Consider the following 144,179-nt stretch of genomic DNA (forward strand, 5'->3'; position numbering starts at 1 on the left):
TTCTTTGTAATGTCGAAATAAACATGGAACCAACCACTACATCACACACTCACATTCTGAAATCATATGTGTGTACATTGTACAATCAATCGGTGAGAGAGAGCATCAAATATCACATTCATGTGTACATATCCACTGTATACAGGAATCACGGCAAAGTTGGTTTCAGTCATGTCTTTGGTAACATTCGCGTGGGTCAAACAAAAACAACCTAATGATTGGTTGGCAATAGAGCCTCCCACAATGCAGGCATGGCTGCAGGATGAAGTTGGTAACAACTGCAGAAACTTGCAGTCGACTGCAGTCAAAGGTTCCGTATCCTCTGCTCAGACGTTGCTGACGCCTGCCAGATCTTACAACACATGGATATTTTACGTATCAGCAAACCACATCATATGTTATAGCAATCTGGTGCCCAACTGCACAGTCGATGACGTGGCATGCAACCATTGGTTGGCGCAGTGGCGGCTCCTGAAAAAATTCTCAGGGGGGGCAATTTTTCTGATGATTTAGGTGACCTACACACATTTTAAAAAAGATATGTCCAGCAACAACCTGAAGACAGGGGCAGCATATAAGTCAATGCCAGAAGCATTTATTGACTGATCTCAAAAGTGTTGGCTTACAAAAGCAAAATAAGTTATCACAGTAAAAATAATCAAGGGTGTTCTTTCACATTCCTCAACACTGCATAAACAATATGCATTTCCATAAACAAATGAAATATCAGCTGAAAATACAGCATCTTGGTATTTGTTCAGATTGCAGGATCATCAAGAGCTTTTACCACATTTTTTGCCTCATGGTTGAATTGGAAATATGTGCACCTGAGCATAATTCACAACAAGCAAGCAGGAGCTTTTGATAGAGGCTACTGAAAACATTGATGCAAGTTATTGGTAACAAGAAATTTTTATAGACTTCCATATTCTGCCCTCTTGTATAGATTTGTGAAAATGAACAGTGATAGACATTTTGCCTGAAAACAGAATTTGAAAATAATTTCTAGAAAAGGTAAACACAGCTATCTGTATGGCTTTGTAAAAATGAACAACCATATTCTGGCCAATTGTATAGATTTGTAAATATGAACAACCATATTCTGGCCAATTGTATAGATTTGTAAAAATGAACATGAACAGATTATTTATTTATTTTTACTTTTTTTAAAATGAAAAATAACTATTTTAAACAACATCAACTGTGAACTGATTTGGGCGTGTGTGTGTTACAGAGACAGACAGGGAGGGACAAAGAGAGAGAGAGGCTACATTACTTGTACTGAAACTGTTCTCTTCTCTCTTTCAATGCAGCAAAGCGGTCAATGACTTTCTCATTGAAATCAGGCATGCTGAGGACTAGTTCCCTCTCCATGGAAAGCATGGCCAGTGCATTCAGACGTTCCTGGCCCATTGAATTTCGCAGGAATGTCTTAACTCGTGTCAAAGTTGAGAAACATCTCTCAGCTTCAGCTGTTGTCATGGGAGTAGTTATGAGGATGTTCAACAGAGTCACAGTCTCAGAGAAAGTCTCCTGGAGGTTGTAGCTCATGAGAACCTGGTACAGTGCCAGTGCACCACAGTTTGACTTTCTCGTCGTCGGCAAAAAGACCACTCAGTCTCTCCAAAAGCACACTGGCGATTGAGACTGAGGTTGATTCCGAGATGGGAAGGAACTCAAAAAAGCGCTCCTGCACTTTGTGGTTGCTATCTATGTACCTCAGCACAAGCACCAGCTGTGTCTGTGTAGAAACGTCCGTGGTCTCGTCAGCTTGGATAGCTACGAAGTTCGCCGACTTCACCTCCTCCACAATATGTTCCCTCATGACCGCTAGCATACACTCCAGTAGCTCGTTTTGAATGGTCTTTGATGTGAACTTCTTTCAAAGAGACAATCGAGTTGCACTGAACGCTAGCCATCTTGAGTGAGAGAGTAGTACGTGAATTGATTGACGCTGCTACCCGCTCTTTTCTTAGTTACGTTCATGGTTATGTTACGTATGACGAAAGCGCGTAAGTGCAAGCCCTCATAAACCCATAGAGATTGTATTGAAAGCTCTGATATTTGAAAAAAATAGATTTTACATTACAGTCTATGAGAGACTTCTGGGGCGATTTTCAACCTGACTGAAATCGCCCCAAAAGGGGCGGGGCCATTTGAAGCACGACTTTAGCCTGATTGGACATTTAGTGGCAGATCAGACGTCTAGATTAGAACACTGATAACTACTGTTGCCGTGATATAATTGATTAGAAAAAAAATCCCTTCCTTTTCCCGTTTGGCAGTGCGTCGCCCATATCGCCCTAATGAACACACTTTCCCTGGGTTGGCGTGGCATTGAACGTCTGAGCCGGGGAACGCGACCAAAACCTTTCATGACCTTTGATCACATGATGTTTGTAAAGTTCATACAGTTGACATGTAGGCGCTAGTCAGACATTTTTAACCCCATAATGCAACACACTTTGAAAGATGGTCACCGACTTCATACAAATTATCTGCTCGAACGCACCCCTAGACTTTATGAATTGTCTACTATAAATTATAGTTTATGTTCCCATGGCTTAACCCTCATCTCAGCTCCATCCAGTAGTTACCAGATGCATCAATGCCTTTATCCTGACATATTAGGTGTATAATTGTAAGAGCTAATTCAAATTACATTTAGCAAGTCGATTAATGCAAATTATTCATTCAGGCATTCATTTACAAAGAGAGTTATCAGTGTCTTTTTACACATGGTTAAAACCACACACTAATACCAGATTTTATATAAACAGATACTTAACATATACTGGAATTCAGAGGTAATTTCACATTGAGTGTACAATCATATACCATTATGCATGCACTGTTTCTACTGTAAATGCTACAAACTAGATTAGAACATTTGTAATACTACTGATGTGAGGGATCATATTGGAGGGGAAATACTACATTAAAGGTACAATCCATTGTTCGCTTTTTATTGCCAGACTCTGCGGTTGTTTAAAGGGGAGGTAAAACCGCCAGTCTCCTTGTGAAGGACCCTTTGTGATCTCGTGCCACTGACAAAAGAGTATCTTTGCTCGTGCTTAATCTAAAGAATTCACCAGGTGTGATGACTTTCCTCACGGTGCGATATAATCTGATGCATGCACCTCCCAACGCCGAATAAATGTAATATTCTGTTGTAAAACAAAAATTAAAAATGAATGTATTTTTCGTCAGGCTATCTTCAAAGGCAACCGATTTACTCCAAATGCATTCTGGTACCGTCCCTTCTCTTGTATCGCGAGACCCGAAGCTAAAGCAAAACCGGTAAGGATAAACTGGTGAGAGCAATTAAAGGGGAAATGTTATAGGAATATAACGCCGCTTCAGCCCTATAAATGCAAAGGGGGGTACTTAAAATATATTTAAGGCAGCATATGATGACAAACTGTGTGCAAGTTGCATGTATGGCGCTATTTTATTGTTACAAAGTCTGTTGTTGTACGTCATGCATGGCGCTGGACACAAAGGGGTTAATTTTTTCCACCGCCGACATTTTTATGCACTGCGCCTCCCGCTTACTTCGAAACATAAAATGCTCCTTATTGTTCAGGTTTCGATTACAGTACTATTTTATACGCTTTTTAACTCTTGTATGAGGCCCAATCAGTCATACAAACGATGTCCCACTTGATTGATAGCACATAAGTTAGCTAGCTAACTCATTGATTAGCAAACGTTAGCTCTCAGGCAGGCTTCAATTCGGTGGGCTAGCTCTCGGGCAGGCTTCAATGCGGTGGGCTTTTGAAAAGCCCACCGAACTATTGATAACATAATGTTTTAATGTCCGTAGAGAGTTAATATTTACAACTTTTGACTGCTGAAGTTGAAAGTTGGCTGCAAATTGCATGATTTAACTGGAGCTGGCGCACACTAGCCCAACTTCACATCCTCCTCGCACTGTTTCAGGAGCCTCCAAAACGCCCCTGTTAAACTGTTTCAAACTAGACCCCGAGCGCAACAATTTAGCCAGCCATGATGAAATACAGGGTCGATCACACAGGGAAAGTTTGCTCCTAGTCCGAGAACAAGCCTGTTGCTGGGATTTTCTTTCATATAATGTATTATATTTCTGTTCTATTTTTCAATCAAATTACATGAGTTAGGTCTGATTCTATGTCCATGCAGGTGTTTGTAAACAGTGATGTAGTGCTATTTTTTTTTAGGGGAGGGAGCGAAAAAAATAACATTAAAAGATGTCATAATTTCTCAATCAAAGTTTGTACCAACAGATGTAGCCTATTGAATATCATTGTAGAATAGGCCTCTGCATAAAATACATTATCCAATTGCAACGTCTTCCTATGCCCACACATATTGTCAGAATAACATTTTCTATTTTGAACACCCTTAAACACCAAGTTAGGCATACCTCATTTCAAAATAGGCCATCATCACTGTCAATCTTGAATGATAATTCTTCACGTTTTACCAGTGAAATCTCCAAACTGCATGCCAATCATTTGATCTCAATAAAGTTAATGGGAATTTACATTTACGTCATTTAGCAGACGCTCTTATCCAGAGCGACTTACAAGTTGGTGCATTCACCCTATAGCCAGTGGGATAACCACTTTACAATTTTTTATTATTATTATTTTTTTAGGGGGGGGGGGCGCAGAAGGATTACTTTATCCTATCCCAGGTATTCCTTAAAGAGGTGGGGTTTCAAATGTCTCCGGAAGGTGGTGAGTGACTCCGCTGTCCTGGCGTCGTGAGGGAGCTTGTTCCACCATTGGGGTGCCAGAGCAGCGAACAGTTTTGACTGGGCTGAGTGGGAACTATGCTTCCGCAGAGGAAGGGGAGCCAGCAGGCCAGAGGTGGATGAACGCAATGCCCTCGTTTGGGTGTAGGGTCTGATCAGAGCCTGAAGGTACGGAGGTGCCGTTCCCCTCACAGCTCCATAGGCAAGCACCATGGTCTTGTAACAGATGCGAGCTTCAACTGGAAGCCAGTGGAGTGTGCGGAGGAGCGGGGTGACGTGAGAGAACTTGGGAAGGTTGAACACCAGACGGGCTGCGGCATTCTGGATGAGTTGTAGGGGTTTAATGGCACAGGCAGGGAGCCCAGCCAACAGCGAGTTGCAGTAATCCAGACGGGAGATGACAAGTGCCTGGATTAGGACCTGTGCCGCTTCCTGTGTAAGGCAGGGTCGTACTCTCCGAATGTTGTAGAGCATGAACCTGCAGGATCGGGTCACCGCCTTGATGTTAGCGGAGAACGACAGGGTGTTGTCCAGGGTCACGCCAAGGCTCTTCGCACTCTGGGAGGAGGACACAACGGAGTTGTCAACCGTGATGGCGAGATCATGGAACGGGCATATGTATTTAGATCTTCTTAAGCGAATTAAAGCAGATGGTGTTAAACTATTAGCCTTTCTTGTAGGCCTATTTTGTTTCAATCAAAACATAGGACTATATCCTGCCTAGTTTCGGCCACATGAGGGAAAAAATGACTATTCAGCTTCAGATAAGAAATGACTGAGGAGGTGTTTTTGGTGTAACATATTATAGGCCTACCATGCTACAGTATATAGACCCTACTATTATATTCAGTTCTGTTATGTAACATACTAATTAATCATTGTGATCTTGCGAGACATTGATTCAGCTTTGATTACTAAACAAGCACCATTGTGAGAAGTGATAATCTTCTATTTGTAATAATAATAAGTGATGAGTAGGACTATTAAGCATAGGCAACATGTCTTGATGAGGGTTATTTTAAGCGATTTGAGGGCCCTTCGAATCGTGGTGGTGAAAGGACAGCACCTTAACCGAGTGGTCACATATCGTTCTGGGTTCCATTGCGCAAGAGGGGTACGTGGAGTTTTATGAACATCAAGGCAGACACGGTGAATTAGGTTCCCAGATCGTATTAGTTTGATGATTCATGCAGTGGATCCGTTTGTCTGCATATGTAATAGAGGTGGTACGTTTCTGTAAGCTAAGCACTCGGACAGTAGGGCGAGTTCAAGTGCGTCGTACATGATCCCTAAGTCCATAACAAACTGTTTTGAGGACAGTTTTAGCAACTGGTAGAGTTTTCTGTCAGTGGCTTTTCTTGTTACGTCGGATTTGGCCCGCACAAAGTGGTCAAGCCTCCTACTGACAGGCCTCTGCACACACACCTACATTTATTCATCATTCGCGCCACCGCCAGAGAGAGGGAAGACCGGGGAGAAACCACCATTTACCTACCTATAGGCTGCTATAGCCTACATATGTATTTACTTTGTCATTCTATCATTTTCATGGAATTTGAGTGGTAAATAAGTATAATTTATCAGAATACATTTCCAGAAATATTTTCACCAACTTTGTGTTCTCAAATTGCTGCTCTGCCGCTGCTCCCCATGCAGCACTACATCCCTGGTAGGCTCACTAGAACAATCAAATACGATTTAGCAATCCTATCATTGGAACAATCTGTCTGGATGGATTTATCCTACTTTAAACATCTCTGACAGTTCTAAGAAGTTAACTTTTTCCCTCAGATGTATTTTGAGTGATTCATTAATGATTGATTCTAGATAGGATTTTGCAACAAATTCAAGCCATTAATCAACTGATTCAGCCACTGAAAGATACATAAATGCACAGATAGTTTTAGTTATATTAGGTATTTGCAAGTTCTCACTTTGGACATTTTGGAGTAATAACCTAATCTCCATTAATAGCACTTTGACGTAGTCAATCATTCTTCAACACAAACGAGGATACGTTTTAACCAAATGTCAGCACCCACTATGCCTCTACCTTTTCAGTTTAGAACTGAATCTTTAATGTTTTACACCCTCTCTCCTTCACTCATCCCTCAGTCCTTCTCTGTTCTGTCATCCTTAGTCACTGTATCCTGATCCTAGATGCTGATTGGTTGAACAGAGAAGAGGTGTAGTCAGTGGTGAATGTCCAGCGTTACTCCAGCCATGTTACTCATCCCTCTCTCCTCTATTCCCAGGTTATTGACTGAGGTCCCAAAGTGTTTCAAGCCATGTCTGTCAGAGAGTCGTTTAACCCAGAGAGCTACGAGCTAGACAAGAGCTTCAGACTCACACGCTTCACTGAGCTCAAAGGAACGGGCTGCAAGGTGGGTTTTTCTACACCCCTGGTGCTGTAAACAGAGAGTTATTAGGATACATCTAAGACTGGCTACTGGTATAATGGCAATAAATAGAATGTTAATGTCCACTCAGTCTTTGCTGCTTCCGAATATTACTTGCTGTATCACTAGCTTCAATATGAAATCATGTTTGGGAGCAATGAGCAGACATTTACTTTATGTTCATAACTATACAATGTAAAGTGCGATGAATGTGCTTGTTATTCCCTAGGTGCCCCAGGATGTGCTACAGAAGCTTCTAGAAGCCCTGCAGGAGAACCACTATCAGGAGGATGAACAGTTCCTCGGGGCAGTCATGCCCAGACTTGGTATGAACAAACACGCACACTTAACTCACATCCATTCTTTGGATAACTTTTACAGTTTAATAATAACTCTGTTCTATGCAGGCATTGGTATGGACACCTGTGTCATCCCCCTCCGACACGGGGGCCTTTCTCTCGTCCAGACGACAGACTACATCTACCCCATAGTGGATGACCCCTACATGATGGTGTGTTCTCATTCTGTACCCCTCTTTGTGTTACTGTTTTCAGGTATACCTCACATGCTTTAGGTCCTGTGAATACCATATACAGTGCATTCGGAAAGTATTCAGACCCCTTGACTTGTTGGATTGGGAGCGTCGCTGCACAGCTATTTTCAGGTCTCCAGAGATGTTCGATCGGGTTCAAGTCCGGGCTCTTGCTGGGCCACTCAAGGACATTGAGACTTGTCCCGAAGCCACTCCTGCGTTGTCTTGGCTGTGTGCTTAGGGTCGTTATCCTGTTGGAAGGTGAACCTATGCCTCAGTCTGAGGTCACGAGCGCTCTGGAGCAGGTTTTCATCAAGGATCTCTCTGTACTTGGCTCCATTAATATTTCCCTCGATCCTGACTAGTCTCCCAGTCCCTGCCGTTGAAAAACATCCCCACAGCATGATGCTGCCACCACCATGCTTCAGCGTAGGGATGGTGCCAGGTTTCCTCCAGACGTGATGCTTGGCATTCAGGCCAAAGAGTTCAATCTTGGGCTGTCATGTGCCTTTTACTGAGTGGCTTCCGTCTGGCCAATCTACCATAAAGGCCTGATTGGTGGAGTACTGCAGAGATGGTTGTCCTTCTGGAAGGTTCTCCCATCTCCACAGAGGACCTCTGGAGCTCTGTCAGAGTGACCATCGGGTTCTTGGTCACCTCCCTGACCAAGGCCCTTCTCCCCCTATTGCTCAGTTTGGCCGTGCGGCCAGCTCAAGGAAGAGTCTTGGTGGTTCTAAACTTCTTCCATTTAAGAATGAGAGGCCACTGTGTTCTTGGGGACCTTCAATGCTGCAGACATTTTTTGGTACCCTTTCCCAGATCTGTGCCTCGACACAATCCTGTCTCTGAGCTCTACAGACAATTCCTTCATCCTCATGGCTTGGTTTTTGGTCTGACATGCACTGTCAACTGTGGGACCTTATATAGACAGGTGTGTGCGCCTTTCCAAGTCATGTCCAATCAATTGAATTTACCACAGGTGGACTCCAATCAAGTTGTAGAAACATCTCAAGGATGATCAATGGAAACAGGATGCACCTGAGCTCAATTTCGAGTCTCATAGCAAAGGGTTTGAATACTTATGTAAATAAGGCATTTCTGTTTTTTATTATTAATACATTTGCAAAGATTTCTAAAAAACAGTTTTTCCTTTGTCATTATGGGGTAGTGTGTGTAGATTGATGAGGATTTGTATTTATTTAATCCATTTTAGAATAAGGCTGTAACATAACAAGATGTGGAAAAAGTCAAGGGGTCTGAATACTTTCCGAACGCACTGTAGATTGTGTAGTTACGGAGAACTTTGGACAGGCGTCTTTCACTTTGAGCAGAGTATGTGTTATCTTCATTCATACACTATATATACAAAAGTATGTGGACACCCCTTCAAATTAGTGAATTCGGCTATTTCAGCCACACCGTTGCTGACAGGTGTATAAAATCGAACACACAGCCATGCAATCTCCATAGACAAACATTGACAGTAGAATGGCCTTACTGAAGAGCTCAGTGACTTTCAACGTGGCACTGTCATAGGATGCAACCTTTCCAACAAGTCAGTTCATCAAATTTCTGCCCAGCTAGAGCTGCCCTGGTCAACTGTAAGTGCTGTTATTGTGAAGTGGAAACGTCTAGGAGCAACAACGGCTCAGCCGCGAAGTGGTAGGCCACACAAGCTCACAGAATGGGACTGCCGAGTGCTGAAGCGCGTAAAATTTGTCTGTCCTCGGTTGCAACACTCACGAGTTCCAAACTGCCTCTGGAAGCAACCTCAGCACAAGAACTGTTCGTCGGGAGCTTCATGAAATGGGTTTCCAAGGCCGAGCAGCCTAAGGTCACCATGCGAAATGCCAAGCGTTGGCTGGAGTGGTGTAAATCTCGCTACCATTGGGCTCTGGAGCAGTGGAAACGCGTTCTGTAGCGGGATGAATCACGCTTCACCATCTGGCAGTCCGACAGACAAATCTGGGTTTGGTGGATGCCAGGAGAACGCTACCCGCCCGAATGCATAGTGCCAACTGTAAAGTTTGATGGAGGAATAATGGTCTGGGGCTGTTTTTCATGGTTCGGGCTAGGCCCCTTTAGTTCCAGTAAAAGGAAATCTTAACGCTACAGCATACAATGACATTCTAGACGATTCTGTGCTTCCAACTTTGTGGCAACAGTTTGGGGAAGGCCCTTTCCTGTTTCAGCATGACAATGCCCCCGTGCACAAATCGAGGTCCATACAGAAATGGTTTGTCGAGATCGGTGTGGAAGAACTTGACTGGCCTGCACAGAGCCCTGACCTCAACCCCATCAAACACCTTTGGGATGAATTGGAATGCCGACCGCGAGCCAGGCATAATCGCCCAACATCAGTGCCCGACCTCACTGATGCTCGTGGCTGAATGGAAGCAAGTCCCTGCAGCGATGTTCCAACATCTAGTGGAAATCCTTCCCAGAAGAGTGGAGGCTGTAATAGCCGCAAAGGGGGGACCAACTGCATATTAATGCCCATGATTTTGGAATGAGACGTTCGACGAGCAGGTGTCCACATACTTTTGGTCATGTAGTGTATCTATATCATGTCAATAATGTCTTCTTGATAACTGTCTGAAGGGGCGAATTGCGTGTGCCAACGTTCTAAGTGACCTGTACGCCATGGGAGTGACAGAATGTGACAACATGCTGATGCTACTGGGGATCAGTAACAAACTTTCAGAAAAGGTAAATGGCATGGACACATACACACCACCAATGGGTAGCACCCAGCCACTAAATTGTCCCTCCCCTTTCTCTATGCCCCTGTCAGGAGCGGGACAAGGTGATGCCTCTGATCATCCAGGGGTTCAAAGACGCGTCGGAGGAAGCAGGCACGTCTGTGACGGGGGGACAGACGGTGCTTAACCCCTGGGTGGTCATGGGGGGTGTGGCCACCACAGTCTGTCAACCCAATGAGTTCATCATGTAAGAATGCTCTCCACATAGACAGCTACCCTTCTGTCGATCTCTTGCCCCCTCTCTCTCGCGCTCTCCTCTCTCTCTCTCTCTTGTTCTCTGTTTAAGCCTCTGAACTATTGCTAGTTTGTTCATGTGAGCTGTATTTTGTGTTGTGATAGTAATGATATGGGGTTCCCGAGTGGTGCAGCGGTCTAAGGCACTGCATCTCAGTGCTTGAGGTGTCACTACAGACCCCCTGGTTCGATTCCAGGCTGTATCACAACCGGCCGTGATTGGGTGTCCCATAGGGCGGCGCACAATTGGCCCAGCGTCGTCCGGGTTTGGCCGGTGTAGGCTGTCATTGTAAATAAGAATTTGTTCTTAACTGACTTGCCTAGTTAAATAAAGGTTAAATAATAAAAAATAAATACATGTGTGTATATATATATCAGAAGTGATCATGGTGATGTGTTCTCTGCTATCCCACAGGCCAGATAACGCAGTGCCAGGAGATGTGTTGGTTCTCACCAAACCTCTGGGGACTCAGGTGGCTGTGGCTGTACACCAGTGGCTGGACATCGTAAGTATCAACACACAAACCACCTTTCATTTCATTTAATAGGTTATATTGTAACTTCAACACTAAAATGTCAACAAACAAGGTGTCTGTATTTGTCCAAAAATAAGCTTTATCGGTTGTTTTCATTCATTCAAGGTGGTCTAAAGTAATATATACTGTGTGTGTGTGTGTATATATATATATATATATATCGGAAGTTTACATACACTTAGGTTGGAGTCATTAAAACTTGTTTTTCAACCACAGTTTTGGCAAGTCGGTTAGGACATCTACTTTGTGCATGACAAGTACTTTTTCCAACAATTGTTTACAGACAGATTATTTCACTTATAATCCAATGTATCACAATTCCAGTGGGTCAGAAATTTACATAAACTAAGTTGACTCTGCCTTTAAACAGCTTGGAAAATTCCAGAAAATGACGTCATGGCTTTAGAAGCTTCTGATAGGCTAATTGACATCATTTGAGTCAATTGGAGGTGTACCTGTGGATGTATTTCAAGGCCTACCTTCAAACTCAGTGCCTCTTTGCTTGATATCATGGGAAAATCTAAAGAAATCAGCCAAGACCTCAGAAAAGAATTATAGACCTCCACAAGTCTGGTTCATCCTTGGGAGAAATTTCCAAAACGCCTGAAGGTACCAGGTTAATCTGTACAAACAATAGTACGCAAGTATAAACACCATGGGACCACGCAGCCGTCATACCGCTCAGGAAGGAGACGCATTCTGTCTCCTAGAGATTAACGTACTTTGGTGCGAAAAGTGCAAATCAATCCCAGAACAACAGCACAAGGACCTTGTGAGTTAAAGTGGTTGTCCCACTAGCTATCATAAGGTGAATGCACCAATTTGTAAGTCGCTCTGGATAAGAGCGTCTGCTAAATGACGTAAATGTAAGATGCTGGAGGCAACGGGTACAAAAGTATCTTTATCCACAGTAAAACAAGTCCTATATCGACATAACATGAAAGGCCACTCAGCAAGGAAGAAGCTACTGCTCCAAAACCGCCATAAAAAAGCCAGACCACGGTTTGTAACTGCACATGGGGACAAAGATCGTACTTTTTGGAGAAATGTCCTCTGGTCTGATGAAACAAAAATATAACTGTTTGGCCATAATGACCATCGTTATGTTTGGAGGAAAAAGGGGAAGGCTTGCAAGCCAAAGAACACCATCCCAACCGTGAAGCACGGGGGTAGCAGCATCATCATCATGCTGTGGGGGTGCTTTGCTGCAGGAGGGACTGGTGCACTTCACAAAATAGATGGCATCATGAGGAAGGAAAATTATGTGGATATATTGAAGCAACATCTCAAGACATCAGTCAGGAAGTTAAAGCTTGGTCGCAAATGGGTCTTCCAAATGGACAATGACCCCAAGCATACTTCCAAAGTTGTGGCAAAATGGCTTAAGGACAACAAAGTCAAGGTATTGGAGTGGCCATCACAAAGCCCTGACCTCAATCCTATAGGAAATGTGTGGGCAGAACTGAAAAAGCGTGCACGAGCAAGGAGGCCTACAAACCTGACTCAGTTACACCAGCTCTGTCAGAAGGAATGGGCTAAGATTCACCCAACTTATTGTGGGAAGCTTGTAGAAGGCTACCCGAAACGTTTGACCCAAGTTAAACAATTTAAAGGCAATGCTACCAAATACCAATTGAGTGTATGTAAACTTCTGACCAACTGGGAATGTTATGAAATAAATAAAAGCTGAAATAAATCATTCTCTCTACTATTATTCTGACATTTCAAATTCTTAAAATAAAGTGGTGATCCTAACTGACCTAAGACAGGGAATTGTTACTAGGATTAAATGTCAGGAATTGTGAAAGCTAAATACATTTAAACTCAGGTTAAGGTGTATGTAAACTTCCAACTTCATCTGTATATATGTGTGCGCTTGTGTCAATGTATGTATGTATGTATGTATGTATGTATGTATGTATGTATGTATGTGTGTGTGTATATATATATATATATATATATATATGTATGTGTGTATATATATACAGTGGGGAGAACAAGTATTTGATACACTGCCAATTTTGCAGGTTTTCCTACTTACAAAGCATGTAGAGGTCTGTAATTTTTATCATAGGAACACTTCAACTGTGAGAGATGGAATCTAAAACAAAAATCCAGAAAATCACATTGTATGATTTTTAAGTAATTAATTTTCATTTTATTGCATGACATAAGTATTTGATACATCAGAAAAGCAGAACTTAATATTTGGTACAGAAACCTTTGTTTGCAATTACAGAGATCATACGTTTCCTGTAGGTCTTGACCAGGTTTGCATACACTGCAGCAGGGATTTTGGCCCACTCCTCCATACAGACCTTCTCCAGATCCTTCAGGTTTCTGGGCTGTTGCTCGGCAATATGGACTTTCAGCTCCCTCCAAAGATTTTCTATTGGGTTCAGGTCTGGAGACTGGCTAGGCCACTCCAGGACCTTGAGATGCATCTTACGGAGCCACTCCTTAGTGCTGGAAGACCCAGCCACGACCCATCTTCAATGCTCTTACTGAGGGAAGGAGGTTGTTGGCCAAGATCTCGCGATACATGGCCCCATCCATCCTCCCCTCAATACGGTGCAGTCGTCCTGTCCCCTTTGCAGAAAAGCATCCCCAAAGAATGATGTTTCCACCTCCATGCTTCACGGTTGGGATGGTGTTCTTGGGGTTGTACTCATCCTTCTTCTTCCTCCAAACCATGGCGAGTGGAGTTTAGACCAAAAAGCTCTATTTTTGTCTCATCAGACCACATGACCTTCTCCCATTCATCCTCTGGATCATCCAGATGGTCATTGGCAAACTTCAGACGGGCCTGGACATGCGCTGGCTTGAGCAGGGGGACCTTTTGTGCGCTGCAGGATTTTAATCCATGACGGCGTAGTGTGTTACTAATGGTTTCTTTGAGACTGTGGTCCCAGCTCTCTTCAGGTCATTGACCAGGTCCTGCCGTGTAGTTCTGGGCTGATCCCTCACCTTCCTCATGATCATTGTTGCCCCACGAGGTGAGATCTTGCATGGAGCCCCAGACCGAGGGTGATTGACCGTCATCTTGAACTTCTTCCATTTTCTAATAATTGTGCCAACAGTTGTTGCCTTCTCACCAAGCTGCTTGCCTATTGTCCTGTAGCCCATCCCAGCCTTGTGCAGGTCTACAATTTTATCCCTGATGTCCTTACACAGCTCTCTGGTCTTGGCCATTGTGGAGAGGTTGGAGTCTGTTTGATTGAGTGTGTAGACAGGTGTCTTTTATACAGGTAACGAGTTCAAACAGGTACAGTTAATACAGGTGGAGAACAGGAGAACAGGAGGGCATCTTACAGAAAAACTAACTGGTCTGTGAGAGACGGAATTCTTACTGGTTGGTAGGTGATCAAATACTTATGTCATGCAATAAAATGCAATAAAATGCAAATTAATTACTTAAAAATCATAAAATGTGATTTTCTGGATTTTTGTTTTAGATTCCGTCTCTCACAGTTGATGTGTACCTATGATAAAAATGACAGACCTCTACATGCTTTGTAAGTAGGAAAACCTGCAAAATCGGCAGTGTATCAAATACTTATTCTCCCCACTGTATATGTATGTGTGTATATATATATATGTATGTGTGTGTATATATATATATATATATATATATATATATATATGTGTATACATGAGCACATCTGAAGCAATATGTGTGTATCTCTCTGTTCAGCCTGACAAGTGGAATAAGATCAAGCTAGTGGTGACTCAGGAGGATGTAGAGCTGGCCTATCAGGAAGCCATGATGAACATGGCCCGGCTCAACAGGACAGGTACACAGCCACACAGACACGTGTGTAAAATACTGAGGCTGGACTTCTCCTAATTAAGGACAATGAAGCGTGATTTATACTGTCCATTTGATACGATTAGTTGGCTTTAATTTGTCTTACACACACACACAGCCCGACTCGACAGAACAAGTACCTGTCCTCAAGTTGTTCTCCCTCCCTTCTTTCTCTTCTCCTCTCCTGTCTTCTACCATTGTTTGGACCAATGTGATTTAAATATTTATGTAGTTGTTTTTCTCTCTCCAGCGGCGGGTCTGATGCACACCTTCAACGCCCACGCCGCCACTGACATCACTGGCTTCGGGATCCTGGGCCACGCCCAGACATTGGCACGGCAACAGCGTAGCGAGGTGTCGTTCGTCATCCACAACCTCCCCGTGCTCGCCAAGATGGCAGCTGTGTCCAAGGCCTGCGGGAACATGTTCGGACTCATGCACGGAACCTGCCCTGAGACATCAGGTGTGTGTGTGTCTGGTCGTGCATGTGTTTTTGTCGGTCTGTCTTGCTTCTCTTTCACCTCTTTCACACACATATTCATCACCCACCTCTCTATCTCTACCTGTAGGGGGTTTGTTGATCTGTCTTCCCAGGGAGCAGGCAGCTCGTTTCTGCGCTGAGATCAAATCTCCTAAATACGGTGAGGGCCACCAGGCCTGGATCATCGGCATCGTGGAGAAGGGCAACCGCACCGCCCGCATCATCGATAAACCACGAATCATCGAGGTAGCTCCTCAGCTCTCCACACAGAATGTCAACCCCACACCCGGCGCAACCTCATAATACCCCACCCCCCCCCTGCAACGCAGACCAGAACCACAAGCTCGGCCGAGTTTTTTTTTTCTTCTCTCATATTCTAGAAAACTAGAGTGTGTCAAATGTATACACGTACACGTGTGTGTGTGTATGTGTGTATATATGTGTGTATGCACACTTGCCTCAGACAGAAGCCTTAGGGGCAGGTCATTACACAACGGACACACTATCAACTATAGAAAACATTTCTCAAAAGAAAAGAACAAAAGTAACAATCCATTTGCCTTTTGTGTCTGTTGTAATCCGTTATGTTTAATTGTAGAGGCAAGCAGCTTCTGAGTTTGAGAATTGATGATGATGAAGATTATCCGATAATGTTGATTCATTTTGAATCTTTAGGAGACTCCGGGTGTCCGTTGCCTTTTGGGCTCTTTTTAAAGGGTGCTAAGCATGTGTAAGTGATGGGTAGCGAGATAGCGTTTTTGTTTGTCCGTTCACTATGTGTACAGTTCAAAAGCCTAGTTCAAGTTGAAAGCTATAACCGATGCCTTGAAAGATTGAAAAATACCTTTAAAGGGGAGTATGAACATAAGGGTTGCTTTTTTACTTTCAGTTTTTGTATTTTTTTCCCCCCAAAACAAATAAAATAGATGTTTTATTTTCTTGCGTTTTACGAGAGCACTATCAAACTGATGGAATCTAAAGTGGACTCCGTCTGTTCATATTGCTGCCCTGAACTTCAAATCAGTGATATGATCATTCATAACAAGGACATTAAATCCAGTCAGTCATTTTACAGGAAATGAACACAACTGCCTGAGATAGTTTGGTATACTCACCTATGGAGATGTGATCACACTGAGTAGGATTTTGAAGAAGTCAGAGCATTCTGTCTCAACTCTGTTGCATTGTACACCTACCTTTTCAGGAAGCAGGGGTCATGATATGAGGCAGGTGAAATGGCAAGCATTCAAGTCTTGGTTGACACTTTTCTCCATGAAAATAGTACCAGTGCATCAATCTGTAGCAGAGCTTACTCTATCTGATGTTCCTTATAATCTTCCAGTACTTAGAGGTTCCATCATTTGTATGCCAGTAATGTACTTTGTTCAGATTTGCCAACACTAGTATTCCACAGTATCTCAAATCTATAATCTGTTTCTAATCATCCTGTTTGGGATCAGTGTAGTCTTATTACTCTCCAGTCATCTGATAAAAGGCCTTTTCTAATGTCTGGTACCATAAAGGGTTGTATGGCACTCTGCTTCCAAACGGAATAAAACTGGATCCTCTCTTACACTGAAGGACTGTGTTTGTTCTCTCATCTTGTTTCTTAAAGCAGGAAGTAGCCATATACATTCAGAAACATTAAGGAACTATTCAATCCTTATCGTGGAAGTTCACCGTTACAGTGTGATTGAAATTTAAAGGCAATATTCCCGTGTTAGCGGAGACTGCATTCACGGTAAATGCTGCATATGTCAGCTCAATCGAAAATGACCTTACAATTTCTAGTGCACAATCTAACGCTTCAGTGATACAGATTGAATAGAGCCCTAAGTTATCATTGTCATGTAGTAACTAACCACTTTGTAGACCAGAATGTAATTCCTCTGCTTTACATGGCAACGGCAGTAGTTGGCCACACAGTTGAGGTATGAGAGTATTCATTTCTAACTGTGTCCTGGAGTCCAAAGAAGAAGTAAAACAATCAACACATCCTTTATGATAATATACTGTAAACGCATAAATACATAAGCATAACAGATTCAGATATACAACCTTATATATCACAACACTTAAATACTCAAAACGGTGGTATTTACAAGTGTACACATATACTGTACACATATTACAATCAGAAGCAAATACTACGACCTCTGTCTATGAACTAAACAGATGAGTGGCTTATCCTTACAAGGCTACATTCATATTATATCATTATACTACAATCTAAATCAGATTAATCATTATGTGCTCCATTGCCCTTGCCAGAATCGGTTCAAAACCATATTCAAAATTCACTGTCCTTTTATAGAAAGGATAGTGTCTGAAATAAATAGTAAAAATGCTTTATTAAATATGTATTTCTGCAAAGCAATTCCTCCTGCTCTCTGAGTAGATGTCCAGAAGTTCTATAACTTGACCCAGTCTAAAGTCGTTACCCAGAAGAGACTAGTCGTGACCAGCCGTTTGGGAAATAATGCTGTAAAGTCACAGCGCATATAAATGTGGTATGAAGGCTATAAAGACCTTCCAGTCTGTCTACTCATCACATCTCTTTCTCCTTCTTGTATTTTTGGTCGAATAGCGCACAAATGTCCAGCATGGCCTGTCAAATATTCTGTCCAAAGCGGTACGAGCCCTACAGAGAACAAGACAGTTGTTTGACCTGATAAATATCCACCTAAATTGCCATTAAGGTAATATGTGAGGGCTATATACTGCATGGTTCAGTAGGTTTGTGTAGTGTTAGACAGTGGTCTCACCGTCTCAGGGCTGGTGAACTTGCTGGAGATGTGGAATGTGATGAGGTTCTCTCCTACAATGATGTAAGAGACGCCATAGCCGTCATCAGCCACATGGGGGCACAGGAGAGACATCAGTACCACTCAACCCTAACTCTGACCACTTCATAGAAGTAAAAGCAGATGTAGAAAAAGTAACAGAGGACACAATGGCAGTAGAACTTGAGATTCTGGTACCAGCTAATTTCTTACCAAATGTGTATGTCTGTGTGTGCGGGCGTGCGACAGACTCACAGGGCCGAACCCTCCTCCTGCGCCCACGTATCTGGGGAACTTGTTGATGTCGACCATGTTGAGCTGCTGTTGAGGAGTCTGACTAGTGGACAACCTCCAGGGCTCTGACAACACCTAAACAGAGGAAGAAGGGGGGGCGCCAAAGTATCACTTAACACATATAATGGTGTTAACATCACACACACACACCTGTTTGAGGAATGGTGAGTCGATGCTGAGGTACTTAATGTAGAGACAGAAGAGGTGTCTGTCGATGCCAGAGCCTGTCATGGCCAGACGGTACATGTTTTGGTGTTTGTCTGCAGCCTTTCGGAAGAGGTCCAACCTTTGGGCACTCTTTCCACAGAGACAACAGAGGATATTCAATCAAAACCTAGATCCAGCTCAAAAACACAACGGATAGAGCAGTGGTGGCCAACCCTCCACCTGGAGAGCTACTTAGTGTGCAGGTACTTGCTGCAGCCCTACTCAGACACACCTGATTCTACTTATCAGCTGTTTATCAGCACCTTGATTGGCTGAATCAGGTATGTTAGTGCAAGGCTGGAGCAAAAGCAAAAAGTGCATAGCCAGTAGCTGGCCGAGTTCAGAGATCAGAGTCCAGAAACAGACATTTGGGTCCTGGTCACCTAGTTCTCAGAGTCAGAGTGACCTGAGCCTTACTGGCAGAGTTACATCATGTCACTCTCTATCAGTAACTCCCACAGATAAGTCTACTGACTGTGGAACTACTGACCTGCAGTGCTGCACCCACACTGTGTTTAACATCAGATACAGTCAAACGTCTGATGGTCTATGTCTAGCATGTATAGCAGGTACAGTTGAAGTCGGAAGTTTACATACACTTAGGTTGAAGTCATTAAAACTCGTTTTTCAACCACTCCACAATATTCTTGTTAACAAACTGTAGTTTTGGCAAGTCGGTTAGGACATCTACTTTGTGCATGACACATGTAATTTTTCCAACAATTTTTTACAGACAGATTATTTTACTTAGAATTCAATGTATCACAATTCCAGTGGGTCAGAAGTTTACATACACTAAGTTGACTGTGCCTTTAAACAGCTTGGAAAATTCCAGAAAATTACGTCATGGCTTTAGAAGCTTCTGATAGGCTAATTGACATCATTTGAGTCAATTGGAGGTGTACCTGTGGAAGTATTTCAAGGCCTATCTTCAAACTCAGTGCCTCTTTGCTTGATATCATGGGAAAATCTAAAGAAATCAACCAAGACCTCAGAAAAAAAATTGTAGACCTCCACAAGTCTGGTTCATCCTTGGGAGCAATTTCCAAAACGCCTGAAGGTACAACGTTCATCTGTACAAACAATAGTACGCAAGTATAAACACCATGGGACCACGCAGCCGTCAAACAGCTCAGGAAGGAGACGCGTTCTGTCTCCTAGAGATGAACGTACTTTGGTGCGAAAAGTGCAAATCAATCCCAGAACAACAGCAAAGGACCTTGTGAAGATGCTGGAGGAAACAGGTACAAAAGTATCTATATCCACAGTAAAACAAGTCCTATATCGACATAACCTGAATGGCCGCTCAGCAAGGAAGAAGCCACTGCTCCAAAACCACCATAAAAAAGCCAGACTACGGTTTGCAACTGCACATGGGGACAAAGATCGTAGCTTTTGGAGAAATGTCCTCTGGTCTGATGAAACAAAAATATAACTGTTTGGCCATAATGACCATCGTTATTGTTTGGAGGAAAAAGGGGGAACTTGCAAGCCGAAGAACACCATCCCAACCGTGAAGCACGGGAGTAGCAGCATCATGATGTTGGGGTGCTTTGCTGCAGGAGGGACTGCTGCACTTCACAAAATAGATGGCATCATGAGGAAGGACAATTATGTGGATATATTGAAGCAACATCTCAAGACATCAGTCAGGAAGTTAAAGCTTGGTCGCAAATGGGTCTTCCAAATGGACAATGACCCCAAGCATACTTCCAAAGTTGTGGCAAAATGGCTTAAGGACAACAAAGTCAAGGTATTGGAGTGGCCATCACAAAGCCCTGACCTCAATCCTATAGAAAATTTGTGGGCAGAACTGAAAAAGCGTGTGCGAGCAAGGAGGCCTACAAACCTGACTAAGTTACACCAGCTCTGTCAGGAGCAATGGGCCAAAATTCACCCAACTTATTGTGGGAAGCTTGTGGAAGGCTCCCCGAAACGTTTGACCCAAGTTAAACAATTTAAAGGCAATGCTACCAAATACTAATTGAGTGTATGTAAACTTCTGACCCACTGGGAATGTGATGAAAGAAATAAAATCTGAAATAAATAATTCTCTCTACTATTATTCTGACATTTCACATTCTTAAAATAAAGTGGTGATCCTAACTGCCCTACGACAGGGAATTTTTATTAGGATTAAATGTCAGGAATTGTGAAAAACTGAGTTTAAATGCATTTGGCTAAGGTGTATGTAAACTTGCGACTTCAACTGTAAGTGGAAGGTGACTGTTCCTGCACTTGTGTTGTCATTAGTGCATTCTATACTGCCTCTGACATGATTAACAAAGGCGTGTCCTCACCGTAGTGTTCTTGTCCTCCATGGCTCTGACGAAGGCTGTGGACTCTGAGGTGCAGGAGCGAACCGTCTCTGTCCGACCCTCACAGAACATCCGGGTCATCGAGGCCTCATACGTCAGACAGAACTCCCCCTTATCCTACAACACATATACAACAAATACATTCAGATGCATTGCTAGGGACGTGATAGTGTCTTGTGTTGTTAATGTTAACCCAATCATTGTGTTGTGTTGTTTGTCTGGTATGATTCGTTGACATCAGGTCAGGTGTCATGACAAAATGCACACACATATGCACGCACACACAGTCATACCCTGAATTGGGCCAGATGCAGTGCTAGCTGTATGAAGGCATCAGGACTGGTCGTACTGTCATTGATCAGGCCTTTCCCAAACTCGTCAAACAGACAGCCATGGAAGTCCACGTCATCAGCTATCTCTTTGGCAACAATGTAGGAATCCTCGATGATGACCACCTGGCACTGAGGGAGGAGGAGAGACCAGGGGACATACAGGGTCAGACAAGACACAGGGCAGAGAGAATTTGCATTCATCCCTTTTCCTCTTTACTAAAGGTACAACTTTTATCCCTAACACATTAGAAGCCATACCTCCAGTGGAATGTCCCATTGTAGTTTGGCGGGGGGAGGCAGGCCCTTGTTGATGTCTTTTTTGCAGTGCCCCTCTGTGTAGCCCAGATGGAATCAGTCTGTTGCTAGGACATACTACACAGAGATAGCACAGCAATCATTAGACTCACACAACACACATCCCAATTAATCATGTCAAGTTGGCTGGATGTCCTTTGGATGGTGGACCATTCTTGATACACACAGGAAACTGTTGAGTATGTGTGCCCCTGTGTGTGTGTGTGCAGGTGTGTTTGCACGTGCGCTTTCATGCCTATGTGTGTATACCTGTTGCCGGCTATGAGGGCAGCCAGTTTGAGTTCCCCAGGCTGTGGCACTGTGGTGTCGTTGAGGATCCTCTGGAACTGAGTCTCCAGCTCGGAGGGCCAGAGGTGACGTCCCCCATAGTACAGCCACACCTTAAAGAAGCGCCCCTTATGGTACACCACCAGGTGCTGAACAAAGTCTGGACCATGGAGTAGGAGAGGGGGAGAGGAGAGGACATAGAACATTATTTGGGGGGTGGGAGGATGCACATAACGCTTCTCTTGAATTATAGCTTTTGTCTAAGATCGTCGGAAGATGTGTCTGACACAAATGCATGATCATATTTAGTCATGCAACTACCCAGCGATAGACTAATAGTGTTATGCCCCCAGCAGGCAGCAGTGTGCTCACCTGTCTCTATACCAGGAATACGTGTGGTGTTGAACATCCTCTCCATCTGATAAGAACACATGGGCACCACCCCCAGAGCCCTCAACTAGAGAGAGAAAGACAGAGAGGGAGAGAGAGAAAAGAGAGAGAGAGAAAAGAGAGAGTGGGAAAAGACAGAGAGAGAGAGAGAAAGAGAGAGAGAGAGGGGGAAAAGACAGAGAGAGAGAGAGAGAGAGAGAAAAGAGAAAAGAGTGGGGTTACTTTAGTAGAGTAGAAATAAGTCAAAGGCAGTGGGAGGATGATTTAGGTTAACAGATAAGGAGGAGGAAGATGACCTGGGTTATTTAGGGGGTAGAGAGAGGACCGAGTGTCAAAGGGGAAATGGGGGAGCGAACTAAATACTCTCAGGGGTACAGAGAGGGAGAGAAGGGGGGTGAGAGAGACAGAGATAGGGGTTTTCCTTACCGGTGCATGTTCTCCTCTCTCTAGTTTGCGGCGGTACTGCAGCATAGCGTGAACCACATTCCCTGCTCGAGCTGCCTGTCTGTGTGTGGGAGTCACGTACAGCAGATCCTAAATCAGATCATCAATACAGCATTAGGGAAGGGTTACTGGATGCATCTTAAATAACGCTACCAACACTATTGTTTAATGTAACCTAACATGACACGTTGAAACAATCGGAATTGGCCACCACCTCCATCTGGTTGTACTGATCATCATCCAGCAGAGGGCGAACTGACTCCAGGTACTGCAAGGTCATAGAGCATTATATTATATAATACTGATATGTAGTGTACATATACGGTTCTACACTGGTCCTGGTCTCTCCTGAACAAATTATCAGTTTGATATTTTATTTCAACCAAGCATATGAGACACATAAACACCTCTCTTTCTCTCACCCTGGTTATGGTGTCGTCCACACTAGGCACAGGTAGTCTGGGTAGGGAGGTCTGGATGCTGTAGAGGAGTGGTCTGCGCCCAGAGAACATCTTCACCAGACTCTGAGGAGAAACAACACACCACAATGACTGGGTTAATTGTCAGAATAATCAAATACTGAGCTCAGACAAGATATTGTCTTGATTCTGAGCTATGAGTGGGCCTCCTGGATCTCAGTTGGTAGAGCGTGGCACTTGCAACGCCAGGGTTGTGGGTTTGATTCCCACGGGGGGCCAGTATGAAAAATGTATGCACTCACTAACTGTAAGTCGCTCTGGATAAGAGTGTCTGCTAAATTACTAAAATGTAAAAATATGAGTGAGCTGCTCTTTTGATCATGTTGATTTTGAAATAGAGACATTTGACAGAGGTACCAGCCAGAGTTTGGTGCAGAAGCTCATTTTGCTGTGGGACTCGAAGATCCAGGAGTGGTAGGAGAGAAGGGCCTTGAGAGTGTACCTCCGCGTGAGGATGAGAGAGAGCCACAGCCCTGTGGCAAACAGGATGGCACTTAGCACTGTCTGGGTCTGCACTGTCATGTAGCCACTGAAGAGAGGAGAGATGAGATAGGGGAGAGGAGAAAATACAGTCAGGTACTGCAGCAAGCACATTATTTAAAATTGTTTTAAAATGGAATGGCACTCATCACTGTCTGGGTCTGCTCTGCACTGTCTGTAGCCACTGGACACAGGAGAGAACACAACTTTACCTCATTGTATCACAACAAAATAGCATTAGGCAAAATATCTAACCATCAATCAATCTAAATTATGTTTATTGTCCTTCACCGGGAATTTCTTTCCACAGATAACCACAGGTCGAAAAGAAGCTGCATTGCTGTTCCCCAATGCATGTTCATCATTGTGTTATTTTCTCACAGACCTGACAGACAGGGTCCTCTTGATGGTGTCTATCATTCCCAGTGATGGGTCTTTCCTGGCATACATTGTGCTCATGATGGCTATCACCACAATCAGCCAACTGGATGGGCTGGCAGTGTAGACCCCTGTCAATATCCCATTCTGAAATAAAATAATATAATTCAATGTTCATTTAGATAGTTAGCCTACAAACAGACCAACAAGGCTATTCCTAGATGTGCAAGCATTTGTCCCAGCCCAGCAGTAGGCTACACACACCTGAATCAATCAAGGCAATAATAATAACTTGAATAAGTTGTTTTATTGCTGGACTGCAACAAAAACCAAGCTAGCTATCAGGTTCAGGATTGGTAATGACTGTAGGGCTACTTAATAATTGGAAAACAAACCTTAAATCTTATGGCGCGCTTTCTCCATGACGTCACTCCCGACAGGTAGATGTGTTTGAGTACCTCGCGGCTCAGGTGGAGGTCGATACCGTCTGGGGTGACGGTGAACTGGAAGCCAACTGCCTGATGTGCCTCTGCCATCCCGGTGACGTCGAAGACCCTGTTAAAAAAAGAGCAAGATATAGACAGAGAGGCGTTTAACTTTTTTAACCCTAAATGAGCCAACATATTTTTATCTTAAAAGTGCCAACAGGGGTCGAGTTTTACCCCAAATTGGTAATGATTGCAAAGAGACACTGTCTGTCAAGTAGTAACACTTTCTTTCATTAACTTTTTGTAACACGTTATTGGTTTTAATTCCCCAAAATAAGTATATATTTTTAAATGATCACACATTTATGGTCAAATTCGATGTTTTTGTATGTTTTTCATGTTTTTAACAGTTACTTTGATCAAATTCATCCATAGCAACTTGTCCTGAAAATGTTTATGTTATTCATTTAAAGTGTTGTATTTCTGTGATCTGTCTGACGTACCGGTATGACCTAAGATAGCCACCGATATGGGCGTTATAGGCGATATGGGCGCCGGTGCCGTTAGACTTTTATCTATAACTTTTTAAACTCTATGGACTATCAACTAATTTCCAATTGCATCTGAACTTGGTATATAGACATTGACTGGAATCTAAATATGTTTTTACATTTTTCAGTTATTTTTTTGTTCTAGTGGTTGCCACGCCCCCACTCTGGGGTGGCTCCATATCTATATATTTTTAGGGTACATATATCTACATCTTGATTATCATATATTTTATCATAAAGTGCACTATTGAGTCAACATTTTCAGCTTAGTCTTGCACCACTAGTATACAAAAGAGAGGTTATTTTTAATTCCTCCATATTAAAGGTCCAATGCAGCCATTTTTATCTCAATATCAACTTATTTCTGGGTAACAATTAAGTTACTGTTATTGTTTTCAATTAAAATAGTCAACAATAAATAAAAATAGCTTTATAGCAGGAAGCAATTTCTCAAGCAAGACTGTCTAGGACTGTCTGGGAGGGGTCTGAGTGAGGGGCCTAATTAGAGGAGCCTAATGGGAGGGATAGGTCTCCTGAAAACTAACTGTTATTGGCAGAGAGGAGGGCAAACTGTATTTGTTATTGGTCTATCAACTTCTACTGCTTGATGATGTCGCCGGCGGTCCAAAACCCCGCCCATGCAAAACAAGCAAACATTTCAGGAGGCCTTTTCAAACAGCTCTTACACTAAAAGCGCATTATCATCATTTTCACAATTTCACAGTATTATTCCAACTTCATTGTGTGACGATATATATAATATATAAAATCTGCAATTATCAAATAGAGCACGCCAGCTTCTATTCCTAAAAACCTGGAAATGGGTTATTTCTGGTTTGTTCAGCCATTCCCATGGGGGAAATGAATGGGGAAAGAATGGGGTTTTGGGATAAATGCTGACAATAAGGTCTGAGGTTAACACAGGCTTAAGCCTGTCGCACAAATATATAATGACGCCATCTTGTGACGTTTTTGTTAATTTAGATGTTCGGCAGGGTTTTTTTCAGCTCTTTGCCACACACATTTTTTCTTGAGACAAGTTTAAGTTTGGTAGCCAATGTATAAGACCTCCTAAGCCTGTGTTTACCACAGACCTTATTTTCGGCATTTATCCAAAAACTCTCCAAAAAAACCATTCATTTTCCCATAGGCTTTGGCCAACGAGCCATGGCGGAGTTAGTGCCTACTAAAAGACGCCATTACTATTGCTCTATAGCCTAACGGTCAAAACCAAACCAACTTTAGGCTAACGGGTGGGAATGGATGCATGCGGGAATGAAGTCGAACCTTCATCAATTTCAGGTGAGAGAAACGTTCATTTTCATAGACTCATGGAAACAATGACTAAGAAATAGCCCTAGGCAGCCCTTTTGTAATTTCAAGGATTAGTTTAATATTTTCAAACTGTATGTGGAGGTCATAAGTCTGTTTATGTTGTGGCCCGGTTGACTGACAAGTTTGGCTTGAATTTCTTTTTCCATGTCATATACCGGGCCGGCAGCCAAGTAGGGTAAAGTTGAAACGGCAGTTATAGAGGCCGGCGTAGCCTAGGTTGCTGGCATGCGCTCAGAAGTAGGACCGGTTTCTAAATATAAACACTGCAGACTAGGAAGGGTATGTCTACTACTCCCCCAACCACATAACAAAACATATTGCATGGTGTATTCCTAAAAAATATTTGAATAAATAGATAATCAGTGCCATAATACAGTGCCAAATACATAATACAGTGCCATCAATGCCAAATGGATATTTATCCAGTATAGCTTTACAATATGTATCCGGTCAGTTAAAAGTTTAGATTTAGTTACATTTAGTTTTTAACAATATCAACTGAAGAATGACACAATTCATTCCCTTCAGCTAACATTTACATTTTCAAATCAATTGTGATGATGCAGACTTCCTATGAATAAACGTTCCTTTAGCCTGTTACACACACTTATTGTACGGCACAAGGGGGCCTAGAGAATAACTAACTTTTGGCTTGCTTTTGTTTGTCAAACATCTGAAATGTTTCCCATAGCTATCAGGTGCATAGATGGTGACACCCAACCAGCACCAGCAACACATCCATATGGTAACTATACTAGGGTACAGTATTACATACTTAAGTGTTTCTCAGAGTCATGGACAGCTACAGTAGGCTAAGAAATTATACATAATAGCAATCCAAAAACCAAACATTCAGTAATTCAATACCTTGAAAATGGATTCAATTCAAGCTTGCTGAAGTGAAACAGAATCAGGCAGTGACTTTGGTTTCTCACAGTGGAATTCCTCTGGACTGGGGCTGAGCACTCTCTGTATGTGTGCTGCCTCTGTGCTCTGTGTGTGACTCCTATGCCCTTGGAGCGGCTTTCCTCAGGTACTGAGAGCAAAATGCTACCCCCTTTCTGTAACTGGACACCATCTAGAGCTAGACTGTATCCTCACGTGCCTGCTGATCACATAGCGTTCAAACCCCTACAGAGTACCGCTAGAAATACCTGATGTTTATTCATCAATCTATTTACGTGTATATTATGTTTTGGCCGTGGTAACCAGTGACAAATGGTTAATTCATAATTCATAGTTATGAGGCAGGTTTTGAGGCAAGTTTAATCTCTCTGTGAACAATGTGTCTATCATGGCTGTGTTATGTAATAACCCACCATGTTCCATTTTTGTGTCACTACACCTGTGGACACTCACTGTTTTTTTTAAGGGTTTGACAGGCTTTAAGCTTTAGGCAGTCAACCAAGTGTCCTGGGATTATTTTAGGATCGATGGCTTTATGTTTCAAATACATGTAATTCTCCTTTAACCTCTATATCACAAATACATTTGTCACAAAGTGCTTATTAGTAAGTCAACCTCCCAAAAGAGTAAACAAAGGCAACAGTAGCTATGTTTCAATCCAATTGGCAACAGATCTTCATACGAATATTCCAAAATCTGCATAAAGAAAATATGCGCATTTCCCACCAGTGGTGTTTCCACCAAACTGACATGCATCTGTAAAAAATCAGTATGTGATGATGTAGTGCACACAAAATGTAGTTTTTCGCTCAAGTTTTCATGTACCGAATAAAAATCTATAGTTCAATGTGTTTCTATGCCTATCAAAGTTTTTGTGTTTTGTCACAAAAACTGTTGCATTAAATAGCAAATGTGCCTACTCTGTGCTTGGCATGTTGGCTCTAGCCAAGAGCTGGCAGATACAGTGTGGGTAGGCTGTGCGCAGTGTATGGGTAGGCTAGTGAGTCTACATGATGAGAATATTATGGCAGACAGAATATTTTTAATTCTCAAATGGCAGTCAAGCATCAATCATCATGTCACCCTCAACATTTATTGGAAAGAAGCATCAAACTCATCACCGTGCACTTATGTGAAGTTCATCATAACTTATTTCATCTGTAGCCTAATAAACTGCATGGTTTCCCGAGTCTTAGTGGTAGGACCACACACCATATCATCGTGTGACTCCAAGTTTACTTCGATATGATGGATATTATATCAATATTTGCACATAAAGTCGTTTCCACTGCATCGCCTTCTCTCACATAATTAATTTTACCAACAAAAAAAGATCCCACCATGTTGAACGCACAGATTATCTGTCAGCATTTATACAATTGTACCAAAACGTCCTGTTTTCACTACATCTCTCGTGATTTTTTTAAAATATGGTATGACTTCACTCGCATAAAAACTGTGGATGGAAACGTGGTTACTGGCAAAGAGAAACTCCCTAGGAAACCTTTAAAAGGAACCTGACTAAGAAGAAAACGAGACTGGGAGCCCATTCTCCTCTGGGTAAAGATTTAAGAGACTGCCAGACCGGTAGGATTGTCTAGCGTCTGCTGGCGAGAGTACTTTGCACCTCTGAACAGAGTGTTGGCTGTAATTTGCAAACCGAACTCAAACTGATTCTACATGTAGAAACATGAGAAAATGACAGGAGTCAGTCACCCACCGGCAGACACCACGCCGACAGCAAGTGAATGGCAAACAAACAGCCCCCTACTGTACAGACCGACAATCGGTCCGGTGAGTTACCTCATTTAGAGAAGGCCTACTTTAGTTCAAAAAGTTGTCATGTAAGGCCCTGTGAAAGCAGGGCAAGGCATATTGTTGCTGACACAGAATGGTGAAGTCCACATGTAGCAAAGATCCACCTTGATGATGAGTCTGCGTTTATCCAGAAGCACTAAACAAAAACCTTGGCCTGAACCCCAGAAAGAGCAAGCCAAGGCAAATCAGACTGATTCCTGAAAGTTGTGTCAGAAGGAGAGGTGAAGGAGGGCTTCATAGCGAGTGCAGATGGGTAGAGGAGGGAGGACAGTGAGAGAGAGGGAGTGGAGATCCAGCCTTACAGCAGCGTTGTGTTCTATACCTGGCATGTACACCTGGTCACCCAGCACTGTCCCCTGTCCAGCTAACGCCACCTTCTCAGCCCCTTTCACCTAGGACCAGATACGGGAGGATTAGATAGGTAGGCCTATGGCATTAAAAGCAACTTCATCTCATTCAAGAGAACGCTCAGGTGGTGGTCTCACCTGCCCCCACTGCCCAGACTCCACACAGAATGATGTCACCACATTCTCAGAGTTGTTTCCTCCAATCACAAACAGCCGGTCGGTAGCGCCCAGGAAGTAGAGGCTGGGGAGGTCAGCGTTGGCTTTGGTTAGGGTAGGGAGCAGCTCAGACCATAAATCTGGGAAAGAGAGAGAAAACAGGAGTGTGCATGTCTATCTGTGTGTGTGCGTGCGAATGTGCGTGCATGCGTGTGTTAGGGGCTCAAAGGCTGTTATTGATTTGACTACAGCCTGCAATTGACCAACATGTAAGGTTGCAAGGAACAACTCCACTCAAGATTGAGACTGCTTTACCTTGCCTGGGGTCATACCGTAGTAGCAGCTTTTCTCCAGTCCTCTGGATGTTCCCCAGGACATAGAGACAGGGGCCCAGGCTGGTGGCCAGAGGGAGGTCATGGGACAGGGACATGGTGAACTGTAAGTCAGTCAGAGGCAGAGAGGCGACAAACCTGCAGCAGAGAACACACACACACACCTATAGGTTGGACTAAGAGGTACAGTAGCAACTAGGGCTGTCAGAGTTAATCAGTGAACTCTAGTTAACTTGTAACTTTAGTGGATTTATTTTATTTTATTGTGATTAATCGCATTGTCTGAAAGCATTCAAAATACACTGAAAACATCCTAAATACATAATCTATACAGCTAAAAACAACAATGCGATGTCAAAACAAGTTGACATAGAGGTTAAAGAAAATGTGCTCTATCAATGTACCTGATTTTGCTTACCGTTACCTTGGACAAAATCAAGACATCAATATTCTTGTAATGCTTTTTGTATAAAAAAAATCTTCAATTACAGCTCAATTTGAGCAAATTCTGAATTTGCGATCAATCGTGAATAATAACAGCAAATACCGTGATTAAGTAGAAATGTTTTTATCGTTTGCCAGCCATAGTAGCAACATAATAATACACATCCAGGTAGGGGCCGTATCCTACGTCCATGTGTTGTCCCAGGGGTGGTATCGCTCCACAGCAGTGTAGAGGGCTGTGCTGGAGTCAGGAGTCACCAGAGAGTCCAGGTACCAGCCTCCCACAGCATAGATACAGCCATCACATGACACCGCACTGAAATGCCTCCTGTGCTGTTGGGGAGACAACAGATACAGACACTTAATATTAGTCTTATATAACAATATCATTGACTTTACTAATCCCCTAAGGGGCAATTTAGGCATCATGATTGATTTTCATGAGGTGGATGACTTTCCTGTACCTTGATGAGAGGAGCAGTGGAGACCCAGGTGTTGGTGAAGGGGTTGTACCTAAAGGAGGCCATTTTGAACTCCCAGCCCCTCTTGGCCCGCTGCCTGTAGCCACCGATGAGGTAGAGGTAGTTGAGTAGAACCACTGCGGTGAAGCACCACTTATCAGCCATGAAGGGGAGCTCTGTTATTGGACGCCAGTCACCAGTGACCTCTGACCCATCCAGGGTGAAGAGGTGGCGGGCGGCTTCTGTTTCTAGGTCGTTCCAGGAGGTCAGGTTTTCCTTCCTCACGCAGCAGAGCCGGAGATCACCCTGCCACCTCAGACGGGTCAGTTCAGCCCTGTCTTCAGCCGGCAGACACCTGGCCATGCATTCACAATAAAGAATAATCCATTTTCAATTGAAAGGAGAGTTCACTCCTTGCAACTCAAGATTATTTGCTTGGTGTGGAACTTGAAACCCATGAGGTAGGCCGATTGAATGAGGTCAGGTATTGGGGAATGTCATGCTGTACCTGGTGAGGTGAGGCAGCTCCAGCAGGTGTCTGCTGAGGTAGGAGAACACAGTCGTCTCCAGCTCAGTACAGCAGATGTCCCGGGCCAGAGCCAGGTAGGACAGGCAGGTGTCTGGGGTCAGAACACCAGACAGGGCCAACAGGCACTGCGACACAAAGGCCTCAGCCAGCAGGTAGCTGCCCACCTCCAGAGTCAGAGAGAGAAATAGAGTTATCATACATACAACATTACAAACAATAAACTGCTGGTGCTCTGTGTGATGTGCTGGCCTGGGACAGATTAATTTCCATATGAGTGGAAAATAAAGTATGATATATGGGGAATAAGACTTCCACCCACTTGGATGTGTTCTCCCAGCTCCTCCTGGGGAACGCTGAAGTCATTCCGGAAGCAGAATTCCAGGAGGGAATGGAAGACTGAGGAGGGAATGTGGTCCAGGAGAATCAGGCTCTCTGTGGTCTCTCTCATACTGGACTGGGACAGGGCTCTGAAGTACTCACTACAGTCAGTCAGACGACCAAGGTTCACCTCATACACCCAGATGAAAGAACAAAAAAACATAGATGGAAGGTTATCTTTGTCATTATGTCAAGTTAGGGAAATATTCTGCAGTATGTCTGATGAGACAAACTCAATAATGGAGAAGTGAGGTGTACTATTTCTAAAGGCAATATAGGGATGATGTGATTACATACAGTAGCTGTTAACTTACGTGGAAGGCATGTGTGCTGGTCTGGACTGTAACCATGATTCCACTTCCATCTCCATGGTGATAGGTACGATACGTCTCATTGGTTTGCCACTCCTTTGAAACCCTGTCATACAGTCCTTCACCTGAGTCGCCTGGTGATGTCACCCAGGTGTGTGGCACTGAGAACGGCAATCTCCACACCCTCTCTAAAGCATACTTCAACCACCCGCTGATCCACAGCACCACAACGTTCACATACAGTCTGAAAATACGTATCATACTGAGGAGAAAATATTCTTTACTAATATTAAAGGGAGTTACCTCATCTGTCTCACAAATCTATCTTGTACAGAATTTTCTCTCTCTCAAAACTGTGTTGGGACTAGTCAAAAGAAATCTGTGTCATTTTTTAAAGAATTATGTAATACTTTTGACCAATTATGCTAATATTGTATAACTATTTGTCATAGGAAGAAAAACAGGCCATTGAACAACCTCCTGCTAGAGAGAACTAGTGCGCTTGCATTACACAGAAACAATACAGAGCATGAAGGAAACACACTGAACAGACACTCCATGGTCCTAACACACATTTATCTCCCTGATCCATCGCAGCTCAGATAAGATAACAGTCCAGCAGCAGCAGCTATAATACTAGCCAAACGCCACACACCAGTGGACACACAAAAGAACAATAACAAACGGCAAGAAATACAATAGGCCTACAGCAACTATGACATCCCAAATGTCCATAAATCCTGAATCCAGCTTTGATCCCTGTCTGAGAGCAGAGTAGACACGGTCAGTTATAAAGCCTCTCCTCCATAGACAGTCCAAGCAGTGCTTACATGGAACAGGGTGCAGGAAAACAGATCTACAGGACTGATCTATTTTAGGCATCACAGGGGACTTGTGCCTAATTCCAAATCAACCCCTAGCCCCTACCCCTAGGAACTCCCCATTCCCCTTCCTTCTATGCACTGAAAGGAGGGACTATAAATGTAAGTGATATAGTGAAACTCCCACCTAGTTAAGAGGTGCAGCTATTGCCATATTGAATATCTACCCAATCCTTGCAGATTAGCATTTAGCCTGCTAGTGTGAAATACGACTCCCCTAAACCTGCTGTGAATTTGACCATTAGGGGGAGCTCTGGTTCCTGAACATGTATTGATTTTCTACAGTACAGATACAAGGTGAAAATAACTGTTGCCATACCATTCTATTGAATTTCTAATCATCAATAAATTAATATACATAATCAATCAGGTATCAAGCATGTTTATTAGCTGTTAAATTATAATACTTACACAGCAGTTGCAGTGCAAGGAGGATTTTGGACAGGATTGAGGTGTAATGAAAAGAAAGTTTCTTAAAAATGTAGCTAGATGATGACTCACTGGCTTCTAAACTAGGCAGTTTCATATTCTCTCAAATGTAACATTGGCCTACATCCACAGCAAACATTCTAGTTCTGATAATATAGGGTACATTCATGGGGAAACCTTTATTATAACTGACATACCAAAACTGAGGGCACTGCACTTAGCAAACAAATATACTAAATAATTTATAACATTAGACATTATACTGAACAACATTTTGACATGTTCAAATGATTGCCATTCCAAGGATTTGTTCTATTTATTTATTTAAACCTGATCCCATTTTCATCATCTTTGGATCTGAATTACAAAAGCATGCAGATGATATTACATTTGGTTTTCATAATATGTTAGGCAGACACAAACAGTAGACAAATGCACATTTAAATCAGACACAAAATCTGTTGTTCAAAGTCATGGAAAGTTTTCTTTAACTATTGTGGTTCTTGGTCTGAAATGGAAAAGGACAAACATCTAAACCTTGAGCATAGTCAAACCGTGACAGACAGTTCCATACCAGTTTACTAGTAATGGAACAGCTTTAGAATGAAAGGTAAACCTAGTCAGAAAGCAATGACTTCATAAAAGCCAGACGGCTTTCAGCCCCCCCAAAAAAGGATGACGATATTTAGCACATTCTGATAATGAAAGCTGTTTAGTATATAACTGAGATTATAATTTTTAAAAGCTGCTCTCTGAGATATGTTGTGCAATTAGTTTTCATTGTCTATAAGCTAAACATGTTCCTTTTTTAATCATTTACTTTCACTCCTTTATACATTTGCTCATTTGTCATGCAAACATAAATGTGTCAAATGACCCCCATTGTTGTGAAGAGGTAGAATTACTCTAGAGACTCTTAAAACAGACCGGCTATATAGTTTGACTGGAGAGAATGCTAAAACAGACAGGCTATATAGAGTTTGACTAGAGAGAATGCTAAAACAGGTAGGTCATACATGGAGTTTAGGGCCCATTCAATCAGAACCCGTCATAGAGAAAGGTAAAAAACAACATCCTGTTTAAGAACATATTTGACTTACTATGCAATTGAGCGTCTGCTTTTTTACACAGGGTTAACACTTTCACTGATAGATGAAGATGATCATGAATGTAAACATACAATCTTGCCGGGCAACAAAGTTGATGTGTTCCTCTGGCCACTTGGTTACTAGTTCTGAATGAATAGGACCATCATCTGTGTTCCATACTGTACTACAAAGCAACATATAAATACAGTATGAATGGAGCTCTGAGCTGCAGCTTGATTCTCTACCATGCTGTATTATGTCCATGCCCGCATCCAACACCATGCACAGAACACACATTTAACAAACAAGAACACACATTTAACAAACAAGTTAAGGACAAAACAGACAACACAAAATGAGCATCTTTGGACCCTGAAGTCAAAGGTGTACTGAAGTACAACAAGAATCAGTTCAATTACGAGGTTGGGTTAAAAAAGAAGGTGAGTTGAATGACTGTAAAAGAAAGCATATGAATACAGAACAATCTGACTACATGTTTTGAAAAGAAATGTATGGAACCAGTAGATAATTAATGTAAACAAACAACATGAATTGTTGTTGTGCTTTTTCACTGAATTTCGTATTTCATAGTAGGGGTGGATAAGTGCATTTTGTTGGATTGCAGATACAGTACCAGTCAACAGTTTGGACATGGCTACTCATTCCAGGGTTTTCTTTATTTGTACTATTTTCTACATTGTAGAATAATAGTGAGGACATCAAAACTATGAAATAACACATATGGAATCATGTAGTAACCAAAAAAGTGTTAAACAAATCAAAATATATTTTATATTTGAGATTCTTCAAATAGCCACCCTTTGCCTTGATGACAGCTTTGCACACTCTTCACATTCTCTCAACCAGCTTCATGAGGTAGTCACCTGGAATGCATTTCAATTAACAGGTGTGCCTTCTTAAAAGTTACTTCAATGCATTTGAGCCAATCAGTTGTGACAAGGTAGGGGTGGTATACAGAATATAGCCCTATTTGGTAAAAGACCAAATCCATATTATGGCAAGAACAGCTCAAATTAGCAAAGAGACTCAACAGTCCATCATTACTTTAAGACATGAAGGTCAGTAAATCCAGAAAATGTCAAGAACTTCTTCAAGTGCAGTCGCAAAAACCATCAAGCGCTATGATGAAACTGGCTCCACAGGAAAGGAAGACCCAAATTTACCTCTGCTGCAGAGGATAAATTCATTAGAGTTAACTGCACCTCAGATTGCAACCCAAATAAATGCTTCACCTCAGATTGCAGCCCAAATAAATGCTTCACAGAGTTCAAGTAACAGACACATCTCAACATCAACTGTTCAGAGGAGACTGTGAATCACGCCTTCATGATCATATTGCTGCAAAGAAACCACTACTAAAGGACACAAATAATAAGAAGAGACTTGCTTGGACCAAGAAACATGAGCATTGGACATTAGTCCCCTGTAGCTCAGTTGGTAGAGCATGGCCCTTGCAACGCCTGGGTTGTGGGTTCGTTTCCCACGGGGGGCCAGTGTGAAAATGTATGCACTCACTAACTGTAAGTCGCTCTGGATAAGAGCGTCTGCTAAAATGTAACTGTAGATTAGACCGGTGGAAATCTGTCATTTGGTCTGATGAGTCCAAATTTGAGATTTTTGGTTCCAACCGCCATGTATTTGTGAGACGCAGAGTTGGTGAACGGATGATCTCCGCATGTGTAGATCCCACCGTGAAGCATGGAGGAGGAGGTGTGATGGTGTGGGGGTGCTTTGAAGGTGAAACTGTCTGTGATTTATTTAGAATTCAAGGCACACTTAACCAGCATCGCTACCACAGCATTCTGCAGCGATACGCCATCCCATCTGGTTTGCACTTAGTGGGACTATCATTTGTTTTCAACAGAACAATGACCCAACACACCTCCAGGCTGTGTAAGGGCTATTTTACCAACAAGGAGAGTGATGGAGTGCTGCATCAGATGAGCTGGCCTCCACAATCACCCAACCTCAACCCAATTGAGATGGTTTGGGATGAGTTTGACCGCAGAGTGAACTAAAAGCAGCCAACAAGTGCTCAGCATATGTGGGAACACCTTCAAGACTGTTGGAAAATCATTCCAGGTGAAGCTGGTTGAGAGAATGCCAAGAGTGTGCAAAGCTGTCATCAAGGCAAAGGGTGGCTATTTTGATTTGTTTAACACTTTTTTGGTTGCTACATGATTCCATATGTGTTATTTCATAGTTTTGATGTCTTCACTATTATTCTACAATGTAGAAAATAGTAAAAATAAAGAAAAACCCTTGAATGAGTAGGTGTTCTAAAACTTTTGACTGGTACAATAAGTCCCTGCTTCACCATTACTTGTCACAGGCAGTGCAAAGTATTGGATGCTACTAAGCAGGGGAAAGATACTAGATGGACGGGGTAGTGGTATATTATAAATATAAAGTTCAAACAATGGATTATCTTGTAACCTAGCTAACCATGTTTCTGCTAAATTACCGTTTCACCCAACTCCCTTTATACATACTTAGAATAAATTAACCAAACTAAAAAGGTAAAAAGGAACTAAAAACACTTATTTTGGGTCAGGACAGTTGCATACAGGAAGAATCAGCAGATATAAAAATGACAGTAAATTCCATTGAAGTCAATCTGTTCTCTTAGAGATTTAGGAAAATAGCTTTTTCTGCTTGAAGTAAGCATCAAATCGAGACTGGGCATAGTCCTGAAACGAGAGAGGTCAAATAAACAGGTGTAAACATTGAGACGGATCATGTGTTTTGGAAGCACAGGCCACTGTTTATCCAGGTCATAGAACATCTCACTCAGCAAATAAACAGAAAGAGAAGGGGAGAGACCATAAAACACCTATACCTGCAATGTCATGTGAATTACATTAATTTATGTTACAATATGCTGAAGCGCTACTGTATTGTTTCATTCTAGTGAGGTGAAGTCTGTATCTCACCATGTGAAGTAAGTCTACTACTGTACTTACCATGTAGCCAAACTCAATCTTGGATATCCTGGCTTGAATGATGGACCACAGGCCCCAGAGGAAGTGAGATGCCATGGCGAACCTGTAGGGAAATCACTCCACCATAAATAAACTGCCAACGGACTGGCTACTGCACATGTGGATAGCAGTGAATAGTTTATACGAAAATCAACGCTGGTTCAACATTTTAAAAAGTTATCACCACATTGGTGGTGGTAAAGTTGATTTTTCCCCCTTATTATGTAATGCGCTTTGAAAACCTAGGTCGAAAAGCACTATATAAATCCAATCAATTATCATTATGATTATTATGACAGAACAGATAGCACATAGTGTATACTACATTTGAAGTTAGAAAATCAATCTTCGATTTAGGAGTGAAATATCATTTTTGAGCTAATCTGTGGTAGAAGTTTTTGTCCTACCGATTGGCTTCGACCAGCATCTCCAGCTCTTTACGAGCTTGGTCCTCGTGCATAGTTCTCTCCGAATACCCTCCCGTCTCCACCAGGTAGTTACGGATGAAATGCAGCTGAAGAGAACAACACACTCGCTCAGAGATGAGGGACAACAAATAGATTTCATCTATAAATGGAGTTCCCTGGCCTGTATCCCTGGCCTGTATCAATAGCTTGAAATTAATGCATTTGCAATTGGGTCATTGTATTAGACGTTGTCATGACACTCCTGGCTGAGGATCAAAGGACTCAGATCAGCTTTCAATGGCTGACGATCACCAGAACCCCTCTCACCCACAGGAGAGGAGAGGGGGGGGGGGGCTGGGCAGGTTTTGACACCTTAACACCCTACATTTTTTAAGGCATCTGTGACCAAAAGATGCATACAGTGGGGGAAAAAAGTATTTAGTCAGCCACCAATTGTGCAAGTTCTCCCACTTAAAAAGATGAGAGGCCTGTAATTTTCCTCATAGGTACACGTCAACTATGACAGGCAAAATGAGCATTTTTTCCCCAGAAAATCACATTGTAGGATTTTTACTGAATTTATTTGCAAATTATGGTGGAAAATAAGTATTTGGTCAATAACAAAAGTTTCTCAATACTTTGTTATATACCCTTTGTTGGCAATGACACAGGTCAAACGTTTTCTGTAAGTCTTCACAAGGTTTTCACACACTGTTGCTGGTATTTTGGCCCATTCCACCATGCAGATCTCCTCTAGAGCAGTGATGTTTTGGGGCTGTCGCTGGGCAAAACAGACTTTCAACTCCCTCCAAAGATTTTCTATGGGGTTGAGATCTGGAGACTGGCTAGGCCACTCCAGGACCTTGAAATGCTTCTTACGAAGCCACTCCTTCGTTGCCCGGGCGGTGTGTTTGGGATCATTGTCATGCTGAAAGACCCAGCCACGTTTCATCTTCAATGCCCTTACTGATGGAAGGAGGTTTTCACAAAAAATCTCACGATACATGGCCCCATTCATTCTTTCCTTTACACGGGTCAGTCGTCCTGGTCCCTTTGCAGAAAAACAGCCCCAAAGCATGATGTTTCCACCCTCATGCTTCACAGTAGGTATGGTGTTCTTTGGATGCAACTCAGCATTCTTTGTCCTCCAAACACGACGAGTTTAGTTTTTACCAAAAAGTTCTATTTTGGTTTCAGCTGACCATATGACATTCTCCCAATCCTCTTCTGGATCATCCAAATGCACTCTAGCAAACTTCAGACGGGCCTGGACATGTACTGGCTTAAGCAGGGGGACACGTCTGGCACTGCAGGATTTGAGTCTCTGGCGGCGTAGTGTGTTACTGATAGGCTTTGTTACTTTGGTCCCAGCTCTCTGCAGGTCATTCACTAGGTCCCCCCGTGTGGTTCTGGGATTTTTGCTCACCGTTCTTGTGATCATTTTGACCCCACGGGGTGAGATCTTGCGTGGAGCCCCAGATCGAGGGAGATTATCAGTGGTCTTGTATGTCTTCCATTTCCTAATAATTGCTCCCACAGTTGATTTCTTCAAACCAAGCTGCTTACCTATTGCAGATTCAGTCTTCCCAGCCTGGTGCAGGTCTACAATTTTGTTTCTGGTGTCCTTTGACAGCTCTTTGGTCTTGGCCATAGTGGAGTTTGGAGTGTGACTGTTTGAGGTTGTGGACAGGTGTCTTTTATACTGATAACAAGTTCAAACAGGTGCCATTAATACAGGTAACGAGTGGAGGACAGAGGAGCCTCTTAAAGAAGAAGTTACAGGTCTGTGAGAGCCAGAAATCTTGCTTGTTTGTAGGTGACCAAATACTTATTTTCCACCATAATTTGCAAATAAATTCAAAAAAAATCCTACAATGTGATTTTCTGGATTTTTTCCCCTCAATTTGTCTGTCATAGTTGACGTGTACTTATGATGAAAATCACAGGCCTCTCTCATCTTTTTAAGTGGGAGAACTTGCACAATTGGTGGCTGACTAAAAACTTTTTTTCCCCACTGTATCTGTATTCCCAGTCATGTGAAATCCATAGATTAGGACTAATTAATGTATTTCAAATGACTGAACAGAATGGCGCCGGAAGAGATGGCAGCCATTTCACGGGCTCCTAACCAATTGTGCTATTTTGTGTGTTTCTTTAATGTTGTTTGTAACTTATTTTGTACATAATGTTTCTGCCACCGTCTCTTATGACCAAAAAGAGCTTCTGGATATCAGGACAGCGATTACTCACCTCAAACTGGATGAAGATTTTTTTCTTTAACAAGTCGGATGCAAAGGATTTTTTGCAGATACCGAACCAGGCCCAAATCCCCATCATTCGGATATAGAAAAGACGCCGATACAGGGGACGCAGGTCCGGGTGCCTTGTGAGAATTTGTCGGCGAGTGTGTAATCCGCCTCTACCATCCATCCTATTGGCCAACGTGTAATCATTTGAGAATAAACTGCATGAGCTCAGTTCAAGACTATCCTACCAACGGGACATTAAAAACTGTAATATCTTATGTTCCGACGACATGGATAATATACAGTTGGCTGGGTTTTCCGTGCATCGGCAAGACAGAACAGCTGGCGCTGGTAAGACAAGGGGTGGTGGGCTATGTCTATTTGTCAATAACAGCTGGTGCATGAAATCTATTGTTAAGGAAGTCTCAAGGTTTTGCTCGCCTGAGGTAGAGTATCTCATGATAAGCTGTAGACCACACTATTTACCAAGAGAGTTTTCATCTATATTTTTCGTAGCTGTCTATTTACAAACCGATGCTGGCACTAAGACCGCACTCAACAAGAGGTATAAGGCCATTAGCAATGGATTGCAGGCAACATCCACACTGAGCTAAAGGGTAGACCTGCCGCTTTCAAGGAGCGGGACACTAACCCGGACGCTAATAAGAAATCCCGCTATGCCCTCCGACGAACCATCAAACAGGCAAATCGTCAATACAGGACTAAGATTGAATCCTACTACTCCGACGCTCGTCGGAAGTGGCAGGGCTGGCAAACTATTACGGACTACAAAGGAAATCCCAGCCGCGAGCTGCCCAGTGACACGAGCCTACCAGACGAGCTTAATGACTTCTCTGCGCGCTTCGAGGCAAGCAACAATGAAGCATGCATGAGAGCACCAGCTGTTCCTGACGACTGTGTGATCACGCTCGCAGTAGCCGATGTGTGTAAGACTTTAAACAGGTCAACATTCACAAGGCCGCAGGGCCAGACGGATTACCAGGACGTGTACTCCGAGCATGTGCTGACCAACTGGCAAGTGTCTTCACTGACATTTTCAATCTGTCTGGCCGAGTATGTCATACCTACATGTTTCAAGCAGACCACCATAGTCCCTGTGCCCAAGAACACCAAGGTTACCTGCCTAAATGACTACCGACCCGTAGCATTGACGTTTGTAGCCATGAAGTGCTTTGAAAGGCTGGTCATGGCTCACATCAAAACCATCATCCCAGAAACCCTAGACCCACTCGAATTTGCATACCGCCCCAAGAGATCCACAGTTGACACAATCTCTGTTGCACTCAACACTGCGCTTTCCCACCTGGACAAAAGGAACACCTACGTGAGAATACTGTTCATTGACTACAACTCAGCGTTCAACACCATAGTGTCCTCAAAGCTCATCACTAAGCTAAGGACCCTGGGACTAAACACCACCCTCTGCAACTGGACCCTGGACTTCCTGACGGGCTGTGCCCAGGTGGTAAGGGTAGGCAACAACACATATGACACGCTGATGCTCAACAAGGGGGCCCCTCAAGGGTGCGTGCTTAGGTCCCTCCTGTACTCCTTGTTTACCCATGACTGCGTGGCCAAGCACGACTCCAACACCATCATTAAGTTTGCCGACGACACAACGATGGTAGGCCTGATCACCGACAATGATGAGACAGCCTATAGGGAGGAGGTCAGAGACCTGGCAGTGTGGTGCCAGGACAACAACCTCTCCCTCAACGTGCCTTGACATTTCCACATTTTGTTGTGTTAAAGCCTGAATTTAAAAGGAATACTTTTACATTTTTGGTCACTGGCCTACACATAATACCCCATAATGTCAAAGTGGAATAATGTTTTCGAACTTTTTACAAATTAATAAAAATGAAAAGCTGAAATGTCTTGAGTCAATAAATATTCAATCCCTTTGTTATGGCATGCCTAAATAACTTCAGGAGTAAATATTTGTTTGTCAAGTCACATAAGTTGCATATAATAATAGTGTTTAACATGATTTGTGAATGACTACCTCATCTCTGTACCCCACACATACAATTATCTGTAAGTTCCCTCAGTCGAGCAGTGAATTTCAAACACAGATTCAACCACAAAGACCAGGGAGGTTTTTCAATGCCTCACAAAGAAAGGCACCTATTGGTAGATGGGTCAAAATAAAAAGCAGACATTGAATATCCCTTTGGGCATTGTGAAGTTATTCATTACACTTTGGATGGTGTATCAATCCTTCCTAACTCAGTTGTCAGAGAGAAAGGAAACCGCTCAGGGATTTCACCATGAGGCCAATTGTGACTTTAAAACCGTTACAGAGTTTAATGGCTGTGATAGGAGAAAACTGAGGATGGATCAACAACATTGTAGTTACTCCACAATACTAACCTGATGGACAGAGTGAAAAGAAAGAAGCCTGTACAGAATCCAAATATTCCAAAACATGCATCCTGTTTTCAACAAGGCATTAACGTAATACTACAAAAAATGTGGCAAAGCAATTCACTTTTTGTCCTGAATACAAAGTGTTATGTTTGGGGCAAATCCAATACAACACATTACTGAGTACCACTCTCCATATTTTCAAGCATAGTGGTGGCTGCATCATGCTATTTGTATGCTTGTAATCGTTAAGGACTGGGGAGTTTTTCAGGATAAAAAAAGAAACTGAATGGAGCTAAGCACAGGCAAAATCGTAGAGGAAAATCTGGTTCAGTCTGCTTTCCACCAGACACTGGGAGATGAATTCACCTTTCAGCAGGACAATAACCTAAAACACAAGGCCAAATCTACACTGGAGTTGCTTACCAAGAACATAGTGAATGTTCCTGAGTGGCTGAGTTACAATTTTGACTCAAATCTGCTTGTAAATCTAGAATTGAAAATAGTTGTCTAGTAATGATCAACAACCAATTTGACAGAGCTTGAAGAATTTTGAAAAGAAAAATTGGCAAATATTGTACAATCCAGGTGTGCAAAGCTCTTACCCAGAAAGACTCACAGCTGTAATCGCTGCCAAAGGTGATTTTAACATGTATTGACTCAGGGGTGTGAATACTTATGTAAATTAGACATTGATGTATTTAAGTTTCAATAAATCTGCAAAAATTTCAAAAAACATGTTTTGAGTTTGTCATTACGGGTTATTGTGTGTAGATGGGTGAGAATTGTTTTATATTTAATCCATTTTGAATTCAGGCTGTAACACAACAAAATGTGGAATAAGTCAAGGGGTGTGAATTCTTTCTGAAGGCACTGTACATATTATGTTGTGAAAGCCACCATATTATTATCTCCCCAGTGTGGTCCTCTGCAAGCACCTGCTGCGCAGCTTCCAGGTGGCATCAATGTAGTGCAATGTCAATTACATGCAGGGCTCCAGTTGTTGTCGCGAAATAGTGCACCTGTTTCAGCTCTGATGTTATGGCATGACATTTCTTGTACATGGCATTTTGTATTTCTTGTCCAGAGTTTGGACCATCTTCTTGAACCCAATTTGTTCAACTTTTGAATTTGGGGCCATGTCTTTTGCGATATGGTACGTTATGGCATCTGTTATTTCATTCCATCGGTGAGAGTGTGTTACATAGCGAGTTGTGTGTGCAAACGAGTCGGTAATGGATTGTTGCCTAGGCTTTGCTCTTGTCATGACGCTTGTTGGCCCCTGCCCCATTTTTCTTCGCCATGCATTTGTCATGCTGTATTACATTCCTGTGTTTCAAATGGTGGAAGAAGTTGCTCGTGTTTCTCGAGTGGTTGCTATAGTTTTGCAACAGTTGAAGCACATTGCCTCACTCTGCTCGATGTCACTAGGTTTAAAACCAAAACAAGCCAAAACAACCAACACAGCATTCTTCTTTGGCAGTAATTGTTCTTGATTTTATTGGACTGCATTTTCTTTGTCGCCATTCATTTCCCCCCGCTAATGAACGAAGCCACTTGCAACATCACTTGTGAGAACTTCCAATAACAGGTGTGGGAAGCATGGGATAGAACACAGCTCTGATTTGCTGCTGTAGTTTTGGTTCAAATTAAACAGCATACAGTGGGGAAAAAAAGTATTTAGTTAGCCACCAATTGTGCAAGTTCTCCCACTTAAAAAGATGAGAGAGGCCTGTAATTTTCATCATAGGTACACGTCAACTATGACAGACAAATTGAGAAATTTTTTCTCCAGAAAATCACATTGTAGGATTTTTAATGAATTTATTTGCAAATTATGATGGAAAATAAGTATTTGGTCACCGACAAACAAGCAAGATTTCTGGCTCTCACAGACCTGTAACAACTTCTTTAAGAGGCTCCTCTGTCCTCCACTCGTTACCTGTATTAATGGCACCTGTTTGAACTTGTTATCAGTATAAAAGACACCTGTCCACAACCTCAAACAGTCACACTCCAAACTCCACTATGGCCAAGACAAAAGAACTGTCAAAGGACACCAGAAACAAAATTGTAGACCTGCACCAGGCTGGGAAGACTGAATCTGCAATAGGTAAGCAGCTTGGTTTGAAGAAATCAACTGTGGGAGCAATTATTAGGAAATGGAAGACATACAAGACCACTGATAATCTCCCTCGATCTGGGGCTCCACGCAAGATCTCACCCCGTGGGGTCAAAATGATCACAAGAACGGTGAGCAAAAATCCCAGAACCACACGGGGGGACCTAGTGAATGACCTGCAGAGAGCTGGGACCAAAGTAACAAAGCCTACCATCAGTAACACACTACGCCGCCAGGGACTCAAATCCTGCAGTGCCAGACGTGTCCCCCTGCTTAAGCCAGTACATGTCCAGGCCCGTCTGAAGTTTGCTAGAGTGCATTTGGATGATCCAGAAGAGGATTGGGAGAATGATCCCAAACACACCGCCCGGGCAACGAAGGAGTGGCTTCGTAAGAAGCATTTCAAGGTCCTGGAGTGGCCTAGCCAGTCTCCAGATCTCAACCCCATAGAAAATCTTTGGAGGGAGTTGAAAGTCCTTGTTGCCCAGCGACAGCCCCAAAACATCACTGCTCTAGAGGAGATCTGCATGGAGGAATGGGCCAAAATACCAGCAACAGTGTGTGAAAACCATGTGAAGACTTACAGAAAACGTTTGACCTGTGTCATTGCCAACAAAGGGTATATAACAAAGTATTGAGAAACTTTTGTTATTGACCAAATACTTATTTTCCACCATAATTTGCAAATAAATTCATAAAAAATCCTACAATGTGATTTTCTGGAATTCTTTTCCTCATTTTGTCTGTCTTAGTTGACGTGTACCTATGATGAAAATTACAGGCCTCTCTCATCTTTTTAAGTGGGAGAACTTGCACAATTGGTGGCTGACTAAATAGTTTTTTCCCCCACTGTAAATGAAAGTGTTGAGCTCCGAGAGCACAATCATTTTTTCTATGCCATTTCGCTTTCATATATGCAGCGCCACTCCGTAGGCTATTGTTTAATGCATGAAGGAACATTGTGTAATCACCAAAAATTACCGACATATGCAAAATCGCTTCGGTATGAGTTAGAAATGTCGGTGTCTGTAATTTTCAGTTTATCATCCCAGCTCTAAAAGGGAGAGTGTGATAATGGAGAGAAGAAGTATGGATAAGAGAAAGTGTGTTTAAATTGATACTTTGGATGGTATCTTCATAGAAGTGTGGTAGAGGTTGTAGTCACCTGTTGTTCTCTGCTTGGGTAGTTTTCAGGTGTACACTTGTAGAAGGGCCACTGGTTGTATGTGTAGTCATAGCACCACTCACAGAAGTGGTTCCCAAAGTCAAAACCCCTAAACAAACAACACAAATACATCGCAACACAATCTAAGATTACAATAATAAATCAATAATTTGAGACAATCCTACATTTAGATAACATAGTACTTTGACCTGTCCTTGTTACTTGTAGAGATAGATACCTTAGGCAACGCTGTTACCACCAAACAGTTTGTTTGTTTGATTGATGTACTGTGTATGGGGCTATAACCCTTTTACCTGTAGTTTTAGTTGAGTGTTTATGAATACAGTTGCCGCTAAATATATTGGCACCCTTGTCACTTTTCTTAAATAATTCCCTATTTCTTCTCAAATAAATGTACATTGAAAAAATGATTTAAGAAATGTGAAAGAGTGCCAATATCTTTGGCCGCAAAAATGTGTAGAGTCACAAGCTTGATTTAGTCATTGCGTGCTATGAATATGGGACCAAATACTTAACTTTTTACTATTTTAATGCACATAAGTGAATTTGTCCCAATACTTTTGGTCCCCTAAAACGGGGGAACAATGTAAAAAACGTGCTATAATTTCGAAATGATTCACCCGATATTTATGAAAATACCCTCAAATTATAGCTGACAGTCTGCACTTTAACATCATAGTCATTGTTTGATTTCAAATCCAAACTTCTGGAGTATAGAGCCAAAAGAAGAAAACATGCTTCACTGTCACAATAATTACGGAGGGCACTCGGAAAGTATTCAGACCCCTTCACTTTTTCCACATTTTGTTACGTTACAGCCTTTTTCTAAAATTGATGACATAATGTTTTTCCCTCATGAATCTGCGCACAATACTAAATGAAAAAAGCATTTTTGGGGGGGTGAAATATTTGCAAATTTATTAAAAATAAAAAACTTAAATTCCTTATTTACATAAGTATTCAGACTCAAAATTGAGCTCAGGTGCATCCTGTTTCCATTTATCATCCTTGAGATGTTTCTACAACTTGATTGGAGTCCACCTGTGGTAAATTCAATTGATTGGACATGATTTGGAAAAGCACACACCTGTCTATTTAAAGTCCCACAGTTGACAGTGCATGTCAGAGCAAAAACCAAGCCATGAGGTCGAAGGAATTGTCCGTAGAGCTCAGAGACAGGATTGTGTCAAGGCACAGATCTGGGGAAGGGTACCAAAACATTTCTGCCGCATTGAAGGTCCCCAAGAACACAGTGGCCTCCATCATTCTTAAATGGAAGAAGTTTGGAACCACCAAGACTCTTCCTAGAGCTGGCCGCCCGGCCAAACTGAGCAATCGGGGGAGAAGGGCCTTGGTCAGGGAGGTGACCAAGAACCCGATGGTCACTCTGACAGAGCTCCAGAGTTCCTCTGTTGAGATGGGAGGACCTTCCAGAAGGACAACCATCTCTGAAGCACTCCACCAATCAGGCCTTTATGGTAGAGTGGCCAGACGGAAGCCACATGACAGCCCGCTTGGAGTTTGCCAAAAGGCACCTAAAGGACTCTCAGACCATGAGAAACAAGATTCTCTGGTCTGATGAAACCAAGATTGAACTCTTTGGCCTGAATGCCAAGCATCACGTCTGGAGGAAACCTGGCACCATCCCTACGGTGAAGCATGGTGGTTGCAGCATCATGCTGTGGGGATGATTTTCAGCGGCAGGGACTGGGAGACTAGTCAGGATCGAGGGAAAGATGAACAGAGCAAAGTACAGAGAGATCCTTGATGAAAACCTGCTCCAGAGTGTTCACCTTCCAACGGGACAACGACCCTAAGCACAGAGCCAAGACAACGCAGGAGTGGCTTCGGGACAAGTCTTTGAATGTCCTTGAGTAGCCAAGCCAGAGCCCGAACTTGAATCCGATCTAACATCTCTGGAGAGACCTAAAAATAGCTGTGCAGCGACGCTCCCCATCCAACCTGACAGCGCTTGAGAGGATCTGCAGAGAAGAATGGGAGAAACTCCCCAAATACAGGTGTGCCAAGCTTGTAGCGTCATACCCAAGAAGACTCGAGGCTGTAATTGCTGCCAAAGGTGCTTCAACAAAGTACTGAGTGAAGGGTCTGAATACTTATGTCAATGTGACATTTCACTTTTTAATTTTTAATCAATTTGCAAACATTTCTAAAAACCTGTTTTTGCTTTGTCATTATTGTGTGTAGATTGATGAGGGGAAAAAACAATGTAATCAATTTTAGAATAAGTTTGTAGCGTAACAAAATGTGGAAAAAGTCAAGGGGTCTGAATACTTTCCAAATACACCTTTTACCTGTAGTTGTAGCTGCTGTACTCAAAGTCTATGAGCATGAGTTTCTCAGTGGAGGCATGGTCTCTGTCCTCCAGCATAAGAATGTTACCTGAGGATGAGAGACAGCAGGTTGCAGGTTACAACACTCCCACTTCCCCTTTTGAGAGTTCAACCAGTTCAACAGCACTATCAATTCAGAGTGTGTCCTGATGTGCACTTCAGGAGTAATCTGTATACGTAGGCAACCCAGCTAGTTTCTTAGAGCTTGGTGAGAGCGTGGTTATCCTATGGTTATTTTGCATACAACCTTTACACAACTTTCTGGTAATAGTGCAGGATAGTTGCTTGGCTTTGGAACCTTCTCAGCACATTTAAAAAACGTAAATGTTCTTGGTATTTCATTACGTTAACCCTTTACACTCATAGCTGTATACAGTTTAAAAATGGCAGATTTGGGCACTGATAGGGGCCTTAAATGGAAAGCAGTGGCTGTACAGTAACATGCTATAAATGACGTCAGAGCTCAGGCTCTGTGCTTCACAGCGCTGTATGGGTTTTGACTGACCACCGTTCTGAACTTGAGCACCGCAGGCGACAAAAAGTTGCCCCCATCCCTAACGTTAATTGGGCTACTTTTGCTTTTGATGTGATTGGTGTGAAGCCAAATCCAAACTGGCTTCCCATTCACAGTTGAGCTCACTCAGTTTAGCTCAATTCTGCTTGGCTATTATTTAATACTTATTTTATCAAGGGAGGCCAAATGCTCGCTGGCTTCCCTTGCATTCAATGCTATGGGCGGCAACAATGTCATACTCTTGTTGACTAGACAGCTGTACATATATATATATATATATATATATATATATATTTTTAACCTTTATTTAACTAGGCAAGTCAGTTAAGAACAAATTCTTATTTACAATGACGGCCTACATATCATTCTTAGCTGAACTAATGTAAATTCTCCCAGTGTATATTCATATAGATTGCATTTGATTACTGTTACAGTGCTATTTCGGTTGTAAATCTGATTCATCCCGCTGTTCTTGATTTCTTGTCTTTGTCTTTTTTTCCCTTACATGTGAATTGTTTGTCATTTTACTGCATTGTTAGGAGCTAGTAACATAAGCATTTAGCTGCATCCACTATAACAACTTCTAAACTGTGTACACGACCAATAAACTTTGATTTGATTTGCTTTGAGTTCAAAAAAGTTAACCCAAAATAATCTAGCAGTGTTATTAAAAGTCTTATTGAAACATTCAGTGAGAGTTTGAAGGAAGATATTCAAAAACCTCCAAATCGCCTATAGTTTCTGTTCTCAGAGCGTTAATAACACCTCCCACGAAAACTTCCAAGGAAATAGAGTAAAACATTCTCAGAACCTCCCTGCAACCTAAAAATAAATGTTCCCAGAACAGGCAACATTTTCACTTACTGTATGTTCTTAAAAAACATTCAATTTTAAAGGTCAGGAAATGCATGGCTTCGTCCCCAGAACTAATGTGAAACCAAAAACACACGTTCCCACAACTTCTAAGGAACCAAATGTGCTAGCTGGGTTCTTTATCTAACTTATGTAATATCCTGTCCTTGTAGGAAGTTACAAACTCCACTGTTGAGTAGTGTTGTCACAACACCATAATTTTTATACTGATACCAGGTTTAGCATCACAATACTCAATACCATAAACGATACTCCATAACAAAACGATACCTTGGCAAAAAAAGAAGGCGTATTAGCCAAAGTCACAGAATGGCACTTGATCCAAACAGATAAACTCAGATACTGCTCTGTTCAATCAGTATGTATCTTTTGAGTTCAATATCATTAGATTTGAAATGTTGTATGTTTATTTTTCAGACAGCCATGTACAGTGAGGGAAAAAGGTATTTGATCCCCTGCTGATTTTGTACATTTTCCCACTGACAAAGAAATGATCAGTCTATAATTTTAATGGTAGGTTTATTTGAACAGTGAGAGACAGAATAACAACAACAAAATCCAGAAAAACGCATGTCCAAAATGTTATAAATTGATTTGCATTTTATTGAGGGAAATAAGTATTTGACCCCCTCTCAATCAGAAAGATTTCTGGCTCCCAGGTGTATTTTATACAGGTAACGAGCTGAGATTAGGAGCACACTCTTAAAGGGAGTGCTCCTAATCTCAGCTTGTTACCTGTATAAAATACACCTGTCCACAGAAGCAATCAATCAATCAGATTCCAAACTCTCCACCATGGCCAAGACCAAAGAGCTCTCCAAGGATGTCAGGGACAATATTGTAGACCTACACAAGGCTGGAATGGGCTACAAGACCATCGCCAAGCAGCTTGGTGAGAAGGTGACAACAGTTGGTGCGATTATTCGCAAATGGAAGAAACACAAAATAACTGTCAATCTCCCTCGGCCTGGGGCTCCATGCAAGATCTCACCTCGTGGAGTTGCAATGATCATGAGAACGGTGAGGAATCAGCCCAGAACTACACGGGAGGATCTTATTAATGATCTCAAGGCAGCTGGGACCATAGTCACCAAGAAAACAATTGGTAACACACTAAGCCGTGAAGTACTGAAATCCTACAGCGCCCGCAAGGTCCCCCTGCTCAAAAAAGCACATATACAGGGCCGTCTGAAGTTTGCCAATGAACATCTGAATGATTCAGAGGAGAAATGGGTGAAAGTGTTGTTGTCAGATGAGACCAAAATCGAGCTCTTTGGCATCAACTCAACTCGCCGTGTTTGGAGGAGGAGGAATGCTGCCTATGACCCCAAGAACACCATCCCCATCGTCAAACATGGAGGTGGAAACATTGGGGTGTTTTTCTGCTAAGGGGACAGGACAACTTCACTGCATCAAAGGGACGATGGACGGTTCATGTACCATCAAATCTTGGGTGAGAACCTCCTTCCCTCAGCCAGGGCATTGAAAATGGGTTGTGGATAGGTATTCCAGCATGACAATGACCCAAAACACACAGCCAAGACAACAATGGAGTGGCTCAAGAAGAAGCACATTAAAGTCCTAGAGTGGCCTAGCCAGTCTCCAGACCTTAATCCCATAGAAAATCTGTGGAGGGAGCTGAAGGTTCAAGTTGCCAAACGTCAGCCTCGAAACCTTAATGACTTGGAGAAGATCTGCAAAGAGGAGTGGGACAAAATCCCTCCTGAGATGTGCGCAAACCTGGTGGCCAACTACAAGAAACATCTGACCTCTGTGATTGCCAACAAGGGTTTTGCCACCAAGTACTAAGTCATGTTTTGCAGAGGGGTCAAATACTTATTTCCCTCATTAAAATGCAAATCAATTTATAACATTTTTTACATGCGTTTTTCTGGATTTCTTTGTTGTTATTCTGTCTCTCACTGTTCAAATAAACCTACCATTAAAATTATAGACTGATAATTTCTTTGTCAGTGGGCAAACGTACAATATCAGCAGGGGATCAAATACTTTTTTCCCTCACTGTATGCATTAATGAATCAATTATACAATACATTTGACTTTGTTTTTACCAATCTAAGTACATAACATAATGGTAATAATTGATTTGAATGGAAAATCTCCATTGATAAACTGAGTAAATCAAGATGTAGCCTAGGCCTATCCACAATACAGGTGAATGCATATTCAATAGGAGTTTGTGCATGCATTGAGTTATTTAGCTTGTTTTGGCTGATTTCATGGAGCTACAGATTACAAACAATCTGTTTCCATTCCATTTGGGACTTACTTTATTTTACTGATCAACAACATTTGCACAGAAGTAGCAATCTTAAAGGAAAATTCCACCCCAAAACTATATTTTGGTATTTGTTTCATTAGTCCATTGTTGACATAGTCCCAAAATGTTTTGCTTGTCAAAATACAGAAATCATCCCTGTATGATGCATTTAGCATCATATGATGCAAAACGCAGCATCATACAGTATGATGCAAAATGCATCATACGGGGATGATTTCTGTATTTTGAAAGTTATGCGTTATGGTTACCATATTATCACAAACAAAGTACTAGGGTAGTGAATTTATGTTAGCTTCAGCTGTAAGCTAGCCTACAAAGCTAACATGATGCAGCCCAGACAACCAGTGCAGTGATAGCTTTAGCAATGAGTAACTGGAGCAGACAATCGGAAGTGTCTCTGAAGGCATGCACGGTGCGCTCGTGTGCTGATAGACTTGATCCTCTCAATCAGTAGACTATACGACGTGAGACACATTTGACAGAAGTACCGAAGCGTTTTTCATGTTCTACTATCGAAAAAGTATAGTAGTTTCGGTATACAGTGCAACACTACTGTTGAGTCAGCAGGAGCATCAATCAGTCCAAATAAAAGGTGTGAGGATCAAATCTAAGGTGATTAGAGGGGAGAGAGAAAGACAGAGAATGGCGGAGATAATAGACAAAGGGGAGAGAGAGATTGGTAGAGAGAGTGAGTGGAGGAGAGCACAAAGATAGATCTTTACCTTCTTGCACATCATTATGACAGAACACCACTGGAGATGGGGTCGCTGCCAACAAAACTCTGTCAGAGAGGTAGAGAGAGAGAGAGAACTGTTTTATTTAATGAGAATAGGGCATCTCAGATTGTTCTGGCAATTCTCACAATTTCTTGGGGGAAAATCATGATGAAAGTGGACCCTATGATCCGTGAACCGTACATGATAAAGACAACATATTGATGTCATTATACTCCTTATAGTGTGTGCTCAAATATTAAGTCTAGATTCTAAAATACAACTTCACATTCATTTATTCAACAACATTCAAAATATTAATATCAATATCTCAAAACTTGTAGATATTGTTTATTTTAAGACATATTGCTTGGAACAATATCCTCTTGCTGATTTTGTACGTTTGCCCACTGACAAAGAAATGATCAGTCTATAATTTTAATGGTACGTTTATTTGTTTTGTGAGAGACAGAATAACAACAAAAAAATCCAGAAAAACGCATGTCAAAAATGTTATAAATTGATTTGCATTTTAATGAGGGAAATAAGTATTTGACCCCCTCTCAATCCGAAAGATTTCTGGCTCCCAGGTGTCTTTTATACAGGTAACGAGCTGAGATTAGGAGGACACTCTTAAAGGGAGTGCTCCTAATCTCAGCTTGTTACCTGTATAAAACACACCTGTCCACAGAAGCAATCAATCAGATTCCAAACTCTCCACCATGGCCAAGACCAAAGAGCTCTCCAAGGATGTAAGGGACAAGATTGTAGACCTACACAAGGCTGGAATGGGCTACAAGACCATCACCAAGCAGCTTGGTGAGAAGGTGACAACAGTTGGTGCTATTATTCGCAAATGGGAGAAACACAAAAGAACTGTCAATCTCCCTCGGCCTGGGGCTCCATGCAAGATCTCACCTCATGGAGTTGCAATGATTATGAGAATGGTGAGGAATCAGCCCAGAACTACACAGGAGGATCTTGTCAATGATCTCAAAGCAGCTGGGCCCATAGTCACCAAGAAAACAATTGGTAACACACTACGCCGTGAAGGACTGAAATCCTGCAGCGCCCGCAAGGTCCCCCTGCTCAAGAAAGCACATATACAGGCCCGTCTGAAGTTTGCCAATGAACATCTGAATGATTCAGAGGAGAACTGGGTGAAAGTGTTGTGGTCAGATGAGACCAAAACCGAGCTCTTTGGCATCAACTCAACTCGCCGTGTTTGGAGGAGGAGGAATGCTGCCTATGACCACAAGAACACCATCCCCACTGTCAAACATGGAGGTGGAAACAGTATGCTTTGGGGGTGTTTTTCTGCTAAGGGGACAGGACAACTTCACCGCATCAAAGGGACGATGGACGGGGCCATGTACCGTCAAATCTTGGGTGAGAACCTCCTTCCCTCAGCCAGGGCATTGAAAATGGGTCATGGATGGGTATTCCAGCATGACAATGACCCAAATGACACGGCCAAGGCAACAAAGGAGTGGCTCAAGAAGAAGCACATTAAGGTCCTGGAGTGGCCTAGCCAGTCTCCAGACCTTAATCCCATAGAAAATCTGTGGAGGGAGCTGAAGGTTCGAGTTGCCAAACGTCAGGCTCCAAACCTTAATGACTTGGAGAAAATCTGCAAAGAGGAGTGGGACAAAATCCCTCCTGAGATGTGTGCAAACATGGTGGCCAACTACAAGAAACATCTGATGTCTGTGATTGCCAACAAGGGTTTTGCCACCAAGTACTAAGTCATGTTTTGCAGAGGGGTCAAATACTTATTTCCCTCATTAAAATGCAAATCATTTTATAACATTTTTGACATGCGTTTTTCTGGATTTTGTTGTTGTTATTCTGTCTCTCACTGTTCAAACAAACCTACCATTAAAATTATAGACTGATCATGTCTTTGTCAGTGGGCAAACGTACAAAATCAGCAGGGGATCAAATACTTTTTTCCCTCACTGTATAACATTTACAGAGTGGGCTCTCTGCTACTCTTAATGACATGACTGATTTTATACATAGAAATTGCCATTATACAGTGGGAAAAAAAAGTATTTAGTCAGCCACCAATTGTGCAAGTTCTACCACTTAAAAAGATGAGAGAGAGGCCTGTAACTTTCATAATAGGTACACGTCAACTATGACAGACAAATTGAAAAATGTTTTCTCCAGAAAATCACATTGTAGGATTTTTAATGAATTTATTTGCAAATTATGGTGGAAAATAAGCATTTGGTCACCTACAAACAAGCAAGATTTCTGGCTCTCACAGACCTGTAACTTCTTCTTTAAGAGGCTCCTCTGTCCTCCACTCGTTACCTGTATTAATGGCACCCGTTTGAACTTATTATCAGTATAAAAGACACCTGTCCACAACCTCAAACAGTCACACTCCAAACTCCACTATGGCCAAGACCAAAGAGCTGTCAAAGGACACCAGAAACAAAATTGTAGACCTGCACCAGGCTGGGAAGACTGAATCTGCAATAGGTAAGCAGCTTGGTTTGAAGAAATCAACTGTGGGAGCAATTATTAGGAAATGGAAGACATACAAGACCACTGATAATCATCCTCGATCTGGGGCTCCACGCAAGATCTCACCCCGTGGGGTCAAAATGATCACAAGAACGGTGAGCAAAAATCCCAGAACCACACGGGGGACCTAGTGAATGACCTGCAGAGAGCTGGGACCAAAGTAACAAAGCCTACCATCAGTAACACACTACGCCGCCAGTGACTCAAATCCTGCAGTGCCAGACGTGTCCCCCTGCTTAAGCCAGTACATGTCCAGGCCCGTCTGAAGTTTGCTAGAGTGCATTTGGATGATCCAGAAGAGGATTGGGAGAATGTCATATGGTCAGATGAAACCAAAATAGAACTTTTTGGTAAAAACTCAACTCGTCGTGTTTGGAGGACAAAGAATGCTGAGTTGCATCCAAAGAACACCATACCTACTGTGAAGCATGGGGGTGGAAACATCATGCTTTGGGGCTGTTTTTCTGCAAAGGGACCAGGACGACTGATCCGTGTAAAGGAAAGAATGAATGGGGCCATGTATCGTGAGATTTTGAGTGAAAACCTCCTTCCATCAGCAAGGGCATTGAAGATGAAACGTGGCTGGGTCTTTCAGCATGACAATGATCCCAAACACACCGCCCGGGCAACGAAGGAGTGGCTTCGTAAGAAGCATTTCAAGGTCCTGGAGTGGTCTAGCCAGTCTCCAGATCTCAACCCCATTGAAAATCTTTGGAGGGAGTTGAAAGTCTGTGTTGCCCAGCGACAGCCCCAAAACATCACTGCTCTAGAGGAGATCTACATGGAGGAATGGGCCAAAATACCAACAACAGTGTGTGAAAACCTTGTGAAGACTTACAGAAAACGATTGACCTGTGTCATTGCCAACAAAGGGTATATAACAAAGTATTGAGAAACTTTTGTTATTGACCAAATACTTATTTTCCACCATAATTTGCAAATAAATTCATTAAAAATCCTACAATGTGATTTTCTGGATTTCTTTTCTCATTTTTTCTGTCATAGTTGACGTGTACCTATGATGAAAATTACAGGCCTCTCTCATCTTTTTAAGTGGGAGAACTTGCACAATTGGTGGCTGACTAAACACTTTTTTTCCCCACTGTAGCTAACTAGCTGCTAGGAGGACATCATGTCATTGGAGGAGTGGGTGAGTGACTGACTTGTTCCCCTCGTATCTTTTTTTGGTGGCTACACAGATAGAGAAGCACGTGTCATTTGGTTAGCTAGCAAGAAATGTGAGACGCTTTGCTAGCTAGCTAGGCGAAACAACGGTTATCCAGTTAGCGTTAGCAAATTCACTCTGGCTAGCTACCTACTCAGATTTCAGAGCACTCTTGTCTGAGTGTGCCAGAGCACAGAATAACTGATTAATTTACAAACTTGCAAGACCCGCTGAATTTGACCGGTGTCAATAAACGCAGGCGAAAAAAGTAATAGTTAGTCATGAAAGCTCTATATAACATAAACTCAGCAAAAAAAGAAACATCCCTTTTTCAGGACCCTGTCTTTCAAATATAATTCGTAAAAATCCAAATTCCTTCACAGATCTTCATTGTAAAGGGTTTAAACACTGTTTCCCATGCTTGTTCAATGAACCATAAACAATTAATGAACATGCACCTGTGGAACGGTCGTCAAGACACTAACAGCTTACAGACGGTAGGCAATTAAGGTCACAGTTATGAAAACTTAGGACACTAAAGAGGCCTTTCTACTGACTCTGAAAAACACCAAAAGAAAGATGCCCAGGGTCCCCACTCATCTACGTGAACATGCCTTAGGCGTGCTGCAAGGAGGCATGAGGACTGCAGATGTGGCCAGGGCAATAAATTGCAATGTTTGTACTGTGAGACGCCTAAGACAGCGCTACAGGGAGACAGGACGGACAGCTGATCGTCCTCGCAGTTGCAGACCACGTGTAACAACACCTGCACAGGATCGGTACATCCGAACATCACACCTGCGGGACAGGTACAGGATGGCAACAACAACTGCCCGAGTTACACAAGGAACGCACAATCCCTCCATCAGTGCTTAGACTGTCCGCAATAGGCTGAGAGAGGCTGGACTGAGGGCTTGTAGGCCTGTTGGAAGGCAGGTCCTCACCAGACATCACCGGCAACAACGTCGCCTATGGGCACAAACCCACCGTCGCTGGACCAGACAGGACTGGAAAAAAGTGCTCTTCACTGACGAGTCACGTTTTTGTCTCACCAGGGGTGATGGTCGGATTCGTGTTCATTGTCGAAGGAATGAGCGTTACATCGAGGCCTGTGCTCTGGAGCAGGATCGATTTGTAGGTGGAGGGTCCGTCATGGTCTGGGGCGGTGTGTCACAGCATCATCGGACTGAGCTTGTTGTCATTGCAGGCAATCTCAATGCTGTGCGTTACAGGGAAGACATCGTCCTCCCTCATGTGGTACCCTTCCTGCAGGCTCATCCTGACATGACCCTCCAGCATGACAATGCCACCAGCCATACTGCTCGTTCTGTGCGTGATTTCCTGCAAGACAGGAATGTCAGTGTTCTGCCATGGCCAGCGAATAGCCCAGATCTCAATCCCATTAAGCATGTCTGGGACCTGTTGGATCAGAGGGTGAGGGCTGGGGCCATTCCCCCCAGAAATGTCCGGGAACTTGCAGGTGCCTTGGTGGAAGAGTGGGATAACATCTCACAGCAAGAACTGGCAAATATGGTGCAGTCCATGAGGAGGAGATGCACTGCAGTACTTAATGCAGCTGGTGGCCACACCAGATACTGACTGTTACTTTTAATTTTGTTCAGGGACACATTATTCCATTTCTATTAGTCACATGTCAGTGGAACTTGTTCAGTTTATGTCTCAGTTGTTGAATCTTGTTCATACAAATATTTACACATGTTAAGTTTGCTGAAAATAAACGCAGTTGACAGTGAGAGGACGTTTCTTTTTTTTGCTGAGTTTATAAACAGCCTGACCAGCTCTGCTAGGGCGCGTAAAATGGTCAATGAGGTGTTCTCTCATTTGTGTTTGGAAGTAGCTAGCTAGCAAGCTAGCCAAATTTAGCCAGTTAGCTTGGGTGCTTGGTTGGGACAACGCATGCATTGGCAGGCAAGCTGCAGAAGGACGAGCAGTCTATTCCCCATCGTTTATCAGTGAAAATTTGACGGCCAACTAGCTGAAAAAGTTTGAGAGGGTTTATCTAATGTTCCTTTGTTAGATTTTAGCTCTGGCTAGTTGTTGCTCTTGTTGATGTGCATATAGGGAAATATAGCCTACCTTGTTATGGTTGTTTGATCAATAGGACTGTAAAATTCCCAAATGTAAGAGGACTCCCATTTATAGTAAGTATAGTATTTTATAAAAGGATAAAACGATATATAACAAGAAAAGATAACAAGCAGAATAATACATCTTTAAATACAAATAATTAGAACATGGCTTTTTTGGCGGGCGGTTGTTGTTTTGGCGGATGGTTGTTGTGGTTGGTCCTGTGTTCTCGCTGGCGTCCTTTCCCCCTTGCGGCAGGTGTGGATGTGGGTGCGTTTGCACGCTCTGCCCATTTATTTCGCAGTCAACCATGTGGTGTGCATTTTTGTGTTTGAAAAGGTGCGGCGTTAAGTGAGTGAGAGGGGAAATGGTTGCATATCCCAGAGCCGACGGGGGTCTATGAGCAGGGGTAGCGAGAGAGAGCTTTCAATTTTGTGTAGATGAGGGATATACATTTTTAAATATAGTATACATCTAATCTAATTTTTTATTGTCCTATCATGATGGAAAGATCCCTAACCCTATAACCTGGACACCCACCTGAGCGACCCATACACCAAAGAGAAGTTCCCATCTCTTTTATGGACCTGCTGTGAGTATGCAGCCTAAACAGATAAATAAATGCGGTCAGAGACCTACTTGAGCAGCACCGCCCCCTCAAGATTCTGAGCCTGCCTGGCAGGGTTGGTCCTACAAAGCCAGAGCCCCCTGATGGGAGAGCATTATATACAAGGAAATTCTCAAAGCTGCTAATGAGAACCTTGATGACCTTTTACCTAGGCGGTGGGGATTCCGGTGGGGTACCCCCACCCAGGTAGTGGCAGTGCTGGCAACACTGGCTGCAGTAACCCATGGGGAGGGGGTCACACTCGGACAATCAGAGAGGGAGTTTATCATTGTGGCCCAGGTGGCACAAAATAATCAAAGGTCTGACCGCACGGAGATGCATGGGAAAATGGTTACAACAGGAGATCAGAGTGTTTGTGTTTCAGGTGAAGAGGGTGGATCTGATCTCCATCACCTAGGACTTGACATAGATTAAGTAGATTAATCGAATCTCACATTGTTGGTATGGGATGGACCATGGGAATTATTTACTAGGATATAATTGCTTGTCAATAAATAAAATGTAATACAATGGCAATCCGGGTTATATGTTAAAATCCTACGCATGAACTGCCGACATTATTACGTATATTAATTGATAATGATGGAAAATAGGATATGCATAATTTTTTTTAAATAGTTCAATATATATATATATATATATATATATATATATATATATATATATATATATATATATATATATATATATATATATATATATATAGTGGGGAGAACAAGAATTTGATACACTGCCGATTTTCCTACTTACAAAGCATGTAGAGGTCTGTAATTTTTATCATAGGTACACTTCAACTGTGAGAGACTGAATCTAAAACAAAAATCCAGAAAATCACATTGTATGATTTTTAAGTAATTAATTTGTATTTTATTGCATGACATAAGTATTTGATACATCAGAAAAGTAGAACTTAATATTTGGTACAGAAACCTTGTTTGCAATTACAGAGATCATACGTTTCCTGTAGGTCTTGACCAGGTTTGCACACACTGCAGCAGGGATTTTGGCCCACTCCTCCATACAGACCTTCTCCAGATCCTTCAGGTTTCGGGGCTGTCGCTGGGCAATACGGACTTTCAGCTCCCTCCAAAGATGTTCTATTGGGTTCAGGTCTGGAGACTGGCTAGGCCACTCCAGGACCTTGAGATGCTTCTTACGGAGCCACTCCTTAGTTGCCCTGGATGTGTGTTTCGGGTCGTTGTCATGCTGGAAGACTCAGCCACGACCCATCTTCAATGCTCTTACTGAGGGAAGGAGGTTGTTGGCCAAGATCTCGCGATACATGGCCCCATCCATCCTCCCCTCAATACGGTGCAGTCGTCCTATCTCCTTTGCAGAAAAGCATCCCCAAAGAATGATGTTTCCACCTCCATGCTTCACGGTTGGGATGGTGTTCTTGGGGTTGTACTCATCCTTCTTCTTCCTCCAAACACGGCGAGTGGATTTTAGACCAAAAAGCTCTATTTTTGTCTCATCAGACCACATGACCTTCTCCCATTCCTCCTCTGGATCATCCGGATGGTCATTAGCAAACTCCAGACGGGCCTGGACATGCGCTGGCTTGAGCAGGGGGACCTTGCGTGCGCTGCAGGATTTTAATCCATGACGGCGTAGTGTGTTACTAATGGGTTTCTTTGAGACTGTGGTCCCAGCTCTCTTCAGGTCATTGACCAGGTCCTGCCGTGTAGTTCTTTGCTAATCCCTCACCTTCCTCATGATAATTGATGCCCCACGAGGTGAGATCTTGCATGGAGCCCCAGACCGAGGGTGATTGACCGTCATCTTGAACTTGTTCCATTTTCTAATAATTGCGGCAACAGTTGTTGCCTTCTCACCAAGCTGCTTGCCTATTGTCCTGTAGCCCATCCCAGCCTTGTGCAGGTCTACAATTTTATCCCTGATGTCCTTACACAGCTCTCTGGTCTTGGCCATTGTGGAGAGGTTGGAGTCTGTTTGATTGCGTGTGTGGACAGGTGTCTTTTATACAGATAACGAGTTCAAACAGGTGCAGTTAATACAGGTAATGAGTGGAGAACAGGAGGGCTTCATAAAGACAAACTAACTGGTCTGTGAGAGCCGGAATTCTTACTGGTTGGTAGGTGATCAAATACTTATGTCATGCAATAAAATGCAAATTAATTATTTAAAAATCATACAATGTGATTTTCTGGATTTTTGTTTTAGATTCCGTCTCTCACAGTTGAAGTGTACCTATGATACAAATTAAAGACCTCTACATGCTTTGTAAGTAGGAAAACCTGCAAAATCGGCAGTGTATCAAATACTTGTTCTCCCCACTGTATATGGCAAATAGAAATCCTATATGGATGGTGTTAAGAGATAGATGGGAGGTATTGAATGGAGTTGAAGGATGGGACTAATAACAAATAATAACAAGATAACTAATAATGTAAGCATACTGTGTCCATAATAAGTATATAGGTTGTATGTTGGGAGCTTTTGGGAAAGAGCACAGTTAGAAAGATATGGCATATAGAAGCAAACCGGATGGACATCATGATAATGATCGGAGAGGTTGAGAGTAGAAGAAGTTCAGGAGCAAAAACAAATAAAATAGAATTATTGTAAAATTGACTGTGTCCATAAGGTGTAGATAGTAAGTATAGGCTGGAAGTAGAGGCCTGGGCATTGTTGTTCACTAATTTACCCCAAGTAGGGAAAGGATGGCGGGGTTGAAAAGTAATAAAGGGGAGTATATATATAAAAAACATGGGGGATTGGAAATGATGCAGACAATTAAATTGATTGAAGTTACAATCTATCTGCAATATTAAGCTGATCTACCCCCAGCAAAAAAAGATTAAAAAATAAAAGACAAAAAAGAGGACTCCCATGGTATTTAGCTACATATTTGCAGAAATCCATTCAAGTGTATTTTGTGGTGTTTGCCGAATGCATTCTAATGTTCTAAAGTCACGTTGTTGCAACTGCCTGTAAACATACAGTCCAGTCCGAAGTGAATGATGGCAGGTCCTGGACAAGACATATGTTTTTATTAGGTTTTATTTACTGCAGGGTCTATTAATTGTCCAAACGCACGGCCGCTTTCCCACTCTATATTACAATAGAATTTTCACAAATGCCGTAGTATACGTAATTCCCAAACATTCTAAGAATGTATGAAAATGTAAAAATGACCATATCTAAGTGCTGGCTTGTCAGAAAAGGAAAAAAAATAAATAATATTTAACAGATTTTTGTAAGATTTCCTGTTGCTAAAATGCTGTCAGTTCCACTTTAAGGATACTATAGTTATTACGTTTCACATTGGATTTATTAACTACAAAAAGGTAAGAAGTGTTTTGAATTCTAGTGCCGCTGCACACACAAGCTTGTTAGCTATCTCTGGTCCAGGACGTTGAGCTAACCTCAGCGTGAGCCAACTCTCACAGTTAAAAGTTCCTCCATATTAGCTGTTCCTCTGTAGGTATCTAGCTAGTATATAATTATGTAATTCAGTAAAAAAGTAATGATAAGCCTACTAATATCCTAAACACATTAAAATGCATGTTATATCATGATGCGCAGCACTGCAAGCCAAGCCTCCTCCATGTCCACCCCTCTCTCCACCGCAACATTTCAGTCGCCTCTCACGCTCTACACATGTTCGTCCATCACGCATGTAAACAACTAGCTTGCCTGAGAATGCTATTCATTGACTACAGCTCAGCATTCAACACCATAGTGCCCTCAAAGCTCATCACTAAGCTAAGGATCCTGGGACTAAACACCTCCCTCTGCAACTGGATCCTGGACTTCCTGACGGGCCGCCCCCAGGTGGTAAGGGTAGGTAACAACACATCTGCCACACTGATCCTCAACACGGGGGCCCCTCAGGGGTGCGTGCTCAGTCCCCTCCTGTACTCCCTGTTCACCCATGACTGCATGGCCAGGCACGACTCTAACACCATCATTAAGTTTGCCGACGACACAACAGTGGTAGGCCTGATCACCGACAACGATGAGACAGCCTATAGGGAGGAGGTCAGAGACCTGGCCGTGTGGTGCCAGGATAACAACCTCTCCCTCAACGTGACCAAGACAAAGGAGATGATTGTGGATTACAGGGAAAAAAAGAGGACTGAGCACTCCCCCATTCTCATCGACGGGGCTGTAGTGGAACAGGTTGAGAGCTTCAAGTTCCTTGGTGTCCACATCACCAACGAACTATCATGGTCCAAACACACCAAGACAGTCGTAAAGAGGGCACGACAAAGCCTATTCCCCCTCAGGAGACTGAAAAGATTCGGCATGGGTCCTCAGATCCTCAAAAAATTCTGCAGCTGCACCATCGAGAGCATCCTGACTGGTTGCATCACCGCCTGGTATGGCAACTGCTCGGCCTCCGACCGCAAGGCACTACAGAGGGTAGTGCGTACGGCCCAGTACATCACTGGGGCCAAGCTTGCTGCCATCCAGGACCTCTATACCAGGCGGTGTCAGAGGAAGGCCCTCAAAATTGTCAAAGACTCCAGCCACCCTAGTCATAGACTGTTCTCTCTGCTACCGCACGGCAAGCGGTACCGGAGTGCCAAGTCTAGGTCCAAAAGACTTCTCAACAGCTTTTACCCCCAAGCCATAAGACTCCTGAACAGCTAATCATGCTACTCTGTTAATTATTTATGCATAGTCACTTTAACTCTACCCACATGTACATATTACTTCAACTACCTCAACTAGCCGGTGCCCCCGCACATTGACTCTGCACCGGTACCCCCCTGTATATATAGCCTCCCTACTGTTATTTTATTTTACTTCTGCTCTTTTTTTTCTCAACACTTTTTTGTTGTTGTTTTATTTTACTTTTTTATTTAAAATAAATGCACTGTTGGTTAAGGGCTGTAAGTAAGCATTTCACTGTAATGTCTGCACCTGTTGTATTCGGTGCATGTGGCCAATACAATTTGATTTGATTTGATTTGAACTAGCTTGCCTGGTCTATAGAAAGCTGCTATATCTAATTCAAGGAGTGAAATGTAAAAACTATGTCCGTACTTTTATCTGGTTAGAACCAGTTCAGAACTTTATTATGCTGGTCGGAACCCTAGAACGGAACAAAAAAAAAAAGTGCTTCTATTCAGAACGAAACAATTTGATTTTTTTTTGGTTCCAACCCGATTGTGATGTGGATATCTTAACGCTCCTGCCTTTCCTAAACATTCCAGTTTTTTTTTCTCCATTTAGCTCCACTGCCATAGCATTATTTCCCCAGCCATTCCCACCTCCTCTCCTCCCATAGCCTTGCCATTCCCAGACATTCCCAACATGGGGTGGTCCTCTGTAGCTCAGCTGGTAGAGCACGGCGCTTGTAACGCCAGGGTAGTGGGTTCGATCCCCGGGACCACCCATACACAAAAAAATGTATGCACGCATGACTGTAAGTCGCTTTGGATAAAAGCGTCTGCTAAATGACATATTATTATTAACATCTCCCCTGCCACATCATTGTCCGTTCCAGCCTTTCCTCAGCATCTCCTGACTTACCGGAGACTCTCCAGCTCTGCCGGGAGGTCGTACTTAATAAGCTTGTTGTATTTCTTGATGTGAGCCTCGCGGGCAAACTTCAAGTTCATCACCTGATCCATGTACCTGAGACAATACCAGACAGAGCATTATTAAACATTGTGGAAAACCGCTGATGAAAAGTACTACTTGCAAACGGTTACCTCAAATCAATACATCAACTGTCTACAGCATTCCTCATCAGTCAATACTTGGTGTAGGCTTTGACTTAGAGAGAGAGCAGTCCTATCCTATCCTCACCTGCCAATGGTCCCAAACAGCCACTTGGGTTCCTTGTTAAAGGGCATGACCATCCTGTGGAAGCGGGCCATCTTTGAAGCGATCTCAGCGGACAGTTCCGGAACAAAGAGCTGCTCTGTACGCAGACGGTTGCTCTGGGAGATAAGCACAAAGGCACAGGCCTTTACACTCAGATTCATTGTTTCAAAATGTAGCCTTCCTGTATGGGACTTTCCTGCAACAAGAAGGGGCACTCACCTGTCGTCCAGTGCTTGTGTGTGTGACCAGTATAAAAAACTGCCGAAGAGATACTTTCAAACACATGGTAATGTCATGGTTGAAACGGATAGTTTGCAAATGTCGAAGCTATTTGGTACTTTGCCAGAAAGTGGATATAAGAAAGGACATGTAATGTGATGGTCAGAGAGAAGACCCGTCAACATCAAGCATTTGGGAAGCACTCATGAATGGTTTCCATTTCAAAGTGATTGATCAATATAGCGATGCTTAGGTGGCAACTAATATTACAACATTAATATTACCCTGATGAAGACAGCTTGTCTGTCGAAACGTTGGTTATAAAATTATTGCATCTGAGATCCTAGAGTGAGGTTCTCCTTTTCTTTTTCAAGTGTTCTACTCCGTTAGCCAGCAGCTCGCCTAAACAGGTGTGCGTTTCTTTTGCCTCCAAACTAATATTACACATCATTAAACTAACTGCTACTGTTTAAGTAATAGAATGTGTGACTACCTTGCACACAGCATAAGTTGCAACGTCTGGCTATTACAATATTTTCTGTAGATGTTATTATTCTCTCTCCCTCTGTGTGTGTGTGTGTGTGTTTGTGCGTACCGGCAGGTACCGTTCCAGGCGTCCCTCAGGGAAGATTCCATAGAGCTGTGGCCCCAGCGCTCTCTCCGCCAGGATGGCAAACATCACACTCTCCAGGACCAGAGAATCCACTCCCTGTTCACACATGTACGCACACACACACACACACACCACACATGCACGCACCACATACACACACAGAAGAGATAAATCAGAGACCATTGAAGCGTTTAATTTCATGGGCTACTGATGAGGACTGATGATGTTCAGGGACTGTGATATTAAGTATATGGGGGGGTACAAGTTATGTCATGGGGAAGGGAGGTGTAAAAGCCATTAAGCTGTCAATTTGTGTTTTGTTTTGTTTATTCATTAATTTGTATGTTTGATGTTAGGTCTAGCCTATGCTATGTCTCTTTCTGTCATGAATCGTTTCCCATCACAGTGCATTTTCTTGTACATAAAGCAAATATCTGTGAAAAACAGACAAAGAAATGTCTATATGACCTAATGTCAGGTCTCCCAATGACTAGTCTCAATGCAGGACTTCTGATCTTGTGTGGATCTATAGTGTGCATATTGTATGTGGATTATGTTTAAATTCTTAGCTCATGTTATGTGTCAATTCTTAGCTCATGTGAGCACATGACTATGTGTCCCTCTGTAGTTCAGTTGGTAGAGCATGGCACTGTCACGTTTGCTTACAGACGGGTCAGACCAAGGCGCAGCGTGATATGCGTACATGTTTATTAAATATCAAAACACAACGACAAAATAACAAACAAAACGAAACGTGAAGTCCAAGGCAGCACAACACAACATACCTTAACACGGAACAAGATCCCACAACCCACTAGTGCCAATAGGCTGCCTAAGTATGGTCCCCAATCAGAGACAACGAGCTACAGCTGCCTCTGATTGGGAACCACACCGGCCAACATAGATCTACGCATAATAGAACACCAACATAGAAATACACAACATAGAACATACACACCCTGACTCAACATATACGAGTCCCCTGAGTCAGGGCGTGACAGTACCCCCCCCCCCCAAAGGTGCAGACTCCGACCGCGCAACATAAACATAACAGGGTAGGGGCCGGGTGGGCATTCCGCCTCGGAGGCGGATCCGGCTCTGGGCGTTACGACCTCTTACTTTTCGCCTCCCTGTTGCGCCCCTGGTCTGGTCTGGACCTCGGCGCGCTGCTTCCCCTCTCCTTCCTCCCACAAAGTACCAAGCCCTGTCTGGACCCTGGTGTGGGAGACCCCGAACCTGGAGAGGGGCTGACGTCTGGGTCTGGACTGGAACCGCTGACCGGAGCTGGACCAGGCACCGGTGGAGCGGACTGCTCAGGCTCCGGACTGGAGCCGCTGACCGGATATGGACTGGACCCCGGTGGAGCGGACTGCTCTGGCTCCGGAGTGGAGCCGCTGACCGGAGCTGGATCATGCACCGGTGGAGCGGACTGCTCTGGCTCCGGACTGGAGCAGCTTACCGGAGCTGGATCAGGCACTGGTGGAGCGGACTGCTCTGGCTCCGGACTGGAGCTGCTGACTGGTGCCGGACCAAGCACCGGTGGAACGGGCACGGGCCGTGCCGGACTGGACACACTCACCACTGGTCTGGTGCGAGGAGCAGGCACGGGCCGAACCGGACTAGGAACATGCACCACTGGCTTGGTGCGAGGAGCAGGAACAGGCTGGGCCGGACTGGCGACACGCACCACTGGCTTGGTGCGAGGGACAGGAACAGGCCGGGCCTGGCTGGCGACGCGCACCACTGGCTTGGTGCGAGGGACAGGAACAGGCCGGACCGGGCTGGCGATGCGCACCACTGGCTCGGTGCGAGGGACAGGAACAGGCCGGACCAGGCTAACGACGCGCACCACTGCATTGGTACGAGGGACAGGAACAGGCCGGGCCGGGCTGGCGACGCGCACCACTGGCTTGGTGCGAGGGGCAGGAATGGGCCGGGCCGTACTGGGAACACGCACCACTGGCTTAGTGCGGGGAGCAGGAACGGGCCGGACCAGACTGGCAACACGCACCACTTGCTTGGTGCGAGGAGCGGGACTGGGTTCCTTTATTAACCCCCGCTCCTTCTGCTGCCTAACCAGCTCCTCTGGCCGTGCCTCTACACCTTCCTTCTGCTCCCTCTGAACCAATGGCCCCCGTAATCTGGTGGCCTCCTCTCCTAACCAGCATATCCGCCCTGTCGCGGCCTCCTGCTGCCTCGTCGTCCACACCGTGTGCTCCCCCAATTTTTGGGGGGGGAATTGCCTCTCCATCCTGATCAGGGCCTCCCTCTTTCTTGTCAGATCCTCTCTCATCTCCTGCCAAGTCCATCCTCTCTGCTCCTCCTCGGCACACTGCTTGGTCCAGGTCTGGTGGGATCTTCTGTCGTCGGCACTGTTGGCGCCGTTTCTCCTCTCCTACCTGGGCATCCTCCTTCATCGCCTTCCGGTAACGGACGGCCTCCTCCTCCGTAATTCTCCCCCAACCGAGGAGGACATCTACTAATGTAACCTCCTGTTGAATTCCCGCCGTTTGCTCCTGAACACGCTGCTTGGTCCTCGTTTGGTGGGATCTTCTGTCACGTTCGCTTACAGACGGGTCAGACCAAGGCGCAGCGTGATATGCGTATATGTTTATTAAATATCAAAACACAACAACAAAATAACAAACAAAACGAACCGTGAAGTCCAAGGCAACACAAGGCAACACGACACGACACGACACGGAACAAGATCCCACAACCCACTAGTGCCAATAGGCTGCCTAAGTATTGTCCCCAATCAGAGACAACGAGCTACAGCTGCCTCTGATTGGGAACCACACCGGCCAACATAGATCTACACATAATAGAACACCAACATAGAAATACACAACATAGAACATACACACCCTGACTCAACATATACGAGTCCCCTGAGTCAGGGCGTGACAGGCACTTGCAATGCCAAGATAGTGTATTCGATTCCCAGGATTACTCATGTGTAAATTGTATGCACGCATCATGACTAAGTCACTTTGGATAAGCGCGTCTGCAATGGCATTCTATTATTATAATACTCTTCGTTAATATATTATTTTGGAATATTCTGTTTATTGTGGTGAGCACCAATTCATCAGGTCAAGCTCCTGGTACATGTAAATGTACTTGGCGAATAAAGATGATTCTAATTCTGATTATAAATTGCCAGTTATTTGAATGTGAAAAGACAGAGGTAAGATAATCCTAGGCATTAGCTAGATAAACTACATTAGCCATCTGGGAAAATAAAGATGGGCTTGACTCGAGGTGGCTGACCTGTAGGATGGCCCCATACACTCGCAGCAGGACCCTGCGAGGTTCATCTCCAATAGTGTGGGCATGGTCTGGCAGACTGCACATGTACAGTAGATTACTGAGTCCACCACTGCAGACAAACAGAGAGAGAGCAAGAGATTGAGAGAGAGGGAGGTATGACATTGGACTGTCACGTTCATATGTGCCAATGTGGCCAGAGTAGAGCAGACAGTATTAAAATACAGTATAATCATAAAGTTATGTCAGATAGTGTGACATTATTTTTAGTGTGTGTGTTTCAAAGAGAGCTATTTAAAATACTGCCTAGTCAGACCATTATTACTGTTCCAGCTGGTTGATAGGCATTATTACGTAGGTAATAGTGATGGGAGAAAACAGTAATACAGTTACATATCGCAATATTATTTTGGAAGATATATTTATACTGCAGCAGATATGTAGTGAGCAATTTTATTGGTCGCGTACATGTTTTGCAGATGTTATCGCAGGTGCAGTGAAATGCTAATGTTTCTAGCTCCAACAGTGCAGTATACCTAACAATACACACAAATCCCAAGAAATACCATAATGAGTAATGTCAGAGTAAATTACATATATACACTACCAGTCAAAAGTTTGGACACACCTACTCATTCCATGGTTTTTCTTCATTTTTACATTGCATAATAATAGTGAAGACATCTAAACTATTAAATAACACATATGTAATCATGTAACAACCAAAAAAGTGTTAAACAAATCAAAATATATTTTATATTTGAGATTCTTCGAATAGCCACCCTTTGCCTTGACGACAGCATTGCACACTCTTGGCATTCTCTCAACCAGCTTCACCAGGAATGCTTTTCCAACAGTCTTGAAGAAGTTCCCACATATGCTGAGCACTTGTTGACTGCTTTTCCTTCACTCTGCCATCCGACTCATCCCAAACCATCTCAATTGGGTTGAGGTCGGGGGATTGTGGAGGCCAGGTCATCTGATGCAGCACTCCATCACTCTCCTTCTTGGTAAAATAGCCCTTACACAGCCTGGAGGTGTGTTGGGTCATTGTCTTGTTGAACACATTTTTGGTTACTACATGATTCCATATGTGTTATTTCAAAGTTTTGATGTCTTCACTATTATTCTACAATATAAAAAATAGTAAAAAAAATATAAAGAAAAACCCTTGAATGAGTAGGTGTCCAAACCTTTGACTGGTACTGTATATACACACACAGTGCCTTCAGAAAGTATTCAGACTCCTTCACTTTTTCCACTTTGTTACATTACAGCCTCATTCTAAAATGGATTTAAAAAATAATAATTCTCATCAATCTACACACAATACCCCATAACGACAAAGTGGAAACAGGTTTTTAGAAATTTTTGCACACCTATATAAACCAAAAAACAGAAATACCTTATTTACATAAGTATTCAGACCATTTGCTATGAAACTCAAAATTGAGCTCAGGTGCATCCTGTTTCCATTGATCATCCTTGAGATGTTTCTACAACTTGATTGGAGTCCACCTGTGGTAAATTCAATTGATTGGACATGATATGAAAAGGCACACACCTGTCTATATAAGGTCCCACAGTTGATAGTGCATGAGGTTGAAGGAATTGTCCGTAGAGCTCAGAGACAGGATTGTGTCGAGGCACAGATCTGGGGAAGGGTACTAAAACATTTCTGCAGCATTGAAGATCCCCAAGAACACAGTGGCCTCCAACATTCTTAAATGGAAGAAGTTTGGAACCACCAAGACTCTTCCTAGAGCTGGCCGCCTGGCCAAACTGAGCAAACGGGGGATAAGGGCCTTGGTCAGGGTGGTGACCAAGAACCCGATGGTCACTCTGACAGAGCTCTAGAGTTCCTCTGTGGAGACGGGAGAACCTTCCAGAAGGACAACCATCTCTGCAGCATTCCACCAATCAGGCCTTTATGGTAGAGTGGCCAGAAAGAAGCCTCTCCTCAATAAAAGCCACGACAGCCCGCTTGGATTTTACCAAAAGGCACTTAAAGGACGGTCAGACCATGAGAAACAAGATTCTCTGGTCTGATGAAATCAAGACTGAACCCTTTGGCCTGAATGCCAAGCATCACGTTTGGGGGAAACCTGGCACCATCCCTACGGTGAAGCATGGTGGTGGCAGCATCATGCTTGGGGGGACTTTTTCAGCAGCAGGAAATGGGAAAATAGTCAGGATCGAGGCAAAGATGAACGGAGCAAAGTACAGAGAGATCCTTGATGAAAACCTGTCCAGAGCGCTCGGGACCTCAGACTGGTGCGATGGTTCACCTTCTAACTGGACAATGACCCTAAGCACACAGTCAAGACAACGCAGGAGTGGCTTCGGGACAAATCTCTGAATGTCCTTGAGTTGCCCAGCCAGAGCCCGGACTTGAACCCGATCGAACATCTCTGGAGAGACCTGAAAATCTGTGTCCGGAAAACTGGCCCATAGTCTTCTTCTGCTTGTCCCCATAGGGTAACCACATTTGGTGTTAGGTAGAACCCTTTGCAGAGGGTTTTACCTACAACGAGAAATGTACAACAATATACAAGAATAAGATTAATCAATCTATTTGCAAAAACACATTACTTTGGAACAAACTTTTCTAAAAATATGAAAATATAATAATGATGCGTGTGATTTTGAGTGTTTTACTATACACAGAGTATAAATGACACAATCACACTAAACACGGGTTATTTTCCACCGCTCAGTATTTATTAAACTTTTTACAGCGTGAATTTAAAACCTGAATCAACTGTAGAAATGTTCCATTGAAAAATCAACAACTGGCCAATTTGCTCTGCGCAAATAATCCCATGCAGGTACAGTTTAAAACATGTTCACAGTTTTCTTTTAAACGTATCACAGTAAATGGAAAAAGAGAGGGCTCATGATTAAGTGTCAATAAGAGCTGGGAGATGTCACATTAACTGGAGAGCGAGAAGGAGGGGTTCTGTAGAAAAGTCTCTCATTCTCTCGGAACTACAAAGCACAGGGCAATGTTTCTTAAAGTTACACAAGTCAAGTTATTTATTAAAAACAAAATAAGTGTTGATATTAGTTGGCAGGGGTCTTTACTTCAACATTTGTGTGTTTTAATGTATTTCAAATTCCTTTTCAGACTTTTCGGGACATGAAGACCAGGGGCTGGCCCTGATGCTCCTGTAGTGCTGGTCAGAGTCTCTGGGGTCTAAGTCTTGTTGTGTTTATTGGAGATCCGTACTAAGGCAGTGTTTTTCAGGGCTTTTGCAAACATTCTTGCTGGGTTGCACATGGTCATAAAAGTGGTGGGGCTGGATGTGATGATGGTAGAGTGAAACCAACACGTCTCCTATCTTAAAGTGGAATCTCTATTACTGCCACTTACCCAATCGAAGGTCTTGCTTCCTCCTGCCAAGGTTGTCATTCCACAATGAGAGCAATAGAATTGTGACAATAGAATCACAATGACATATTTAAAGTTTGTTTCCCCTTTTTCTTTGAAATATCTTATAAAGCACTTTTATGACAAATACACATCACGCTTGAATTAGTACCTGAAGACTAGGATTTCACAGGCAAATCCCAGGCAGAGTTTCAGGCTTGATTTCTTTCTCACATTTATGTACAGCGCATTCTGAAAGTATTCAGACCCCTTGCCTTTTTCCACATTTTGTTACGTTACAGCCTTATTAAATAAATGTTTTCCCTCATCAATCTACACATCAATCTCCATAATAACAAAGCGAAAACAGGTTAAGAAATGTTTGCACATATATACAAAAAATACCTTATTTACATAAGTATTCAGACCCTTTGCTATGACACTCAAAATTGAGCTCAGGTCCATCCTGTTTCCATTGATCATCCTTAAGATGTTTCTACAACTTGGAGTCCACCTGTGGTAAATTCAATTGATTGGACATGATTTGGAAAGGCACACACCTGTCTATATAAGGTCCCACAGTTGACAGTGCATGTCAGAACAAAAACCAAGCCATGAGGTCGAAGGAATTGTCTGTAGAGCTCCGAGACAGGATTGTGTTGAAGCACAGCTCTGGGGAAGGGTACCAAAAAATGCCTGCAGCATTGAAGGTCCCCAAGAACACAGTGGCCTCCATCATTATTAAATGGAAGAAGTTTGGAATCACCAAGACTCTTCCTAGAGCTGGCCGCCAGGCCAAACTGAGCAATAGGGGGAGAAGGGCCTTGGTCAGGGAGGTGACCAAGAACCCGTAGGTCACTCTGACAGAGCACCAGAGTTCCTCTGTGTAGATGGGAGAACCTTCCAGAAGGACAACCATCTCTGCAGCACTCCACCAATCAGGCCTTTATGGTAGAGTGGCAAGAAGGAAGCCACTCCTCAGTAAAAGGCACGTGACAGCCCGCTTGGAGTTTGCCAAATGCACCTAAAGGACTCTCAGACAAGATTTTCTGGTCTGATGAAACCAAGATTGAACTATTTGGCCTGAATGCCAAGCGTCACGTCTGGAGGAAACCGGGCACCCTCCCTACGCTGAAGCATGGTTGTGGCAGCATCATGCTGTGGGGATGTTTTCAGCACCAGGGAGACTAGTCATGGTCGAGGGAAAGATGAACGAAGTAAAGTACGGAGAGATGAAAACCTGCTCTAGAGCGCTCAGAACCTCAGACTGGGGCGAAGGTTCTGGAAGGTGAACAACGACCCTAAGCACACAGCCAAGGCAGCGCGGGTGTGGCTTCGGGACAAGTCTCTGAATAATAATAATAATAATAATAATAATAATAATGTCCTTGAGTGGCCCAGCCAGAGCCCTGAATTGGAGACCTGAAAATAGCCGTGCAGCAACGCTCCCCATCCAACCTGACAAAGCTTGAGAGGATCTGCAGAGAAGAATGGGGAAAAACTCCCCAAATACTGGTGTGCCAAGCTAGTAACATCATACCCAAGAAGACTCAGGGCTGTAATCGCTGTCAAAGGTGCTTCAACAAAGTACTGAGTAAAGGGTCTGAATACTTATTTAAATGTGATATTTCAGTTTTAAATTTTTAATACATTTGTAAACATTTCTAAAAACCTGTTTTTGCTTTGTCATTATGGGGTATTGTGTGTAGATTGATGAGGGAAAAAACACAATTTTATCCATTTTAGAATAAGGCTGTAACGTAACAAAATGTGGAAAAAATCATGGGGTCTTAATACTTTCTGAATGCACTGTAGATGTTGTCAGGAACCTCTGGATCACTTATTTGGCCATCTGTTGATGGAGCACAGAATAACACTAAGTCAACATAAATACTTTTCGCAGAATACTATAGTATTACCTGTTACCAATAATCCGGTGTGATAAACTTACTCCCTACGCTGAAATAGTTTCATTGGAGCTAGCAATGTGCTTTTGGTTTGGTCTATTGGTAACGTTTCAGGCTTATAAAATTTGAATGCAAGATGGCCTGACAGGTCACAACAATGTAGAGGACGGTTGTAGCTTACATTACAGGTGGAAGGCAAGAGATTCATACACAATGTCAAATCTGTAACTTTGGTGCCATGACTCACTCTGTGATACACTCCCTACACTAGGGCTGCCCAACCCTTTTCTTGGAGAGCAACTTGCCTGTAGGTTTCTGTCCAACCCTAGTCTTGCACAACAAATTATAATAATTAGCTGGTTGATAAATTGAAATCAGAACAGTTACAATTGGGGTTGGAGCCAAAACCTACAGGAGGGTGGGTCTCTAGGAACAGGGTTGTGCCGCCCTGCACTACAGGGCCTGCACGCACCTTCGTCACGAAGACGCCACAGCTAGTGGCATCTTTCTGTTTGGAAGAGTCAATGTTTCCTGCCGTCCATTTGATGTCCACGCAGCCTTCTTTAACCAGGCGATTTCTCCTCATCTTGAAGAAGGTTCTGTAGTGTACAACAATGTCAATGTCATTCTCCACATGTTTATTCACAATATTTTGCATGAAACCAAAGATATAGGAAACCAGTACCTTGTAGTTCGATTGTCCTGCGAGTGCTCTGACAATGGAAGGTTTTGGGTTCAATACAAGACTCAGCATATAGACTGGGGGTAAGAACCCGCAACAGAGTAGTGTCCTGTCCAGGGATGTAATTTTACATCAAGCTGCCTAGGGCTCCCCATTGGTCATTCGGCTCAGACATACTTACCTTATATTAAAGGCACAATCTGGGATTATTGCAGCTATTATTGGACATTAACATTTAAGATATATACCCTTCATATTGTGACAAATAAAAGTTGAACTCCAGAGTTCATAACTATTGTTTCACCAGAACATAACGTATTACTTTTTAATAGTTATTCCTAACAAAGAAGTAGACATAGTAATGTATGTCAACTTTTCCTAATAAGTACATCTACAGTAACATTGTTATATCATGTAGGACTACGAGATAAGAAGATATCTGTAATATATTTCACCTGAATTTCCTGAATGCCACCCGATATTCCTCAGCATCAGCTACTCGGTTGGGATCAAGGATGAACAGCTGCTTGCTGATGGCATGTAGATACAGTAGGGAAATGTATATCCACAACCGTAAGGATTTAAAGAGCTTGTGACTGTACCTCAACTAACTACTTATATTATGATCAAAACAGCAGAAATTAAGCCTAGAGGTTAATATGATTTTATCCTATGTCATGTCTTCGCCTTTACTGAATTACAGGTAGTGTAAACGACATGGATTTAATCCTGAATGCATCCTGGTTTAAACAGATACATTGATTGACATCCGGATTAAGCCTTGTTAATAGGCTACTCAATAGAGAGAAAGTTTAGTGATCAACTCAGACCTTACTGTAGATCAGCACTCCTATTCTGCAAAGCTTTGTGGATACGGGCCCTGGTCTCATTCTCACATCGGACCAAATGTGAAATATTCTGCCTCAAGTGTGTCATGAAGGACCAACAGCTAGCTAATCTATAATCATTGAATGAGTCCTGTGGACATCAGTACATATTGTGGACATCATATTACTGGGGCTTGGAAACAACATGGCTAACCCCCCCTTTCAATCTCACAGACAAAATCAAAACTAATTAATTTAGAAACAATTTAAAAGGTTGGGTGTATGATGCCTGGCTTATTCATGCCAAAAATGACTTTCTGCTTGGCACTCAGCATTAACAAGATAGATTAGGTATAAAGCCCTGTGACAGACTGGGGTCCTGTCCAGGAGGTGTACTTGTACAAAGAGGACAGAGGCTCTTGCTCCTCTGAGCCATCCTGCCATGTGCAAGCTGCATCTGCTCGCACAAGGGCTCCTACTTCCTATCTTACTTACTTACACTACTGAACATTGTGGTAATCTTCAAGCATGTCTGTGTTGGGGGAAATGTGATGACTCTCTCACTAAACTTCTTCTCCTTCACAATGTCTGACAAAGATTGGCAGTCAGCTATTTGAAACAATTAGCTGTCTGATCCCAAATTACTATTGTATACTGTTTACTAAGTGACTATTGTGTACCCACTCTCTTTCAATCAGGGCTGATGGGAACATGGTTTGTTTCAAAAGAGGACATGCTCTCATTATTTAATTGTTACTCCCTGACGAAGGCCATGATGCTGAAACGCGTCAGTTTTTATCTGTTGGTTCTATTGAACATGCCATCACAAAAAAATGCATTTTTAAATGTTTTACATGAAGATTGCCTTGGTCCCTTTTTTTATGGATTTGAAGTTCTTACCACAAGTTTCCAGTGGTTCTCCAGATTAACCAAGCCGATGGCAGAATCGTACAAGTGAAAGTTTACCTTAATAAATCACTAATTTAAAAACAAATATTAATATTGTACTGTTTACAGCTGTAATTATTAATTGATTAAATCATTGAGAACCTGATGTCTAGAACTCTAAATCTAGAAAACTGCTAAAATATATATATATATACACTGCTCAAAAAAATAAAGGGAACACTTAAACAACACAATGTAACTCCAAGTCAATCACACTTCTGTGAAATCAAACTGTCCACTTTGGAAGCAACACTGATTGACAATACATTTCACATGCTGTTGTGCAAATGGAATAGACAACAGGTGGAAATTATAGGCAATTAGCAAGACACCCCCAATAAAGGCCTGGTTTTGCAGGTGGTGACCACAGACCACTTCTCAGTTCCTATGCTTCCTGGCTGATGCTTTGGTCACTTTTGAATGCTGGCGGTGCTTTCACTCTAGTGGTAGCATGAGACGGAGTCTACAACCCACACAAGTGGCTCAGGTAGTGCAGCTCATCCAGGATGGCACATCAATGCGAGCTGTGGCAAGAAGGTTTGCTGTGTCTGTCAGCGTAGTGTCCAGAGCATGGAGGCGCTACCAGGAGACAGGCCAGTACATCAGGAGACGTGGAGGAGGCCGTAGGAGAGCAACAACCCAGGAGCAGGACTGCTACCTCTGCCTTTGTGCAAGGAGGAGCAGGAGGAGCACTGCCAGAGCCCTGCAAAATGACCTCCAGCAGGCCACAAATGTGCATGTGTCTGCTCAAACGGTCAGAAACAGACTCCATGAGGGTGGTATGAGGGCCCGACGTCCACAGGTGGGGGTTGTGCTTACAGCCCAACACCGTGCAGGACGTTTGGCATTTGCCAGAGAACACCAAGATTGGCAAATTCGCCACTGGCGCCCTGTGCTCTTCACAGTTGAAAGCAGGTTCATACTGAGCACATGTGACAGATGTGACAGAGTCTGGAGACACCGTGGAGAACGTTCTGCTGCCTGCAACATCCTCTAGCATGACCAGTTTGGCGGTGGGTCAGTCATGGTGTGGGGTGGCATTTCTTTGGGGGGCCGCACAGCCCTCCATGTGCTCGCCAGAGGTAGCCTGACTGCCATTAGGTACCGAGATGAGGTCCTCAGACCCCTTGTGAGACCATATGCTGGTGCGGTTGGCCCTGGGTTCCTCCTAATGCAAGACAATGCTAGACCTCATGTGGCTGGAGTGTGTCAGCAGTTCCTGCAAGAGGAAGGCATTGATGCTATGGACTGGCCCGCCCGTTCCCCAGACCTAAATCCAATTGAGCACATCTGGGACATCATGTCTCGCTCCATCCACCAACGCCACGTTGCTCCACAGACTGTCCAGGAGTTGGCGGATGCTTTAGTCCAGGTCTGGGAGGAGATCCCTCAGGAGACCATCCGCCACCTCATCAGGAGCATGCCCAGGCGTTGTAGGGAGGTCATACAGGCACGTGGAGGCCACACACACTACTGAGCCTCATTTTGACTTGTTTTAAGGACATTACATCAAAGTTGGATCAGCCTGTAGTGTGGTTTTCCACTTTAATTTTGAGGGTGACTCCAAATCCAGACCTCCATGGGTTGATACATTTGATTTCCATTGATAATTTTTGTGTGATTTTGTTGTCAGCACATTCAACTATGTAAAGAAAAAAGTATTTAATAAGATTATTTCATTCATTCAGATCTAGGATGTGTTATTTTAGTGTTCCCTTTATTTTTTTGAGCAGTGTGTATACAGTGGGGAAAATAAGTATTTAGTCAGCCACCAATTGTGCAAGTTCTCCCACTTAAAAAGATGAGAGAGGCCTGTAATTTTCATCATAGGTACACGTCAACTATGACAGACAAAATGAGGGAAAAAAATCCAGAAAATCACATTGTAGGATTTGTAATGAATTTATTTGCAAATTATGGTGGAAAATAAGTATTTGGTCACCGACAAACAAGCAAGATTTCTGGCTCTCACAGACCTGTAACTTATTCTTTAAGAGGCTCCTCTGTCCTCCACTCGTTACCTGTATTAATGGCACCTGTTTGAACTTGTTATCAGTATAAAAGACACCTGTCCACAACCTCAAACAGTCACACTCCAAACTCCACTATGGCCAAGACCAAAGAGCTGTCAAAGGACACCAGAAACAAAATTGTAGACCTGCACCAGGCTGGGAAGACTGAATCTGCAATAGGTAAGCAGCTTGGTTTGAAGAAATCAACTGTGGGAGCAATTATTAGGAAATGGAAGACATACAAGACCACTGATAATCTCCCTTGATCTGGGGCTCCACGCAAGATCTCACCCTGTGGGGTCAAAATGATCACAAGAACGGTGAGCAAAAATCCCAGAACCACACGGGGGGACCTAGTGAATGACCTGCAGAGAGCTGGGACCAAAGTAACAAAGCCTACCATCAGTAACACACTACGCCGCCAGGGACTCAAATCCTGCAGTGCCAGACGTGTCCCCCTGCTTAAGCCAGTACATGTCCAGGCCCGTCTGAAGTTTGCTAGAGTGCATTTGGATGATCCAGAAGAGGATTGGGAGAATGTCATATGGTCAGATGAAACCAAAATATAACTTTTTGGTAAAAACTCAACTCGTCGTGTTTGGAGGACAAAGAATGCTGAGTTGCATCCAAAGAACACCATACCTACTGTGAAGCATGGGGGGTGGAAACATCATGCTTTGGGGCTGTTTTTTCTGCAAAGGGACCAGGACGACTGATCCCTGTAAAGGAAAGAATGAATGGGGCCATGTATCGTGAGATTTTGAGTGAAAACCTCCTTCCATCAGCAAGGGCATTGAAGATGAAATGTGGCTTGGTCTTTCAGCATGACAATGATCCCAAACACACCGCCCGGGCAACGAAGGAGTGGCTTCGTAAGAAGCATTTCAAGGTCCTGGAGTGGCCTAGCCAGTCTCCAGATCTCAACCCCATAGAAAATCTTTGGAGGGGAGTTGAAAGTCCGTGTTGCCCAGCGACAGCCCCAAAACATCACTGCTCTAGAGGAGATCTGCATGGAGGAATGGGCCAAAATACCAGCAACAGTGTGTGAAAACCTTGTGAAGACTTACAGAAAACGTTTGACATGTGTCATTGCCAACAAAGGGTATATAACAAAGTATTGAGAAACTTTTGTTATTGACCAAATACTTATTTTCCACCATAATTTGCAAATAAATTAATTAAAAATCCTACAATGTGATTTTCTGGATTTTTTTTCCTCATTTTGTCTGTCATAGTTGACGTGTACCTATGATGAAAGTTACAGGCCTCTCTCGTCTTTTTAAGTGGGAGAACTTGCACAATTGGTGGCTGACTGAATACTTTTTTCCCCACTGTAAAATAATATATATATATATATATATATATATATATATATATATATATATATATATATATATATATATATATAATACAAAAAATAATTGATCATCTTTACGTATTACCTTTGACAGACTGTTTCTTTGCTCATTCGAACCATAGAGAATGGCATAGGTCACATAGTGGTTTATGTAATACAGGCCTTTCTTATTGCAGTCCTTCAGGTTAAGCAAGATGTAATGTTTGACGGTCTGGAAAAGAAAACAGTAACACATTACAACATTTTTCAGTCTTATTTCTTTAAATTGTTACCACCACCAATTGTTATCACCAGTTGGATTAATTTACATAAAATAAAAACATAGGCCTAATATGTCAACAAGTGCTGATTTATTTTTGCAAGGAGGCATAATTTTAACACTGGTGTGTTTCATTTGGTGACCTTAGCAATGACATGCTGGTCTTAAACTATTTCCAAGGTTTTAGCCTCTTTTCAAAGTGCGACAAATCAGCAGTAACCCACTGGGCAGATGTTATTTCAACGTCTAGTTTTGATTTACATTTGGTTGAGTTCTCAACTAATGTGAACTGCACCTATTAGAAAGATCTGGGTGCCATTTACAGAGCGAGAACTGGGCTAGCTGTTCACTCCCAGGCCTACTCCAACCAGCTTGCCCAATACAAAAAAAACTCAACACCCAGAAGCCCCTACCTACTACTGTACTTCCATAAACACAGAGAGAGGCAACGCTAAAACCCAAATCTCCACCTTCACTCACATGTTCCAGCCTAAGGACACTTTCCCACTAACATCTCATATGACCTATGCAATGATTTTTACAACTATTTGATTTTTCTACTATTTCCAGACAAAAATTGACAAAATCCACCAACAGCTACTGACAAAAACCCATAAGCCTGACATCATTCCAGTGCCCAACTGGACAAAAACAAGATTGTAGACAAAGTTGTAGACAAACAATTGTAGACAAAGTTGGAATTTCATTAACCTCACCTCTCCAGTGAGCAACTCATGTGACCTCAGTGTCTGGAACTCACTGACCCGCAAAACAGATGTCACTTTGTGCAAAGAAATGACTGACACCACTTCTTCAGTGGTGTCTTCCTGCCACAGGTCCTTTGCCTAATAAACAACACCTCAACAACATTATTTATTTAATGTATATTTAACAAGTGAAGTTAAATACTGAACAAAAATATCAACGCAACATGCAACAACTTCAAAGATTTTCCTGAGTTACAGTTCATACAGTGAGGGAAAAAAGTATTTGATCCCCTGCTGATTTGAGCCCACTGACAATGAAATGATCAGTCTATAATTTTAATGGTAGGTTTATTTGAACAGTGAGAGACAGAATAACAACAACAAAATCCAGAAAAATGCATGTCAAAAATGTTATAAATTGATTTGCATTTTAATGAGGGAAATAAGTATTTGACCCCCTCTCAATCAGAAAGATTTCTGGCTCCCAGGTGTCTTTTATACAGGTAACGAGCTGAGATTAGGAGCACACTCTTAAAGGGAGTGCTCCTAATCTCAGTTTGTTACCTGTATAAAAGACACCTGTCCACAGAAGCAATCAATCAATCAGATTCCAAACTCTTCGCCATGGCCAAGACCAAAGAGCTCTCCAAGGATGTCAGGAACAAGATTGTAGACCTACACAAGGCTGGAATGGGCTACAAGACCATCGCTAAGCAGCTTGGTGAGAAGGTGACAACAGTTGGTGCGATTATTCGCAAATGGAAGAAACACAAAATAACTGTCAATCTCCTTCGGCTTGGGGCTCCATGCAAGATCTCACCTCGTGGAGTTGCAATGATCATGAGAACGGTGAGGAATGAGCCCAGAACTACATGGGAGGATCTTGTCAATGATCTCAAGGCAGCTGGGACCATAGTCACCAAGAAAACAATTGGTAACACACTACGCCGTATAGGACTGAAATCCTGCAGTGCCCGCAAGGTACCCCTGCTCAAGAAAGCACATATACATGCCCGTCTGAAGTTTGCCAATGAACATCTGAATGATTCAGAGGAGAACTGGGTGAAAGTGTTGTGGTCAGATGAGACCCTATGACCCCAAGAACACCATCTCCACCGTCAAACATGGAGGTGGAAACATTATGCTTTGGGGGTGTTTTTCTGCTAAGGGGACAGGACAACTTCACTGCATCAAAGGGACGATGGACGGGGCCATGTACCGTCAAATCTTGGGTGAGAACCTCCTTCCCTCAGCCAAGGCATTGAAAATGGGTCATGGATGGGTATTCCAGCATGACAATGACCCAAAACACATGGCCAAGGCAACAAAGGAGTGGCTCAAGAAGAAGCACATTAAGGTCCTGGAGTGGCCTAGCCAGTCTCCAGACCTTAATCCCATAGAAAATCTGTGGAGGGAGCTGAAGGTTCGAGTTGCCAAACATCAGCCTCAAAACCTTAATGACTTGGAGAAGATCTGCAAAGAGGAGTGGGACAAAATCCCTCCTGAGATGTGTGCAAACCTGGTGGCCAACTACAAGAAACGTCTGACCTCTGTGATTGCCAACAAGGGTTTTGCCACCAAGTACTAAGTCATGTTTTGCAGAGGGGTCAAATACTTGTTTCCCTCATTAAAATGCAAATCAATTTATAACATTTTTGACATGCGTTTTTCTGGATGCTTTTGTTGTTATTCTGTCTCTCACTGTTTAAATAAACCTACCATTAAAATTATAGACTGATAATTTCTTTGTCAGTGGGCAAACGTACAAAATCAGCAGGGGATCAAATACTTTTCCCCCCTCACTGTATAAGGAAATCAGTCCATTGGAATCAATTCATTAGGCCCTAATCTATGGATTTCACATGACTGGGCAGGGATGCAGCCATGGGTGGGCCTTGGAGCCAGGCACAGCCAATCGGAATGAGTTTTCCACACAAAAGGGCTTTATTACTGACAGAAATACTAATCAGCACCCCACCCCACCTCACACGATACCGCAAGTGAAGAAGCTGGATGTGGAGGTCCTGGGCTGGCGTGGTTACACATGGTCTGCGGTTGTGAGGCCGGTTGGACGTACTGCCAAATTCTCTAAAACGACATTGGAGGCAGCTTATTGTAGAGAAATTAACATTCAATTATCTGGCAACAGCTCTGGTGGACATTCCTGCAGTCAGCAAGCCAATTGCATGCTCTCTCAAAACTTGAGACATTGTGTGGTGTGACAAAACTGCACATTTGAAAGTGGCCTTTTATTGTCCCCAGCACAAGGTGCACCTGTGTAATGATCATGCTGTTTAATCAGCTTCTTGATATGCCACACCTGTCAGGTGGATGGATTATCTTGGCAAAGGAGAAATTCTCACTAACAGGGATGTAAACAAATTTGTGCACACATTTTGAGAGAACTTCTTGTGCATATGGAACATTTCTGGGATTTTGTATTTCAGCTCATGAAACATTACATTTACATTTTAGTCATTTAGCAGACGCTCTTATCCAGAGCGACTTACAGTTAGTGAATACATTTTTTTTAATTTTTTTTATTTTTTTTTATACTGGCCCCCCGTGGGAAACGAACCCACAACCCTGGCGTTGCAAACGCCATGCTCTATCAACTGAGCTACATCCCTGCCGGCCATTCCCTCCCCTACCCTGGACGACGCTGGGCCAATTGTGCGCCGCCCATGAGTCTCCCGGTCGCGGCCGGCTGCGACAGAGCCTGGATTCGAACCAGGATCTCTAGTGGCACAGTTAGCACTGCGATGCAGTGCCTTAGACCACTGCGCCACTCAGGAGTGGGACATGGGACCAACACTTTACATGTTGCGTTTATCTTTGTGTACATAAATAGATACAGATATATAATATACATAGATGTAAAGATGCATTGAATGTGAATCTTGTTGACTCTTACCTCTTTTTCTACACTACGTTGTGTCTTTGCACTGTCAGTGGATTTCTTACTCGGACCCAGAGGAGCTAGTGATGTTATTTCGGAGCCTTTTCTTGGGGCTTGGAAGAATTGGTGACTTGTCCTTTGCCTAATGAACAACACATCAACAAGATTTAGTATTTCAGTTGTGTGAGAAATTGTTAAATATGGATCTATAATAATAAAATATGTAACAATGTAGTTCATTTCAATAATGTAGACTCTTACCCCTTTGTCAACACCACATAACACAAAACTTGTAATAGTTAATCTCATTGACCACTATACTTTATTGTCAAAGTCTCATACCTGTCTGGTCTGTCCTATGATGTCCCCATCTTCAGCCTTCAATGAGAAGTCTTTAGGAGTCCTTTACGGGAGGATGACAGCAGAGGCATCTGAAGTTAATGTTAAAATTATTATACCCAAAAATGTCAAAGACAACATAATTACTTTATATTTTATAAAACACTATTTTTCTGTAAAAGAGTCATACCTGTACGGTTTGCTTTCTGTTCTTGCGTGAGGAATGCTTCTTTGAGCCTTTGGGAGTTGGCACATTTGAGGGAGGCTGAAAAACGTTTGTTATTTGTTTTCTTGGGTGTTTCAGCTCTGTCAGTTCTCTTTGCCCACTGTTCCTAAGAGTGCTCTATGCTGTCACCTTTGAGTGGATTATCAAGCATTCTCTCTGGGAGACCATGTGCTCCCGGTAACACCCTGTCAGGGAAGTGTTCATTTTGCGAACAAAAGCACCAGGCTGAAGGAATCTTTGATTGCGCAGTATGCTGTTCTTTACTACCCCAAACCACTGTTCTGCTGTTGGTTTCCCTGGTTTTCATCCCCTGATTTTGTTGTAAGTGTTGCTGTAGACACATACCTACTAAGGTGCCCCAACAAGATCCCACTCCAAATTGGGAATATCCCCAGGTAGTCCTTCAACAGGACATCCAACAGCTCTGGACAGAAATGTTTGATACTCTCGACTTCCTCAGTTTTCTCTGCTTCAAATGTCACGCTATGTGTTCTTTAGTGCCAAAGCGAACTCCTAGGTGAACGGTGAACAGTGACCTGGAAAAGATGGTATTTGCATCCCTTGGGGCCACATCATCCTTCAGGAAGGGTTTGACAATGTCTGCCTCATCATCTAGCACCTTGGATATGCAGATGAGGTTTGTCAGCACCTTCAGACTTTTCTGCACACTGGTTGTGGAGTCTTCAGCCAAGAAAACATGGCACATGTGAGTGAAGACACCCAAAGCACTCTCCAGGCTGGTGCTATTGAGGAGATAGGCAACGCAGTTTGTTGAATACTCCATCAGGCCCTTGTTCTTTGTTGCTCTGCCAAAACCTCCAAAGACGGCCTTGATAATATGAACAGAGCAGAGTTGAACTAGTGTTATATTTTTTGGTTTATTTCTGCTCCGCTCATTCTGGACCACCCGATAAGCCTTCTCCAGGTAGTCACTTATATTTTCTCTACTGAAGGCAAGAAGGACACTCTGGATAAGGGCCCAACTGTAATCTGTTTCTACCTGGTGCACCCTGTGGGTAGTCATCTTGCTGACTTTGTGCAAGGTCTGCATCATCCAAAACACCAGGTTTGGTACTGCATGGTCATTGGTGACCATTTCGGACACTGGAAGGGGAGGCTTGTCTATAATAAAGCGCCCGCTTTGGCTGGGAAGGGATGTGGCTCACCACTCCTCCAGTGGAATCCAGGTGCAGAATGACAGGTCGTCTTTGCCTGAGGTGACGCACAGCAATAGCCAACCCTGTCTCGGTATACAGGTGAACGCCAAAAGGATCCACTTGAACATGCTGTACATACCCGGGACATCATTTAACATTGTAGTCACACTCCTTTATAATGGTTTGCATCAAGATCAACTCCATGATCACGTCGTCATGGAGATGAGTGCTTCTTTGTAGCTCTGATGAGTTTACTTTCAAGACTTCTTTCTTGAGGCTACGGCTGATATTTCACTGCCATCAGCTCGGGCAATGGCGTCTTGTTAAGGTTGGTGTAATAAAAGTTATTTACTCCTTTCCCTCTTCCGTGGTAGCTTACAGACCAGGAAATAACCTCACCTTTAAAGGGTTTCACTTCTCCTACACAGGTGACCTGTACAGCCACTGTCTTGTTTTTTTTAGAGGCTTGTGTTGTATTTTAAAAGAGATACAGTATGTACCTTGACAGCTTGTGAAGGAACATACCTCCTTTACTTTGAGATACGGGCACAGCATTTTCCTACTCCCCCTGAACTTAACATGCTGGTACATTAAAACAAGTGTACAACATGGAGAGTGTTTTGTAAACTCTGTATAGAGCACGTGTCCATGGCTTATGAAGATTAGTTGTGCCAGACAGTGGTTTCATTTTGTTTCACTTTCTTTGTGGAACCTTCATAATGAATTGTTTTGGTTCAAGCCTTGTTCCTGTAGTCATTCACCTTTTTCCTTCATGGAGCCATCAGGCTCAACATGGCGTGTTTGCTCATGGTTTGAACCCACTTCATCAGCAAACATTTCCTCCTCACTAGCATCATCATCATCATCATCATCATCTCAAGTCATCTTCTCCATCCTGTCTGATCTCATCTTCTCCACGATGTATATGGTGTTCTGTGTCCTTTCGCTCTTCTTCTCCCAGTCCCTCTTTCCTCTTTGAATCCTCATCATCCTTTCTCTCTAAGTCACCTTCTGTGCCTTTCCTCATTGCTTCTTGGTCACCTGTCTTTTCCTCCTCACTGTCCCTGTATCCATATTCATGTTCTGTTTGATTCTTCATTTTCTCTCTCTACATCTCTCGGAACCTATGTGCTCCATCTGTCCGCTTTAAATCTTCATCATCATCGTTTTCGCTCTCTCTCAAGTCATCTTCTCCATCCTGTCTGATCATAACCCCACCGCCAACATGGTGCACTCTGTTCACAATGATGACATCAGCCAACCATACTCGCACACAGAACGCCATACACGTGGTCTGCGGTTGTGAGGCCAGTTGGACGTACTGCGAAATACTCTGAAACGACATTGGAAGCAGCTTATGGTAGAGAAATTAACATTCAATTATATGGCAACAGCTCTGGTGGACATTCCTGCAGTCAGCATGCAAATTGCACGCTCCCTCAAAACTTGAGACATCTGTGGCATTGTGTTGTGTTACAAAACTGCACATTTTAAAGTGGCCTTTTATTGTCCCCAGCACAAGGTGCACCTGTGTGATGATCATGCTGTTTAATCAGCTTCTTGATATGCCACACCTGTCAGGTGGATGGATCATTTACATTTAAGTCATTTAGCAGACGCTCTTATCCAGAGTGACTTACAGTCAGTGAGTGCATACATTACTTTTATTATTTTTTCGAACCCACAACCCTGGCGTTGCAAACGCCATGCTCTACCAACTGAGCTACATCCCTGCCGGACATTCCCTCCCCTACCCTGGACGACGCTGGGCCAATTGTGAGCCGCCCCATGGGTCTCCCGGTCGCGGCCGGCTACGACAGAGCCTGATCACTTGGCAAAGGAGAAATGCTCACTAACAGGAATGTAGACAAATGTGCACAACATTTTAGCCAAAACAAGCTTTTTGTGCATATGGAGACTTTCTGAGATCTTTTATTTCAGCTCATGAAACCAACACGTTACATGTTGCATTTATATTTTTGTTTAGTGTACAAGGCTGTATATGGTGGGAGGCAGAAACATCATATGGGGCTGGTTTCCTGGACACAGATTAAGCATGGTCTACAACTAAGAAGCCATTGCAATGGAGAATCTCCATTGATGTGTTTTAGTCCACAACTAGGATTAATATGTGTCTGGGAAACCTGCCCATGATGTTTGTTATTAGTCAGAATCTAAAAATCAGTGGTGGTATTGTATGACTATTAGAAATATGATCATGAATACTATCTTTGATATATAGGTGTAATAACATGTGAACACTTACTGGTACATACATTATCTGGACCATTATCTTACAATCAATTGCTGAAAATATCAACTTTACTTTCATTGAATTTACTTATATGAGGAGTTCAGACAATATTGGGAAATATGGGGTTCACATGGATGTTACTTACCTGTGCTCCTTCCTTTTTCAAGTGCCTCTCCTCTAACACATCTCCTGTCCTTGAACAATACCACATGTAACCATTTTCATCGCTTTTCATTGTCCTTGTTGAAAAGGTTGAGCGCAAGAGTGGAGAATTTTATGTTTGTGATTTCTTTTTTCCAAAGCCTTGTGAAATAAATGCCTGCAGAACCATCTCTCTCCCACCAGCTTTTCTCCAAAGATCTTCTATACTTTTTTAAACCGTCCCATTGCAGCTTTCTCTCCCTGTGCATTGAAACCTCAAAACAACAATGTTGACACCAATTTGATGAGTTTATTCTTCTGGATAATCATGGTCCTACTGTCACCTACTGGCTGTGGAAAACAACTAGTTATCAGACCGAATACAGGCATAAACCAATAGCTTTTGCCAATAGGTTCAGTGTACATTTATACCTGCTCTTGAAGACCCTTAATATACATTTATACATTTACTGGTAAGACGAGGGGTGGCGGTCTCTGTATATTTGTAAACAACAGCTGGTGCACAAAATCCAATACTAAGGAAGTCTCGAGGTTTTGCTCGCCTGAGGTAGAGTATCTTATGATAAGCTGTAGACCACACTATTTACCAAGAGAGTTTTCATCTATATTTTTCATAGCTGTCTATTTACCACCACAAACCAATGCTGGCATTAAGATTGCACTGAATGAGTTGTACAAGGCCATTAATCAACAGGAAAACGCTCATCCAGATGCAGCGCTCCTAGTAGCCGGGGACTTTAATGCAGGGAAACTTAAATCCGTTCTACCTCATTTCTACCAGCATGTTAAATGTGCAACCAGAGGGAAAAAAACTCTAGACCACCTTTACTCCACACACAGAGACGCATACAAAGCTCTCCCTCGCCCTCCATTTGGCAAATCTGACCATAACTCTATCCTCCTGATTCCTGCTTATAAGCAAAAACTGAAGCAGGAAGCACCAGTGATTCGGTTAATAAAAAAGTGGTCAGATGACGCAGATGCTAAGCTACAGGACTGTTTTGCTAGCACAGACTGGAACATGTTCCGGGATTCTTCAGACAGCATTGAGGAGTACGCCACATCAGTCACTGGCTTCATCAATAAGTGCATCGATGATGTCGTCCCCACAGTGACCGTACGTACATACCCCAACCAGAAGCCATGGATTACAGGAAACATCCGCACTGAGCTAAAGGGTAGAGCTGCCGCTTTCAAGGAACGGGACTCTAACCCGGACGCTTATAAGAAATCCCGCTATGACCTCCGACGAACCATCAAACAGGCAAAGAGTCAATACAGGTCTAAGATTGAATCATACTACACTGGCTCTGACGCTCGTCGGATGTGGCAGGGCTTGAAAACTATTACAGACTACAAAGGGAAGCACAGCCGCGAGCTGCCCAGTGACACAAGCCTACCAGACGAGCTAAACCACTTCTATGCTCGCTTCGAGGCAAGCAACACTGAAGCATGCATGAGAGCACCAGCTGTTCCGGACGACTATGTGATCACGCTCTCCGTAGCCGATGTGAGTAAGACTTTTAAGCAGGTCAACATTCACAAGGCCGCAGGGCCAGACGGATTACCAGGACGTGCACTCCGAGCATGTGCTGACCAACTGGCAAGTGTCTTCACTGACATTTTCAACATGTCCCTGACTGAGTCTGTAATACCAACATGTTTCAAGCAGACCACCATAGTCCCCGTGCCCAAGAACTCTAAGATAACCTGCCTAAATGACTACCGACCCGTAGCACTGACGTCTGTAGCCATGAAGTGCTTTGAAAGACTGGTCATGGCTCACATCAACAGCATAATCCCAGAAACCCTAGACCCACTCCAATTTGCATACCGCCCCAACAGATCCACAGATGATGCAATCTCTATCGCACTCCACACTGCCCTTTCCCACCTGGACAAGAGGAACACCTACGTGAGAATGCTATTCATTGACTACAGCTCAGCATTCAACACCATAGTGCCCTCTAAGCTCATCACTAAGCTAAGGATCCTGGGACTAAACACCTCCCTCTGCAACTGGATCCTGGACTTCCTGACGGGCCGCCCCCAGGTGGTAAGGGTAGGTAACAACACATCTGCCACACTGATCCTCAACACGGGGGCCCCTCAGGGGGTGCGTGCTCAGTCCCCTCCTGTACTCTATGTTCACCCATGACTGCATGGCCAGGCACGACTCCAACACCATCATTAAGTTTGCCGACGACACAACAGTGGTAGGCCTGATCACCGACAACGATGAGACAGCCTATAGGGAGGAGGTCAGAGATCTGGCCGTGTGGTGCCAGGACAACAACCTCTCCCTCAACGTGACCAAGACAAAGGAGATGATTGTGGACTACAGGAAAAAAAAGAGGACTGAGCACGCCCCCATTCTCATCGACGGGGCTGTAGTGGAACAGGTTGAGAGCTTCAAGTTCCTTGGTGTCCACATCACCAACGAACTATCATGGTCCAAACACACCAAGACAGTCGTGAAGAGGGCACGACAAAGCCTATTCCCCCTCAGGAGACTAAAAAGATTTGGCATGGGTCCTCAGATCCTCAAAAAATTCTACAGCTGCACCATCGAGAGCATCCTGACTGGTTGCATCACCGCCTGGTATGGCAACTTCTTGGCCTCTGACCGCAAGGCACTACAGAGGGTAGTGCGTACGGCCCAGTACATCACTGGGGCAAAGCTCCCTGCCATCCAGGACCTCTATACCAGGCGGTGTCAGAGGAAGGCCCTCAAAATTGTCAAAGACTCCAGCCACCCTAGTCATAGACTGTTCTCTCTGCTACCGCACGGCAAGCGGTACCGGAGTGCCAAGTCTAGGTCCAAAAGACTTCTCAACAGCTTCTACCCCCAAGCCATAAGACTCCTGAACAGCTAATCACAGCTAATCATGGCTACCCGGACTATTTGCACTGCCCCCCCCCACCCCATCCTTTTTACGCTGCTGCTACTCTGTTAAGTATTTATGCATAGTCACTTTAACTCTACCCACATGTACATATTACCTCAACTAGCCGGTGCCCCCGCACACTGACTCTGCAACGGTACCCCCCTGTATATATAGCCTCCCTACTGTCACTTTATTTTACTGTATATATAGCCTCCCTACTGTCACTTTATTTTACTTCTGCTCTTTTTTTCTCAACACTTTTTTTGTTGTTGTTTTATTCTTACTTTTTTTGTTTAAAATAAATGCACTGTTGGTTAAGGGCTGTAAGTAAGCATTTCACTGTAATGTCTGCACCTGTTGTATTCGGCGCATGTGACCAATAAAATTTGATTTGATTTGATTTGATATTTGGAATTGCATGGCCAAACACATTTTTTGAATAATTCAAGAGACTATAAGATACATTTTATATTTTGTAGTGGTGTTATACCCTATTACAAAAACAGAATATTATACATAGTTAATAGTTTATTCCTCTTTGTAGCTTTACCTGTGTGTGTGTGAGATATCATAACTTGTATGTTATTTAATTAAAATGAGTAACAACATGTTTAATCCAACTGTGAGGGAGATCTCCTGTTTATTGGTCTGTGGCCACTGACACCTGCCCTGGTCAGAGGGAATAAGGCAAATTCACAGCGGATGAACACACACAGGGTAGTTTATTGGCAGATTTATATTGGAATGTGAATGGAATATGAAACAGTGAGAGAGAGAGTATGTGTGTGGTTGCAGTACTAAAGGAAAAATAAATGCATGTATTAGCAAACAGTAATTAAAATGTAATTACAATGTAATGAAAACAATGTTCATCTCCCAGAAATAAATGAATAGGAGCAAGAAGCAATACAAATTCTTCAAAAACACACAAAATAAAATAAAAAGAAAGTTCACTAGTGAAAAGCAGTACAAAAACAAAAGGATAAAACGAATAATGATTTTGCACATTGAAAACGAAAGGACACTAACAAAGTCATAATGTTATATATTAAGGTTGTACATTTACTACCCCCATACTTACCTTAGTTGTATGCACAGACCATCATGGGTAATGTTGAGATGACAGAGCACATTCATATAAATGGTTGAACTTATTCCTGGGTTGTTTTGAGGTGCCTAGCACTGGAGGTTGGGCTCATGGTAATATCTGCTGGGGAATTGGTGGAATTGTATCAAATACATGGTTTGATTCTATTCCATTTGCTCCGCTCCAGCCATTATTATGAGCCATACTGCATTCAGCAGTTCCACTGGTGCCTAGGTCATGTGATCAAGGACCTATTGAAATTCTAAGGTAAAAATGTAACTAATAAATGAAGGTAAAACATTTAAATACTTCTTTTTTTTTAACAAAGGCTGTGCAATGTATGTCCCTACCCTGTGAACATTCCAACGCTGGTTTGAGGTGTCTAGGTCACATGGTCAAGGAGCTATTGAATTAAGAGATATATACAGTGAGGAAAAAAGTATTTGATCCCCTGCTGATTTTGTACGTTTGCCCACTGACAAAGAAATGATCAGTCTATAATTTTAATGGTAGGTTTATTTGAACAGTGAGAGACAGAATAACAACAACAAAATCCAGAAAAACGCATGTCAAAAATGTTATGAATTGATTTGCATTTTAATGAGGGAAATAAGTATTTGACCCCTCTGCAAAACATGACTTAGTACTTGGTGGCAAAACCCTTGTTGGCAATCACAGAGGTCAGACGTTTCTTGTAGTTGGCCACCAGGTTTGCACACATCTCAGGAGGGATTTTGTCCCACTCCTCTTTGCAGATCTTCTCCAAGTCATTAAGGTATCGAGGCTGACGTTTGGCAACTCAAACCGTCAGCTCCCTCCACAGATGTTCTATGGAATTAAGGTCTGGAGACTGTGCTTCTACTTGAGCCACTCCTTTGTTGCCTTGGCCGTGTGTTTTGGGTCATTGTCATGCTGGAATACCCATCCACGACCCATTTTCAATGCCCTAGCTGAGGGAAGGAGGTTCTCACCCAAGATTTGACGGTACATGGCCCCGTCCATCGTCCCTTTGATGCGGTGAAGTTGTCCTGTCCCCTTAGCAGAAAAACTGTCCCCTTAGCAGAAAAACACCCCCTAAGTATAATGTTTCCACCTCCATGTTTGACGGTGGGGATGGTGTTCTTGGGGTCATAGGCAGCATTCCTCCTCCTCCAAACACGGCGAGTTGAGTTGATGCCAAAGAGCTCGATTTTGGTCTCATCTGACCACAACACTTTCACCCAGTTCTCCTCTGAATCATTCAGATGTTCATTGGCAAACTTCAGACGGGCCTGTATATGTGCTTTCTTGAGCAGGGGGACTTTGCGGGCGCTGCAGGATTTCAGTCCTTCACGGCATAGTGTGTTACCAATTGTTTTCTTGGTGACTATGGTCCCAGCTGCCTTGAGATCATTGACAAGATCCTCCCGTGTAGTTCTGGGCTGATTCCTCACCGTTCTCATGATCATTGCAACTCCACGGGGTGAGATCTTACATGGAGCCCCAGGCCGAGGGAGATTGACAGTTATTTTGTGTATCTTCCATTTGCGAATAATCGCACCAACTGTTGTCACCTTCTCACCAAGCTGCATGGCGATGGTCTTGTAGCCCATTCCAGCTTTGTGTAGGTCTACAATCTTGTCCCTGACATCCTTGGAGAGCTCTTTGGTCTTGGACATGGTGGAGAGTTTGGAATCTGATTGATTGATTGCTTCTGTGGACAGGTGACTTTTCTATAGGTAACAAACTGAGATTAGGAGCACTCCCTTTAAGAGTGTGCTCCTAATCTCAGCTCGTTACCTGTATAAAAGACACCTGAGAGCAAGAAATCTTTCTGATTGAGAGGGGGTCAAATACTTATTTCCCTCATTAAAATGCAAATCAATTTATAACATTTTTGCCAAACGTTTTTCTGGATTAAAAAAATAAAGGCTGCACTAAAATAACATCCTAGATCTGAATGAATGAAATCATCTTATTAAATACTTTTTTCTTTACATAGTTGAATGTGCTGACAACAAAATCACACAAAAATTATCAATGGAAATCAAATGTATCAACCCATGGGAGGTCTGGATTTGGAGTCACCCTCAAAATTAAAGTGGAAAACCACACTACAGGCTGATCCAACTTTGATGTAATGTCCTTAAAACAAGTCAAAATGAGGCACAGTAGTGTGTGTGGCTTCCATGTGCCTGTATGACCTCCCTACAACGCCTGGGCATGCTCCTGATGAGGTGGCGGATGGTCTCCTGAGGGATCTCCTCCCAGACCTGGACTAAAGCATCCGCCAACTCCTGGACAGTCTGTGGTGCAACGTGGCGTTGGTGGATGGAGCGAGACATGATGTCCCAGATGTGCTCAATTGGATTCAAGTCTGGGGAACGGGCGGGCCAGTCCATAGCATCAATGCCTTCCTCTTGCAGGTACTGCTGACACACTCCAGCCGCATGAGGTCTAGCATTGTCTTGCATTAGGAGGAACCCAGGGCCAACCGCACCAGCATATGGTCTCACAAGGGGTCTGAGGATCTCATCTCGGTACCTAATGGCAGTCAGGCTACCTCTGGCGAGCACATGGAGGGCTGTGCGGCCCCCCAAAGAAATGCCACCCCACACCATGACTGACCCACCGCCAAACCGGTCATGCTGGAGGATGTTGCAGGCAGCAGAACGTTCTCCACGGCGTCTCCAGACTCTGTCACATGTGCTCAGTGTGAACCTGCTTTCATCTGTGAAGAGCACAGGGCGCCAGTGGCGAATTTGACAATCTTGGTGTTCTCTGGCAAATGCCAAACGTCCTGCACGGTGTTGGGCTGTAAGCACAACCCCCACCTGTGGACGTCGGGCCCTCATACCACCCTCATGGGGTCTGTTTATGACCATTTGAGCAGACAAATGCACATTTGTGGCCTGCTGGAGGTCATTTTGCAGGGCTCTGGCAGTGCTCCTCCTGCTCCTCCTTGCACAAAGGCAGAGGTAGCAGTCCTGCTGCTGGGTTGTTGCCCTCCTACGGCCTCCTCCACGTCTCCTCATGTACTGGCCTGTCTCCTGGTAGCGCCTCCATGCTCTGGACACTACGCTGACAGACACAGCAAACCTTCTTGCCACAGCTCGCATTGATGTGCCATCCTGGATGAGCTGCACTACCTGAGCCACTTGTGTGGGTTGTAGACTCCGTCTCATGCTACCACTAGAGTGAAAGCACCGCCAGCATTCAAAAGTGACCAAACATCAGCCAGGAAGCATAGGAACTGAGAAGTGGTCTGTGGTCACCACCTGCAAAACCAGTCCTTTATTGGGGGTGTCTTGCTAATTGCCTATAAATTCCACCTGTTGTCTATTCCATTTGCACAACAGCATGTGAAATGTATTGTCAATCAGTGTTGCTTCCTAAGTGGACAGTTACATTGTGTTGTTTAAGTGTTCCCTTTATTTTTTTTTAGCAGTATATATATATATATATATATATATATATATATATATATATATATATATATATATATATATATATACACACACACACACACACACACATACACACAGTGCCTTCGGAAACTATTCAAACCCCTTGACTTTCTCCACAATTTGTTACTTTGTTACAATTGATTAAATAGTTTTTTCCCCTCATCAATCTGAACAGGTTTTTGGATATTTTGCCTAATTTTTATATATAACTGGTATAAACTATTTACATAAGTATTCATTTACATTTACATTTACGTCATTTAGCAGACGCTCTTATCCAGAGCGACTTATAAATTGGTGCATTCACCCTATAACCAGTGGGATAACCACTTTAAAATTTTTAAGAGGGGGGGGGGTAGAAGGATTACTTTATCCTATCCCAGGTATTCCTTAAAGAGGTGGTATTCAGATCCTTTAGTCAATACTTTGTTAAAGCACCTTTGGCAGCGATTACAGCTTCGGGTCTTCTTGGGTATGACGCTACAAGCTTGGCACACCTGTATTTGGGGAGTTTCTCCCCATTCTTCTCTGCAGATCCTCTCAAAATCTGTCAGATTGGATGGATAGCGTTGCTGCACTGCTATTTTCAGGTCTCTCCAGAGATGTTCGATTGGGTTCAAGTCCGGGCTCTGGCTGGGCCACTCAAGAAAATTCAGAGACTTGTTCGGAAGCAACTCCTGCGTTGTCTTGGCTGTGTGCTTAGGGTCGTTGTCCTGTTGGAAGGTGAACCTTCGCCCCAGTCTGAGGTCCTGAGTGGTCTGGAGCAGGGTTTTATGAAGGATCTCTCTATACTTCGCTCAGTTCGTCTTTGCCTCGATCATGACTAGTCTCCCAGTCCCTGCCGCTGAAAAACATCCCCACAGCATGATGCTGCCACCACCATGCTTCACCGTAGGGATGGTGCCAGGTTTCCCCCAGACATGACGCTTGGCATTCAGGCCAAAGAGTTCCATTTTGGTTTCATCAGACCAGAGAATCTTGTTTCTCATGGTCTGAGCGTCCTTTAGGTGCCTTTTGGCAAACTCTAAGCGAGTTGTCATGTGCCTTTTACTGAAGAGTGGCTTCCATCCGGCCACTCTCCCATAAAGGCCTGATTGGTGGAGTGCTGCAGAGATGGGAGAAACTTCCAGAAGGACAACCATCTCCACAGAGGAACTCTGGAGCTCTGTCAGAGTGACCATTGGGTTCTTGGTCACCTCCCTGACCAAGGCCCTTCTCCCCCAATTGCTCACTTTGGCCGGGCGGCCAGCTCTAGGAAGTGTCTTGGTGGTTCCAAACGTCTTCCATTTAAGAATGATGGAGGCCACTGTGTTCTTGGGGACCTTCAATGCTGCAGAAATGTTTTGGACCCTTCCCCAGATCTGTGCCTCGACACAATCCTGTCTCTGAGCTCTACGAACAATTCCTTCAACTTCATGGCTTGGTTTTTGTTCTGACATGCACTGTCAACTGTGGGACCTTATATAGACAGGTGTGTGCCTTTCCAAATCATGTCCAATAAATCGAATTTACCACAGGTGGACTCCAAATCAAGTTGTAGAAACATCTCAAGATGATCAATGGAAACAGGATGCACCTGAGCTCAACTTGTCATGGGCCTCTCACTCCACCGGGTTACCACCTTAATTTTCTTCCACTCTGCTCACCACTCTCTCTACTCAGCCTAACTAGCTCCACCTGTCCCTGCTCTGCTCTGCTCTAATTACTCTGCCAGCTGCGCTGCATTACCCACTACCTCTCCCAGTATTTAAGGCCCTGTCTTTCAGCTCTCCGGTGTCAGATCGTCTGCAAAGCTCACACCCGGAACCTGTTTGCTCGCGCTTCTGGCTCACCCTGGTTTTGTGACCCCGGACCTGCCTGTTTATTGGATACTCTTCTGCCTCAGGAGATCCAGACCTGCTTCTGCCATTACGACTCCTGACTACTCTTCAATCCCCGGACTTCTGGACCACCCACCACCGGCTTCATAGGACGCATCGCTGCCACTGGGGGGCACAGACCCAGCGCATTGGACGGGATCCCTGTTACCCCTGGAGCCTTCATTCACTCCCTACTTCCCTTCTCCCTTAAGTTTAATAAACTTTCTGGTGTGACGCAATTGTGGTCCTCTGGTCGTCTGTCTGAATCGTGACAGTACGATCTGACCATTATGGACTCAGCGCACACTTTCCCGACATGGAAACCGATGAGCATGAGCAGCAGTTCCAGCAGCAGCAACAACAACTCGCCATGATCATTCAACTCCTCACCAACCTTACCCCAGCCAGTCTGCCCACCAGCCCAGCCCCCGAGTTACCTGCCCCGGTCATTGCAGCCGCTGCTCGGAACCCAAGATTGGAAACCCCGAGCGGTTCAACGGCGATTCAACCCAGGTCCGGCCATTCCTGACTAGCTGCCGACTTCAGTTCTCCTTGCAGCCAAGGACCTTCGCCACGGAGGGGGCTAAAGTTGGGTATGCCATCACTCACCTGACGGGCCGAGCTCGACTCTGGGGAACAGCAGAGTTCGAACGTCAAACCCCCGCATGTGCAACCTTCGACCTGTTTGCTGAGGAGATGCTGAAGGTGTTTGACCTGGATTCACCCACCGCAGAGGCGTCTCGTGAACTGTTCAGTATTCGACAAGGCAGACGTACAGTCGCAGACCATTCCATCGACTTCCGAACCCTGGCTAGACGAAGTTCTTGGAACACACCATCGTTGGTGGACGCGTTCTTCCATAGTTTGGCTGACTATATCAAGGACGAGTTGGTCTCCCATGAACTGCCTTCCACTCTTGATGAAGCCATCGCACTGACTGTCAGGATCGACAGAAGGATACAGACCCGTCGTCGTGAGAGGGGGGCGCCAAGGTCCACCTACTACCGGCATTCGGAGAGATCCGACTGGGCTCCTGTCATCTACTGCCACTCACCCAGGTCAGCTTGATCAGTCTGAGCCTATGGAGATTGGGCGAGCCTCCCTCACTCCTGCAGAGCGCCAGCGCCGCTTCACCTCAAACCTCTGCCTCTATTGTGGAGGTGATGGACATCGTGTGGTAACCTGCCCTTTAAAGGGCCGAAGCTCACCGGGCGTAGGGGGAGTCCGGTTGAGTTCAATGACCATCCAGTCCTCCGACCGCAAACCCCTGCTGCAAGTTCACCTCCGCCTCTCTGACTCAACTCACACCCTGGCTGCTCTGGTGGATTCTGGCGCCGAAGCCAACATAATGGACATCAAGCTGGCACGCCAACTGGGACTGGAGAACCTCCGTTTGACACCTCCTATTCCTGCCCGGGCACTGGACGGACACTTACTCGGATCGGTCACTCATGTCACGGCCCCGGTCTCGATGGGTCTGTCCGGAAACCATCAAGAAACTATCCAGTTTCACCTGCTCCCCTCTCCAGGCCAACCCCTCATCCTGGGTTACCCATGGCTCCGCCCGGCACAACCCTCAGCTCGACTGGGTGACCGGGGTGATCAGGGGAGTGGGGAGAGGACTGCCACCGAACCTGCCTGCTTGCTGCCGCACTACCCCCTCGGCCAGTACCTACTAACTCCGCTCCTGACCTCTCCAATGTCCCAGAATGCTACCATGGTCTCAGGGAGGTGTTTAACAAAGCAAGAGCCACATCTCTGCCCCCTCACCGACCGTACGACTGTGCCATCGACCTCCTCCCTGGAACAGCTCCTCCAAGGGGTCGTCTTTATTCGTTGTCTGCTCCTGAAAGAAAGTCCATGGAGGACTACATCAATGGCTCGCTGTCCGCAGGATTAATCCGTTCATCTTCATCTCCTGCTGGTGCTGGCTTCTTCTTTGTGGGGAAGAAGGACGGATCTCTTCGCCCCCTGCATCGACTACAGGGGACTCAACGACATCACAGTGAAAAACCGTTACCCTCTGCCTCTGCTCACCTCTGCTTTTGAGTTGCTCCAGGGAGCCACTGTTTTTACCAAGTTGGATCTCAGAAACGCTTACCACCTAGTGCGGATCCGGGAGGGAGATGAATGGAAAACCGCATTCAATACACCAACAGGCCACTACGAGTATCTGGTTATGCCTTTTGGCCTCACCAATGCTCCTGCTGTGTTCCAGGCTCTAGTGAATGATGTACTGCGGGACATGTTAAACAAGTTTGTCTTCGTTTACCTGGATGACATCTTAATTTACTCCAGAAACCTGTCTGAACACACCCGCCATGTCCAGCAAGTCCTTCATCGTCTTCTGGAGAATTCCCTCTACGCCAAGGCAGAGAAATGTGAGTTTCACGTCAAGACAGTGGCCTTCCTGGGGTACATAGTGGCAGAGGGAAGTATCCAAATGGATCCTGCCAAAGTATCAGCAGTCACTTCATGGCCAGTTCCGGAGAACAGAAAGAAGCTGCAACAGTTTCTGGGGTTTGCTAACTTCTATAGGAAGTTTATCCGGAACTACAGTACCGTTGCTGCCCCTCTCACTGCTCTAACCAGCACCAAGCAACCCTTCACCTGGACCCCAGCAGCCGACAAAGCCTTCAGTACCCTCAAGGTGAGGTTCACCTCCGCTCCCATCCTCCAGATGCCTGATGTGGACCGGCAATTCATTGTGGAGGTGGACGCCTCGGATGTGGGAGTTGGTGCTGTGATTTCTCAGTGGGCTGCGGAGGATAGGAAGCTCCATCCCTGTGCCTTTTTCTCACGTCGGTTGTCCCCCTCTGAGTGCAATTACGACATAGGGAACCGTGAGCTGCTGGCTGTGAAGCTTGCCTTGGAGGAGTGGCGTCACTGGCTGGAGGGGTCCACCATTCCATTTCTCGTTTGGACCGATCATAAGAACTTGGAGTACATCCGCACGGCCAAACGGTTGAACTCCAGGCAGTCCCGCTGGGCCCTGTTCTTCACCAGGTTTAATTTCACTCTGTCATACCGGCCTGGATCACGCAACACCAAGCCAGACGCCCTCTCCCGTCAATTCCAGAAGGATGACACCCCCTCCAAGGACCCTGTGTCGATTCTGCCAAGTCCCTGCATCGTTGCAGCTCTGACCTGGGCTGTTGAGGAACAGGTGCTGGAGGCTCTCCGTAACCAGCCAGGTCCCAGCACTTGCCCAGCTGACCGCCTTTTTGTCCCCCGAAGACCTGAGGTCCCAGGTCATTCAGTGGGGACATGACTCCCGCCCTAGCTTGTCACCCTGGCTCCACCCGCACTTACAACCTGCTCGCCCAGAGGTTCTGGTGGCCCTCTCTGAGGAAGGATGTACGGGAATTCGTCCAAGCCTGCCCCATCTGCAACCAACACAAGTCGTCCTGCCAGCCCCCCAGCCGGATTGCTGCAGCCCCTGCCTGTGCCCAGACGTCCCTGGTCTCACATCGCCCTTGACTTTGTCACGGGGCTGCCCCCTTCAAGTGGCATGACCGTCATTCTCACCATCGTTGACCGTTTCAGCAAGATGGCACACTTCATTCCCCTCCCCAAGCTCCCAACCGCCAAGGAGACCGCCCAGGTGGTCCTGGAACACGTCTTCCGGATCCACGGACTGCCAAAGGATGTTGTTTCTGACCGTGGTCCACAATTCTCCTCCGCTTTTTGGAAGGAGTTCTGTCACCTGCTGGGAGCCACAGTCAGTCTGACTTCCGGATTCCATCCCCAATCCAATGGGCAGTCAGAGCGGGCTAATCAGGAGCTCGAGAAGGCACTGCGATGCATGACTTCACGCAACCCCCACTCCTGGTCGCAGCAATTGACATGGGTGGAGTACGCACACAATTCTCTGACCTGCTCTGCCATCGGTATGTCCCCTTTCCAATGTGTTTATGGATACCAGCCTCCTCTGTTTGCCAGCCAGGAGGAGGAGGTTACTTGCCCATCTGCACTTGCTTTTGCCCGTCGATGTCGCCGCACCTGGTCACAAGCCCGAGCCACACTCCTCAGGTCCGTTGCCAGCTACACTACCGGGGCCAACCGTCGGAGAATTCCTGCTCCCACCTACCATGTTGGTCAAAGGGTGTGGTTGTCATCGAAGAACCTGCCACTCAGGGTGGAGTCGCAGAAGCTGGCACCTCGGTTCATTGGCCCATTCCCTATCATAAGAGTGATTAGCCCAACTGCTGTCCGGCTCCAACTGCCTAATTCCCTGAGGGTGCACCCCACTTTCCATGTGTCTAAGATTAAGCCCATCCATGAGAGTCCGCTGGTCCCTGCTGCGCCTGGTCCTCCTCCTCCACGGCTCGTCGATGGTGGTCTGGTTTACACCGTCCGCCGCCTGCTTCGGTCCAGACGGAGGGGTAGGGGTCTCCAGTACCTCATTGACTGGGAGGGCTATGGACCTGAAGAAAGGACCTGGGTGCCAGCTAGTCGGATTGTGGATAGGACTCTCATCACCGCTTTCCACCAACGGCATCCTGATCAACCTGCAATCCGTAGGGGGCCGCCCCAGAGGGGTCCCTAACCGTCCGGCCCGCTCGGCTTCCTGTCCTGTGCCTGATCCTGTCTCGGGACCTGTCCCATCTCCCGACCACGGCCCTCCGGCTTCCTCCGAGGATGAGGACGTTCACTCGGACCGTTCGGAGGAGTTCTAGCCCTCCTCCGGCTCCCCTCCTCCCGCCCGGCGTGGTGTTGCTCTTGGGACTTCTGGGGCCGTCCCTTGGGGGGGGGGTTCTGTCATGGGCCTCTCACTCCACCGGGTTACCACCTTAATTTTCTTCCACTCTGCTCACCACTCTCTCTACTCAGCCTAACTAGCTCCACCTGTCCCTGCTCTGCTCTGCTCTAATTACTCTGCCAGCTGCGCTGCATTACCCACTACCTCTCCCAGTATTTAAGGCCCTGTCTTTCAGCTCTCCGGTGTCAGATCGTCTGCAAAGCTCACACCCGGAACCTGTTTGCTCGCGCTTCTGGCTCACCCTGGTTTTGTGACCCCGGACCTGCCTGTTTATTGGATACTCTTCTGCCTCAGGAGATCCAGACCTGCTTCTGCCATTACGACTCCTGACTACTCTTCAATCCCGGACTTCTGGACCACCCACCACCGGCTTCATAGGACGCATCGCTGCCACTGGGGGGGGCACAGACCCAGCGCATTGGACGGGATCCCTGTTACCCCTGGAGCCTTCATTCACTCCCTACTTCCCTTTTCCCTTAAGTTTAATAAACTTTCTGGTGTGACGCAATTGTGGTCCTCTGGTCGTCTGTCTGAATCGTGACACAACTTTGAGTCTCATTACAAAAGGGTCTAAATACTTATGTAAATAAGGTATTTCTGCAAACATTTCTAACAACCTGTTTTCGCTTTGTCATTTTGGGTTATTGTGTGTAGATAGCTGGGAAAATGTTTTATTTAATCAATTTTTGAAGTAACAAAATGTGGAAAAAGTCAAGGGGTCTGAATACTTTCCCAATGCACTGGTGTATATATATATATATATATATATATATATATAAATAATGTTCGAATCATTTCATGAGAAAACCAAAGGGTGTACAACATGTGTCTATGTAATAATGGACAAATGAAATGAGGTAGCTAAGTCATGTGGTTGAAGAGCTATTGAGATGTGATGGTGTGCCAGGCTGCCTACACCATTGCTGTGTGATTATGAAACTCGGGTCGGAAAAATAACACCTGTGCAATGTTGTACACAGTTGTTCATTCATAGAGAGCCTAACCTGAGGTATGTAGCTCAAATTGTTCGCGAGCTATTTTGGTTTACAGGTCCGAATATCGAAACTCAAACCAACTTTACCACCTGTAGTACCGCCCTTCTCGTCGGGCGACAGCGTATTATCTGGAATGCACATCAATCATAGACAATAGTGCAGATCTAGCGCTCACTATCGGCTTCCTAGGCTAAACATGACCTACCTAATAACGCCTATCAGCCAGGTGGAACAGCAATAATGGTCTGACTAGGATATATTTTTAATAGCTATTTCAGAGAGAGAGGGGAAGATTATTATTTGGCTGTGTGAGAAAAATACCCAGATCCTTCCGTCCTCATCACAGCTTACCTGACAACACTGATCTGAAAATCCGCCTCGGGAATGCAGTTCCATGACCCGGAGAGGAAGTCTCGGCACCAGGCGAACGCTCTGCCTTTCATGTCTCTGTCCACCTCCTCTGTCCGCCCATCCCGGTATGACTCCGCTTCAGAGTCGTCATCTGTGTTTGCTCCACGGGGACTTTGCGCCCTGAGGTTGCTCTCATTGATGACCAGGGTGTCCCCAACATTACTCTTCTCCACCGCTGGACCAGTGTCCTCCGTCGTCAGCCTGGGGATGTTTCTCGAAGTTGCCTTGTCAGATTTGACAAGCGCTCCTTCGCTGTGGCACTCCATCACATTTTGACCGGACTGCATCGCGGTTTTACGTGGCTGGTTGTGGTTTTAGGATGAATTCAGTCACTAGTCGCTGTCAGATTCAGTTCGCTGGCTAAATTAACTTGAATTATCAGAGATAGCTAACTACTACTGGCACCGCATAACATAAAGCTGACTAGTGTAGGCAGTAACAGTTCAAAACTAGTTAGCTTAGATGTCCACCTAGTATGAAGCCATGCGAGTAATGTCGCCTCAGTAGATCATTGTCAAATACGACATCATGTCAAATTCATGCCACCCATTAGCTAAAATCCTTAGCAACCACCACTGTTAAGCAGGCAAAAATAAATAAGTACTTCCGGGTATCCAGTGTTTGGAATCCTTCACAATAAGAGATCTTCTGTATACTTGGTAAATTAATCATTAGGGTAAAAATGTGCACAATTATCGATATATTTTATACTAGTTATCATACAATTAATCAATTAAAGTATTTATATGATATATTATGCAGGGTTGGCAACTTTTGTGAGAGTTGGTATGTGAATGTATTCCCCCTGATACAACCCCAGACGGTGTTTTGAAGCAAATCTCCTGCAATTTTACCTATTTTGACAAGGTTTACGCCGAGTTCAAAACAACTGGGAACTTGGAACTGGGAACTCGGAAATCTCAGCATTCCGACTTTAGTGTGTTCAATACTACTGGGAACTTGGAAAAAACGAGCTCAAACTATGAAAAATCGATTTGAACGGTCATCCAACTCTGAATTCCAACTTTTTCTAGAGCTACTGGCGTTATGATTTGACCGCTTAGGGTGTAAAATTAAATAAATAAAAAACACATCAGGGCTCAGTTTCCCAAAAGCATCTTAAGGCTACTTTATTATTAGAACTCTCGTAGGAGCATTATTTCCCAAAACCATCGTTAAGGTTGTTCTTGAAAACGCTCGTTAATTACCGACTGCCTCAGACCACTCGTAGAAGAGCTACAGTTGAAGTCGGAAGTTTACATACACCTTGGCCAAATACATTTCAACTCAGTTTTTCACAATTCCTGACATTTAATCCTAGTACAAATTCCCTGTTTTAGTACAGTTAGGATCACCACTTTATTTGAAGAATGTGAAATGTCAGAATAATAGTAGAGAGAATGATTTATTTCAGCTTTTATTTATTTCATCACATTCCCAGTTGGTCAGAAATTCATATACACTCAATTAGTATTTGGTAGCATTGCCTTTAAATTGTTTAACTTTTCAAACGTTTCAGGTAGCCTTCCACAAGCTTCCCACAATAAGTTGGGTGAATTTTGGCTCATTCCTCCTGACAGAGCTGGTGTAACTGAGTCAGGTTTGTAGGCCTCCTTGCTCGCACACGCTTTTTCAGTTCTGCACACAAATATTCTATAGGATTGAGGTCAGGGCTTTGTGATGGCCACTCCAATACCTTGACTTTGTTGTCCTTAAGCCATTTTGCCACAACTTTGGAAGTATGCTTGGGGTCATTGTCCATTTGGAAGACCCATTTGCGACTAAGCTTTAACTTCCTGACTGATGTCTTGAGATGTTGCTTCAATATATCCACATAATTTTCCTTCCTCATGATGCCATCTATTTTGTGAAGTGCACCAGTCTCTCCAGCAGCAAAGCACCCCCACAGCACGATGCTGCCACCCCCGTGCTTCACAGTTGGGATGGTGTTCTTCGGCTTGCAAGCGTTGCCCTTTTTCCTCCAAACATAACGATGGTCATTATGGCCAAACAGTTCTATTTTTGTTTCAGATCAGAGGACATTTCTCCAAAAAGTACAATCTTTGTCCCCATGTGCAGTTGCAAACTGTAGTCTGGCTTTTTTATGGCGGTTTTGGAGCATTGGCTTCTTCCTTGCTGAGCGGCCTTTCAGGTTATGTTGATATAGGACTCGTTTTACTGTGGATATAGATACTTTCGTACCTGTTTCCTCCAGCATCTTCACAAGGTCCTTTGCTGTTGTTCTGGGATTGATTTTCCCTTTTCACACCAAATTACGTTGATCTCTAGGAGACAGAACGCGTCTCCTTCCTGAGCAGTATGACGGCTGCGTGGTCCCATGGTGTTTATACTTGCGTACTATTGTTTGTACAGATGAACGTGGTACCTTCAGGCGTTTGGAAATTGCTCCCAAGGATGAACCAGACTTGTGGAGGTCTACCATTATTTTTTCTGAGGTCTTGGCTGATTTCTTTTGATTTTCCCATGATGTCAAGCAAAGAGGAACTGAGTTTGAAGGTAGGCCTTGAAATACATCCACAGGTACACCTCCAATTGACTCAAATTATGTCAATTAGCCTATCATAATCTTCTAAAGCCATGCCATTCTAAAGCCAAGGAATTTTCCAAGCTGTTTAAAGGCACAGTCAACTTAGTGTATGTAAACTTCTTACCCACTGGAAATAATCTGTCTGTAAACAATTGTTGGAAAAATTACTTGTGTCATGCACAAAGTAGATGTCCTAACCGACTTGCCAAAACTATAGTTTGTTAACAAGAAATTTGTGGAGTGGTTGAAAAACGAGTTTTAATGACTCCAACCTAAGTGTATGTATGTACCTCCGACTTCAACTGTAAGTACATCGTTAGATGCCTTTTTGCCCATCCGCATCACTTTATACACAGAAGATCTTTGCTAAAGACAAAATAAAGAAGTATGTCTGTCTTTCTATGACTAATAACTTCAGAACAATAGTGACAGTGACTACAAATACACTATATATACAAAAGTATGTGGACACCCCTTCAAATTAGTGGATTTGGCTATTTCAGCCACACCCGTTGTTGACAGGTATATAAATCGAGCACACAGCCATGCAATCTCCACAGACAAACATTGGCAGTAGAATGGCCTTACTGAAGAGCTCAGTGACTTTCAACGTGGCACCGTCATAGGATGCCACCTTTCCAACACCAAAGTTCCTGCCCTGCTAGAGCTACCCCGGTCAAATGTAAGTGCTGTTATTGTGAAGTGGAAACGTCTAGGAGCAACAATGGATCAGCTGCAAAGTGGTAAACCAAACAAGCTCACAGAACGGAACCGAGTGCAACACTCACTACCGAGTTCCAAACTGCCTCTGGAAGCAACTTCAGCACAAGAACTGTTCTTCGGGAGCTTCATGAAATGGGTTTCCATGGCCGAGCAGCCACACACAAGCCTAAGATCACCATGCACAATGCCAAGCGTCAACACCTTTGGGATGAATTGGAACGCCGACAGCGAGCCAGGCCTAATCGCCCAACATCAGTGCCCGACCTCACTGGTGCTCTTGTGGCTGAATGGAAGCAAGTCCCCGCAGCAATGTTTCAACATCAAGTGGAAAGCCTTCCCAGAAGAGTGGAGGCTGTTATAGCAGCAAAGGGGGGACCAACTCCATATTAATGGCCATGATTTTGGAATGAGCAGGAGTCCACATACTTTTGGTCATGTAGTGTAGTTTCCCATTTCTTTGCATAACAAGCAAAGGATACAAAGACGCTTCAAATGAAAACCAAGATTACTGTATTAAAATATAAATACAGTATAGGCTAAATAGACCTATATATTTGAATGATATTTAAATAAATGTCATGTTAATTCAATTGAGTTTTATTTAGCTATTTGTATGCTACTATCAAATGTTTTCCTCTATATATTTCATGATGTTTAACATGTGCGCAATGATGTGCCAAATCTTGATTTAGTGCAATATTAAAATGTTAAGGTAACATTTGAAAGGGATAGCCTAACACTGATCCGAGAGCAGTGCTTCCTTTCTTTCGAACCTATCAGTATCGACACATGCCTGGATGACGCACTTAATGAACGTTCTCTCTGCCCTCTGCGTGGTGTTTTGGGAAACATGTTACATCGCTATCAGGAAACCGGACCAAAGTGTATTCAGGATGCTTTGAACATTAAATGAACACTCAAAATTCGACGACTTTGTTACTTGTTACTTTAAGGGAAACAGTTGGAAGGCTCTGAACAGGAAATACTAATCTTAATGGTGGATGGCAGTGGGAAACCAAATCATAGAATGCAGTCTTCTTGTCCATAGACTGCTTTCAAGGTAAGGACACAAACATTTTGTATATTGCCATTTGGGTAAACTATGTCTTTAAATTAGGGCTGGAAGAAAATCCTGCTTGCTCTCCAGGAGGGTTGGCCACCCCTGATCTATGTTTCCCAAGTGCTGGGTGTTTAAAAATGTTTTCTTGTTATAACAAATTCATTTCTCAAAATCACCCAACCTTAAAGAAAAATCTAATGAAGATCAATGATCAGGTGGTTTATACCTACTAGTTGAAGACCATCAGTAACACACTACGCCGCCAGGGACTCAAATCCTGCAATGCAAGACGTGTCCCCCTGCATAAGCCAGTACATGTCCAGGCCCGTCTGAAGTTTGCTAGAGTGCATTTGGATGATCCAGAAGAGGATTGGGAGAATGTCATATGGTCAGATGAAACCAAAATAGAACTTTTTGGTAAAAACTCAACTCGTCGTGTTTGGAGGACAAAGAATGCTGAGTTGCATCTAAAGAACACCATACCTACTGTGAAGCATGGGGGTGGAAACATCATGCTTTGGTGCTGTTTTTCTGCAAAGGGACCAGGATGACTGATCCGTGTAAAGGAAAGAATGAATGGGGCCATGTATCGTGAGATTTTGAGTGAAAACCTCCTTCCATCAGCAAGGGCATTGAAGATGAAACGTGGCTGGGTCTTTCAGCATGACAATGATCCCAAACACACCGCACAGGCAAAGAAGGAGTGGCTTCGTAAGAAGCATTTCAAGGTCCTGGAGTGGCCTAGCCAGTCTCCATATCTAAACCCCATAGAAAATCTTTGGAGGGAGTTGAAAGTCTGTGTTGCCCAGCGACAGCCCCAAAACATCACTGCTCTAGAGGGAGGTAGCTCAGTTGGTAGAGCATGGTGTTTGCAACGCCAGGGTTGTGGGTTCGATTCCCATGGGGGGCCAGTATGATTTTTTAAAAATAATGTATGCACTAACTGTAAGTCGCTCTGGATAAGAGCGTCTGCTAAATGACGTAAATGTAAATGTAATGTAAATTAGATCTGCATGGAGGAATGGGCCAAAATACCAGCAACAGTGTGTGAAAACCTTGTGAAGACTTACAGAAAACGTTTGACCTGTGTCATTGCCAACAAAGGGAATATAACAAAGTATTGAGAAACTTTTGTTATTGATCAAATACTTATTTTCCACCATAATTTGCAAATAAATTCATAAAAAATCCTACAATGTGATTTTCTGGATTTTTTTCTCTCAATTTGTCTGTCATAGTTGACGTGTACCTATGATGAAAATTACAGGCCTCTCTCATCTTTTTAAGTGGGAGAACTTGCACAATTGGTGGCTGACTAAATACTTTTTTTCCCCACTGTACAGTACCAGTCAAAAGTTTGGACACACCTACTCATTCAAGGGTTGTTCTTTATTTTTAGTATTTTCTACATTGCAGAATAATAGTGAAGACATCAAAACTATTAAATAACATATGGAACCATTTAGTAACCAAAAAAGTGTTAAACAAATGTCATGATCGTCGTAGAGAGTAGACCAATGCGCAGCGTTAGTTGCAAACATACTAAATCTTTATTATCTTTAGTGATAATATAAACAACAAACGAAACGTGCAGTCCTACGGTTAACACAACCAACACGGAAACAAACCAAACGGAAACATGATCCCACAAACACTAAGGGAAACAGACTGTTTAAATATGGCTCCCAATCAGAGACAACCAGCAACAGCTGACACTCGTTGCCTCTGATTGGGAGCCACTCTGGCCAACATAGAAATACCACAACTAGAACTCCCACACAGAACATAAAACACATAGACTCTACACACCCTGGCTCAACTTAAAAGAGTCCCTAGAGCCAGGGCGTGACAGTACCCCCCCCCAAAGGCGCGGACTCCGACCGCGCCAACAGAACACCACAGGGGAGGGACCGGGTGGGCACTCCGCCTTGGCGGCAGATCCGGCTCTGGGCATGAACCCCACTCCCTCTCTAACCCCCCACAGTACCCCTGGTCCGGTCTGGCCCTGCTGGCCGGAGCTGGACTGAACACTGGTGGAGCGGATTGCTCTAGCTCCGACGTGGAGCAGCTGACCGGTACCGGACCAGGCACCGGTGGAACAGGCACGGGCCGTGCCGGACTGACGACGCACACCACTGGCTTGGTGTGGGGAGCAGGAACAGGCCGAGCCGGGCTGACGAAACGTACCACTGACTTGGTGCGGAGAGCAGGAATGGACCGGGCCGGGCTGGCGACGCGCACCACTGACTTGGTGCGGGGCGCAGGAACAGACCGGGCCGGACTGGCGACGCGCACCATCGGCTTGGTGCGGGGAGCAGGAACAGGCCGGACCGGGCTGGCGACGCGCACCATAGGCTCGGTGCGGGGAGCAGGAACAGGCCGGGCCGGGCTGGCGACGCACACCATAGGCTTGGTGCGTGGAGCAGGAACAGACCGGGCCGGACTGGCGACGCGCCCCATCGGCTTGGTGCGGGGAGCAGGAATAGGCCGGACCGGGCTGGCGACGCGCACCATAGGCTCGGTGCGGAGAGCAGGAACAGGCCGGGCTGGGCTGGCGATGCGCACCATCGGCTTGGTGCGGGGAGCAGGAACAGGCCGGACCGGGCTGGCGACGCGCACCATAGGTTTGGTGCGGGGAGCAGGAACAGGCCGGGCTGGCGACGCGCACCATAGGCTTGGTGCGGGGAGCAGGAACAGGCCGGACCGGGCTGGCGACGCGCACCATAGGTTTGGTGCGGGGAGCAGGAACAGGCCGGGCTGGCGACGCGCACCATAGGCTTGGTGCGGGGAGAAGGAACAGGCCGGGCCGGGCTGACGACGCGCACCATAGGCTCGGTGCGGGGAGCAGGAACAGGCCGGGCCGGGCTGACGACACGCACCACAGGCTCGATGCGAGGAACAGGAACAGGCCGGACCGTACTGGGGACACACACCACTGGCCCTACGCAGGGATCAGGAACGGGCCGGGCCGGACTGGCGACGCGCCCCATCGGCTTGGTGCGGGGAGCAGGAACAGGCCGGACCGGGCTGGCGACGCGCACCATAGGCTCGGTGCGGAGAGCAGGAACAGGCCGGGCTGGGCTGGCGATGCGCACCATCGGCTTGGTGCGGGGAGCAGGAACAGGCCGGACCGGGCTGGCGACGCGCACCATAGGTTTGGTGCGGGGAGCAGGAACAGGCCGGGCTGGCGACGCGCACCATAGGCTTGGTGCGGGGAGCAGGAACAGGCCGGACCGGGCTGGCGACGCGCACCATAGGTTTGGTGCGGGGAGCAGGAACAGGCCGGGCTGGCGACGCGCACCATAGGCTTGGTGCGGGGAGCAGGAACAGGCCGGGCCGGGCTGACGACGCGCACCATAGGCTCGGTGCGGGGAGCAGGAACAGGCCGGGCCGGGCTGACGACACGCACCACAGGCTCGATGCGAGGAACAGGAACAGGCCGGACCGTACTGGGGACACACACCACTGGCCCTACGCAGGGATCAGGAACGGGCCGGACCGGACTTGTAACACACCCCAGTACCTCTCGCCGTGCCTCCACACTTTCCCTCTCCTCTGTGACCAGTGGCCCCCTTAACCTGGCGGCCTCCTCTGCACACCCGCTGGACCGCTCCATCGCGGCCTCCTGCTGCCCCGTCGTCCACGGCGTGAGCCCCCCCTTAAAAAAATTCTGGGGGTCTCTCCTCCCCGTGGACCAGGCCTCCCTAGTTCTCGCCAGACTCTCACCCCACTGCTCCAAAGTCCAACCTCTCTGCTCTTCACTTGGCTTGGCCCAGTCGAGACTCTTAATCCACTGCTCCATAGTCCAACCTCTCTGCTCTTCACTTGGCTTGGCCCAGTCGAGACTCCTACTCCACTGATCCCAAGTCCTTCCTCTCTCCTCTTCATGCTGCTTGGTCCAGTTTTGGTGGGATCTTCTGTCACGATCGTCGTAGAGAGTAGACCAATGCGCAGCGTTAGTTGCAAACATACTAAATCTTTATTATCTTTAGTGATAATATAAACAACAAACGAAACGTGCAGTCCTACGGTTAACACAACCAACACGGAAACAAACCAAACGGAAACATGATCCCACAAACACTAAGGGAAACAGACTGTTTAAATATGGCTCCCAATCAGAGACAACCAGCAACAGCTGACACTCGTTGCCTCTGATTGGGAGCCACTCTGGCCAACATAGAAATACCACAACTAGAACTCCCACACAGAACATAAACACATAGACTCTACACACCCTGGCTCAACATAAAAGAGTCCCTAGAGCCAGGGTGTGACAACAAATCAAAATATATTTGAGATTTGAGATTTTTCAAATAGCCACCCTTTGCCTTGATGACAGCTTTGCACACTCTTGGCATTATCTCAATCAGCTTCACCTGGAATGCTTTTCCCAACAGTCTTGAAGGAGTTCTCACATATGCTGAGCACTCGTTGGCTGCTTTTCCTTCACTCTGCTGTCCGACTCATCCCAAACCATCTCAATTGGGTTGAGGTCGGGTGATTGTGGAGTTTAGGTCATCTGATGCAGCACTCCATCACTATCTTTCTTGGTAAAATAGCCCTTACACTGCCTAGAGGTGTGTTGGGTCATTGTCCTGTTGAAAAACAAATGATAGTCCCACTAAGCCCAAACCAGATGGGATGGCGTATCGCTGCAGAATGCTGTGGTAGCAATGCTGGTTAAGTGTGCCTTGAATTCTAAATAAATCACAGACAGTGTCACCAGCAAAGCACCCCCACACCATAACACCTCCTCCTCCATGCTTTACGGTGGGAACTACACATGCGGAGATCATCCATTCACCCACACCGCGTCTCACAAAGACAGGGCGGTTGGAACCAAAAATCTCAAATTTGGACTCCAGACCAAAGGAGACATTTTCACCGGTCATGTTTCTTGGCCCAAGCAGGTCTCTTCTTCTTATTGGTGTCCTTTAGTAGTGGTTTCTTCGTAGCAATTCAACCATGAAGGCCTGATTCACACAGTCCCTCTGAACAGTTGATGTTGAGATGTGTCTGTGACTTTGGGCTGCAATTTCTGAGGCTGGTAACTCTAATGAACGTATCCTCTGCGTGAATCAGGCCTCCTGTGGTGGTCCTCATGAGAGCCAGTTTCATCACAGCACTTGATGGTTTTTGCGACTGCACTTGAAGATACTTTCAAAGTTCTTGAAATGTTCCGTATTGACTGACCTTCATTACTTAAAGTAATGATGGACTGTCGTTTCTCTTTGTTTATTTGAGCTGTCATTGCCATAATATGGACTTGGTCTTTTACCAAATAGGGTTATCTTCTATATACACTTTTTTGGTTACTACATGATTCCATATGTGTTATTTCATAGTTTTGAAGTCTTCACTACTATTCTACAATGTAAAAAAAAAAAAAAAACTTGAATGAGTAGGAATGTCCAAACTTTTGACTGGTAGTGTCTATCCATAAAACTTATGCCAGTTTCATGATTTCGACTGGCTGAGAAACGCTGCCTGCATGTCTGTCTCGTCCCGACTCTCGACACGTTCATTGCTTTGGGACAGCTGGAGATTGAATCTGAACATTGAAACAATGTTGCAAATGTCAGAGAGACCGACAGCAAGGTTTATACAAATCCCCAATGTTAAACTAAATGTTAGTCTAAAAGCAATGTGGGATAATGTCTAGATGCTTTTTTATACTGGAGTTTATAAATTGCCTGGCTGGCCTGATGAGACAGTGGATTGCGCAGTCAGGCATTTTAACGTCATAGATTTAGCGGGTGGTAACTTGTGGAATAGACACTGGCTGGAATGCGGTTTTAACCAATCAGCATTCAGGATTAGACCCACCTTACTAGCTACTGCCAATCCCATTCTCATCACTCCACTTGTCATGTCTTGTCTTGTCAATCACACACACCTGGTGCTCATTCCCCTAATTAGTATGTGTATAAGTGTTCCCTCTGTTCCCCTTGTCTTTGTGAGTGATTGTTTATTGTGAGAGCGAGTAGCTCTACTCTTCTATTTGTACTTGACAAGGTGGAATGTTTTCCCTTGTTATAGTTCGTTTTCACGCTGGGAAGGTTTGATTTATGTAAACGGAATAAACTCTGGACTTCGGTGTTTTACCTCCTGTGCCTTACTCCTTTATTCACACCTCGTCACAGAATCACTCACCCGCTGAATTGAGTCAGCAGGAGAAGACTGCATGCCTGGAGTTGTGGCAAGGGTCCAGGAGCATTCCTCAATGCTGGCCAGCTTGGGGGAAGCGATGGATCGGGTTCTTCAGGTAGTAGAACGCCTGGAGAGGAGAGGACCCAATCTATCGAGACCAGCTGGCCAACCGAATCCAGCCACCTACACCCCAGCCCCTGGAGGGATCCAGATATCCCGGCCACTGGCGTTTGATGGGACGGCAGCGCGATGTAAGGGATTTATGCTCCTCCTCGAGCTCTATTTCTCCAGCATCAGGCCGGCGCTACTGGAGCGGGAGAAGGTATCCATCCTCGTTTCCTGCCTTTGTGGGAGAGGCCTGTAGTGGGCCACGGGGAGTTTGCTCGCCTCTTTCGGGCTGTTTTTTATCACCCGCCTGAGGGGCGAGAGGCGGGCGAACGACTGGTCCATCTGAGGCAGGGGACAAGGACCGCACAGGACTACGCGCTGGAGTTCCGGACGCTGGAAGCGGGGTCCGGGTGGAACGAGCGGGCACTGATCAACCATTTCCGGTGCCACCTAAGGGAGGACGTCCGACGGGAGCTAGCCTGCCGTGATGACATGCTAACGTTCTCCCAACTGGTGGACATGGCCATCCGGCTGGACAATCTGCTAGCAGCCAGAGGACGTCCTGGTAGGGGTCTGCCCGTTCCCACTCTGGACGACTCTGAGCAGATGGAACTGGGGGGAGCCACCGATCGAGAGAGCGCAGGAGGACAGCGACAGTGCCACTCTGGTGGCACGAAGGGACAATCCACCTCACGTCGCAGTCAACATTATTTTGGGTCTGGAGGTGGTAGGCAGGGTACTCACTCATCACCCCAGGTAACGAACACCCAAACTTGTTCAGAGCCCTTTGCGGCGTACTGTACCCTATCTATCTCCTTTCCCGATCACCTGGTAGTTTCCCAGTGTAAGGCGCTAGTCGATTCAGGCGCAGCTGGGAACTTTATGGACAGGGCATTTGCACACCGTCAAGGCATTTAATTGGTTCCTCTATCCATTCCACTCCCCATCAGAGCACTTGATAGTCGACCATTAGGGTCCGGGTTGGTTAAGGAGGTTACTGTACCAGTCACCATGATTACACAGGAGACGCATGTTGAGCAGATCACCTTTTTGATTGTTGAGTCTCCTGATTACCCCGTAGTCTTAGGTATTCCGTGGTTAGCCCTTCACAACCCCAATTTGTCATGGCCGCAGAGGGTTCTTACGGGATGGTCGCGTGAGTGTCCGGGTAGGTGTCTAGGTGTTTCCGTTGGTGCGACTATGGTGGAAAGTCCAGACGGTACTCCCACCATGCACATTCCCCCCGAATATCATGATCTGGTGCTTGTGTTTTCCAAGACGCAAGCGACTAAATTACCACCTCATCGGGAGGGGGATTGCGCGATAAACCTTTGGGTAGACGCTGTACCTCCCAGGAGTCATGTGTATCCCCTGTCGCAGAGGCTATGGAAACATACGTCACTGAGTCCCTGCGCCAGGGGTATATACGTCCCTCCACTTCACCTGCTTCCTCAAGTTTCTTCTTTGTGAAGAAGAAAGAGTGCGGTTTATGCCCGTGCATTGATTATCGACCACTGAATAAGGTGACAGTAAGATTTAGTTATCCTCTTCCCCTCATTCCTTCAGTGATTGAGTCAATGCATGGGGCCTGTTTTTTCACCAAATTAGACCTCAGGAGTGCGTACAACCTGGTGTCTATTCGGGAAGGGGATGAATGGAAAACAGCATTCAGCACAACCTCGGGGGCATTATGAATACCTGGTGATGCCCTACGGTTTGATGAATGCTCCATCCGTTTTCCAGTCCTTTGTGAACGAGGTGTTTCGGGACATGCTTGGTCGTGGTGTGGTGGTCTACATCGATGACATCCTGGTGTATTCCTCTACGCGCGCCAAGCATGTGTTCCTGGTTCGCAAGGTACTGGTCCGACTGCTGGAAAATGATCTTCATGCCAAGGCAGAGAAGTGTGAGTTTTTCCAGCAGTCAATCTCCTTCCTTGGATACCGCATTACTACCACAGGTGTGGAGATGGAGGGAGATTGCATTTCAGCCGTGCGTAATTGGCTGACACCAACCACGGTGAAGGAGGTGCAGCGCTTCCTTGGCTTTGCCAACTACTATCGGAGGTTTATTCGGGGCTTTGGCAAGGTTGCAGCTCCCAATTGGTAACACACTATGCCGTGAAGGACTGAAATCCTGCAGCGCCCGTAAGGTCCCCCTGCTCAAGAAAGCACATATACAGGGCCGTCTGAAGTTTGCCAATGAACATCTGAATGATTCAGAGGAGAACTGGGTGAAAGTGTTGTGGTCAGATGAGACCAAAATCGAGCTCTTTGGCATCAACTCAACTCGCCGTGTTTGGAGGAGGAGGAATGCTGCCTATGACCCCTAGAACACCATCCCCACCGTCAAACATGGAGGTGGAAACATTATGCTTTGGGGGTGTTTTTCTGCTAATGGGACAGGACAACTTCACCGCAACAAAGGGACGATGGACGGGGCCATGTACCGTCAAATCTTGGGTGAGAACCTCCTTCCCTCAGCCAGGGCATTGAAAATGGGTCGTGAATGGGTATTCCAGCATGACAATGACCAAAAACATTTGGTCAAGGCAACAAAGGAGTGGCTCAAGAAGAAGCACATTAAGGTCCTGGAGTGGCCTAGCCAGTCTCCAGACCTTAATACCATAGAAAATCTGTGGAGGGAGCTGAAGGTTCGAGTTGCCAAACGTCAGCCTCGAAACCTTAATGACTTGGAGAAGATCTGCAAAGAGGAGTGGAACAAAATCCCTCCTGAGATGTGTGCATACCTGGTGGCCAACTACAAGAAACGTCTGACCTCTGTGATTGCCAACAAGGGTTTTGCCACCATGTACTAAGTCATATTTTGCAGAGGGGTCAAATACTTATTTCCCTCGTTTAAAATGCAAATCAATTTATAACATTTTTGACATGAGTTTCTCAGTATTTTTTTGTTGTTATTCTGTCTCTCACTGTTCAAATAAACCTACCATTAAAATTATTGACTGATCATGTCTTTGTCAGTGGGCAAACGTACAAAATCAGCAGGGGATCAAATACTTTTTTCCCTCACTGTACACATACACATACACACACACACACACACACACACACACACACACACCAGTGGAGGCTGGTATCACTTTATAATGGAGGAAGGCTTAAAGTGGAGGAAGGCCAAATGGAATTAATGGAACGATATCCAAAAACGTTACGACAACAAGTTTGAAAACAGTCAGATTTATTTGCACATCCCTGACTGTGAAGTCATCATGACAACCGAAAGCACCAAGGTGACAAAGTGCTGGAGTTCATTCAAACGATTTTCTAGCTTGTGAGCTCCCTTGGGTCAGTCAGGATCAGTTCGCCACTGGAAACCAAAACAGACTTGACTCTGGTGCTCTTCTGAACTGCAGCAGCAGTGTCTCTCTCTGGAAATGACATTTTATGTGGTCAGTTGCAGAGAGAGGGATGAGACTCAAACTGTAGGGAAGGGTAGAGGGGAAGGAAACTATTTGCTTGAATGGAATGTAGAGAAAAGTAACTCACTCTTTCTGAAGCATCTTGGTTCACAGTTGTCTCCAATGGATGGCTGGCACACAGCTGTATTACAATGGATGAACACCTGCAAGAGACAGTACAGATTTTTTTTTTAAAGAAGGTAATAATTATCTAGCTAGATAATTATTACCCAAGAATAAATTAGAGTAGTTTCATATTTATGTAAACTATATGGTTTTATATTACCTATGTAATTGTAACAAATTGGCCTACCAGAAAGTACCAATTGTGACCAAGCAAGCCAATACAATATTATTAAATAATTCATTACCAGAAAGTAGCAATAATTTCACAAATACCAATTGTAATAGGACAGTGAAAAGTCTTACCAAAAAATCTAATATAACCATAAAGTACAGTACTTCTATTTCGTGCATGAATTTAATAAACAATGTTAGCATGGCAATCAACAACATCAATGTAGTTGTTTCAACCCTCTTATTAGAATTATGATCAATTTGAACTCTATTGTTCCAGTAGAATTAGAACACAGTCATACCCACAGAATTAAATAGAACAATATCTGTAAATATGTAACATATATGTATCTCTATGGTCATACCGTCTCCCTCAGGGGGGACATAGATGTTGGATCCACAAAGGTGAACATCTTAAGAACGAAGCGCCTGTAGTGGGTTGGGAAGGACACACTCGAAGAGGCTCCCACAGAGATGGGAATGGTCAGGTAACGGTCATCCTGGTAGGGACATCTAATGATATGAACGGAGAGAGAGACACAGAGAGAGTGAGACGTAGACAGACAGACAAAGTCATGGTCAAGTGTCTTTCTGTCTGCGTCAGGGTGGGCATGCCGCATGCCATGTTACGACTCTCAATTTACACCAGCAATTGCAAATACATTGCTGTGAGATGAAACACGTTGGTTTTGACAATGAAGAGGTATTTTTGAAGTGAGGTTCTCCTAGTGCTGCTGATCATTTTCCTCATCTTCACAAGGAACGGCAGAACAGAAATTGAATGTACTGTTACGAAAATGTTTACAACTTCTACTTTACTACTACTTATTCAGATATTTACCCATCAATGAGAAGATCCCACTGGGGCAGGCTGAGAGGGTTGGGGGTTGTGGTGGCCCAGCAGCGACCCAGGGTCAGCACAATGTTGGGATCTGTCCTCGCCAGGATGCGAACCTCGGTGTACACGGGATCCCTGAGGACCTTGGTGACAGGGTAGTCTGCCTCTGTGTAGTAAGAGTTGTAGGCCACCTCCTCTGTTTCAAAAAAGGAAAGATTAATTAATTCACCCATTTATTAATCCAACCAACCAACCAATCAATGAATATAGTGCCACATACCTTCATTACATCCCTTGGAGAGGCATACTCCGTTGGCCAGTCTGAGCTCAACTGTGAGGGGTCCAGGAGCTATCGGAGGAATTGGGGGAGGCACCTGCTTCACCTCAATAACCAGAGCCTCAATGGTGCTGCCCTTATATCTGCACTGGAATATTAGACTGGGAAGAAAGGGAGTGTGGTCAGACATCTTGAAGGTGTCTGAGAGACTTTAAAGCAGGCCATATAAGGTGATGACTAAAGATCCAATTGCTCATTTAACAAGAAAAATTGTGTTAACTCCAGTGTCTTGGCAAAATTCCCACCTAGGGGCCTCATTTATCAAAGGTATGTGTGCACAAAAAAGACTCTAAACCTTGTGTGCACCAGTTTTCCCACAAAGGATGGTATTTATCGCTGTTGAACTTAACAGGAAAGTGTGCGTATCTCCACGCAAATCTCTGACCGTGCGTACGCACAACTTATAGTGGTTGATCAATTGTATTGCAAGCAAATATTGTTATTTTGAAGGAAATGGAGGTGTACAGGAATTATAATAATGGTAGGCTAATGAAAACATTATAACATAGGCCTAATCATAAAACAGATACGTTTTCCATTGGTAAGGAGATCGCATGGCAGCATGTAGCCTAATGTGTTTCTTTTACTTGTATTATATAGGCCTACTCCCGAGTGGCGCAGTGGTCTAAGGCACTGCATTGCAGTGCTAGCTGTGCCACTAGAGATCCTGGTTCGACCGGGAGACCCATGGGGCGGCGCACAATTGGCCCAGCGTCGTCCAGGGTAGGGGAGGGAATGGCCGGCAGGGATGTAGCTCAGTTGGTAGAGCATGGCGTTTGCAACGCCAGGGTTGTGGGTTTGATTCCCACGGGGGGTATGAAAAATAAAATAAAAAATGCATTCACTAACTGTAAGTCGCTCTGGATAAGAGCGTCTGCTAAATGACTAAAATGTAAAAATGTAAATGTAAATCATAATCATATTGCAGGACATGTCTCTCCTTTTTTCACGACTGGTTTATTCCCGCTACACAACAACTATTAGCCTACCATTTATCCATCGCTCATTTAATAGCAAAACATGCTTGGAATTAAATAGACCGGTAGAATACTTAAATTGGGAAGGCTACAGTATTGCTAGGAGTGCAACATCATAGCCTCTTTAAATTCAGAGCCTACACCAAGGCAGGAGATAGAAACACAATCTATTGATAAGCCAAATATTTATTATTTCCAAAGAAGTGTGCTGTAGCATTTACTTTTAAATTGTTTCAATAGACAATCAAACTTGCAGAATGTGATGCCAGTGTCTGGCAATCGCTATAGGCAGGATGCATTTTTTGTTGAAAAGTTAACTGAAAAAGATTAAAGCATTCTGCCCACACCTCTACATAAATGTGATCGAATTTGCCCTTGCTTTTTCTTTTAGAAACTGTCTTGGCCCAATTCCAACATCTCCAAATCATACACCAAATGAGGGTGTTTTTGTTACCATTAAATGCGAATTGAGGGATTATTTTCATGGGGGGGTTGTAGCGCTCGTTCACGAGCACACAAATATAGTATGGCTCTGATTTATCAATGACAACATGCGTATATGTTGCGTGCGACAGTTTGATAAATCCCAATAATTTGTTGCTCAAGCAAATCCTAGAATCTCCACCTACGCCAGAATTTTATAAGAAATGTATGCACGGTTGATAAATGAGGCCCCTGGCCCCATATACAGTACACAACATTTTAAACAAATGGTTCCTTAGGATGTTGTTATTATGTTGTTATAATCATTATTATTGAATATCACCTACTCATAGTGGCTGTCCCTGGTGATGGAGCCAAAGGGGCCAACCCCCACTTGATATGAAGAGGACATCCTATTCTCATAGACAATAGTATCAGTTTCCTCCTGCAATAAACACAACTATGTTATACAGCTCATTTTTTAGGCAAAATCATTATAGCTTTGACAAAGAGCTTTTGTCACAATGTGGCAGCATCTTTAAACCTGAATAAACAATCAATTATATGATAATTGTTGCAACCAATATGGATGATGTGATCAAATTATTTGAAGGAGTGAGGAACTACTTCCCTGTACTAAGACTGAAGCCAAGCACAAGTGATGCGTACCGTCATGACAGTTCCACATTCAGTGACTTTAAACTGGTAGATGGCGAAGACAGAAGTGGTGCCGATAGAGGTGCAGTGGGCTCCGTTTCCCCCCAGCAGGCTGATGGACTCCAGATCCAGTTTGGGCAGAGTGGCATCCCTGGCCACCACCACAACAAACTGGCCATCCTTGGTACACTGAACAGTCACTGGTGACAAAGAGCATAACAAAAACATGAAGTTAGTGTTCTTGAGTAAACTGGAGCATGTTGGAACATGTTGAATTTAAACTACTTTGGATAAGAATTGCCATCTATAATTGGTAAGTGGAAGTGGAATCAGAGTGAAGAGTTCAGAATCCAATTATTTGTTTTCTGGTGAAGTACGATAAACACGTTTCTCTGAGGGGGCAATACATAAAGTAAAACCGCACTGTTACAACATAGAGTTCTAGAGTAAAATGAGCATGGTCCAACACCTACCTGCTTTTCCATAGAAGCACATCCGCCCATCAAAACAGCAGTTGATGGCCTCACATTGGGCAGCAGTGATGTCAGGAAGTCCACACTGCACCTTGTGGGGGCCCTCAACATCACAGCTCTGCTTTGAGCCTGGGCCTATCGGGTCAGAAGGTAAGTTAGGCTTCTGAGGCTGCCTAGGGGGTTGGGCAGGCCACTGCTGGGGTTGAGCAGGCCTCTGAGGGGGTTGGGCAGGCCACTTCTGGGGTTGAGCAGGCCTCTGAGGGGGTTGGGCAGGCCTCTGAGCGGGTTGGGCAGGCCACTGCTGGGGTTGAGCAGGCCTCTGAGGGGGTTGGGCAGGCCTCTGAGCGGGTTGGGCAGGCCACTGCTGGGGTTGAGCAGGCCTCTGAGGGGGTTGGGCAGGCCACTGAGAGGGCTGTGCAGGCCTCTGAAGGGGCTGTGCAGGCCTCTGAAGGGGTTGGGCAGGCTTCTGAGGGGGTTGGGCAGGCCACTGAGGGGATTGGGCAGGCTTCTGAGGGGGTTGGGCAGGCCACTGAGGGGGTTGGGCAGGCCTCTGAGGGGGTTGGGGAGGCCACGACGGTGGTTTCTGGATGGGTGGCCACCCTGGTTTTTCGTTGTAATTCTGAGCATCACACAGACAGCCAAGCGTGGCCACTGCCACTAGACAAACTGCACTCCACTTCATCGCAATGGCTTCACCACAAGAACTGATCCGCACTGTTCACTGGATGCTGCGACGAGGATGAAGGAGTCGTGGCCACCTTTATAATAGATGGAGCGTTGTTTACTTATTGGAAATCCGCCCCCTCCTTATCTGACCGTTCCTTTTCTGAGTCAAGGTTTTAGCCAATCAAATGCCCTGGCTAATGTTCCTTTAGTAGCACACTATTCAAAACAATTGTGTAACATTTGCTAACGTCCAACATTTTGGTCATGGCCTTGAGAAAGGTCTTTGTGACCGACACATGTCATGTCATTGGAGGCTTTGCCAGTTCTGTCAGTATCGAGACATTTTGATGATCTGTTTAGATTTTTGTGCTTAGAGTTGTGAAAATGTACTACATACCTGTGAAAATTGCACCAAAGGGATTGGGGGAAAAAAAGGTAATATATACAACATTGTGTAATTATATATTTATCATGCGCTAATCTTTTTTGATTGTTTCTGACTATCAAAAAAAAAATATATATATATTTATATTTATATATTTTATTGTCACATACACCGACTAGGTGCAGTGAAATGTTTTTTTTTAGAGGATCAGCCATTGAAGTACGGCACAGCTGGAGCAAATTTGGAAACATATTCAATGTACATATCTGCTTTTCAAAATGCAATATTCACATTACTTTTCATGTTATTTTCTTGTTATTTTGTTAATACATTTAACTATCACTTAATCAAATTGCTAAAAACGGATAAATACTGAACCAAAATGATTTAGTGCCTAGTTCACATATTGTTTGATAACTGCTAAACTCTGTGAAGTTCTAAATTCTTACATCATTAATGTATCAATTGACAATTGACAGGGCGGCAGGTAGCCTAGCGGTTAAGAGCGTTGGGCCAGTAACCAAATTTTTTTTTTTACATCAATTTATGTTGGAAGGTAACGTAATCATATGTGGCTGTAAATACTATATAATCATCCTCCATCAGGATGCCTTTGAAAGGGGTATAGTAGTAGGTGCCTGGCGCACCGGTTTGTGTCAAGAACTGCAACGCTGCTGGGTTTTTCACGCTCAACAGTTTCACATATGTATCAAGAATGGTCCACCACCCAAAGGACATCCAGCCAACTTGACACAACTGTGGGAAGCATTGGAGTCAATATGGGCCAGCATCCCTGTGGAACGCTTTCGTTGCCTTCTAGAAATCATGCCCCGACGAATTGAGGCTGTTCTGAGGGCAAAAGGGGGTGCAACTCAATAGTAGCAAGGTGTTCTTAATGTTTTGCACACTTAGTGTATAGTGTAATGTACAATGCATTTCTGAAATACCTGGGTTGTATATACAGTTTTTTGTAATGCCCCCATTCTATTGTTCAGAAGCTTTGATTGTGCATTCATTGGGGTTTCACACAAGTTTTCCTTGAAATACCATGAGCACATTTTGATTAGTCACCGATACATTAGATAATGATAGGCTCACCATTTAGTCATTTTAACTACCATTTAATCCAATAGAATAAATTACAAGATACACATTCAAGATACACATTCACTTCAAACTGGAGGGAGCTGAAGGTTCGAGTTGCCAAACGTCAGCCTCGAAACCTTCATAACTTGGAGAAGATCTGCAAAGAGGAGTGGGACAAAATCCCTCCTCAGATGTGTGCTAACCTGGTGGCCAACTACAAGAAACGTCTGACCTCTGTGATTGCCAACAAGGGTTTTGCCACCAAGTACTAAGTCATGTTTTGCAGAGGGGTCAAATACTTATTTCCCTCATTAAAATGCAAATCAATTTATAATATTTTTGACATATGTTTTTCTGGATTTTGTTGTTGTTATTCTGTCTCTCACTGTTCAAATAAACCTACCATTAAAATTATAGACTGATCATTTCTTTGTCAGTGGGCAAACGTACAAAATCAGCAGGGGATCAAATACTTTTTTCCCTCACTGTAATTATTTAACTATAACTTGACATGCACACTTTTTTAAATAACTTGTATTCAATGGCATGTTGTGAGCATGTTGAGAAATATGTCAGTCTTACAGTTTCATTATCCTTATACCAGTGTTTCCCAAACTAGGGGTCACGACCACATGTGGGGTTGCCTAATTTGAAAATGAGGTCGGGAGAGAAACTGAAATAAAGTCTTGCTTGGTTCATAGAACCGGCATTATGTTAGTAACCTCTGGTAGCCACTAGATGGGTTTGTAATTTTAATTTTTAATTTTTTTATTTAACTAGGCAAGTCAGTTAAGAACAAATTCTTATTTACAATGACGGCCTACCCCGGCCAAACCCGAACGACGCTAGACCAATTGTGCGCCGCCCTATGGGGCTCCCAATCATGGCCGGATTGTGATACAGCCTGGAATCGAACCAGGGTCTGTAGTAACGCCTCTAGCACTGAGATGCAGTGCCTTAGACTGCGCCACTCAGGAGCCCAATAATAACCAGTAATAAACAGAGTGGTTTCTGTTTTCTTCCTACAAATGTGTCTCTATCTTTTAAACCGTTTAAGCTACAAAATATTATGATCCATCGCTGAAAGATACGACTCTCAGGAACACGTATGTGTCTTCTGTTTCCCTCTACAAGCCGCACAGGACTCAAGAGTGGACAAGACCAGGCACTAAATCAGACTGGGGGGGAAATAACATCATCAAGAGCACACAAAATTATTGCCTGATGATCTTCTGAACTTCTCAATACCTTTCTGATGCATTTCAGTCACTTCAAACCATACTTCCTTCAGATTGAAATACTGTCAAAAGTACTGTCAAACTGATTTGTAGTAAACTGTCATAGCCCAAATAAAAAAAGTAAACATTGGCCGTTGATTACATAACTCTTTCTCCCATGGTGGGGTTGCAAAAACATTTCAAAATCAAAATGGGGTTGCGGGCCAAAAAAGTTTGAGAACCACTGCTTTATACAGTACATATGTAGGACAAAACCAGAAATAGGGGTATTGTAAAGCAGTTGGCTACTGTGAAAGTGTTGTATGCCATTTCTGCCCCATGCAACATTGTACAAGATCACCTTTTCTATGTGACTTGTCAACTGATACAGTATCGCCTGTCTCTCTGCTTGAAATCATAAAGATTACAGTGTATTACTGAAATTCAGATAATGAGTGGAATATATTGTTATATCAACCCAGGTAAGTAGTGCATTGTACACTAAACTATAATTCCAAATTGTAGAACAGAGTGAATCTTTCCACTGGAGAATGATGATGCAGTATTTACAGCCACATTCATACAGTATATGATTTGGTTCCAACATAAATTGATGTCAAATTGATACATTATGAGGTAAACATATAGACATTTACAGTGTTCAGCAGTTATTAAACTATATATGTATGTTAACTAGCAAATCCAGATCTTGCAGAATAAATTGAGACAGTATTCACACCACTTGACTTTTTCCACATTTTGTTGTGTTACAAAGTGGGATTAAAATGGATTTAATTGTCTATTTTTTGTCAACAATCTACACAAAATACCCTGTCAAAGTGTTTGAAAAAATTACATTTGTAAATGTAAACATGAAAAATAAAACTCTAATAATGTACATCTTGATTAGATAAGTATTCAACCCCCTGAGTCAATACATGTTAGAATCACCTTCGGCAGCGGTTACAGCTGTGATTTTCTTTCTGGGTAAGTCTCGAAGAGCTTTCCACATCTGGACTGTGCAACATTTGCCCATTATTATTTTCAAAATTCTTTAAGCTCTGTCAAATTGGTTGTTCATCGTTGCTAGACAACCATTTTCAGGTCTTGCCGTAGATTTTCAAGCAGATTTAGGTCAAAACTGTAACTCAGCCACTCAGGAACATTCACTGTCTTCTTGGTAAGTAACTCCAGTGTAGATTTGGCCTTGTGTTTTAGGTTATTGTCCTGCTGACATAGTATGCTAGGAGCTAGAAAAATGGTGACCGTGTCTGTCAGCGCGATCCCTCTCTAGACCAATTCCCTGAATTTGTATGGGCGTCCATCGCCCATACTACCGGCGCCACAATGCGGGAGTCCGGGAGTATGGGGGTGTTGTCTCTGGGCCTCTCCTCTGTGTCATACAGCCGGGACAGTGCGTCTGCCTTCACGATCTTCGTACCCTGAATGTATGACAATGTAAAATCAAACCGGGTGAATAATAGGGCCCACCTGACCTGTCGAGGATTCAGCCTCCTCGCTGCCCAGATGTACTCCAGGTTACGGTTGTCCGGCCAGACGAGGAAAGGGTGTTTCGCCCCTTCGAGCCAATGCCTCCACACAGTCAAGGCTTGGACAAAAGCCAACAGCTCCCGATCACCAACGTCGTAGTTCTGCTCCTCCGGGCTGAGCTTCTTCGAGAAGAAGGCACAGGGGCGGAGCTTGGGCGGCGTACCCGAGCGTTAAGACAAAACAGCTCCTATCCCAACCTCGGACGCAGCCACCTCCACTAGGAACGGTAGTGATGAATCGGGGTTGAGGTGACTGGGGTACTGGGGCTGAGGTGAACAGACCACACAGTTTGCTGAAGGCCAGGTCACCCTCAGCAGACCAGCAGAGCCGGGATGGCACACCCTTCAACAAGGAGGTAATGGGAGCTGCAACCTTGCCAAAGCCCTGGATAAACCTCCAATAGTAGTTGGCAAAGCCAAGGAAGCGCTACACCTCCTTAACCGTGGTTGGAGTCTGCCAATTACACACGGCTGAAATGCGATCTCCCTCCATCTCCACACCTGAGGTGGAAATGCGGTCTCCAAGGAAGGAGACGGATTGCTGGAAAAACATACACTTCTCTGCCTTAGCATAAAGGTCATTTTCCAACAGTCGGGCCAGCACCTTGCGAACCAGGGACACATGCTCGGCTCGCGTAGCGGAATACACCAGGATGTCATCGATGTAGACCACTACACTGCGACCAAGCATGTCCCGAAACACCTCGTTCACAAAGGACTGGAAAACTGAGGGAGCATTCATCAAACCATAGGACATCACCAGGTATTCATAATGCCCCGTGGTTGTGCTGAATGCTGTCTTCCACTCATCTCCCTCTTGGATACGCACCAGGTTGTACGCACTCCTGAGATCTAATTTGGTGAAGAAGCGCGCCCCATGCATTGATTCAATCACTGAAGGAGTGAGGGGGAGAGGATAACTAAATCTTATCGTCTCCCTGTTCAGTAGTCAATAATCAATGCACAGGCGTAGACCTCCGTCCTTCTTCTTCACAAAGAAGAAACTCGAGGAGGCGGGTGAAGTGGAGGGACATATATACCCCTGGCGCAGGGACTCAGTGACAGGTTTCCATAGCCACTGTTTCAGCCTGTGACAGGGGGTATATATGACTCCTGGGAGGTACAGCGTCTACCCAGAGGTTTATCGCGCAATCCCCCGCCCGATGAGGTGGTAATTTAGTTGCCTGCGTTTTAGAAAACGCTTGTGCCAGATCGAGGTATTCGGGGGGAATGCACACGGTGGGAGTACTGTCTGGACTTTCCACCATGGTTGCACCAACGGAAACACCTAGACACCTACCCTGACACTCTCGCGACCTCCCCGTGAGAGCCCTCTGCAGCCATGAGAAGGTGGGGTTGTGAAGTGCTAGCCAAGGGATACCTAATACCACAGGGAAAGCAGGAGATTCAATAATCGAAAAAATAACCTGCTCAAAATGAGTCTCCTGGGTGATCATGGTGACTGGTATCGTGACTTCTGTAACAAACCCGGACCCTATTGGTCGACTATCGAGTGCTCTGATGGGGAGTGGAATAGATAGAGGAACCAATGTTATGCCTTGACGGCGTGCGAATGCCCTGTCCATAAAGTTCCCAGCCACACCTGAATCGACTAGCGCCTTACACTGGGGAACTACCATGAGATCGGGAAAGTGGATAGGTAGGGTACAGTGCACAGCAGAGGGCTCTGAACAAGTGTGGGTGTTCTATACCTGGGGTGATGCGTGAGTGCCCTGCCTGCCGCCTCTCTGCCCAAAAGAACGTTGACCACGACATGTGGTGTATTGTCCCTTCATGCCACCAGAGTGGCACTGTCGCTGTCGTCCTCCGCTCTCTCGGCCGGCGGCTCCACCCAGCTCCATCGGCTCGGGGTCCGGGGTGGAAATGGGCAGACCCCTACCAGGACATTCTCTAGCTGCCAGCAGGTTGTCCATACGAATGGCCATGTCCACCAGTTTGTTGAAGGACAACATGGTGTCTCGGCAGGCTAGCTCCCGTCGGACGTCCTCCCGCAGATGGCACCGGAAATGGTCGATCAGGGCCCGCTCGTTCCACCTGGACCCCGCTGCCAAAAACTCCAACGCGAAGTCCTGTGCGGTCCTCGACCCCTGCCTCAGATGGACCAGTCACTCACCCGCCTCTCTACCCTCGGGCGGGTGATCTAAGACCGCCCCAAAAGAGGCGAGCGAACTCCCTGTAGTCCTCCAACGCGGCCCCTCCTTCATTCCAGGGCTTTCCCACAGAGGCAGGAAACAAGGACGGACACCTTCTCCCACTCCGAGGGTTCCGGCCTGATGCTGGTGAAGTAAAGCTCCAATTGGAGGAGGAATCCCTGGCACAGCGCCGTCGTCCCATCGAACGCCCAGGGTTGGGATACCTGGATCCCTCCAGGTGCTGGGGTGTAGGTGGCTGGATCCGGTTGGCCAGCTGGTCTCGACAGATTGGGTCCTCTCCTCTCCAGGCGTTGGACGACCTGAGAATCCGATCCATCGCTTCCCCCAAGCTGGCCAGCATCGTGGAATGCTCCTGTACCCGTGCCACGACTCCAGGCATGCACTCTTCTCCCGCTGACTCCATACTCGGGTGGGTGATTCTGTGATAAGGTGGTGTTGAAGGAGTCAGGCGCAGGAGGGTAAATCACAGAAACAGGCTTTAATCCGAAAAATACAGGTTTAAGCAGAAATCTGTCAAACACACTCCAGGGCACAAAACAGGTGCACTGGAAAATACAAGGTACACGGGAAAAATATTCAGTCAATACCAAATACAAGAGCTGCACTGAGCTACTAACCTCCACAACAAACATTCACCCACAAGGACAAGGGGCAGAGGGAACACTTATACATGGACTAATTAGGGTAATAGAACCAGGTGTGTGTTATTGACAAGACAATTGATATGATGATTGGGGCGGCAGTGGTTAGTACTCCGGTGACGTCGAACGCCGAAGCCTGCCCGAACAAAGAGGGGAGGCAGCCTCGGCGGAAGTCGTGACACTGGGGACCTTCGGGTCCACTCTTCCCCTTCCTCAAACACAGGAAAAAAAGGAATCTTCGTTGTTTTTCAGCTTATCATAAACAATGACTAATAAACACATATTATGAAAAAGAACCCTCCATTTTTCCCTTTTCCTTTTTTTCCCTTTTTCAAAATGTTCCTCCTTTTTTCCTCCCTTTTCTTCTCCCCCAGCTTCCCCCCCTAAAATACTATTGTTCCCCAGCTTTGGCGCTTGCAACTCCATGATAGTGGGTTCGATTCCCGGGACCTTCGGAAAAAATATATGGAAGCATGACTAAGTCACTTTGGATAAAAATGTCTGCTAAATGGCATAAGTTTTAGAATTATGAAGCAATACAGAATAATTAAGTAAACAATACTCAGTGGAATTCGATGTTTGCCTTCGTATAAAAGGTATCTTTAAGGAATTGTTCACTCAAATAACTTAATGACAATGCCATAGTTCATAGACTGCTTAAGGGCAAGGAAACCAACATATAATTTGGGTGAACTATCACTTCAAAATAACCTAACTGGAAATATATTGGACTTCAACTCCTCATTACAACTCCTCTTTTTTTTAATACAGTAATGTATATAATTATAACACTGCGTAAACTGGCCTGTTTCCATGTGTGTACATGTAAGTCAGAATATCTTTAACGTTAAGAAGTAGAAGTTCAGTATTGAGAAATCAGAATAAAAACAGAGCTTGATTAGTCTTGATTAGTCGGCTCTGGAAAGTCATGGGTCTTTACACATGCTAATAGCCCCTAACACCTTGTCTATTGTACTCATATCACACCCCAGTTCAGCTCAGCAGGGCAATCTAGTCCAAACGTTTATTTAGTAGGCTTATAACCTAGTTCATACATTTTAAAAATGTCTTAATTAGAATGATAGACTATCAAGTTAATGGAGTCTACATTCATACAATCATTAATTAAAGATCCAATATCAAATCAAACATTATTTGAAGTGCATTTAAAATAGCATCACACAACAATAAAAAATAAGAATAAAAAAATAAAATAAATAAGCAAGGCAATAAGAGATCAAATGTTATCAAAGAACATAAAACACAAATGTGTCATTGATTAAATTAAAGGCCAAGCTAAAAAGGCTGTTTGACAAATGGGATTTTAACACCTCAAGTAGTTTCACAGTACAATGCAAAGTTACATATAAAAAACAGATAATAAAACATATAAAAAGTATGATACACTTTGTAAAAGTTCAGTTTTAATGTCACATGCACAAGTACAGTGAAATGTATTTCTTGCTAACTCAAAACCCATCAATGCAATAAACACAAACAACGAATAATCAATTTTTTTTACTGCTACAATTAAAGAAATAAACAGTAGCTTTGCTCTCAAATTCCCAATGCTAGGCCCCTTGAATTAGCCTAATGTCTAACAAGCAGCCCTGCTTGAAACTGGTACTACCACAGTTACTGTCTCTGTAGTCCTGACAAACTGCACTTTATACCGGCAATATGCACAGCACTTTATACTTTTCTGAACTGGAATAAACTGTGCCTCTGATACAGATTCCAATGAATTGCCCCAAAACTCCACAGGGGGCTTGAGATTATATTGATTTAGATGTTTCAGGAACCAATTTACACGAGGCATGACATGACAAATGCGTGTGTTTTCATGTGCTGGACCATCAAGCACATCACAAGAGAACAACTGTGTTACTATGCCTGGTGTTAGTTTTACATCTTTGAATCCGTCTGTCTGTCAGTGGCGAACCACTTTGGAAGTACACATGAGCGAAAACTTCTACTTTGATCAGTGCTTATAACCTCTCCCAGCATGTCTACCTTACCATGTTGTTCTGTCAGCTGTACAATGGTGAGATCATTGTTTGGATACATTAATGTGAAGACACTATCCAGATCATTCCTATCTTCACTTGCTATGACAAACAGCTGTTTAGGGGCAGGCAAATCATGTCTGAGCTCACTAAAAATTAAACACTGGTCAGATCCTTATTCTCACTCAGATCAATGGCATGTAAGTACTTGGTACCATTAGAACCTACAGTGTACATGCATGTCATCTCTCATGACCCCTGCTAACAAGTTTCTCATATCATCAAAGTCCGTTGGCCAGATCATGCTCTTAGCCTACATTATGAGCCTAGTTGGTTTAGCCATGGAAAAAGACAGGAACCTTCCCGCTAGCCATGATTGGCTGAGATAATGAATGGGCTGGACATGCCGAGAGATGAGTTCGGATTGGTCTGCCATGTGGCACCTTCTGTCTATAACATGAGCTGCTCGGTATGTGTAGAAAATCCTTTCTACTGCAGCTTTTTTTTAAAGATATCATGGAGAACTGCAAAAGTGTTGCTACTGCTCTCAACAACATTGCTGCCATGAATTTATCAGACGCTATCAAAAAAGGTTAGTGGGAAAAAGTTGTGATGTACTACTTTCTGGAGGACGATCGTGCCATGCTGACTCTCTCTGACTCTGACGATGAAAAAATCCCTGATTTAGGTAAAAACATTTTCATTGAACCAGACATTGTAGAATCTTCTGATGACTGTGATGGGGAAGAAACGGCGACCAACAGTGTTGTTGTCACGGAAGAAGTTGACCGAGTTGCAAGTTAAAGCGTACTGTTAGCCACCTGGCTCACTAGTTAACTCTTAAATGTAAAGTCCCCATATTTGGGGACAATATTTGATTTTTTTTATTCAATTCAGTCTGGTATGAAAACGGAAGCCCATATCTGCAAAAGCAGGGTGTCTGCGGTAAGCTGAGTATCTTGGCTATTGATCGGTGCCTTCAAATCTTTGGTATGACTTACTACCTTATATGGGCATACGAATTTATAAGCGAGCCGAGCCGATGACCTCTTTTCAAGATGGCTGCTCCCTACATTCTGGTTAGCGTTGTGAAGCATAAACGAAATAAACACGGAATACGTTGATACACACCAAAAGCCGGGACTCCACAGATCATGAGGATATCTTATTTGTCTGCCTGTGACCTACCGTTATTGATCACCAGCCCCGAGAGTCAAAATGTTTAATTTACACAACGTTTTCACCAAACTGCAAACATCTTACAAGGTAAGCTTCGATTTGGTCTGTGTTTGAGCTACAGCTGCAAGCAGGATATAAAATTAATCCTTAGGTTGGTAGGAACAAATCTAGCCTATTGCCAATGTTATCTGATGATGTATGATTTAATGGCAACATAGAATGTCCACCGAGTGACTATAATTTTCATTGCATTGTATGACGTTGTTCTTATTATCTGAACTTGGGAGGTCAATTGATGTTATTCAAGGTTGTAATGTCTTCCCTATTTTCTTGTCTATTTTCCGGTTTTACAGCTTCGATGCTCTGGAGCCTGGTGTTGTTGTCTCCAAGGAGCGTTCGGACTCAGTCGGGACCAGGTTTCAGCTGCTGCGCAACGCAGACGTCCTTCCTCCCATAGATGGTCTGCCTGTACAAGCACCACCTGGACTGGACACAACTAGACAAACTTATATTTTTGAGAAGATCAGGGAGTTTTGCGACAAAGAGGCCATGGACATCACATGCCCTGCACCAAAGTCAAGGGCAGGACAGAAACAGGCTCTCCGAATATAGATTCCCTTGTTCATGCGTGGTGCGGACAGACCAGTTCATCACTGGGGGCGAGTTCCCAGTCATCCGGACTATCTGCAGTGCCTCTATGCACATTCATATGACTCTCTACTAACACACACACACACACACACGCCATACGTTTCTGCTACTATTCTTTTTTTTTATCCTGCTGCTCAGCCACTTTATCCCTTATTGTATGCATATACAGTAACTACCTTGTCTATCACCAGTATCACTGATATCGATAATGATATTGTTTCTTGTACATACGGTATACTATTTTGTTAATTCTCTACTGGCATTGACACTTGTTGTTCTTTTTTTTTATATCGACACTTTCTATTTTTTATATTGCAAGTATGCAATTAACCATTTCACTGTACCGTTTACACCTTATGTAGAGACCCACCCACTAAGCAAGATGTGGCTGGGGGTTATAGGATTTATTTCACATGAACCATCAATTTAGACAAGTGTGAATGGGTAAGTGTCATCTAATATTTATAAAATATTTTTTTCTGGACACTTTCTGTTTATGATATTGCTACTATGCAAATATGCAAGTAACCATTTCACTGTACGGTTTCCACCTTCTGTATCCTGTGCAAGTAACAAATACATGTTGATTTTATTTGATATAGTGTGTGTTTACCAGAGACGGTAATGTGAAGAACAACATGACATGCACCAAAGTCAGATTAGGATAAAGGCCAAGGACTAGATAAAGTGTATTTTTACCTGGAGTTTTTCCTTATTGTAGGCTATTACTTTTAGTTTTGAAATCTTTGGTTGTTTACTACACCACTAACTCTAGCACATGGCCTCACATGTGAATCCTTAAAGAGATGGGTGGGGCTAAGACTTAAGAGGGTGTGAATGAAGCTGAACTGGTGTAGACAAAGAACTGCTTTCGTGTAGCTGTACCAAAACATTCAAGGGCCATTTTCTTAAAAGTGGGGTTACACGTTTATCAACTTTCAAAGCAGAATTACTTTCCCATTGTTCCTCAACTGTAGTTTGTGATATACAATTTTCTAGCTCTGAGTCTCTACTTTTATCCAATGTAAAAAACACAATTTCAAATGTTGCTACATAAGAGCGAATTGAGATGGTGAGTCACATACAGTACCAGTCAAAAGTTTAGGCACACCTACTCATTCAAGGATTTTTCTTTATGTTTACTATTTTCTACATTGTAGAATAATAGTGAAGACATCAACACTATGAAATAACACATTTGGAATCATGTAGTAAACAAAGAAGTGTTAAACATATCAAAATATATGTTATATTTGAGATTCTTCAAATAGACACCCTTTGCCTTGATGACAGCCTTGGACACTCAAGGCATTCTCTAAACCAGCTTCACCTGGAATGCTTTTCCAACAGTCTTGAAGGAGTTTCCACATATGCTGAGCACTTGTTGGCTGCTTTATATTGCAGATAGATTGTAACTTCCATCAATGTAATTGTCTGCATCACTTCCAATCCCCCATATGTTTTTTTTAATCTTGCAAATACAAGTGGGGAGAACAAGTATTTGATACACTGCCGATTTTGCAGGTTTTCCTACTTACAAAGCATGTAGAGGTCTGTAATTTTTATCCAGAAAATCACATTGTATGATTTTTAAGTAATTAATTTGCATTTTATTGCATGACATAAACATTTGATACATCAGAAAAGCAGAACTTAATATTTGGTGCAGAAACCTTTGTTTGCAATTACAGTGATCATACGTTTCCTGTAGGTCTTGACCAGGTTTGCACACACTGCAGCAGGGATTTTGGCCCACTCCTCCATACAGAACTTCTCCAGATCCTTCAGGTTTCGGGGCTGTCGCTGGGCAATACGGACTTTCAGCTCCCTCCAAAGATTTTCTATTGGGTTCAGGTCTGGAGACTGGCTAGGCCACTCCTGGACCTTGAGATGCTTCTTACGGAGCCACTCCTTAGTTGCCCTGGCTGTGTGTTTCGGTCGTTGTCATGCTGGAAGACCCAGCCACGACCCATCTTCAATGCTCTTACTGAGGGAAGGAGGTTGTTGGCCAAGATCTCGCGATACATGGCCCCATCCATCCTCCCCTCAATACGGTGCAGTCGTCCTGTCCCCTTTGCAGAAAAGCATCCCCAAAGAATGATGTTTCCACCTCCATGCTTCACGGTTGAGATGGTGTTCTTGGGGTTGTACTCATCCTTCATCTTCCTCCAAACACGGCGAGTGGAGTTTAGACCAAAAAGCTATATTTTTGTCTCATCAGACCACATGACCTTCTCCCATCCCTCCTCCTGATCATCCAGATGGTCATTGGCAAACTTCAGACGGGCCTGGACACGCCCTGGCTTGAGCAGGGGGACCTTGCGTGCGCTGCAGGATTTTAATCCATGACGGGGTAGTGTGTTACTAATGGTTTTCTTTGAGACTGTGGTCCCAGCTCTCTTCAGGTCATTGACCAGGTCCTGCCGTGTAGTTCTGGGCTGATCGCTCTCCTTCCTCATGATCATTGATGCCCCACGAGGTGAGATCTTGCATGGAGCCCCAGACCGTGGGTGATTGACCGTCATCTTGAACTTCTTCCATTTTCTACTAATTGCGCCAACAGTTGTTGCCTTCTCACCAAGCTGCTTGCCTATTGTCCTGTAGCCCATCTCAGCCTTGTGCAGGTCTACAATTTTATCCCTGATGTCCTTACATAGCTCTCTGGTCTTGGCCATTGTGGAGAGGTTGGAGTCTGTTTGATTGAGTGTGTGGACAGGTGTCTTTTATACAGGTAACGACTTCAAACAGGTGCAGTTAATACAGGTAATGAGTGGAGAACAGGAGGGCTTCTTAAAGAAAAACTAACAGGTCTGTGAGAGCCGGAATTCTTACTGGTTGGTAGGTGATCAAATACTTATGTCATGCAATAAAATGCAAATTAATTACTTAAAAATCATACAATGTGATTTTCTGGATTTTTGTTTTAGATTCCGTCTCTCACAGTTGAAGTGTACCTATGATAGACATTACAGACCTCTACATGCTTTGTAAGTAGGAAAACCTGCAAAATCGGCAGTGTATCAAATACTTGTTCTCCCCACTGCATGTATACAGTTGAAGTTGGAAGTTTACATACACCTTAGCCAAATACATTTAAACTCAGTTTTTCACAATTCCTGACATTTTATTCTAGTAAAAAATTCACTGTCTTAGGTCAGTTAGGATCACCACTTTATTTTAAGAATGTGAAATGTCAGAATAATAGTAGATAGAATGATTTATTTCAGCTTTTATTTTTTTCATCACATTCCCAGTGGGTCAGATGTTTACATACACTCAATTAGTATATAAACTATTGCAGACAATTACATTGAAAGGCTGGTCATGGCTCACATCAACACCATTATCCCAGAAACCCTAGACCCACTCCAATTTGCATACCGCCCCAACAGATCCACAGATGATGCAATCTCTATTGCACTCCACACTGCCCTTTCCCACCTGGACAAGAGGAACACCTACGTGAGAATGCTATTCATTGACTACAGCTCAGCGTTCAACACCATAGTGCCCTCAAAGCTCATCACTAAGCTAAGGATCCTGGGCTTCCTGACGGGCCGCCCCCAGGTGGTAAGGGGAGGTAACAACACATCTGCCACGCTGATCCTCAACACGGGGGCCCCTTAGGGGTGCGTGCTCAGTCCCCTCCTGTACTCCCTGTTCATCCATGACTGCATGGCCAGGCACGACTCCAATACCATCATTAAGTTTGCCGATGACACAACAGTGGTAGGCCTGATCACTGACAACGATAGGTAGGAGGTCAGAGACCTGGTCGTGTGGTGCCAGGATAACAACCTCTCCCTCCACGTGACCAAGACAAAGGAGATGATTGTGGACTACAGAAAAAAATAGAGGACTGAGCACGCCCCCATTCTCATCGACGGGGCTGTAGTGGAACAGGTTGAGAGCTTCAAGTTCCTTGGTGTCCACATCCCCAACGAACTATCATGGTCCAAACACACCAAGACAGTCGTGAAAAGGGCACGACAAAGCCTATTCCCCCTCAGGAGACTGAACAAATTTGGCATGGGTCCACAGATCCTGAAAAGGTTCTACAGCTGCACCATCGAGAGCATCCTGACTGGTTGCATCACCGTCTGGTATGGCAACTGCTCAGCTTCCGACCGCAAGGTACTACCGAGGGTAGTGCGTACGGCCCAGTACATCACTGGGGCCAAGCTTCCTGCCACCACCTCTATACCAGGTGGTGTCAGAGGAAGGCCCTTAAAATTGTCAAAGACTCCAGCCACCCTAGTCATAGACTGTTCTCTCTGCTACCGCACGGCAAGCGGTACCAGAGCGCCAAGTCTAGGTGCAAAAGGCTTCTCAACAGCTTCTACCCCCAAGCCATAAGACTCCTGAACAGCTAATCATGGCTACCCAGACTATTTGCACTGCCCACCCACCCCCACCCCATCTTTTTACACTGCTGCTACTCTGCTAATTATTTATGCATAGTCACTTTAACTCTATCCACATGTACATACTGTATGACCTCAACTACCTCAACTTGCCGGTGCCCCTGCACATTGACTCTGCACCGGTTCCTCCTAACTGTTATTTATTTTACTTCTGCTCTTTTTTTCTCAACACTTTTTTGTTGTTGTTTTAATTTACTTTTTTATTAAAAAATAAATGCATCGTTTATTAAGGGCTGTAAGAATGCATTTCACGGTAATGTCTACACCTGTTGTATTCGGCGCATGTGGCAAATACATTTTGATTTGATTTGATATGGTATTTTATGATTTGATATGAATTTTGTTCCATTCATCCTGACAGAGCTGGTGTAACTGAGTCAGGTTTGTAGGCCTCGCTCGCACATGCTTTTTCAGTTATGCCCACACATTTTCTACAGTATTGAGGTCAGGGCTTTGTGATGGCCACTCCAATACCTTGACTTTGATGTCCTTAAGCCATTTTGCCACAACTTTGGAAGTATGCTTGGGGTCATTGTCCATTTGGAAGACCCATTTGCGACCAAGCTTTAACTTCCTGACTGATGTCTTGAGATGTTCCTTCAATATATCCACATAATTTTCCTTCCTCATGATGCCATCTATTTTGTGAAGTGCACCAGTCCCTCCTGCAGCAAAGCACCCACACAGCATGATGTAACCACCCCCGTGCTTCACGGTTGGGATGGTGTTCTTCGGCTTGCAAGCAACCCCCTTTTTCCTCCAAACATAATGTTGCTCATTATTGCCAAACAGTTCTCTTTTTGTTTCATCAGACCAGAGGACATTTCTCCAGAAAGTGTGATCTTTGTCCCCATGTGCAGTTGCAAACCGTAGTCTGGCTTTTTTATGGTGGTTTTGAAGCAGTGGCTTCTTCCTTGCTGAGTGGCCTTTCAGGTTGTCGATATAGGACTCGTTTTACTGTGGATATAGATACTTTTGTACATGTTTCCTCCAGCATCTTCACAAGGTCCTTTGCTGTAGTTCTGGGATTGATTTGCACTTTTCGCACCAAAATATGTTCATCTCTAGGAGACAGAACGCGTCTCCTTCCTGAGCGTTATGATGGCTGCGTGGTCCCATGGTGTTTATACTTGCATACTATTGTTTGTACAGATGAACTTGGTACCTTCAGGCATTTGAAAGTTGCTCCCAAGTATGAACCAGACTTGTGGAGGTCTACAAAAAATGTTCTGAGGTCTTGGTTGATTTTTTAAAAATGTCCCATGATGTCAAGCAAAGAGGCACTGAATTTGAAGATAGGCCTTGAAATACATCCACAGGTACTCCTCCAATTGACTCAAATGATGTCAATTAGCCTATCAGAAGCTTCTAAACCATGACATCATTTTCTGGAATTTTCCAAGCTGTTTAAAGGCACAGTCAACTTAGTGTATGTAAACTTCTGACACACTGGAATTGTGATACAGTGAATTATAAGTGAAATAATCTGTCTGTAAACAATTGTTGGAAAAATTACTTGTGTCATGCATAAAGTAGATGTCCTAACCGACTTGCTAAAAGTATAGTTTGTTAACAAGAAATTTGTTGAGTGGTTGAAAAACGAGTTTTAATGACACCAACCTAAGTGTATGTAAACTTCCGACTTCAACTGAATATATATGCTGGGTCTTCCAGCATGACAATGACCCGAAACACACAGCCAGGGCAACTAAGGAGTGGCTCCGTAAGAAGCATCTCAAGGTCCTGGAGTGGCCTAGCCAGTCTCCAGACCTGAACCCAATAGAAATTCTTTGGAGGGAGCTGAAAGTCCGTATTGCCCAGCGACAGCCCCGAAACCTGAAGGATCTGGAGAAGGTCTGTATGGAGGAGTGGGCCAAAATACCTGCTGCAGTGTGTGCAAACCTGGTCAAGACCTACAGGAAACGTATGATCTCTGTAATTGCAAACAAAGGTTTCTGTACCAAATATTAAGTTCTGCTTTTCTGACGTATCAAATACTTATGTCATGCAATAAAATGCAAATTAATTACTTAAAAATCATACAATGTGATTTTCTGGATTTTTGTTTTAGATTCCGTCTCTCACAGTTGAAGTGTACCTATGATAAAAAATTACAGACCTCTACATGCTTTTTAAGTAGGAAAACCTGCAAATCGGCAGTGTATCAAATACTTGTTCTCCCCACTGTATATATATATATACATATACATACATACACATACATATACATATACATACATATAAATACATATACATACATATATATACATTAAGTATCGGGAGTATCGGGAGAGGTTGTCGGGAGAGGTTGTGTTTTCTCTAGCAGGAGGTAAGCTTGGCTTCTTATATGGTGTTGAGTAAAGCTTAAACCATGTATTTAGATTGTAGGTAGGTATTGTAGTTAGGTATTATAGGTAGTTTACTTAGGTAGTTATTGTAGGTTATTGTAGGTTATTGTAGGTAATTATTGTAGGTAAGTATTGTATTCGGCGGACCCCGGGGAAGCACGAGGCTAGCTAACCCACTACTTGGACCAACAAAGCTAGCTACAGTGGGGAGAACAAGTATTTGATACACTGCCGATTTTGCAGGTTTTCCTACTTACAAAGCATGTAGAGGTCTGTAATTTTTATCATAGGTACACTTCAACAGTGAGAGACGTAATCTAAAACAAAAATCCAGAAAATCACATTGTATGATTTTTAAGTAATTAATTTGCATTTTATTGCATGACATAAGTATTTGATCACCTACCAACCAGTAAGAATTCCGGCTCTCACAGACCTGTTAGTTTTTCTTTAAGAAGCCCTGCTGTTCTCCACTCATTACCTGTATTAACTGCACCTGTTTGAACTCGTTACCTGTATAAAAGACATCTGTCCACACACTCAATCAAACAGACTCCAACCTCTCCACAATGGCCAAGACCAGAGAGCTGTGTAAGGACAGGGATAACATTGTAGATCTGCACAAGGCTGGGATGGGCTACAGGACAATAGGCAAGCAGCTTGGTGAGAAGTCAACAACTGTTGGTGCAATTATTAGAAAATGGAAGAAGTTCAAGATGACGGTCAATCACCCTCGGTCTGGGGCTCCATGCAAGATCTCACCTCGTGGGGCATCAATGATCATGAGGAAGGTGAGGGATCAGCCCAGAACTACACAGCAGGACCTGGTCAATGACCTGACGAGAGCTGGGACCACAGTCTCAAAGAAAACCATTAGTAACACACTACGCCGTCATGGATTAAAATCCTGCAGCGCACACAAGGTCCCCCTGCTCAAGCCAGCGCATGTTCAGGCCCGTCTGAAGTTTGCCAATGACCATCTGGATGATCCAGAGGAGGAATGGGAGAAGGTCATGTGGTCTGATGAGACAAAAATAGAGCTTTTTGGTCTAAACTCCACTTGCCGTGTTTGGAGGAAGAAGAAGGATGAGTACAACCCCAAGAACACCATCCCAACCGGGAAGCATGGAGGTGGAAACATCATTCTTTGGGGATGCTTTTCTGCAAAGGGGACAGGACGACTGCACCGAATTGAGGGGAGGATGGATGGGGCCATGTATCGCGAGATCTTGGCCAACAGCCTCCTTCCCTCAGTAAGAGCATTGAAGATGGGTCGTGGCTGGGTCTTCCAGCATGACAACGACCCGAAACACACAGCCAGGGCAACTAAGGAGTGGCTCTGTAAGAAGCATCTCAAGGTCCTGGAGTGGCCTAGCCAGTCTCCAGACCTGAACCCAATAGAAAATCTTTGGAGGGAGCTGAAAGTCCGTATTGCCCAGTGACAGCCCCGAAACGTGAAATATCTGGAGAAGGTCTGTATGGAGGAGTGGGCCAAAATCCCTGCTGCAGTGTGTGCAAACCTGGTCAAGACCTACAGGAAACGTATGATCTCTGTAATTGCAAACAAAGGTTTCTGTACCAAATATTAAGTTCTGCTTTTCTGATGTATCAAATACTTATGTCATGCAATCAAATGCAAATTAATTACTTAAAAATCATACAATGTGATTTTCTGGATTTTTGTTTTAGATTCCGTCTCTCACAGTTGATGTGTACATATGATAAAAATTACAGACCTCTACATGCTATGTAAATAGGAAAACCTGCAAAATCGGCAGTGTATCAAATACTTGTTCTCCCCACTGTAGCTAGTGGGTAGCTACTGGTAACTTTTAGCAATTGTGGTTAGTTGTTTCCAATGTTATTTCACGCTTAAGAGTACTTGTGATTGAGCCAGCTAGCTGCCTACCATTCAGCTGTTTTTCTAACCTCATTATCCGAGGCATTAACGTTAGGTGGTTGGTAGCTGCTGTACTTAATTACAGCTACTGATTGCAGTCTGCCACCCAGACAGCTGGCGTCGGGTAAGTTTGGCTTTATACATAGCTTGGGCTTTGTCGATTAAGGCTTAAACTATGTATTTAGATTGTAGTTAGGTATTATAGGTAGGCATCGTGGGCTGTATATTATTAGGTATTATAGGTAGGCATCGTGGGCTGTTGTGGGTAGTTGTTGTATGTAGTTATTGTAGGTTACTTTTGTATTCGGGCGGTGCCGGGTGTAGTACGAAGCTAGCTAGCTAACTCACCTCCTGGACTAGCTGTCGAGTAGCTATTAGCAACGGTAGCAACTAAATACAATATCCTTTTAGCCAGCTACATTCGTTCCCAGCGACGCCGTTTTTCAAACAAAGTCAACACAGCAGCCATTGCTAGCTAGCAAACACTACCAGCTAGCTGTACTGTAGTAGCTAAATACAATATCTTTGTGCTAGCTAGCCAACGTTTAATTATTGCTGCGTTATGAAAGAACTAGACACGGACACAAATTATCTGTTTAGTGTGTTAACACACTATTGGTAGTTTGTTGTAACCAAGTATTGGTGCTAAACTGTGTGTTATTGGATGCTAGCATGCTAGTTAGCTATGGCGTCATAGTTAGCTAGCTGAATAAAGTAAGTTGAGTCTATTCCTTGAAACATTGAACCGCTGTAGTTTACAACAATTCTAATTTCTAAAGTGGAAGTTGGGAGAGTTTTATTCGGGTGGTTCAGTGAAACAATTATAGTTTCTGAGGTGGAAGTTGGGAGAGTTATATTTTTTTGGTGAGGGAGGCCCTGCTCTCTCCTTTCCCAGATGTTTAGTTCATTTCATTCCGATCTCCTCTGCATTATTGTAGCCATCTGCTACAGCCTGTCTACTATGCCTCTGCCTATCCCTGTTCTCTCCTCTCCGCACAGGCTACACAAACGCCTCACACCGCGTGGCTGCTGCCTCTCTAACCTGGTGGTCCCTGCACGCACCACACACCTGGAGTTCCAGGTCTCAGGCAGCCTCTGGAACTGCCATTCTGCTGCCAACAAGGCTGACTTCATCCCAGCCTATGCTACCCTCCAGTCCCTCGACTTCCTGGCGCTGACGGAAACATGGATTACCACTGAAAACACTGCTAATCCTACTGCTCTCTCCTCGTCTGACCATGTGTTCTCGCATACCCCGAGAGCATCTGGTCAGAGGGGTGGTGGCACAGGAATCCTCATCTCTCCCAAGTGGTCATTCTCAATTTTTCCCCTAACCCATCTGTCTATCTCCTCATTTGAATTCCACGCTGTCACAGTCACTAGCCCATTTAAGCTTAATATCCTTGTCATCTATCGCCCTCCAGGTTCCCTTGGAGAGTTCATCAATGAGCTTGACGCCTTGATAAGTTCCTTTCCTGAGGATGGCTCACCCTTCACAGTTTTGGGGGATTTCAACCTCCCTACGTCTACATTTGACTCATTTCTCTCTGCCTCCTTCTTTCCACTCCTCTCCTCTTTTGACCTCACCCTCTCACCGTCCCCCCCTACTCACAAGGCAGGCAATACGCTTGACTTCATCTTTACTAGATGTTGCTCTTCTACTAATCTCACTGCAACTCCCCTCCATGTCTCAGACCACTACTTTGTATCCTTTTCTCTCTCGCTCTCCTCCAACACTACTCACTCTGCCCCTACACAGATGGTAACGCGCCGCCGCAACCTTCGCTCTCTCTCTCCCACTACTCTCTCCTCTTCCATCCTATCATCTCTTCCCTCTGCTCAATCCTTCTCCCTCCAATCTCCTGATTCTGCCTCCTCAACCCTCCTCTCCTCCCTTTCTGCATCCTTTCACTCCCTGTGTCCCCTATCCTCCCGGCCGGCTCGGTCCTCCCCTCCAGCTCCGTGGCTTGATGACTCATTGCGAGCTCACAGAACAGAGCTCCGGGCAGCTGAGCGGAAATGGAAGAAAACTAAACTCCCTGCCGACCTGGCATCTTTTCACTCCCTCCTCTCTACATTTTCTTCATCTGTTTCTGCTGCTAAGGCCACTTTCTACCACTCTAAATTCCAAGCATCTGCCTCTAACCCTAGGAAGCTCTTTGCCACATTCTCCTCACTGCTGAATCCTCCCCCCACCCCCCCCCCCTCCTCCCTCTCTGTGGATGACTTCGTCAACCACTTTGAAAAGAAGGTTGACGACATCCGATCCTCGTTTGTTATGTCTAATGACACTGCTGGTCCTGCTCACACTGCCCTACCCTATGCTTTGACTTCTTTCTCCCCTCTCTCTCCAGATAAAATCTTGCGACTAGTGACTGCAGGCCGCCC

General features: G+C 44.2%; 4 protein-coding genes and 1 pseudogene across 5 annotated transcripts; 1 reads left to right on the forward strand and 4 right to left on the reverse strand.

Moving 5' to 3' along the window:
* Positions 1–3,218: 3,218 nt before the first annotated feature.
* Positions 3,219–17,070, forward strand: LOC121576357 (selenide, water dikinase 1). 2 transcript variants are annotated; one of them, XM_041889440.2, is made up of 10 exons: positions 3,219–3,300; positions 6,994–7,122; positions 7,367–7,463; positions 7,545–7,648; positions 10,271–10,378; positions 10,464–10,618; positions 11,081–11,171; positions 14,896–14,995; positions 15,260–15,472; positions 15,579–17,070. In XM_041889440.2, exons 2-10 carry the CDS (start codon positions 7,027–7,029, stop codon positions 15,791–15,793), a joined length of 1,179 nt encoding a protein of 392 aa, XP_041745374.2. In that variant the 5' UTR covers positions 3,219–3,300; positions 6,994–7,026; the 3' UTR covers positions 15,794–17,070. The 2 variants fall into 2 exon arrangements, with proteins under 2 accessions (XP_041745374.2, XP_041745375.2); XM_041889441.2 differs by having other exon boundaries at positions 3,273–3,314.
* A 399-nt stretch (positions 17,071–17,469) lies between these two features.
* Positions 17,470–28,246, reverse strand: LOC121577407 (annotated as a pseudogene).
* Positions 28,247–28,600: 354 nt separating this feature from the next.
* LOC121576358 (kelch-like protein 42) lies at positions 28,601–33,046 on the reverse strand. The gene is made up of 8 exons (XM_041889442.2): positions 32,177–33,046; positions 31,804–31,992; positions 31,464–31,648; positions 30,959–31,310; positions 30,682–30,827; positions 30,034–30,188; positions 29,701–29,858; positions 28,601–29,607 (listed from the first exon to the last, which is right to left on the reverse strand). Exons 1-8 carry the CDS (start codon positions 32,432–32,434, stop codon positions 29,425–29,427), a joined length of 1,626 nt encoding a protein of 541 aa, XP_041745376.1. The 5' UTR covers positions 32,435–33,046; the 3' UTR covers positions 28,601–29,424.
* Positions 33,047–36,840: 3,794 nt separating this feature from the next.
* Positions 36,841–104,110, reverse strand: LOC121576359 (choline/ethanolamine kinase-like). The gene is made up of 11 exons (XM_041889444.1): positions 103,490–104,110; positions 68,999–69,107; positions 65,708–65,821; positions 64,876–65,009; positions 64,597–64,701; positions 52,685–52,743; positions 48,235–48,322; positions 45,902–46,010; positions 37,981–38,087; positions 37,556–37,637; positions 36,841–37,282 (listed from the first exon to the last, which is right to left on the reverse strand). The coding sequence occupies exons 1-11, from the start codon at positions 103,834–103,836 to the stop codon at positions 37,226–37,228; spliced, it is 1,311 nt and encodes a 436-aa protein (XP_041745378.1). The 5' UTR covers positions 103,837–104,110; the 3' UTR covers positions 36,841–37,225.
* A 13,215-nt stretch (positions 104,111–117,325) lies between these two features.
* On the reverse strand, positions 117,326–122,305 carry LOC121576362 (zona pellucida sperm-binding protein 4-like). Its single transcript, XM_041889445.2, has 8 exons — positions 121,565–122,305; positions 121,104–121,291; positions 120,782–120,879; positions 118,978–119,135; positions 118,701–118,893; positions 118,225–118,372; positions 117,651–117,726; positions 117,326–117,532 (listed from the first exon to the last, which is right to left on the reverse strand). The coding sequence occupies exons 1-8, from the start codon at positions 122,244–122,246 to the stop codon at positions 117,429–117,431; spliced, it is 1,647 nt and encodes a 548-aa protein (XP_041745379.1). The 5' UTR covers positions 122,247–122,305; the 3' UTR covers positions 117,326–117,428.
* Positions 122,306–144,179: the final 21,874 nt, after the last annotated feature.

This window comes from Coregonus clupeaformis, unplaced genomic scaffold (genome assembly GCF_020615455.1).
Source record: "Coregonus clupeaformis isolate EN_2021a unplaced genomic scaffold, ASM2061545v1 scaf0128, whole genome shotgun sequence".
Classification (NCBI taxonomy): Eukaryota; Metazoa; Chordata; class Actinopteri; order Salmoniformes; family Salmonidae; genus Coregonus; species Coregonus clupeaformis.

Excerpts from the sequence above, each read along its gene's own strand:
- LOC121576362 (XM_041889445.2), bottom strand. The coding sequence starts at position 122,246 with ATGAAGTGGAGTGCAGTTTGTCTAGTGGCAGTGGCCACGCTTGGCTGT. Across the intron at positions 119,136-120,781 it reads ACCAGGGACAGCCACTATGA|TCTAATATTCCAGTGCAGAT; the intron begins GTAGGTGATATT and ends CTTTCTTCCCAG. Across the intron at positions 117,727-118,224 it reads TGTCCCCCCTGAGGGAGACG|GTGTTCATCCATTGTAATAC; the intron begins GTATGACCATAG and ends TGTCTCTTGCAG.
- LOC121576358 (XM_041889442.2), bottom strand. The coding sequence starts at position 32,434 with ATGATACGTATTTTCAGACTGTATGTGAACGTTGTGGTGCTGTGGATC. Across the intron at positions 31,311-31,463 it reads GAGCTGCCTCACCTCACCAG|GTGTCTGCCGGCTGAAGACA; the intron begins GTACAGCATGAC and ends ATGCATGGCCAG. Across the intron at positions 29,859-30,033 it reads ACGGTATGACCCCAGGCAAG|ATTTATGGTCTGAGCTGCTC; the intron begins GTAAAGCAGTCT and ends TCTCTTTCCCAG.
- LOC121576359 (XM_041889444.1), bottom strand. The coding sequence starts at position 103,836 with ATGCAGTCCGGTCAAAATGTGATGGAGTGCCACAGCGAAGGAGCGCTT. Across the intron at positions 65,010-65,707 it reads GCCTGGAACGGTACCTGCCG|AGCAACCGTCTGCGTACAGA; the intron begins GTACGCACAAAC and ends CTTATCTCCCAG. Across the intron at positions 52,744-64,596 it reads GCAGAGCTGGAGAGTCTCCG|AGTTTTGTTGGCAGCGACCC; the intron begins GTAAGTCAGGAG and ends CCTCTCTGACAG.
- LOC121576357 (XM_041889440.2), top strand. The coding sequence starts at position 7,027 with ATGTCTGTCAGAGAGTCGTTTAACCCAGAGAGCTACGAGCTAGACAAG. Across the intron at positions 7,123-7,366 it reads TCAAAGGAACGGGCTGCAAG|GTGCCCCAGGATGTGCTACA; the intron begins GTGGGTTTTTCT and ends GTTATTCCCTAG. Across the intron at positions 11,172-14,895 it reads TACACCAGTGGCTGGACATC|CCTGACAAGTGGAATAAGAT; the intron begins GTAAGTATCAAC and ends CTCTCTGTTCAG.